This window comes from Otolemur garnettii, unplaced genomic scaffold (genome assembly GCF_000181295.1).
Source record: "Otolemur garnettii isolate 467f Iridium unplaced genomic scaffold, OtoGar3 scaffold00008, whole genome shotgun sequence".
NCBI lineage: Eukaryota > Metazoa > Chordata > Mammalia > Primates > Galagidae > Otolemur > Otolemur garnettii.
The window spans coordinates 34,226,352-34,358,602 of NW_003852403.1; the positions used below are offsets into that span (position 1 = coordinate 34,226,352).

General features: G+C 39.6%; 3 protein-coding genes across 3 annotated transcripts; 2 read left to right on the forward strand and 1 right to left on the reverse strand.

Moving 5' to 3' along the window:
* Positions 1-3,570: 3,570 nt before the first annotated feature.
* LIPN (lipase family member N) lies at positions 3,571-21,578 on the forward strand. The gene is made up of 9 exons (XM_003783683.1): positions 3,571-3,678; positions 4,478-4,595; positions 6,721-6,919; positions 8,501-8,610; positions 10,813-10,949; positions 12,845-12,988; positions 16,669-16,740; positions 17,637-17,708; positions 21,345-21,578. Exons 1-9 carry the CDS (start codon positions 3,571-3,573, stop codon positions 21,576-21,578), a joined length of 1,194 nt encoding a protein of 397 aa, XP_003783731.1.
* Positions 21,579-41,547: 19,969 nt separating this feature from the next.
* On the forward strand, positions 41,548-59,015 carry LIPM (lipase family member M). Its single transcript, XM_003783684.2, has 9 exons — positions 41,548-41,860; positions 45,919-46,033; positions 50,660-50,858; positions 51,648-51,757; positions 52,179-52,315; positions 52,452-52,598; positions 54,585-54,656; positions 55,596-55,667; positions 58,699-59,015. The coding sequence occupies exons 1-9, from the start codon at positions 41,714-41,716 to the stop codon at positions 58,966-58,968; spliced, it is 1,269 nt and encodes a 422-aa protein (XP_003783732.1). The 5' UTR covers positions 41,548-41,713; the 3' UTR covers positions 58,969-59,015.
* Positions 59,016-61,020: 2,005 nt separating this feature from the next.
* ANKRD22 (ankyrin repeat domain 22) lies at positions 61,021-89,903 on the reverse strand. Its single transcript, XM_012801352.2, has 6 exons — positions 89,743-89,903; positions 70,322-70,513; positions 67,398-67,505; positions 64,791-64,868; positions 62,112-62,210; positions 61,021-61,839 (listed from the first exon to the last, which is right to left on the reverse strand). The coding sequence occupies exons 1-6, from the start codon at positions 89,761-89,763 to the stop codon at positions 61,762-61,764; spliced, it is 576 nt and encodes a 191-aa protein (XP_012656806.1). The 5' UTR covers positions 89,764-89,903; the 3' UTR covers positions 61,021-61,761.
* Positions 89,904-132,251: the final 42,348 nt, after the last annotated feature.

The window sequence follows — 132,251 nt, forward strand, 5'->3', positions numbered from 1 at the left end:
AGAGTATGTTAATTAGTCATTTTACATACTCACGTATGCATGTTCATGGTTTTATTGAGCCCTGTTTGAATTTTGAGATACAAAGTAGATTAGATAATCTGTTGAGCAAGGGACAAATTCCAGGTCCTGGTTCACACAGTCTTTTATTCTAGCACGAAATTTGTCTCAAAATGTGAGGTTTCCAATTATTTTTTGTTTCGAAATTTTCATTAGTTTCTCGTTTGTTGGTTATGAACAAGGGGGCTGCTCTTTTTAACTTCGAGTGTTTTAAAGGGAAAATTATATCCCTGTTGACACAAAGTCATATGCTCAGAAGAAGCAGTCTTTGGGGAGAAAGAAACAATCAGACAAATAAAAAGATAACTAACATTGTAACAGCAAATGTGTTTTGACTTATAGCATTGAAAGGAAAACCTAATCATTTCCAAAGATAGGATGAAGTCAAGGATTTATGTTCAACCAGGCATTTTCAGTCATCTTCACAATCAAATGCGCAGTCATTAAATGGTGATATCAATATGATAAGATTCTTGGACCAACATATCAAAAATACCACTGGCCTTCCAAAAGAGTGTTCTTTAATACACATTTGCTCCAGATCCCTTCTGGCTCTAATAACATCTAGTTTTATGGAAAACATTTCTTAAGAGTAGGAGCTACCATTTGGTATCTTTTAGGGCCAAACAAGTTTTATTTCACTTAAATTAATTTCAATGTGAATATTTAAATATACAGTTAGAATATTATGTTATATATTCTAGCATTTATTAATATAGTAATATATAATTTTCAATAATACATTGAATACTTACTAAAATAGCAAGCTTATATAGAAAGGGTTGAACGTCACTCTTAAAAACACTGTAGAAAAGTTTAGCTTCATTTCCTTAATATAGCTTTGTTTCTGAGCAAGCAAAAGAATTAGAAAAATTCTCCAGATTATTCAGGCAAGCCTCAAAGTTGAGGAAGAAATATGAGAAATCAATGATACAGAAATTCTTTCAAGAAGTGATTTGTAAAGACCTGAGTTGAACTATATTTTTGGTATTTCTGCATGAAATCATGGTAACAAATTAATGTTCGTAATAACAACAGCAACATTTTGCTTTCTAGAACTCTATGAAAAGCCTGTGAATGTTTTTTTAGAAAAGAATGCAAAAGCAGGAGAGATTCCAGGCAAGTCCACACACCTATGCTGTCATACTGTCAATCAGAGCAAAGCATGATAGGGTCTTTTCATCAAGGCTGAATGAGTGTGGAATGATATATAACTTCTCCCTGTACCAACAAGCTGAATGTCTCCTTTCACCCTGCATTTGGTTAATTGGCATGAAATTCCCCACTCCACTGGAACAGCTCTTAGGATTTGAACAAATGATAAATACCTTTGTTTTTGAAAGAATGTGAGGATGAGTCTAAACTAATTGAACCGAAACTCCTCCATTATGCTGGGTAACAACTTAATTTCCCCTATTCTTCTTCTTAGTGTTGTGAGATGAAAAAGATTCAGTCAAGGCTAAAGCTCCATAGGCATACAAAGTGAAGCAGAAAATTAAGGCACATGTGCCTCCATTATCTGGTATTTCATTCACAAGGGGGTTAGAGCCAAATTGTCATTATCTCTTCAGGCCCACATTCAAACCTCATTTAAGACAGTGGTTGAATTGTTTGTGGGTCAGCACCCACAGCAGCTGCTGCCTAAGTTGACAGAGGCCCAAATCCCTTTGCTGTTCCCATCACTTTCCCTATAACCCTGCTGGTTTCTAACTTTCCGACTCCAGGACTCAGGGCTGCCTCATCTTCTCCATGAAGTTACCATCACGCCCATCCCTACACTCTACGTAGTAGATAGACACCAGTACTTTCATACAAGAAATTTCATTTGATTCTCATAATTATGCTGTAGGGTTAGAAAGGAAAATACTATTATCTCTGATTTCCTCCATTAGGCTCTTAAGTTCTACTTCCTGTCTGGCACACTGGTTTGGAAATATTGCTAAATCCTCCCAACAGTGACAGACACTCAGTAGAAACATGAAAGATTCAGTCCGACTGGTTCTTTGGCATCGTGTAGACCACTATTTCCCAACCTGCAAGTGCATGGTGGCATTTGATGTGTCAGGGAGACGCCTTGGGTGTGTGCCTCCATCTAAGGTTTCCTCATTTTCATAAACTTCCTGTTTCTCATCTCTCTAGCTTCTAACTGTCACTGTAAGCATATCTCACTCTTCATCCTGATGTCAAAAGCAAAAGTTCAAGAGTTCCTAATCAGTAAGGAGTCCCTGGGAGCAGGTAAAGCTCACCTAACTAGGTAAGATGGAGACTGATCACCATTGGGGTGGCAGCCAGGTATAAGAGCTCTAGTGAGGGTGCCCATTCCAGATCTGTCACCTGTTGGCTTTGTGACCTTGAAAAAGTCTTAAATTGCTCTAAGAACCTTTGTTTTATTGTTAATTAAACAAGGATAATGATAGTACCAATTTCATGGAATATTTTGAAGTTTACATAACATACACGAACTATTTAGGGCAATGCCTTGCATAAAGTAAACATTCAGTAGATATAAGCTATTACTGCTTTCATACAATTTTTTAAATGATATAATACTTACAGATATAAAATTATTTTCAACCAGATAAGAAACGTATGGTAATCTACTTAGCTTCAAAGGAAACTGTATTTCTAAAAGCCGGAGATTAGTTTGTTAAAGTAAAGCTTCTCTGATATTATTCTCTTGGGTATTCTTAAAATAAAAAAAGTAGTGAGAGCATGTAGTAAGAATTTACACTGTGCTGAGTGTGTTATATATGTCACTTAATCCTCACTATTTCCCTATGTGCTAGATTACACTTTATCCTAATTTTACTAACAAGGAACAGAGAGACAAAGCTACTAACTACATTGCCCGAGGTCAGACATCTTTCGTGGTGAGGCTAGACTTCAAGTTCAGGCCATTTGGCTGCAGCGTTCATGTGGTGAGCGTGCTGTTATGGTGTCAGCTGGCCTTGGAAGAGACACGCTTTAAACCACGGCAAGGAGGTAAGACTGAGCATTGAAATGTGCAAAATTTGTCTGTGGATGTCCACATGAGAAATGGTCACAACACTAGAAACTGATCATAAGCTTGCTTGTTTGGTTAAAGCTTCATTTGTTCATTGTTCTTGTTTGCTTTGTGGGATGCTGGGCTGGACTAGGGGATAACTCTACTTTTCACTTTGCCGTGGTATAGAAACTTGTCCTCTGAAGCCTTAGGTATTCTAAGGCAACTCACAGGTGAACAAAGACTTACAAGAATTGAACTTTGATTAAAATAAGACCAAAAAAACTTCAATCTTGGTTAAATTCATGTCATTTTCAGAATTAGACTATGTCAGGACAATGTTTATGTGAAAAAATAGAGTACTAGCATTCCAAGTTAGTTCCTTGTATTTATTCCCTTTCATACATTACCGGCTTTCTTGTGGTGTTATTCAGGTTCTCGTCAGGGCACCATTTATTTTCATTCCATTAATCAACGTTGAGAGATAAAGTTAATCTATGGATATTGAATGTTTCATGCCAGGCCTTTCTATGATGTGGCTGTTTTTTACAACAACCTGTTTGATTTGTGGGACTTTAAATGCTGCTGGAATCTTTGAATTGGAAAATAAAGTAAATCCTGAAGTGTGGATGAATATTGTAAGTAATGGAAGATTTCAAAGATTATCAAAGGAAGCCAGATTAATCAGTTGTCAGATCCAAGGTCTTATTGTAACAGAAAATCTCTGATAAGAAAACATGTAAAATGCAGATGGATTTTAACATCTCTACAAGAGTCAAGCTACATAGATTTGTTCCTTTGGCTGAATAACTAATATTTTCTAGTAATGAAGACCAGAATTGTGTTTTAAAGAAACAGAGGGTGCCCAAAAAAGGTATACACATTTTAAGAAAGGAAAATACTATATTAAAATGGTAATACTTAATGTATACCAATAGCATTGGTCGTTTTGTATATTGTATCTGGTAATTGCAAAAATCAAACATGACTTGAGTGTGTGAGTGTATGTGCATGTATATACACACACACATATATTGAAAACCTCCTCTTTTGAATTGATATTTTAAGACTATTAGACCATTTGTATGATAGATGTGACTGCCTTCTACTGGTCTATAGTTTTCTTATCTTTAAACCAAGAGAAACTTGCAAAGACATTTGACTTGAGAATATAGCTTTGTCAGAAAGAATGTGTCAATGCTAAATTTTCTTGCTACACTCCAAACTATTTGCTGATAGTTTGAAAATAGTAGATATTTTTTTAATACTCTGCTTCTTTTTAATCCAAACTTTATGTAGTAAACTAATTTTACAATTACCTGGAGTACAGTCTTCAGATAATTCACCCTGATAAGCACACACTAGGTGCCCTCTTTTCATTTCTTTTGATATTCTTAGAGAAAAAGTCCAGCTAATGACTGTATTTTCACTGGGCAGAGTGAAATCATCACCTACAATGGCTACCCCAGTGAAGAGTATGAAGTCACCACTGAAGATGGATACATACTACTTGTCAACAGAATCCCCTACGGGCAAAGACATGCCAGAAGCACAGGTACAAGATGACTCTCCTGAGAAGGAGGACTGTGTGTGACAGAAATATAGTGCTGGATAGTCATTAAGAGTGTGACTAGTTTATAAAACTTGCTTTGATTTATATTGGGTTAGTCTACAAGTGGTTCACAGGGAAGCGTACACTTTTCCTGAGAATTCTCTAAAGACGGGCGAGAACCTGAATGTACGAAGGGCAAAACTGATCTCGCTGACTACAACCAGGCTTGCTTGTTGGAGTATAAATGGAAAGGTGGATCCTAGATTTTGTTAGCTCATTACTGATTTCTGATGTGGAAAATTGCTACGTCCCAGGAAAGTAGATCTCTTCACTGTTGGAAGAAGACTTGCTAGATTGTATGAAGTTGACCATGGGGCATCCCCCAAATGCCTCCCCTGCTTCCACTAAAATGGAGGAGTCCATCTCTGTAGGATAAAAAAGTCAAGTTAAATGACAGTAACATTTGTGAAACATTTTCAGAGTATAAAACCTTAACATCCACGGAGACCTTAAGCTAAGAGTTTATGGAAAGAAAGAGCCTGGTGTTTATAAGGCCTGAATTCTAGAGTGAGGAGCCAGCCATGCAAAAGCAGGGGAATGATAGTTTTTCAAAGAGGAAATGTTAAGTGTAAAGCCTCGGAGAAGAGAAATAAAAGAACAAGCAAAATACGTGTAAAGACTCAAAGGCAAATCGTTCACTGCGAGTTGCTTATCATGCTCTCTCCCTAGCTTCTCTCCCACCATCCATGTGCAGTAGCAGATAAAGCCGTGTTCTTCAACATTCCTCCCCTCTAAGAGAGAAATTTCTAATCAAAAGTTTCAAAATGAAAAGTGAGAGTAGAACGTGGCTAGTTTCACCAGTTAAAATATGGAACATCCAGTTAAATTTGAATATTAGATAAATAGCAAGTTTTTCAAAGTATAAATCTCATTTTAAGATATGCTAAAAATATTGTTTACCTTAAATTCAGGTTTCATAGGGCACATCAGATATTTTGTATATTCCTGTTTCTATTTTTTGCTAAGTCTGGTAATCCCAACAGCAGAGGAGAGGAAATATAAAAGGAGAAAAATTTTATGGGAAAGGTTTGCTTAAGGAGAGAGAATTCTGGGAAGATTTAGAATTAAAAACCATTCAATAGACATATTGTTCTACATATTTTGAGTCAGTTAAACCTCCCAGTGACACTCTAAGGTGGTTACCATTAGTAGTTACTGTCTTACAGATGATGACACTGAGAAACAACAGGTTACATTACAGGCTCAAAGTGACAAAACATGGCAAGTGACAGAACCAGAATTTAAATCCAGGAACCCTGGCTCTGGAGCCTGGGCTCTTAGTCATTAAATTATAGTGCCTTTTCCGAACCTTCAACCCTGGCTCTTCCCATCTCTCTGAATTCTCTCTCCCTCTGGAATCTGGGAGTTGGCAGAGGGACACTGAGCTGTTTATGCTGCTATAATTTTCTTATTCTCCCCACTGATCAGGGGCCAGGGGGTTGGATGGAAGTTTGGGGAGAACTAATCAGTGTCCATTTACACTCACCTCCTCTGCCTCCCTGGAAGAGTTATAGGACTCAGTAACACGATAAATCCCACATCTTTGCATGCCACAATGATGAAATGTCTATAAACACACAGAGCACAGCAGCTACAAGCTTTCCCGTGGGACAAAACTGGGTTTGAGTCTCTGCTCTGTAACATGCTTGGGTGACCCTCTCAAAAAGTTACTTGACTCCATGAAGGCTTGGTTTCCACATTTGTGAAATTTGAGCATTCTCAAAATAGCAGCGACTTTATAGAGTTATTGTAAGAATTTATAGTAACTTGGTTTCCACATCTGTCCTTTGAACATTCTCAAAATAGCAGCTATGTTACAGAGTTCTTGTAAGAATTTAAAAGGTTAAAACGTGAATCAGTCACATAGCACAAGCTACAAAGTATTGCATGTGCTCAAGAAACTGAAGTTATATGATATCAAGCTCTACACTAGTGACAGGGAGACGTGACTACTGTTTTTCACACTGTGTGTATGTGTGTGTGTGTGTGTTGCTACAATGTTTCTGAAATACTCTATTTATCATACATTTCTCTCTGTCTCTCGCTCTCTCTCCACCCCTTCGCCCAGTTCCCCGGCCAGTTGTGTACATGCAGCACGCCCTGTTTGCAGACAATGCCTACTGGCTTGAGAATTTTGCCAATGGAAGCCTTGGATTCCTTCTAGCAGATGCAGGTTACGATGTATGGATGGGAAACAGTCGAGGGAACACTTGGTCGAGAAGACACATAACACTCTCAGAGACCGAAGAGGAATTCTGGGCCTTTAGGTAAACTGTAGCTAAGGATTGAAGAGGAAAATTGCAGACAATTTTTTTTTAAAATATAATAATGTGAATGATATTCATGATCATCTTTGACACTTGAAGTCCCTAGCTCCTTGTAATTTCTGCTAACATCCAAAAGACAGAAACAGTAGGAAGCTTGGATTTTTCACCAGTCCCACACAGGCAAATGATGACTTTTCAAGCAGACCATCTTTACGTCCAATTCTATATAATATTATACATGGTAGATATGTACCAGAGGACAGCTCAGGAAATTCCCATGACCAGCACATGCATTCATTCAGCCAGTGTTTGATGCCTACTGTATGCAATGTCCTAGGCCCTAAACATCCAAACAGTGGATCAAAGATCACTGACCAGATCAAATCCCTGACCTCACAAAGCTTTATTCGTTCTAGGGATCATTGTGCAAGTCTTTTCTCCTGGATAGCCAATCAATGTTGCAAAGATTATGTGTGTAACTACTGTATATACTTAGAGACATTGTGTTTGAGATTGTACATAATGCTATTTTCAGGGAAACTCCAATATGACATATTTAAAAGAATCTTTTGACAAGTTGACTGTTGCTTTAATCATAATGTTTTCTGATGTTATCAGTAGACAGACCGATGCCTCTGATAGACTTCCTTTCCTTGGGTCTAAGCTCCCTGCAGGTGTTCAAGCCTCCTGCTAGAACAGAGTGTGCATTCCTATCACATTAATAAAATATTCAACACCCACTGAAAGGCTAAGAAGAGAAAAGGGACAGATAATTCAATGGAGTCAGAGCTCTCAGGCAGGGGCAAGTATTAGGAAATATTTGTGGCACAAGTCCTTGACTGCAAGCTTTCTTACTTGTAAGGCATAAAAACATTTTATCTCTTGTACTTGGGAGAACCAATATCCCTCATATATTCTTTTAACCAACAGGCCTGTAGCTCATAGGGTACCTGATTTGACTAAATGTTATATAGGCCTTTTGATCTCCTATATTAATGCTGGAAACCAATACTGTAGGTATGGGCATATATTGAATAGATATCCACATGGACAGAAATATTAATCATAGCAACATTTCATTGAGTGCCTACTAGTAGACGGAATCATGTCTTTAATACTATCCAACTCCTATAGCAGCCCTGTAAATCACAGAGCATTTAAGTAATTTATCAAAAGGTGCTCAGCTCACAAATGGTGGAGTCATGATTTACAAAATCATCTTACCAAAGATGAGTATTCAATGGCCCTGAGAGCTGTGAAGTCCTCCGAGGAAGTCAGGAGTGGAAACATGAGAACGATACTGAGAAATGGAAGAGAAGCAGGAGAAGGGGATAAAGGAGGGGCAATCAGACTGAACCTCAGGAAGCATACACAAGTGTTGAAACTGTTCCTGTTACTAAGAAAAAAATGTATATTTGCAAAGAAACAAAAAGCTACAACAGCCCAGATTTAATTGGCTGCATAATGAAATACACACTTAGTAAGTAGATGTGCAGAATTCTGCGTGTAAGAAGTGAGCAAGTGCTCTGAGTTGTAAACTTATATTTGCAAGTATTTATAAACCCCTGTTTTATTTTGCAGTTTTGATGAAATGGCCAAATACGATCTCCCAGGAATAGTAGATTTCATTGTAAATAAAACTGGTCAGGAGAAGTTGTATTTTATCGGACATTCCCTTGGCACTACAATAGGTACGTTCACGAGGATCAATGTTGTGAGTCTTACAGGAGTCTACCTTTACAACGGAACAGGAGAACTACTGTTTATCGTGCCCTTAATTCTCTGCCCTGTACTTTGATGAATCCTCAGTGGCTGTGAACCTGCAGCCCAGGGACTGTATACACAGATAGGCAAACCTTTCCTCTATGTCTGGTAGGCGTGGCCCATTTGTAATGGTGATATGATTTCCCAGGAATAAGTATATGTCCCAAATCAAAAGAAGTAATTCTAAAGAGTAAGTGTCCAGATTCCCTCTGAGATGAATAAGTACAGCTGTGAAATATCCTTGAAGAATGGTAAATATACAACAGTCATATCTTTCTCACAACCCTAAGGGGATTTTTATTCATATAAATCTTATATTTTTATAAGGGGGAAAATCTTATATTTTTATTTGAACAGAACAAAAAGATATGGTTACATTTGTTTGTGGGTTATAACACAAAAGCTTGCTATAGTAAATCAAGCAAGCTTACCTATTTAGCATATGATTTAATATTTATGAAACAGCAATTAATTGAATTAATTATAGACACTAGATAGAATTTTTTTTAATTTTTTACATTCACAACTTACTTCTTAATGATTATCTAGATATTTTGCAAAGAAATCATTATCTGATGGCAAGAAACCCACGCTAAAAAAAAATTGAAATTCTACTGAAGTTCCTAATTTTAAGAGAAAAACTGATATGAAAATGTAGTATTTTAGACAGGGTAAAACTGTGCAAGAAATAAAAAATATCCTTACAATATTTTCATTGTCACCAACATTATCAACCACAAACATATATTGGTGAGTACTTTATATTGATAAGCAGTTTACACGCTTGGAATAGACAGTGAGCCTCAAAGAGCACTTATTAAAAAAGGATCAAGGAACTAATAGGAGACCCAAAAATGCCCTAAAAAACACATAATTATACTACAGAATATACCACTTACTGAAGGTTCATCATGTATAGGGAACCATGTTTAGGAACTTTCTCCCTCTCATCTCCAGAACGTTCCCACTACACAGATTATTGTCTCCATCTTGTAGAAGAGGAAACGGGTTCAAACCAGGCTAGTTTGACTTCACTGCGGGGCATGTGAGCACATGGAGAAACTATGGAGAAGGAATGACTTGAGTGGGGTCTGGGAAAGTAGGCCGTGCTTAGACATGCTCTTATATCTGCTCTGCAAAGAACCTTGGACAGAGTGATCTTTGTTACATGGGAAGCACCCATGGTTTGGAGGATGTTTAGCTACTTGGCTCCAGCACACTGCATGTCAAGAAGGCTCTCCAGCCAGTGTGACCACCACAACACTCACTCGCCACCCATTTCCAAACATTCTTTGGGGAGAACTGGGCCTGGTTCAAAGTCTTTGTATCAGCTACTCAGTCAATTATTTCAGTTCCTTTTTTTCTGGTTCAGATAGTTTAAACATTTCAAGAAGCATTTCAGTACACACACACACAGCATGGAGGCCCAGACCAGCACAGCAATCCCAGGAAACCAAAATACACAGATGCTTCTCACAGCCTGTCCAGCATTACACCGATCTCCACCTTCACAGCACTGTCAAAGGGGGTGGTACTACTATTCAAAGGGCAGAGAAAATGGAGGTGGCTGCTCCTTACTGAGACCACAGTGGACCCAGGAAAAACCCTTGCTTCTTGGAAGTAAGGCAGAGTGGGAGTTGGTAGGCACGCCTGGAGGCACTGGGAACGAGAAAATTTCATTCCATTGTGAGAAAGAAAATCTGTGGAATGATGGGATAATATTGTGCAAAGAAATTAATTTATCTCCCATGAGCTGGTTATTTACTTCTGGAACTTCTGTGACTCCTTCTGGCCTCTCAGAGTTGAGGGTGAAATGAGAATATTGCCAGCATGTACTCCATGCTTGGGAAGTGAGGTTGCCTTCAGTTCACCCGGTGGTAACAGCTCCATTTCCACCAGCCAGCTAAGTTTCCACCACTAGAATAAGAGAAAAGTGAGGACTTGGGAGGAGAGAGGACTAAAGACCAGATTATCTCTGCAGAATAACTCAGAAGAATTTTCCAAATCATCCGCAAGATCATTACAGTAAAAGGACAAAAATGACTCAGCAGAGTCCCACTTTTGTTGGTAGAAACGTTGCTTATGTATTTCTCACTTTTACAAGATTGTCTTGTCTCCTGTTCTCTCAGGGTTTGTAGCCTTTTCCACCATCCCTGAACTGGCACAAAGAATCAAAATGAATTTTGCCTTGGGTCCTGTGATCTCATTCAAATATCCCACAGGTGTTTTTACCAGCTTTTTCCTACTTCCAAATTCCGTGATCAAGGTAGGCTCCTCCTTTTCACAAAATTTACCTAAGCCTCTCATTTTGGATCTTAGAGCCTTTTTCTTTTTAAACCTATTGTAAAGTAAAAGTAAGACATGTAGGTAAAATCCCTAGAAATCAGACTGTATGAATATAGGTATGTGCCTGTGTGTGCATGTCTGTATATGGTTTACTATACTCAGTCTTGAACAGAGCTGAGTCCATGTCAGAATTTCCAGCTGAGCTGAGTGGTGTATCAGCATAGTGTCTACTCACAAGTTTTCTTGTTCTGTTTAATTGGGCAGGTAAATGAATTCACAATCCCCAAATGAAAGACACTCTTCAAGTTACCTATGATCACTGATGTGTCCAACTTGGACATTAGATAAGCCTGACTAATACAGTCCTTCCCATAAGGAAGTTTGCTCTAATTTACTAAAACTAAGATTCCAAAGCCTAAATGTCTTACAGTTGAAGTAGTCAAACATTCACTGGTTATGTTGTAAGAGTCAAAAAATTGTTTGATATCAGTTGTGGATTTATAATTTTATCCATTGAAGTGTTGTCTTGGTTTGGTTTTTGCTCTCTGCAAAGGTGATTGCCACAGTGAGTATAGTATTTTTACCAAAATTGCCCTTTGAGTTTGGGGTGATGGATGAAATAGATTTAGGCCAAAATGAAATCAAAGAGACCAGTTAAAATACTATAATAATTCATATGAAAGAAAATGAGGTCCTGGTTTAAGGTGGAGTATTTTTCATTCCACTACCAGATGATCCAGCAATCTCACTAAAGAAAAAAAAATTGTAACTAACACAAGAATCTCCATAGGGCCTAGAGATGGGTTTGATACCCATTTTATTGTATTGTTTACTCTGAGCACAGTGATATAATTCCCCTATTCAAGAACTTCCCTGTTCTACAAGATGTCTCAAAGGTTGCCCATAAGTTGGTCCTATAAAGGGAAAATGGGAAATTGTAGGTAAATGTACCTTCATTTACCAAATATCCCTTACAAAATTTTACAAAATATTTACAAAATACTCTCTGTGTGCTAGCCAACCACCTCTTTGTAAAATTTTGTAAATAAAGATAGATTTACCTACAACTTCTCATTTTCCCTATGTATAGCAACTTTGTGGGTGACTTTTGGGATACCCTGCATTTTAAAATGTGTTGACAACAGTTAGTTTTGATTTCTTATATGTGGGTGGAGTTGAGCAAACTAGTCTGTGAAATTAAATTCAGAGGTGGCTGCACATTTGTAAATATGCTGGTTTTGTATGGGTTGCTCTTGGCTGGTCTATTTCACATGTTCCACTGTCATTGTTCCTGCCACTTTAAGTCCTATCCCCTGTTCCTCCCTGCTATTAGTTGCTCCCAGAAGCTCTAAGACCTCTCCAGAAATGCTATCCATGCTTACTTTCCAAAGTCCTAGAAGTTTTAATCTTGATGCCTTCATGATGTCGTCTCTTCTGTCTGGTGTTACCCTCCCATCGGTTCACTTTAAGTACTAGAAAGCCAATGTAATGTACACATGGAAAACTCTGTTTCCCTTCCTATTCAGGATAATATTTGACTTTAAGAAGAAACTATTCTACCTTCTTACCAATAAATAAGAAGCAAATACCAGCAATCACTTATTGGGCAGAATTCAGGGAAGCTTCAGCATGGAGCAGTAAATTTAGGGTTGAGAGCTCTTACTGCAATCTCCTTGCAAATAATGTTTGATGATCTTTCTCATTTGGAGACAGATTCTTGAGTCACTTTTCCTGAATGATCTGGTCTCCTTAACTGATGCAGCAAATACAAATAATACAAATAGATCCCCAAGTAGGACTCATTCCTGGAATGAAGGGAACGTCATGAAATCTGAAAATGGTTCTTGAAAAAATGATTATTGTTCACTTTTATAGGCTTCTTTTGGTACCAAAGGTGTCGCTTTAGAAGACAAAAAAAAGATACCTTCCACCAAAATCTGCAACAATAAAATACTCTGGCTGATATGTAGTGAATTTTTGTCCTTATGGGCTGGATACAACAAGAAGAATATGAATATGGTATGTATCATAATTATGGGGCCATTTGATACCTGAAGAAATATTAGATTTCCTTTGATTCATTTTATATAGCTATGATATTGTATGAATTTATACGGTATTACAAACCCTTAGAGGCAGTTTGTTTTTTGCTATTTTTTAAAAAATTATTTTATGGATACATAATAGTTGTACATACTCATGGGGTACTTGTGAGATTTTGATGGAAGCATACAATGTGTGAGGATCAAATCAGGGTAACTGGGATAGCCATCACCTCAAGCATTTATCTTTCTCTGTGTTAGGAAGCTTCCAGTTCTACTATTTCAGTTATTTTGAAATATACACTAAATTACAGTTACCTATGGTCGCACTATTGTGCCACCGAACACCAGGTTGTATTTCTTCTAATTGTATTTTTGTGTCCATTGTATCTATGAACCAGCCCCTGTTTATTACCCCCTCCCCAATACCCTTACCAGCCTAAGGTAACCATCATTTTGCTCTCAATCTCATGAGCTCAATTGTTTTCGTTTTTGGAGCCCACATATGAGTGAAAACGTGTGATATTTGCCTTTCTGTGCCTGGTTTATTAATATAATGTCCCACAGTTCCATCCTAGTGGAAGGATGGCAGGATTTCATTCCTTTTTATGGTTGAATAGGATTCCATCATGTGTATGTACCACATCTTCTTTGTCTGTTTATCCACTGATGGACATTTAGGTTGATTCCTTATCTTGGCTGCTGTGAACAGCACCACAGTAAACAAGGGAGTGCAGATAGATAGTCCTTCATATACTTATTTCCTCCTTCGGGGTGTACACTCAGGAGTGAGATGGCTGGATCACATGGTAATGCTATTTTGAGTGTTTTGAAGAACCTCCACTAACAGTGTATGAGGGTTCCCTTTTCTCCACATCTCAGCTAATGTCCATTATTGCTTATCTTTTGGATAAAGATTTTTATTTTTAAAGAGGTGAGATGATTTGAATTTGATTTGCATTTTTCTGATGATTAATTATGTTTACATTATATTATATGCTTGTTGGGCATTTGCATGTCTTCTTTTGAAAAATGTCTATTTTTCCCATTTTTAATCAATTTTTGGTGGGTTTTATTTCTTGTTTTGTTTTTGGTTTTCCTGTTGAGTTGTTTGAGCTCCTTATATATTCTGGTTACCTATCCTTTATCAGCTGGGTAGTCCACAAATATTTTCTCCCACTCGACAAGTTGTCTCTTTCCTTTGTTGACTGTTCCTTTGCTGTGCAGAAGCTTTTTAGTTTGACATGATCCCATTTATCCATTTTTGCTTGGATAGCCTGTGCTTTGGAGGTCCAACTTAGGAAATCTTTGCCTGATTTTATTTTTTTATGTGGTGAGAGACAGGGGTCTAGTTTCATTCGGCTGCATGTGAGTATCCAGTTTTCTCAGCACCATATATGCATTAAAGAGATTGTCCTTTTCCCATGTTCTTGGTGCTTTTGTCGAAATCAAGCTAATTGTAACTGTTTGGATTCATTTCTGAGTTTTCTTTTCTGTTCCAATAGTCCATATGTCTGTTTTTATGCCAGTACTTTTTTTTTCTTTTTTGGTTACTTGTAACTTTGTTGAAAACTTGAAGTCTGATAAGTTGATGGCTCCAGCTTTGTTCTTTTTGCTCAGGATTTTATATTTAGAAAAACCTAAAGAATGCATAAAAGAACTATTAGAAAAAAAAACAAATTCAGTAAATTTGAAGGTTAAAAATTCAACATGCAAAATTCAGTAGCATTTCTATATGCCAACAGCTAATGATCTAAAAAAGAAACCGAGACAGTAATACCATTTATAATAAGCATACATAAAATAAAATACCTTGTAATCAACTTAATCAAAAAAGTGAAATATATCTTCAATGAAAACTATAAAATATTGATGAGAGAAATTGAAGAGGACAAAAAAAGAAGGAAAGCTATTCTACGTTCCTGGATTGAAAGAATCAATATTGTTGAAATGTTCATACTACCAAAATAATATATTGATTCAATGCAATCCCCATTTAAATATCATAGACATTCTTCATAGAATTAGAAAAAAAAATTCTAAAATTTGTATGGAACCATAAAGGCAGATATTCGATATGCCTAGAAAATTAGGTACTCAACAGACCAGGAATGTGAGAACCAGGAAAAGAAATAGGCAGCTTCATCCTTCTCTTCTCTGGTCAAACTTAGGAGAATGGTTGCTCCACAAGGCAGAGTAATTTTTTTACATATTCTCAGTGAGATATAACTTACCGCAGTTAATTTCACTTATTGCATTTGAATACACTGTGTTACAAAATAAATGTATTTAAAGAGAGAGAAACGTGTGCAGACATTGAACTCATTTCACAGGTTCCTTCCTTGATGGCTTTGGTTTCAAATAAAACTCAGCACTTAAACCTCATATGGAAGAGGGCCAGGCAGAATGGAAAAGAGATGCAATCACCTCCTTAGGAAGAAGCACTTAGTGAGAATTCGAGAAGAAGGAGGAGGCGGAGAAAGAGGAGAAGGGGGAGGGAAAAGAGGAGGAGGAGAAGAAAAAATTGTTGCGTGGTGTAGTTGAATAACTAGTTATCTCCTCTGCTATATTCCAAGTGGCAGCCAGTGAGACTATTCCAGGGAAGCAAGTCACAAGTTAACTATTCCCAGCCCAACTCTATTCTTAAGGAAGCTAGATTGTGCTAGACAGAAACCCATGAGGAACGGTTGTTCCAAACCTGCTTGTTCAAAAGTAAAGATTTTTGATAGTTTTTTCTTGGTTAGGTTCATAATTTTTTTTTTTTTTGAGACAAAGTTTTGCTCTGTCACCCCAGCTAGCGGGCTAGAGGGTAAAGCGCTGTCATCATAGTTCAGTATAACCTCAAACTCTTGGGCTCAAGAGGCCCTCTTGCCTTAGCCTCCCAAGCAATAGGGACTACAGGCTTATGCCACCATGCCCAGTTAATTTTTATTATTTTTTCTTTCTTTCTTTTTATTTATTTGTAGAGACAGGGGTCTCACTCTTGCTCAGGCTGATCTTGAACTCCTGACCTCAAGTAATCCTTCTTCCCCAGCCTCTCAGAGTGTTAGGATTACAGACATGAGCCTGTATAATTTTCATATCTAAAATGCTTCCAAAGATTAAAGTAAGCTTTGGAAGGAATTGACTTTTATCATTCCTTTTGCAATATTTTATTTTATCCCCACAAGAGCTGGGCAAGTTGGTAGTGTGATTTTTAGAATGTTCACTTAATAGATGAAAAAATAAATTCAGAGATGTTAGATAACTTGACCAAAGTCATAAAGCAAATCGTTAACAACAAGGGGGCCTGAATTCAGGTCTTCTGGTCTTACCTGTGAAGTGACATGGATGCACAGGCCCACACACCTTACACACAGCACCTTTCCTAGTCAGTCTGCTCTGTGGTGACTCTTCCTGCTGCTTCTTCAAAATAAGCAAGTTATCCTCCATATTCAGAGCTGGTGCAGGTTTGCTCTCAAGCGATTCATCCTGCCAGTCAGTCTCACATTCCAGCACCTAACATAAGTGCCTGTCTATCTAGATGATCCTGCCTCACCATTTTCCAACCCCCAGTAGGCGTTTACTAATTTTAAGCATAAATGTTCTCTGATTCTGAAAGGCATAGTTTGTTTTATTGGGTGATTGTTGCTGTAACGTGGGTTTTATTTCCCTTAGAGTCGAATGGACGTGTATGTGTCACATGCTCCCACTGGAACATCCATGCAGAACATCCTGCACATAAAACAGGTAGGGACTTGGTCTTGGGAAGCCGCACCAATCCTTGTTTTCATTACATATCTGAGGACAGAGTTGACCCTGCTAACGAGACTACCCGAAGAAGCTTAGCAGCTTGCTTCCAATGCGTCCTTGCTGACCTCCTTGTGCTTTGATTTCCCTGGATTTTAAGAGGAAATATTTTATGACACAGATCAAGTGGGTGACATAGATGAACCCCATCTTAAATCAGAACTTGTCAAACAGGCCCTGAATGGAAGGAAGAGAAACATCTGGGATTTAACTTCCTCCTCAGGAAGGGCAACCAGCGCTTCTCTTTCTGCTGGAGCCTATTTTTCATAATAGTAAAAACGTATTTATATCCTTTTGGTAATTTTCTTCCTAGTAGACAGTGTTTCTCTAAGATTTGGTGGAAATTTTCATGATTTTTACCCTGATGATTATTTTTTTTTCAAGTGTTTGTAATTGAAGTCCTTCTTTCACTCAGGTGTGAGTGCCTTCTCTCTCTCTCTTTTTTTTTTTTTTATTAAATGATAGCTGTATACATTAATGCAAACATGGGGTACAGTGTAGTGTTTTCATATACAATTTGAAATACTTTCATCAAGCTGGTTAACATAGATTTCATGTCATTTGCTTAGTCATTGTGTCAAAACATTTATGTTCTAGTTCTAGAAAAGTTCACTTGTACCCTTGTTAGACAGAAATATAGGTGATCTTTCCGGTCACCCTCCCACCACCCAGCCGCCCTTCTCCCCTCCCCTTCCCCACCCGCTTCCCATATTCTTGGGCTAGAATTAAGTTGTATCTTTCATTTGAGAGCTATAAATTAGTTTCAGAAAAGGGCTGTGTACATTGGATACTTTTTCTTCCATTCCTGATGATTATTTTTCTAAACACTATTGCAGCTTTATGGGTCTGATGAATTCAGAGCTTATGACTGGGGAAGTGAAGCCGAGAACATGCATCACTACAATCAGGTGAGCGACTCAGCATGACCCCAAACTAGCAGTTTTGAGAAATTATAATAAGAAATTAAATATTTGAAAGAGAAGAATCCTACTGGGCAATTGCAGGCATTGCACTGACAGAGCTTTTTTAAAAATGTCTAATTTTAATCTGTATTCATTACAGGAAATTTAGATATGAGACAATCATATACAAAGGAAATTTGTAATCCCTCTACCAGAGATAACTAGATATATTAATATCTAGGTATATTTATTCCAGCTTTTTTCAGCATTATACTGCTTTTATACAATTTTTAATCTTGATGTTCATTTACAACTAAAGCAAGAGATAATAAATATTACTGAGGGGCTTTAACACAAGTTTTAATGGCTGCATAATAATGAAAATCATTTCACAAAAATCTTGACAAAAAGAAATGAATACACACTTCTTGATATCAACGGAGAAAGTAGAATCCTACATGAAAGTTTAAAAACTATTATCCATATTGAAGACTTGAGTCTTAAGGCATCTTTTTCCATATAACTTTATACATTGAAATTTATAGACTCATTTATCACTTTTTTATTTCAAATTGATAAGAGGGTACAAATTTTCAGGGTACACTGTTTTTCACTTCTAAGGTAGTTGAGGCCTTCATCCAGAGGGTGTGCTGAACCCCCTCACATTGTGTACATTAGGTGAGATCCCACCAATTGCCCTCCCTCCTTCCCTCTCTTCCCTCTCCTGTCTCCCTCCCCTTGTTAGACTAAACTTGTGTTTTATCCTTTGTGTGGACATGTGGTTGTTTGCATATTGATTTCATATTAGTACTGAGTACATTGGATTTCTTTTTCCATTCTTGAGATACTTTTCTAAGAAGAATGTGTTTCAACTCCATCCGGGTAAACATAAAGGATGTAAAGTCTCCGTCTTTTCTTATGGCTGAACAGTACTCTATGATATACATATGCCACCACCTGTTAATCCTTCCATGAGTTGATGGACATTTGGGTTGCTTCCATAACTTGGCAATTGTGAATTTAGCTGCAGTAAACATTCTAGTTTTCTTTTAATTAATCCTGTCACCACCTTTCTGTTCTCATAGTCAAGGAACTGGATTCTAAATATGAATTAAATTTTTTTTCAGTGTTTTCACAGACTAACATAGTTTGGGTTATTTATTATGCAAACATAGATCAATTAAGTTGTTTCTAAAGATCAAAAAATCAATCAGACCAGTCAGTTTCTCAGTAATTAATTGGATTGTTAGAGGAATGAGCTATCTGCCCTCAAGACAACTACAGGGACTGTACTATGTAAATTTTCTTTTTAAAAATCAATTTGATTAAGATGTGGTTTACATAAAGTAAAATTTACTAATCCCCCCAAAGTTGTCTCCTGCTCCTCAGACTATGTATATATGAATGCATATATTTGTGAGTGTTTAGAAAAGATAAAGGAAATTAAAAAACAATAATTTTTTTTTTGAGACAGAGTCTCACTTTGTTGCCCTTGCTAAAGTACCATGGTGTCACAGCTCACAGCAACCTCCAACTCTTGTGTTTAAGAGATTCTCTTGCCTCAGCCTCCCAAGTAGCTTGGGACTACAGGTGCCTGCCATAATGCCCGGCTATTTTTTTGTTGTAGTTGTCATTGTTGTTTGGAAGGCTTAGGCTGGGTTTGAACCCGCCACCTCTGGTGTATGTGGCTGGCGCCCTAGCTGCTGACCTACAGGCTTTTTTTTGTTCTTGCAGTTGTCATTGCTGTTTTAGCTGGCTGAGGCCAGGTTCGAACCTGCCACCCTTGGTATATGGGGCCGGAGCCCTACCCACTCAGCCACAGGCGCCACCCAAAATAACAATAAATGTCAAAGGGATTAGCTTCAGAGAGGGGAATAAAGGAGAAGGGAAGTGGATGGACATGAGCGACCAGATGAGTCTCATTCTGCACTTTGTATATTTTTGTTTTCTTCTGTTATTTTTAATGTTCTATTTATATATTTTTTACATTCATAAGAAAATGAAACAAAACACACACACACACATATACATACACACAAGACCATTATGGTCATGTTAAAGCATGTGAGAGTGTCAATGCCCTTAGAATTTACTGATGGTTGACTGGTCCTCCCTGCTCTAGGCCACTTCTGAGGGTTTTCTGTTTGTGATTTTACACCATTTGAAGTCAGTTTTTATTATGTTCCCCCAGAGAACCTAATGTCAACAGTTTGCCCGTCCCTCAAGTTCTCAGCACCATCTCTGCTCCCGCTCTCTGTTTCACTGAATATCAGTGGTCCCTGGGTAGGGTTTTCTCACTGTTTCGCTCACCAGTGTTTTCTTACCTGCAGAGTATCTGGCATTTCCTGGACCCTCAATGCCTATTTATTGTATGAATGACATTTTTAAATTTTCTCTTATCTACCTCAAAATGTCTCTGTCTTCCTCTACCAGAAAATAAAGTTCCTCTTACTTTCCAGGTTATCCTAGCCTCGTGCCCTTGGTCCCATCTCTCTTCACTTTCCCTCTTACTGGCTCCTTCTCCTGTTCCTTGTGAAAAACAAGCAAGCAAACCTTCCCTCAACCAATCAATTCTATTTAATCATCATGTTGTCACTGTTCTTATTAACATTTTCAATATCCAAAATGGCTACCCCCCCTTCACTCATTCTTGAACCTTGGAAAATGTAGGTTCAGTCTTTGTATTTCTACACTATTCTGGCTGCTCTATCAAAAGTCACTTGGGGCTTTATATTGCCAATTCCATTTGTCTATTCTGACCTTTTGAAATGTGGCATGTTAGTTACCATCATCTCCTTGCAACTCCCCTAATTTGTGCCTCCACGATGCAGTGATCTCTGATTTTTCCTTCCCTTTGCGATTGCTCTGTTTTCCCCTTGTGCTGGCTACTCTTCCTCCTACCACTCTCAGATGGTCAGCATTCCCACAAGATTCTTTGCAACCCTTTCTTTCTTAGAGAATGTAGACATCCCCACAGCTTCCAGATGGACCATTCATACTCTCACCTAGATTTCTTCAGGACTTACCTTCAACTGGCTTCTTCTTAATCCCACTAGTTGATGCCCTTATAGCTGTTCCAAGACACACCTCTGAAAAATGATCCTGCTTTGTCCCCAGAACGTTTGAAAGAAGTCCAAACTCCTTAGCTTGACATTCATACCTTGACTGTCTGCCTCCAGCCTTACATATTTTGTTGTCCAGGTACACCGGGAAATTTGGCATTCCTGATCGTGGCCTGTATACTCTTTCTGCTTCCTGGAGACCCTTCCCCTCCTCTGCAACCTCTGCTTGTCAAAATCCAACTATCCTTCAAGAGTCATTTCAAATAACTTTTATAAAAAACAAAATCCCCAGGTGAAAATAATTTCTTCGTGTCCTCCATCTTATTTTGAGAGTGCTTTATGGCTTTAAGCACTCTCAAACATGCCCCCACTGTGTACACAAACGTTGGTTTGGCTATCTTGCTCCGCTCCCTCTTTTGCAACTGTCTAGACAGTAGGGACCATTGCCTGCTTTCTTCCCTTGGGCCTCCTGGAGCGATGGCCCTCGCAGATTCCTTTTTAGCAGCCTTCCTATTTACTGGCATTCAGTTGCGGCCATGAGGAGCTGTCTCTTACAAATTCCCTTTCTTTCTCTCTGCAGAGTCGCCCCCCACTATATGACTTGTCTGCTATGAAAGTGCCTACTGCTATTTGGGCTGGTGGACAAGACGTCCTTATAACACCTCAAGATGTGGCCAGGATCCTCCCCCAAATCAGGAATCTTCGTTACTTTAAATTACTGCCGGATTGGAACCACTTTGATTTTGTCTGGGGCCTCGATGCCCCTCGACGGATGTACAGGGACATTATAGCTTTAATGAAGGCATATCTCTAAATGCAATGCCCTGGCTTTTCAGTGAGAAGTTGCTTCTGAGCCCATAAAAGGCTTTAGGAAAGATACTAATGAACAGTGAGGCTGCCCCTTAGTACCCTTGCTGCTGTCCCTGAATGTTCCCTTATCTCAGCATCCCAACTAGGAATTATTTGAAGTGTGCTGCTTTTCCTCTAAGAAATATCTATATCTAAAATCTTAGAATCCCATCCCTTCCATCAGGACTAGGTCCTCTTTTTAATCCAGGTGATGCAGCAAATGTTTCTCTGTTATATGTACAATTAAGAGATTAGTAAATGGGTTTTCTTACCTATTCCCATATGTACCATAAATCACCTTTGTATAAACAATGTCCCCTCCCCATCCTCTTTTTCAAGGATTAAACATAAGCCTGGGAGAGATAGCCTAGAGAGAAAGACTTTCTTGAGGTGAACATTGAGGAATATATTTTGAGTGGCTGTGACCTTGTGGCTTCCCTAATATCACAAGTAGGTCAGTAATCATTATGGTCCTCTGTGAACAACCCAGGAAATAAGCCCTTGCTCACTCACATCAACAGGCATTAAAGAAAACAAAAGAAGAACAGAAAACTAGTAAGATATAAGTATTCCAGGAGCTTGTTTCACTATTGCAAGTTAAAAAATAAAGACAAAATTAGGAAAGGCTAGGATAAGCTGAATTACTAATTATTAAAATTATTCACTATACTCCACTGCCTTTGAAACAGAGTTAAATCAATAAGGCTCTCTAATAATAATGGATGGGAGCTCATTGACAGGAGGCAACCGTCTTAAGTAATAACATGTGAGAAGTAACTCCCTCCTGTTTTTCTTTAAAGAGAAATTAAACTGACGGCCCTTAGGTCTTTATTATTAAAGCAGAATTTGTACTATCGTACTTGTACCCAAGTAACATAAAGCAGCTCCCAGAAAGCTCAATTTAAAACCAGCAAAGGAGGCAGCAGGAATAGCCAAACTCTCACTCGATTTCAGTCTCTAAAAGATGCCAGTTACTGATTCCAGGATTTAGTACGGATTTCAAAGAGTAGACTGAAGTTTTACTGTTTACTGAATGGCATGAACTTGGAAAACTCCTTCACCTTCGAGAAGATATAATTAATAAAAAGACTGTTTATGATTTTCAGGGAATCATGAATAAAGAATATACATACATACCTTTCATAGTTTGTTTAACTTTAAAATAAGTAAATGTGGTTGCAGGCAGGACCAATGTCCTTGAGATGTTGGATACATAATTATTTTTCCATCAATAATCCACAATTCATTATTCTAAGTTCTGAAACTGTCCTCTAAAACTGTTCTTTAGTGTCCTTGAAATGGGGTGAGAATTTAAAAACGCTTGAGTATCAATTTTAAGTACAAACCTTCTATATTTTTATAATGTTTATTTACAAAGATTAGTCTAACTTGGTCACATTTTTTAGCAGCTAATTTCTATTGAGCTTTTCAAAGAGTACCATGTAGCAATATGTTCTTCTAGTGATACTTATCAAATTACCTAAAATTAATCAAATAATTTAACTATGGCAATAAATATAATGGTTATAAATAGATTTGAGAACAACTACCTAACTCTTAGTAAGCATATAATTCAACTAGAAAGAAAGGTATGGCTGTACGAGGTTATCTCTGAACAGGGAAGGAACATCGGACATGAAGTAGTATGTTCTACAGAAACAAAGGGAAGCATTGGTTAGCACAGGAATCTAATGAAGAGGAGGGCAATTAAGGGAACTCCCATGGAATGTGTCTTACTCAGCTATTGCTACAATGCTGCTGGGTAAAAAACAACTGAACAACTCAGGGCCATGCAACAGGAAACATTTATTTTCCGGCCTCACAGGTCTGCAGTTGGGCTGGGGTAGCTCTGCTGCAGGCTAAGATCACCTGGGCTTGGCTCAGAGCTATGGGTTGGGTCCAGATCTGCTCCGCACATCTCTTCGTTTTGGAACCAGCAGCTATAGGGGTTATGTCCTTCATATGACAGCCCCCAAGAGCAGAAGAGAGACAGCTAAACCACACCAGCATATTTAGACCTCTGCTTGCTTCACATCAGCAAACATTCCTTTGTCTCATGCAGCTCCCATAATCAAGCCTGACCCCAGCAGGATGGGACAGTCTGCCTCACCTGCAGTGGTCACATGGCAAAGAATATAGATATAGAATTCATGCAGGAGGGGAGAACTTACCATATCACACACAGGCACAAAATTCAAAAGATAAAAACAGAAAATATTAAAAAAGGAAGTCTCCCTCCTTTCTCTGAATCCCGGTCATGCATTCTCCCTTTCAAAGATAATTTATGTTTACCAGTGTTGTTTTGTGATCCTTCTATAAGCCATGTACAGAGCATTCAAATAGACCCACAGATACTCATTTACTTTTTCACCTAAATGTAGCAAACTGTATATACTTTCTCAAATAATGAGGATGTTGTACTAGGCAAAAGAAATTGACTCACGCTTGCTATATAACAGGGCAATCTGATCTTACTACCTGAAGAGGGCGACTTGACAATTAAAACACAATGTTCTTTGACTTGAAGTTTTAATAGAAGAAAATCTAATTAAGAACAAATAGCAATGACAATTAGTAGTTCAAATTTTTCATGTATATACTACAGTTCAGTGGGGGAGGTACTCTTTTCATTAAATGGAGCTGGAACAATGGGATATACATTTTTTTAATTGCATACAATTCCTCACTTCATACCATACACAATAATCAAAGATGGTAATTCTAAATTTAAACAGTATTATAAAATGGCACTTTTAGAAGATAACATAGAAAATTATGCTCATAACGTGGGATATGAAAAATGTCTTAAAGAGGTCACAAAAAGAAAAAATTCATAAATTATATTCCATTAAAATCAAGAGCTTCTCTTTACCAAGAGAATGTTTAAGAGAGTGAAAATGCAATGCAGGCCACAGAATAGGAGTAGCATGTCTATCCACAAAATGTATACATAGAATATATACATAACACATTTAAATTGATTTTTTATAAAGAGAAAGAACACTACCATAATAGAAAAGGGAAAAAAACGTTTACAAAAGGGAGGATAGTCTAATGTACAATAAACATGAAAAGAACTAGACCTTATTAATCAGAATGATGTAAATTTTTAATCTACAATTAAATGGTCGATTAATGATACCTTCTGGTATGATATCATTCCATACACACCAGAATTGCTGAAAGTATAAAGACCACCAAGTTGGGGTAGATGCAAGCACTTTGGATGTACCTTTGGTGGAAATAAAGGTGATCGTATCCATACTGCAAGACCCTACAGTTTTATTCTTAGGTTTGTATGCAGCAGAAGGGAAAGCAGATGTCACTAGAAGAATTGTAGTAGGCATAGCATCTTTATTCACTATTGTCCAAAACCGGGAATGGCCCAGATGTGCAACAAGAGCAAAATGAATAAATAAAAAGTGGTAAGTTCATACAGTGGCAGACAAAACAGAAACAAGTGGGTGAATATCACAAACATGGTATTCAGTAAGGAAACATAAAGAATACGTATTTGATTATGTTTGACATAGGCTAAATCCATGGCAGTAGAAGCTTTCCAATGCTTACTTCTGGAGGGAGAATTGTGACTTGGAGGGAACATGAGGAGGCCCCTGGGATCCAGAAAATGTCCTAATAAGTGTATGAGACCTGGGTGTTGATTATGATAGTATGTTCATTTTGTGAAAATGTACCAAGCTGCACATGTATGTGTGAATTTTTCTGTTAATGTATATAATATTTAAAGACAAAGTATATATTTTTAAAACTGTAGGATTTTCTGCTTTAAATTAATAGGCTTAGAAGTACAAAAGAAAAGAACAATCTACTGTTACTAATACCACTTTTTTATTTTTTTAATTATTTATTTTTGAGACAGAGTCTCACTCTGTCGCCCTTGGTGCCATGGCATCACAGCTCACAGCAACCTCAAACTCCTGGGCTCAAGTGATTCTCTTGTCTTAGCCTCCCAAGTAGCTGGGACTATAGGCACCCGCTGCAACACCCAGCTATTTTTCTCAAAAAAATGGAGAGGTCTCTCTCTTGCACAGGCTAGTCTCAAACTCTTGAGCTCAAGCAATCCGCCTGTCATGGCCTCCCTGAGCGCTGGGATTACAGGTGTGAGCCATCGCACCCGGCCTAATACCACTTTTTAGTAGGCTGGCTCTGATTATGGTACCAAAGGTATCAACTATCACAGGTTCCAGTAATGACAACTTATTTTATTGCCAGGAGTTCCACTTAAAATACCTTACTTAAAATGTGTAACCCTGTAAGATAGGTACTATGGTCATCTTAATTTTATAGATGAGAAAATTGAGGCACAGGGAATAAAAATGGAATTTATCTAAGACCACACAAGTGAAGGATTCATTATGTTAAGGCAGGACGCCTTACACCCTAGCAGCCGCGCTGCAGCTCATCCTGGTGTAAATGTACTCAAATGGTACACACAGGACAAGGAGATGCTGTGGTCAAGGTCTCATTTGCATTACCCTGGACCAAAAAATACTTTAAAAAATTAAGACAGGAGAGACTGGAGAAATGATTTTGCTTATAAACTCTAAACATAAAATTGAGATGAGGGGATGATTGTTACCAGGGTCAATTATAATACATTTCATTATGTTCTCTGCAATGTCAGGGTCACTGCCAAGTAGCAATTCTTCCTTGATGGGGAATTTGATTACAGATTCATAATGTGAACTTTTGGAACACTTACCAGTGTTTCTCTGTATTTTTCTTAACACTTATGTTATAAAAAGTGAGAAACTCTTGCTTACAACCTTGTAAAAGACTCACCAGGTTACTATAGCTTCTAAAGCCTAACTAAGCCATTGCTGTTTTTTATAAAATAAGGTTAAGTTTAATAATAACCTTAATATCAATCAATAAAAATTCATGTCAAATGTAAATTCTGGCTCTCTGAAGTTTGGTGAATTTCCTTCAGGCAGTGTGACTCATTTCAGAGCTCGAACCCAGCTCACATGCTGGCCTTTCGAGATTCATTAACCAAAGAGCAAAGCATGTGTTTCACCACCAGAGCTTTGTTCAGCTCAGATCACCTCTCCATTCTCTTTTCAAAGAAGTTTACCTACATCTTCCTAGGTCTGGCCAAAATGCCACCATTTCTGAAATATTTTCCCCGAACATCATGCCCCAGAATTACTGATCCTTCATCTAAAGCACTTTTTGTATGCCTCAAAATTAACTTTTTGTATAAATCTACCTCCCTAATAACTTTTCAAAAGTCAATTGGTAAAGTTTATTTCATAAGTATAAATAATTTTAAGCCATTTTCTAAATTGTAAATGTCAATCCATTAAAAGCTCCTACCAGAGCAGTCTTGAGGTATCATTGTTAATTTAGTGCAGAAATATTAACTATTAAATGCGGTGTGAGATGCAATGGCCATGCTGTAGCAGGAAACCGACGCAGACAGAAGACTCCAGGCACCAGTTAATTAGAGGAAGCGTGTTTATTCGGCCGGGGGTACTCGGAACGCCAGCGTGTTTCCCAAAACCGAGCCCCCTGACTCAATCTCTTGCCTCTCTTTTATCCACCTTTCAGGTTGGGAGTGCACGTGAGGTCATAAGACAGAGAGACATGACATCATCCTCAAGGTCCCGGGCTCAAGGGGGAAGGTCAGATTCGCCCACATCCTTGAGACCAGTCGGACCACCTGCCCCAAAGGCAACAGAAACCCAAGGAAGTTACTAGGTTACAATCTAGGCCCCACGTATGTCAGGGGAGAAACACGCAGACAGCAGAAACGCCTGCGGCTTGGCTGAGGCCTACACAGAGCGGCTAGGATAGCTTCTTTTAGTTCTGCTTTTACTTTCTTGCCTCAATGCCTGTCCTGTGCTGACCTCAGATATCCCTGTGGCTTTCAGAAATCACTGTGCGTACAGTAACTGATTTTCCAAACAGTAATAGAACTTGTTGGCTGGTCACCTGTAAGCACACCCAGATAATGAACTACAGCCCGTGGTGTGGGCCACGTGAGCTGAGACATCTCAGGCACATCCGCACCAGGCCTGCAGTCTAGCAGAAAGCACCTGAAAGAGCGGCCCGCCCTCGTGGGTGCCGGTTCCTCTGAGCTGCCCCGTGTCCTAATGCTGTGGATCAGAGTCTCCCAAGTCGGGGAGGGTTTTCCTTCCCTATCTCGAATATATTAGAGTTGCTAATAGTTTCACAATAATTGTCTAAGAATTAAAGTTTTGTGTAAGTCTCAAGATAAAGACAGGTTTTTGTAAATCTGTCAAGAAGCTGGGTGTATTTTGGTTGACTGTGGGAGGGTGATGGCAGCAGCGGGTGCCAGCTGTTTGCCACACTGCGGGATGAGCTGGAGCTCGTGATTTCCAACTGGGTCTTCATACTTCACGGTGCAGCCATCATGACTAAATTAAGCCACACTTTGGTAAGAAAGGTCTCCAACGGAAATGTATTTTTATAAATGAATTTTAAAAGAAAAATATCTAGCTCCTTTACTAAAATTAGAAGAAAACTAACCTACTGACAGGCAGATTTTTCAGATGCTTTTTGCACTAGTTTTCCTTGTAAATGATGAGAGTGAGCAGGCTGGGGAGCTTGAGAAGAGAAGCCATTATGGTATAGAACTGTCCATTGTCACACAAATTTCACCTATGCTGTCCCTTTGTAGTCAACAGTCACCACCACCAGCCCCAGTGCTCCATGACCCTGACCCTGATGGCACTATCTGTTCTCCAGTTCTGTGATGTTGCATGAATGGAATCATGCAGCATGTGACCTTTTGATATTGGCTTTTTTCAGCATAATGTCCTTGAGATCCATCCAAGTTGCTGCTTAGATCAACCTTGTTCCTCTCTCTGGCTGAGCAGTCCCCTGTATGCATGTACCACAGTTTGTGGAGCATGTATTTACCAACTCAAGGACATGTGGATTATTTCCAGGTTTTGGATTTATCCTTTGACTTTTCATTGCCTTGTCAGGTAACTTAAAAATAGAAAACACTCAGTTCAAAAGCATTCATCTGAATTCATTGCAATCCCACCCAAAGCTGAATTTCCTGTGCTGACACCTTTTGTGATGTGAACACTGCCCCATGGGAAAATGTCACTCAAGTCAAAATTCCTATTGACTTGGCAACACTTCACTCAAATTTTAATCTGACTTTACAAAACATTGACGTGGTTCTGATTACATTTTAGAGTTTTAATGTGATTTAAGAAGTGCTTTTGGGTAGGGTGAAAAAGGATGGCTGGCATTTATATCTTGATAGACTATGAAGTATTTCATCTGGCCAGAGTCAAGATGTGGCAGATCTTTCATTCCGTAAACACCTCCATCAGCATCATCACATCTCTCACGGACCCAACCCAAGCAAAAATAACAATACAAGTGATAATAATGATATTGTGCAATCATTAGAAAATCTTATGTAAAGTGTAAATAAAAACACCAATAATTTTTTTCTTTTTTTATTATTTATAGTTACAAACACATAACTGCTATTAAAACAGTATGTGTTCTGTGGAATGCAGCTTCAAGAAAGTCTCATAGTTCCTCTCTATCCCCTTTTCAACCAGATTGTCCCTAAGTCTAACTACAGAGGAAGTCTGGAGTCAAATCTTCCTTCCTTCTGTACCTTCTACCCTTGTTTACAGTTTTAATTTGCGTGTGAATTCCTTTCCTAATCAAACCAGCCCACTGAGCTGACAAAGATAATTTATGTGGAATACTGTGTGCTCTTAATAAGCTTCATCAAAATAAGCACTTAAAAAAAAAAAAAACTTGCACATCTTACCATGCCACCCCCAGCCCAAAGGAAACATTTCTGGAAATTCTGCGTTAGTGAACACCTGGTGCTGACTCTGTCAAAGCAAAGCATCGACAGTGTGGGGGCCGGAAGCTCTGGGCATCAAAAACAGCAGCCACATCCTCCCCAAGGTTTGTCAGAAGTGCACTTAGAGCCTGAGGATTTTAATATTATTATGAAATGCTTAGGTGTATTATAAAAATAATATGTATATCTAATACATAATTACAAAAATGCAAATATTTAAAGTCCAAGGGCTGACAATGAAATTTGCAAACTCATCCTAGAAAAAGTGCTACATGCCTCATTGCCAAATATCACTACAGCCACCTTTGAAATACTTCTCTTGGACATCTGGTGACCATAGTACCATAGTAATACGCAGCAGTGAAGGACATAGCACTTTTTCTAGGAGGAGTTCACGAATTTAATTGTCAGGCCTCATACTTCTATGCAATTCTGTTTTAGAGACTTCATTGTTATTAGCTATTTGTTTGTGGTTTCCTTGCAGCTTTTCTTTATCTAGTCCATCTTTCTTTGTCTCCCAAGCTATTATGTATATATATATTTTTTGGTAGTTTTTTTTTTTTTTTTTTTGACCGGGGCCCAGGTTTCAACCTGCCACCTGCAGTATATGGGGCTGACGCCCTACTCCTTTGAGCCACAGACACCACCTCAAGCTATTGTATTTTTATTCTAAAACATTTCAAACCTACAAAATCACATAGAATATAATATGAAGACAACCTGTGTTTGCTACCTGAATTTGGAAATAAAACATTACAAAGGAGTTTCTCTCTTAGCATCAATTTTGGTATTTTTTTCTAAAATATTATTTATTTTATCTGAATTTATGTATCTTTCTACCTGTGTATAAATGTATTTAATTATACGTATCTATGCATATCATATATGCACATACATATGTGTAAATATGTAAAATTTTCCATATGAAAGACATCTTCCTTTTTGTCTCTTTTACTTTTTCATTTCAGTGTATTTTTATACTTTTTTTTTTTAACACTAAGGATATCTTAACTCATCTTTAAAGTGTGAGTACTTCCCCAGAGAGATGCAATAATTATATCAGCTATGCCTTACACATGGCCAGCCTTTGGTAACTGCCACATCCTTCCTGAGCTGCCTTTGACAGTCACCCACCTTGGCATACGTTGGCAACCACAATTCTCAGCTTCCTCCACATTTCCCCTTATCCAGCATAGGAAAGTGTGGACTTGGGAGTCATGTGTCTTAATGTCTAAAAGTAAGACCCTGTATCTGTTTAGTCTATTTGATTTGGGGAGGTTTGTTTTGTTTTACTTTAAGCAAGTCAAAATTTTTGGCCTCATTATCTTTCTCTATAAAACAAAGGAGTTTTACTGGATGAGTTTTTAACTCTAAATATTGATACATCTATCAATATACTGTTCTGTTCAATACACTGTTCTGTCTAATACAGTAGCCACTAGTCACATGTAGCTGTGTAAATTTAAATTTTAATAGATTTGAATCAAATCAAATTAAAAATGTAGTTCTCAGTCTAGCCACATTTTAAGGTTTTAGCATGTACAACTAGTGGTTACTGTTAGGTGAGGGAATCTTTCCATCATCATCAGAGAGGTCTGCTGGGCAGCTCTGCATAAACCCAGAGGAAGGAGCTGCTGAGTAAGAATGGAAACACTCGGCTGAAGGAGGATTTATTTGAACAGAGCTCAATTAGTTCAATTAGTTCCAGGCTGGGAGAAGCAATTCTTGGCAAAGTCCTCTGAAATAAGCTTATTACGGGGGAAGCTTGCCAACGTGGCTATCAAACAGCACTTGAAGAAAATCTTGACCACTTATAAGCTATGTGATCTCAGGCAAGTAACTTAGCCTCTCTGAGACTCAGTTTGTACTGCCATAAAATGAAGTTAAGAAAACTAGCCTTGTAGCTTTGGTATAGCTATATATGGTTTATATGCACGTATGTATGTATGTGTATGTATACACACACACTTTTTTTTAAAGGGAGCTCATGTACAGTGTCTAATACTGAGGGCGCCATTAGGGGAAACCTAGAGTGCTGGCAATAATGAGACTCGTCCTAAATCCTTCTTGAGGAAATTCCTGGCAGTCTTTGAAGAAAACGATCTTCACTCTGAAGACTTCTCTCTATTCCATCCTCCACGCCAGGCTAAAAGGATCGTGGACTCGTCTGAACTCCGCAGCACTTGATTGTTCCCTTCCCTATGGACCCAGCTTTTTCTACCCTGAATCACCCTAATTTGCAGTCTTCCCGCCAGAGAGACCACTGAGGGCAGAGACTGCCCTTTCCCCCTCAGCAAGCCTTACGAGGAGAGGTGTGTATAGCAAAGACCCTCACTAGACAGATTCTCTGTCGGCTGTTTTCAGCCCTCGCGAATGAAAAGGATGGTATTTCTCACCATCTGGTCGGTGCACCCTTTACTCCTGTATAGAACCAACTGTGAAAAGAGGCAGAAAGAAAATTATGTCATATTCCTCAAGAGAGGCCTGGTGCAGAGATAAGTGAGGACAGACTCCTCCCCAAATGACATGATCCATTTCTAATCTTAAGTAGGGCAGATTCTCCTAAGGCAGTATTTACCAAACCTTAGTCACTCAAGTTCCTCTTTCACAATGTTTGCCAAGTCTGCATGCTGCCTATAATATTGTTTGTTTAAAGTCTTAAAATCAATTCATCTATTTAACTTGAATATCTTTTTGAAAGAAAATTTGTGCGACTACTATACATGGAATAGAAGGAAAAAATATAATTTGCCAAAACTTGAAGGTGACTATAGCCATAAAACTTAAAAGTAATCATAACAGGTAATAGCAGTGTTATGATGATTGACAGTACAGATGATTGGTAATAAAGTAAATGGATGTCATGACTAGTCAGGGCACTTGGGTTTTAGAACAGCTTTCTTTTTGTTAAATGTGTGTTCTTTGTTTAGAAGGAAAATTAGCAAGTACTATCAATAGAAACGAAACATAAGCCAAAACTAGACTTTCCTTTTGATGCCTCCAGAAGAGTAGAATAAATTTGATGGGGAGACAGTCAATAAGATAAATAATGCCGCACGAGTGATGTTTGCATCCCAGTTGGAACCTGTGCATATGTTACTTTAGCAGCAAAAGGAAGTTTGCAGATGTGATTAAGTCAGGATCTGAAGGTGAGGCGTTTATCCTGGATAATCTAGGTGGGTGAGCCCAGTGTAAACATAAAGGTACTTATAAGAGGTCAAAATCAGAAAAAGTAGGTGTTACAATAGAACCAGAGGTTAGTAGTTCACGCCTGTAATCCCAGCACTCTGAGTGGCCAAGGCAGGTGGATTGCTTGAGCTGACAAGTTCTAGACCAGCCTGAGCAAGTATAAGACCCCATCTCTAAAAAACAGCTTGGCATTGTGGTGAGCACCCATATGGTTACAGTTACCTAGAGGGCTGAGGCAAGGGGATCACTTCAGCCGAAGAGTTTGAGGTTGCTGTGAGCTATGACATTACAGCACTCTACTGGGGGCTAGAAAGTGAGACTCGATCACACACACACAAAAAGGAGGTAGTCTCCAGAATTTGGAAAAGACAAGGAAACAAGTCCGCAAAGCTTTACCAACATTTCGAATAAATTTGTATGATTTTTCAGCCACTGAATTTGTGGTAATTTGTTATGGCAGCAATAAGAAGCTACTGCGGAGACTGATTCATACACCGGGGGATGCAAGGGTATGTAATACACTGCCAGGTATCAGCTAGACTCTCCCATACCTGCAGTGGTGTATACCGTGCACAAGGGGCGCACTGCCTAATGACCTCTACTAGACAGACAGGAAAAATTAGTATTCATAGATTAAAGCAACTGGGGAAGAATTTAGGCCTGAGGCAGTGAAGCTGGTTGCTAAGATGCTGGCTGATTACAGGGGAAGCTCTGCATGGTCAAGGTCCTGTTTCCCTCACTACTTGTCTTTCCTTATTATGTAGACCTGACATGAGCAGAGACTATTCCAGACTCGGCCCTCCTTCAACAAATAGACTCTGCTTTGAGGTAGGTCACGCTCGGGGCTCTTTCTGCTCATAAATTGTACTGCTGTTCTCTTAGACCAAAGTAAGCTTGGGGATATTTCCTTAAATTAAATGAAGTAAATTGCTGTACTTTTGTCTCATTGTAAAAAGAAAAATCCATTTATTATAGACATTTTGGAAAATAGAAAGAAGCTGACAACATAAATAATAATAATAAATAATATAATATAAATAATAAAAAATAATAAGTTCTTACCGCACAGAGAAAACTAGTTGGTTAATATTTTGAGAGATTTCTATTTGATCCATTTATACTTATGTCTATTAATAACAAAATTATTCAATAAATACTGTTTAGTAGCCTTCATTTTCTCCCATTAAGGTCTATTAGGAATACTTTTTCACCACCTTTAGCACTGCAATATTTTTATCCTGACTGAATAGTATTCTATCCTAAGCATGAGCTAGAATTTATGTAACCATTTCACTCACATGGCTATTTATGCCACTTCCAGTTTGTTACTATTTCCTTACAAATATTTTGGTTTACCACAGATGGGTTCTAGAAATAAATTTGAGTTAAGAATATTTATGGTTTTTATACATATCACCAAATTTCCCATCAGAGAGTTATAAATACTTACCTTATAAAAAATGAATACGTTTAAAGGGAATCGACTGCAAGTTTGATTGAATTTAAAGTAAGGAAATAAATGGTAACTCTTTCAGGTGGGAGGGAAGGAAGGCTTTTTATTTTGTACTTTTTGTGATAAACACGAGACTGTTTTTGCCTTCCTCTTGCTAAGGGGACCAGACAGCCCACTTTTGGCGGGACAGTCCCGATTTTTAACAATTTGTCCTGCGTCCCGTGGCATTTTAAAAAAGTCCCGATTTTTGGAAAGAACGCATGACAAGCTAGGGAATGCGGGAGAACAGGAAGGGAATATCCGGCTGCTGAAAAGGTTAATGTAACTCCATTTGGGAATGAAGAGGTTAATGTAACTTCATTTGGAAATGATAAGGCTAATGTAAACTCCCTACTCCCCTCCTGGGCAAGGTGTCCTACTCCTTTGACCCACAGGCTCTGCCCTATACATAATTTTTTTAAATGTATTATATTTGTAAATTGTACTTATGTTGAAATTAAAAAATATATATATTGCAATACTATTTTTGCATTCTATGAAAATTTTTGTTGCTCCATATAGACCAAATTTTTACTTAAGAACCACCCCCATCACCCCACCACCCCACATCAGTGGTGTCTTGCTTTACCAATGTTAAAATCTGGTCACCTTACTTTTGACCTGACCACCTATTGGAGAAAGAGGGAAGACAGATGCCAAGGAAATGGAGTAACTGGTTAAAGAAAATAATAATAATAATAATAATGATAAGTGACAAAAGTTTTTCCTGGGGACATTCTGATAAATTTGAAAACCCTGCTAGTATCAGTATTTTCAGGTTCCTGGAAGGTACAGTGGATGGACCATACTCACTGTCCTAGAGTGAGAAGTCGTAGAAGTTCTTTTCAAAGTCTGCCTATTTCAGAAGTCTCATTGGACAGTCAGCCACCAGCAGATTTGATGAGTAATCAATACAGACAATCAACCTGTGTAGCTTTAATGTAAGTTTCTGCTTTGGCTGTCTGCACAGATGCTTTAGTGGAAAACTTCCAAACCACGCCCCTGCTAAGGACTGACGTGGCCAAGCCCACAGCAGCCACAGCAGCTCAGTGCTAAGCCAGGCAGCTCGAACTACATCTAGGAAAGACTATGGTCTATTGTTGAGATCACCTGTTCCAGGCTCCTCATAGGTTTTAAATGAAAAATAAGCTAGGTCATGGGTGGCACCTGTGGCTCAAAGGAGTAGGGTGCCGGCCCCATATGCTGGAGGTGGCGGGTTCGAACCTAGCCCCAGCCAAAAACTGCAAAAAAAAAAAAAGCTAGGTCTTTTCTAAGTGATTGGTTTTACGTTTAATCTTTCCTACCTCAAACCTACAAATTCATATGCATCCTAATGAAGAATAGTCACAACAACAATAAATAGCAACCACATATTAAGTAGCTTCTATGGGCAGGAGTTACACTGTACACTTCACACATGCATTTTACTCAGGCTTTACCACGTTGTTGTGGGGAAGTTATTATTATTATTATCAATTTATGAGAAAGCAAACTGAAAATCAGAAGCTTATCCAAAGGCTCATGGCTGGGGAGAGCTCGAATTTGAACCCATGTGTGTTGGCCTCCCCTACTCGCCACTGGCTCTTTTAGGTGACACTCCTGCTAGGAGGCCCTGTGACTTTACGCTTCAGTTAACATTTCCAAGGCCCCACAATCAACCCTACAAATTCCCAGGCTTCCCCCTTAACGGCCCTGGGGAAAACGTTCAAGAAGCACAGCGACAGCTGGAGTCTTTCCTGATCACCAGTTGCTCCATCCTTCATTAGGTTTGTCACAAGTTTGAAGAAAGTAGCAGACAGCAGAAGGGGGAGGAGGACAATTTCCTTCTGTATCTTTAAGGATGTTGTTTTAAAATATTGTTTATAAAGTTTCTGGATGTTTTTGTTATTGTTGTTTGTTTTAATTTACTTTGTTGGGAGTATATCGATATGATGAAGAACAGGCTCCATTTTCCTGTTGGAAAGATATGCCAGACAGATCACAGACAATCAAATAAACTCCCCAGGGCAGGAGCCTTCAGGGACAAGCTTCTGGGAATGATATATGTCAGTGTTAGTTGTTTTCTTTGTTTTTTTTTTTGGGGGGGGGGTTTGCAGTTTTGAGCCAGGGCCGGGTTCAAACCGGCTAACTCTGGTACATGGGGCCGACGCTCTACTCCTTGAACCATGGGTGCCTCCCTATATGTTAATATTAGTGACTGGGTGAGGCAGGCAACGTGTTGCTTGTTTGAAAATGGAACTGAGAATACCAGGCCCTCAATCCGAAAGCCAGAATGAATAGAAAGAAGAGGTGAGCAACTACGAACGCAGAGACAGATACAGTTTAATTCTTTGAAAGGGCAAGAGTGGAGGTTGCTAGGATGTCCAGTCAGGTGGTAAAAAGGGACTCTCTCGATCCCATTTCCTCTCTCTTCTTTCTCCTTTTAATTCCTACTGCCCCTGGCCTGCCTCAGGCTCCACCATGCTGAAGCTGATCTTCACTTGGTCAAGTCACTTCCCCCTTCTGGGTCTGAGCTTACTCCCCTATAAAATAAACTCATTGGTCTGCCAGGTTTTTGTCCAATTCATCATGTGATGTCCTGTTGTTACCAAGAGGGCCCGGCCACCTGTCACTGTGTTCCCATATGCAGAGACGGGGATCAGTCTGGCAAACTTTGTCAGAAGGCCGGGATTCTGGAGAACAGTGAAGTAGCCTCTCCGAGACTGTTGTGTGCTTCCATTTCCAACATTACTGTTTCATACATGAAAGTTCAAAGCAAAGACCACACCAACCCCTATTCCAAATAATAATCAGCATAACTCCGTGACCTATTACAACATTCCAGTTCAAAAGGTAATCTCCTGAATCAATCCACCTAACCTACTCAAGATAGGCATCTTTAGGGTGGGAGCTAAATTTACAAAACAGTAAGAATGGGAGACAGGGGGTGAAGGTCAGGCGGGACCTGAACCGAGCAGACCAGCTGTGTCAAATGGGGGACAGGGGGTGAAGGTCAGGCGGGTCCTACACAGAGCAGACCAGCTGTGTCAAATGGGGGACAGGGGGTGAAGGTCAGGCGGGACCTACACAGAGCAGACCAGCTGTGTCAAATGGGGGACAGGGTTGATGGTCAGATGAGACCTAAACTGAGCAGACCAGCTGTGTCAAATGGGGGACAGGGGTGAAGGTCAGGTGGGACCTGAACTGAACAGACCAGCTGTATCGTGTCTGCCCTCGCCTGACAGACTCCACCTTATTCTCACTCCATGTGCTTTCACTGGACTGTGATCACTTTAAAAATCTGAGCAAGATAAGAGCAGAGCTGACCAAGCACGTCCTCCTGACCCACACAAGCCAGGAAAATTAGAGCACTTGCACTTCAGAGACCCTTTCTTTGGGTGACCCCGCCCCAAGTGTACCTCCCTTCTTCCCTTGTAAGGATCTGTGGCGCTTCATACTTCTCTCTGGCTAACCCTAAACCCCAGATTTGGAAGCCATCCAGGCCTGCCTCTCTCCAAAGTCCTCTAAGATTAAATAATTCCCAGCCATTTCCCTACTCTTTATATTAAAATTTCCAAAATCACAAAGAACGTAATCATAGATAGATAACGTTCTGATTTTTTAAAAGAACCTAGAAATAATATCAGGGAGAAAAGGATGATAGAAGCCATCTTAGTCATTTTAAAATGCCTTTAGCAGGAAAAGCTCTTTCAAACAAAAAATATTACACAGGCTCCAAATACACAAAATAAATGAGGAGTAGTAGTAGTGTAAAGTTATTATAAAAGTTGGAATGCACGACCTTCACCTGTTATAAGTAGTGGGATAAGGCAGAAACTACTCTGGTGATCCTTGGAATTAGAAATGGGATTTAAAATGACAGCCCTTTGGCTGCGTTTACTAGCCTATTTGACTATATGGTATGACTCTGTATAGATAAGTAGTTGAAGCCATAACTGTTTTTAAACAAAATTTTTAAACAACCTACATTTTCTTCACTTATACAAGATAGAAGAGTAAGTTATATTCGAAGGTACTGGTGCACCCTCAGGAATTTGTGGCCACTGGTGTTTTGCAATTTGATACCTAATATAACTTCTGAGACTACTCGTAGAGCAAAATGCCTCCATGGGTGGCATTAGGTGATTCGTGGCAAGTTCCAGTTAGCATCCTGCAGACCCCATCCACGGGAGCTTATTCTCTAGGCTTTGCTATATTCATGTGTTAAATGCAAGTTAGTTTTATGATGCTTAATTTAGATTTGTTTATTTCTCTTTTTTAAAATTTCAGATTAATGTGAGGGTACAAACAGGTTACAAAGTTGGCATTTGTTACATATAGTCCCTACTGTGGTTGTGTCCCACACCCAAGAGGTGTGCCATCCACCCTTACATTGTGCCTGTGAATGGAGGCACAGCAATCCCCCCCTTCTGTCTTCTTCCCCCTCCTCCAGCTTGAATTAAATTAAGTGGGTATTAGATTGTCTACTGGCTTCGTATTAGTATTGAATACATTGGATACTTGTTTTTCCATTCTTGTGATAGTTTATTAAAAAAGAATGTGTTTTGACTCCATCCAGGTTAATACAAAAGATGTCAAGTCTCCATCTTTTTGTGGCTGACTAGTATTCCATGATGTGTTAGTATACCCCAGTTTATTAATCCATTCCTGGGTTGATGGGTATTTTGGTTGTTTCTGCTTAATTTATATTTAAGTCCAGTTTGAGATTTTAAAAATTGAACCAACATAAAGTATCGTTAGCCATCCTGGAAATGGGTAAGCTGCATGTATGCGTCCTCAGCCTCTGTAGTTTCCCCTCAGAGAGGTCATGGTTGTTATGAATCATCTACATTTTTGATGCTGGTGAAGACAGGAAGATCTTTAATCCTGAAAATCCCCAGACTTCTTTCACTTTCCAGGACTAAATTCCTCTCTAGGGAAGGAGCCGAGCTGGGAAGATTTGTGGGATTAGAGGGATTAGAGCAGTTCTCCCCATAGCAGGAGGCCAGGAGGAGTGTCACCCAGCAGCGGTCCCCAAATCCGGCCCTCCCACACAATCATTTGGTTCACTTGATAAGTGTACAAATTCCTGGGCCCCAAACCTGGAGTCTCTGCTTCAGTAGGTTTGGGGTGGGGTATGAAATCATTATCATCAATTAGGAGGTTCTGATGATTTTGTGTCTGATTTTCTTGAGAAGTCAAGTCAGGGTTGAAAATGTTAGTACCTCCAGCCTAATTAAAACCAGTACTTTGTAAAGAATATACGATTAATATATGCAACTGCTGTCCAGAGGATTAAACAATCTGTTCTAGAGTTAATGAGAATAAAACACTTCAATGTCATGGAGAATTGGAAGCATCTCATAAAAATAAACTGACATGCTCCCAAGACAATGGGAGAAAGGTCACATTTCTTATTCTCCACTTGAAAAACATACAGTTACTAAATCACGATGACCAGCTCATATGCAAACAAACTTTTGGAAGACTTATCAACAGATAGCAACAGCTATTCTAAATATTGATTTAAAAATCATATTTTTACGCCTTATTTAGACCTATATTCATACACTATGCCTCCAAGATTTCTCAGCTTTGGACACTTTCGGCCAAATAATTTGCCATGAGGGTCTGTTCTGTGCATTTGAGGACGTAGATGCCAGCAGTACTTCTCTAGTAATGACAACCACAAGTTTCTCCAGACACTGCCAATTGTTCCCTGGGAGGGGACAAAGTCACTTGCAGTGGAAAAGCATTGCTCGGGAGGAAAAATCATGCAATTTCCTCGGGGCTCTGGATTCCTATGATATAAGATGAGGGAGTGAAGGTGGTATTCATAGCAGTGGAGTTAGAAAAGATTCTAGAATAAGTGATACTGGTAAAATAAAAATAATTCAGATGCAATACCAACCCATACTGAAAAATACACTTCAAATGGCCTAGAATTCCAAATTTTAAAAAAGTTAAAATATTGAAAAATATAAAGACTATATTTTTCTAAACTCGGGGTATAGAAGACCAGCCTAAGAAAAGCAGAAAACCTAGAGGCTGAAAAGGCAAACCTCCAAAGCCTTAATTCCACATTTCACTACTTTTTGATGATGAAATAATAACTAAATAAAGACCCTGCAAGCAAAATTTCAAAAAGAGAAAGGGAGAAAATATTTGTGCGTTGCGGTAAAGACGGAAGGTCAGTATCCCTAACACCCGAGCAGGGGCTGGGTTTTCATCTCGGTCAGGCTACCATCAAGCCGAACAGCGCCGGGGAAGTCATTCGAAGGGTCTTCTCATTTCTGAACAGGAAAGCTGAATGATGTTTTCTTTTTTTCTGACTGTACAACATTTTCCAAGCCTAAAATGTCTGCAGTGTTCTTTTCCAAAATCCTGTTTCGCTAACTGCAGAGTGAACTCAGAGGGTGCTGAGGACGAGGGCCCCATGCTCTGTCTGCCTTTCTAACTAGGTCAAAGGGCTCCTCTAACCTGCATCAGACCAACAATGGTGGACTGTTCTGATAGGTCCAGATAAGGGAAAGGCTCAGGCTTTCCACCTTGCCAGCCAGCCCAGAGAGAACAAGGCTGAGTCATGAGGGCAGATACATCCTCCCGGACTCATCTTTCCAGTTCAGCTGTGGCTCCAGCACCCACCACATTCCAAAAGTCTGCCTCTTGGTGTGGCTGCTGTTAGCTCAGCTCTGGAGACTTGATGGAATGGTAGAGAAATATTTTACTTGAAGTAATACTTCTTTTTTCCTTAACTTCGAACGCATTCTTTAAATAACAAATAAATCTACCTTCCTTGCCTGCTCAGTTACCAGTAAGCTAAGAAACTCCTCACCTTGTCTCACAACCAATTGAACTGGAATGTTTAGTTCATGAGAATAAGTAGGCCACAACTCATTATTTGAGTTATTGAAGACTTTATAATTAGAGGTATCATCTAATCTATCTCTCAGCAATCAACTAGCACTTAAAAACCCAGATCAAAATTCTGTATGTAACTATTTAATTGAATGGGGGAGGATTAGGCTAAACATAAAAGATTCGTCTTCTTCCAAGCAGTGTTCTCTCCTCTTGCTAAAAATAGAAAATATTCTCAAAGTTTTTGATATTTTAAATAGAAGTACTTGTCACTGCATTTCTCTTCAACCAAAAGGCAGAGATCATTGAAGCCCCACAGTGTAACTGTGAAGCTTGACCACATTTTCTGCAGGTGCCAGATCTTGCTGCCTATCAAAGATAAAAACCAGGGATGTAAGGAAAGATGTTCCTTATTTCCTAGTGATGAAGAGCAGCAGGTGTATGTGCTGTATCACGTGCATGAAACTCCAGCTTGCATCCGAGAAAGTTCTGCACACCTACAAGTTGAAGGATTGGTGAGGACAAGTTGTACCAGGGAGGAGCAGGAGGAGCCAGATGGCGTTGGGACATCCCAGGCAGTGTTTCCACCTCCTTTGTGTCCTCCCATTCCTAGCTTGCTTAATTTGCTTCAGAATTTAGAGAAGGAATTGCAGCTGCAAAGTCTGTGAAAAACTTTTTAAGCCTACAGATACTTCTTCTGACATTAGAATTTGTTGTTATTTTGCCAGGAAACACTAAATCCAGATGTTGGACCATGCCAGAAATCTGGTTAAGGGAATGGATCGTTTCACCCAGAACGATGATGTGGCTTCTGATTCTGGTGGCCTATTTGTTCCAAAGCAACGTGAATTCAGGACGTCTGCCGACTAAAGCTGTGGATCCAGAAGCATTCATGAATGTTGTAAGTTGGGATTTTCCATAATGTTTGGGGGGAAATGAAGTAACTTAGATGTTACTATTTGTATCTGGTTATTGTCTGCATTATGTATTATACAGTAGAACCTCGGTAAGTTGACCACCCAAAGGACTGTACCAAACTGGTCAATCTACAGAGGTGGCCAACATAAGGAACTAGGCCTACTGTGCTGATACGGTGGTCCATGAAAATTAGGTCAACTTAAGGAGGTGATCAATGTAGGGAGGTGATCAGCTACAGAGGTTCTAGTACATTTATATAAATAAAAGTGCATATATATAAACGTTAAACGGTAGAAAGAATGCTACACGGGGTGTCAGTAGACCTGGGATCTCCTGGAACAAATTCAGTAAACAAGTGATTTAATCTCTTTGGATTTTAAACACAATTCCAATTGTCCTTGAACTCTTAGGTTCATCCTGTGAGTGAAGAAATAACTGTGGTATTTTGGGCCAACCCCAGACCCCTGATGATCTCCCATTTGTCTGTTCTTTTTATTCTTGTTTTACTTTCTCCCACGTTGTAAAGATGTCAGCCCTCGCTTCTTACTATCAAGGCACCCACTTCTAGGAGCATCGACTATACTATTCCCATCCACTCTTTTTATCCTGTTCTGGACTGGTAACTTCGTTGAATGGCAATGAAAAGACCCTCAGTGCCTGTTGGAAAGGGCATCCTATGAATAAAATTCACCAATAATAATACATCTCTTTAGGTCTACCAGGGGAATGTTGGGGGGAGGGGCATACTTTCATATCCTAAGTTGGATTTTAGTCATGAACACCATCTATGGCATTGTGATAAAAGCTGCGGACATTTTATTTTATTTCAGCTTCACTTCCCTACGTAGTAGATACGATCGTCCACATACTTCAAATCAAGGACCTGACATTAAAGAGATGGGGCAAGTTAAACGAGTCCTCACCACTGGTACCTGGCCAAGCTACAATTTAGATTCAGGTCCGCCTAAACACTAAGCCTATAATTATAACCACTCTGTATGCAATAAACACTCCCGAGTGAGAAGGAAGAGAGTTTCTCTCCAGATGAGTAAGATGACTCTGTACAAAACAACCACATGGTGTAGGTGTAGCTAACGCCTCATGGAAAGACCAACTGGGACATACATTGATAAGATTTAAGACTCTTTTTACAGGTGCTCCCTTCTATGGGTTCTGAAACTCTGAAAGGCCATAGGGATATTCTGAGTCTGCATGGTGCTAAAGATCAGGTTTCTCTGGACCATTACAATGACTGACTGCCTTTTGACGGTTCATCTGGATAGTTAGTGCAATAGTGTAGATCCGCAGGAGCCATCCTGGGAATGTTCCACAAACTTCCTCTGCTTTGGGGGCAAAGGGAACTGAGTTAGCTGCAGACAGAGACAATCTTCCTGGGCCCCGGGAACACCTTTATATTTGGGGTTTCAGAAGCCTAGAAACTGAGTTAGCTGCAGACAGAGACAATCTTCCTAGGCTCCAGGAACACCTTTGGGGTTTCAGAAGCCTAGGAACTGAGTTAGCTGCAGACAGAGACAATCTTCCTGGGCCCCAGGAACACCTTTATATTTGGGGTTTCAGAAGCCTAGAGAATAAAACTCATTTAATTAGGCTGTGCCATGAGCAGCGTATGGGACACGTTCTCCAATGAAGGAAGATCCAGGTAGAACTTCTCAGTGTCCAGCACATTATTTAACTAGTTCCCCAGTATAAGTGTTTATTGTTACAAATAACACTGCGATAAATATTCTTACAGGTATATTTTAATGTATACCTCTGATTTTTTTTCTTAAAATTTCAGGAAAGGACAATGGGATTAAAAGTTAAATATTTAATATGTTTATAACAATACAATTTAAAATTAAAGATTATCAGTTTTTAAACATATATATGTATATATCAGTCAACTGCCCTCAAAAAGAGTTATACAAATTTCCAAGTTCACAAATAATACCTTATCCTTTTGAACACGTTGGGCCTGTATTTTTGTGTCCACAAGTTGATGTCCTGCTATTATCCTGTGTAAACGTTCCTGCTGAGTGTAGTCTGTTGCACAGCTGCCACCTGTATGTCACGTTCATGTGGCTGTAGTTCTTCTCCTTCTGGGATGTCCATGCCCTCATCTCCACCGCTTTTTGGGTACTCCTATTCTACCCTCAGGGCCTGGCTCAAATTCTCCTTCCTCCGTAAGAGCTGGCCGTCCCCAGCTTTGTTCACGGTGCTCCCCTTGCTCAGAGTTCCTTTCACTCCTTCCTTCATTCAGATCCTCATCCCACTTTGGCACATTACCTGCATCTTCTCGGCACACACTTGTCAGACGGCATGTGTTCTCATGTTTCTATACTCACCCTATCTCATCTCCCAAACAGTCGATTACACATTATTCTTGAAGGATAGTCCCCAGATCATCTGCGTCTGCATCACTTGGGAACCTGTTAAAATGTCCTTTTGGAGGGTTCAACCCAGACCTACAATATCAGAGACTGTGAGAGTGGGGTTCAGCAATTTGCATTTTAATAAGCCCTCCAAGTAGTTCTGATGCATGCTAAAATTTGAGAATTACGTGTCATAAAGTTTCAAGGTTAAATATACAATGGTACGATACACACATAGGCATGCACACAGCATTTTATAACATTTGGTTAACTGAGTTTTCATGACAGTGGTAGCCTCATGCTCTAGTACAGGCGTCCTCAAACTACGGCCCACGGGCCACATGCGGCCAGCTGAGGACATTTATCCGGCCCGCTGGGTGTTTTTGCCGCCACTGCCTGTCCTGCTTAGCAGCCAACTTGTCCCGGTGCCCACAGTCTGGCCCTCCAACGGTCTGAGGGACCGTGAACTGGCCCCCTGTTTAAAAAGTTTGAGGACCCCTGCTAGTACCTGCTATGTGCCAGGTGTTATAGTTACTGTTACATGTCCTGTCTTTTTATATTCCTCACAACAAAGCATGGAGTATGAACCATTAATATCCCTAATTTACAGATGAATGAACTAAGGAATAAGGACAGCTTAACGAAATTTCCCAAGATCATAAGCTAGTATGTATATCAGTGTTAGGCCCAGAATAAAAACTCCAACAGTGGAACCCCAGAGCTTGTCTTAATGACTGTACATTTTTACCTTGTATTCTCCTCTGGGTAGTTCACCTGGCTTTCTCCCCTCTTGCTCTTTTTACAGTAGACCCCGATACAGTTTCTTCCTTCTCTGAGTCACAACACTGGGCAAGAATGGTGAGGACACTTAGGATATCTCTACAGCTTTATATTTTCTACAGAGTTTCTGCATGTAACAAGTATACAGAGCAGGGATTCGTTAGCAGATGTCTATACATAGGCAACAAGGAGTCTGGAAGCCCTGAGATTGCATGCAAAAGCATGCTTGTGCATCGATGTGTATGTCCATTCCTACAGGTCCCCTCAAAGGCACTGAGGAAACTTTAACCTAAAAATATTAAGAATTGATGCTCTTGAGCCTGTGGTTTTAGAACTAGAAAGAACCTTCAGGAATCCATGGCCCAGAGAGTTGCTTTAATTGTCCTAAGACAGGTGCTCCAGTGACTGCATTAGAATCCCTTGATATCTGACCCAAAGTGGGCTCAAGACTCTATATACTTAAGTGATTCCGGGTGCACACGTAGGTTTTGGAAGAAGTATTCTGTTGCAATTGTTCTAAAACATTATAGTGTAATCAGAATTCCCTAAAGAGTTTGCTAAAACACAAATTAACGGATCCTGTCTTCAGAGTTTCTGATTCAGTAGATTTGGTGGGAACCTGATAATCTACAATTCTACCAAGTACCTTAGTGATGCTAATGCTTTGGGCCCAGGGTCCACACTTTGAGAACCCTCCTTCTTATTATTGACCAGTCTTCATATTAAAGACAAAGAAAGTGAAAACCAGAAAGGGTTGGCTGATAGTTTTAATTCCCACGATTAGCTACGGAAAAGCAAGGACTTTTTGCCTATGGCTTACAGCATCAAAGATCTCTGAGAATACAGCCATATATAAATCGATGAAAAAGAAACTGTGCTTTTTCCATAGAGTGAAATCATCCGACATCAAGGCTATCCCTGTGAGGAGTATGAAGTCACAACTGAAGATGGGTATATCCTTTCTGTGAACAGAATTCCTGGAGGACCAGGGCAACCTAAGACAGGTGTGTTTAGCCCTGTATCATCCTAACGTGGCAGTCTTACTGCAGCCAGGATTTCCCTGTGATCAAGTGTAGAAGAGAGTCTGGGTTCTTAGTAGACTGGGGCCCGTTGTTCTGCCCAAAGGAAAATGTCAGCTCCTCCATAAACTCCACCACCACTACCACCCTACCCCACTGCACCATATCAATTATCTCAAATAAACACAGTACTTGCTTTTCAATAAAAGCTTTTAGAAAAGTCCATTTCTTGACCCCTTCTAGCACTCAATTTACTCCCCCATGTCCCTTATATAGATATTCTAGAACATTCACTGATTCATGAAGAATTCAAACTTCAGTATGACACCTGGTGCCAACCCCATACACTATATTTTCCTCGTCCAAAGAACATTTTAGACCTTTAAGATGTTGCTTAGCTTTTCATTGAGGGCAATTTTTTTTTCTTTTTTGTAGGCAGAGTTTCAGTTTGTCGCCCTCAGTAGAGTGCCAAGATGTCATAGCTCACAGCAACCTCAAATTCTTGGGCTTAACCCTCAAGCCTCCCAAGTAGCTGGGACTACAGGTGCCTGCCACAACATCTGGCTATTTTTTTTGAGATAGTGTCTCGCTCTTGCTCAGGCTGATCTCAAACCTGTGAGCTTGGGCAATTCTCCCATCTTGACCTCCCAAGTGCTGGGATTACAGGCATGAGCCACAGCACCCTTTTAAGGACCAGGTTCTATGTGTACATTTAAAACTTTTGATACATTTCCATAGTTCATTTAATTCCTTTCCTTTTTTTGTATATGGGATTTTCAGTTATTTCTGAATTTTAAAAAGTTTATCTTCATTACTAAAGTATGCCAAACTCCCATGTCTCTTAGACTAGATTCCTTTGATACTCAGGAATTATACTTATAGCGGCAATCACATTATCTGCCACATGCACAGGAAAATAAGCTCTTGTGTTTTTTGTGAATGCCAGGTACAAGGCTAACTGCATTATTTCTTTCAGTCCCATTCAATTTTCACAATAAATCTAAGAAAGTGCTATTTAAGTAACTTGCCCAGAAAACCCATGCTAATACTTGCTAGTAAGCTGCAAAACCTGTACTCAAATCAAGATCTTTCTGCCACTACAGCCCATGTTCTTAACTAGATCTAGAAATGACTTGGCAAATGCTACTGGGCCTCGGTGTGAAGAAGTTCCAGGGTTCTGTTTTGCTTCAATGTGCACTTGTACAGCTTTTTGTAAAACAGCTTTTTTAAATTTTTTTCCACACTAGCTGCACAGTCTAGCACGCTCCCACCTCTGTGCCTTTGAACTTACCCTTACTCTCCCTCTGGACCACTATTCCCTCAGGTATCTATGCAGCTTGCCCTGGTCCTTCTCTCAGACCTCCTTTATCCGAGAGTCCTTCCCTAGCCACCCTGTTCAAAATAGTAACTCCTTTACCCTGCTTACTTTCCTGCATAGCACTTCAGACCACCTGCTGCGACAGACATTTGCTTGTTTATTGTCGGTCTCTCTACAAACCAAGTGTAAACTCAGTGAAAGTAAAGACTACATCTGTTTTGTTCAAAGCCATAACCAGTGGCTAAATGAGTGTGGAGCACATTCTAGATGCTCATAAATATTAGTGGAATGAGTGAATAAATTTTGCATAAATAAAGGAATAGCCTGAGGACACAGAACAAACTTTTTACAAAGCCCCACAAATCCTAGGGTGGTGGGCAAGTCACCGCGCTTCCAAGCAGTCAAGCGCCTGCAGCAATTTCTAAGGGTGAGGTTTCCCCTGCAGTCTGGGTTCATGGACAGAGTTTGTTTTCTCACATCTTGTTCACTCACTGTCGACAAGTTCCAGGTTCAAGGAATCTGCCTTTTTGGTCTGGTCGGTGTGGCATACTCCCCTCTAGTGGCTGATGTTATCCCTGCAGCATCCACTTACCCCTCAAGGACACATTCTCCCAGGATAAAGGGAAAACGGATTTTTCACCATCTCTTCTTCGTAGAGGGTCAATGAAATTCATACTGAAAATAACTCAAAAACCTTTAATGAAAAGCTTACATCTTGTGATAAAGGCCTTTTTATCTTTATCAACTCATCATAGCTGGCTTCAGATAATTACATCAAGAAAGAAATACAGCCAGGAACATCCTCAGAAATGACATCTTTTTAAAGTGTACCCCTTACGCTGGCACCTGCTGGCTGTAATTTATATAGAAGGCCACGGCTGGAAGGGATGTTTGAAATGATATAAACGAGCCAGCCCTCTCATTGGGTGACCACAAGTACAAACCGTGCTGCTAATTAGGGCCAAGCTGACCCCAACAATAGGAAATGTCCTGAGGTCTCCCAAGGGGAGCATTGATCACCTATCTTTCTTTGATCACCCCATGTTAACACAACTGGGGTCACCTTCCTGAGAGCAAAGAGTATGAACCAAATGAGCAGACATCAAGGAAAACTTAAAATAACACTGAGTTCTTTTCTCCTGGCCCTGTACTCAGGGACCTCGGCCAACATGTTCTCTCCCCAGAGGGATACAATGAGGCAGGTGGAATTCATAAAGACCACCCAGACACTGGATGAGTTTGTTGTAGAAAGGAGACTGCACACAGATTCTGTTCCCCTTTGTAGCAACAGTAACAAGAGTTCCCCATCTGATAAGAGGGCAGGCAACGTGCTGAGCACTTAGGGTATCTCAGTATCTCGTTTGACTCCCCAGATCCCTGTAAGGGGGGCAACTGTATCCTCCTTTTGCTAATGAGACACTGAAGCTCAGAGTCACATGCTTTAGTGAAATATAGCAATAACAATGCAGCAGCAATAAAGCTATTTTTTACTTCCTTTAAGCTGGGTACTGCGGTGTGTGCATTTATGATATAATTTAATTGTCACAACTCCTATCAGGAGTTTATTAATCTTTTAGTCATATTTGATAACATGAAAAGTGATGTATATTCCTTAATTTATTTAACACACTAGAATTTTAAAGCCCTCAATCCTTATTTATCTTCTACTGATATTTTTATACATTTTTATTTTGATGTAATTTCAAACTTTCAGAAAAGTTCCGGAAATAGTATAAGGAACCGCCATAAACCCCTTTACCTGACTCACATTGGACCCCATTTATTTTATCATAATATCTCCCTCTCATCCAACTCCTATGTGTTATCTTCCTACTTTTTCCAAAACCCAAAACAGTAGATTTAAGACATCAAGACCTAACTACTTCTGTGGGTGTTTCCAAAGAACAATGATAGTCTCTTCTAAAACGACAGTATATTTATCAAAATTAGGAAATGAACACTGATAGATATTAGTATCTAATCAGTAGCCCATATTCAAATTCATCAATTGCCCCAAAGTCCTGTTCTTCCTCTTCTTGGTCGATAATCCACTCCAGGATTATGCATCCCATTTGTTTGTCGTGCCTGCTTTCTTTATAAACAATTCCTAAACTTCTCTTTGTTTTATTGTTCTTAACATTTTTGAAGAGTTTTGGACAAGAGTGTTAGTTTTGTCTGGTATTTCTTCATGAGATGATTTAGGCTACACACTCAGGGCAGGAGAAACACACGGGTGAAGTTGGGTCCTTCTTGATGCCTCGTATAATGAAATATGATGTTGGCTTATTCCAGTATTGGTGATTTTAACTTGGATGACTTTGATGGGTGATATCTGGCAGGTTTTTCCAAAGTTAGTATTTTCCCTTTATAGTTAATAAATAATTTCAGGATAGACAAATATCTGGTTAGTTTTTAAACTTTCACCCACTGCTTTTAATATTCACTGATAATTTTAATCTCTGTATTTATTAAGTGGCATTATGGTATAAATAAGAGCTTTTCCTTCTCTCCTAATTGTTCATTCATTTGTTGATACCTATATGGACTCGAGGTTTCTTAATTTATTCAGTGGCATATAATTCATTATTGTCATGTTTTATTTTGACCCTTAAATATTCCTGTATTTGAACAGTGGGAGCTCTATCAATCTGGTTTGTACTTTCTTTTGATATGAATTAGGATCTCTTTATTGTTAGACCATTACATATGGTGTAAATATTTTAATTATTCTGCTATCCTGTCTCCTGGGCACTTTTGATATTTTCTGAAGAGCTCAGGGAAGTCCAATACAATGCAAGGGCATATTTCAGAATAACTAAGAGTAAAAAGACATTTTAAATATCTTACCACAAAAAGTAAGTGAGTGAGGTGATGGTTATTTTAATCAGTTTGATTTAAGCATTCCATATTGTATATCAAATCATCACATTGTACCCCATAAATGTATACAGTTATGATTTTAATTAAAAATGAAATACAAAATAGAAAAAATTTTTAAAAATAATAATTACACAAAAACAACAAGATAACTTTATAGGCTCTTTCTCTGTGTCAGGCATTGTGCCATCTGTTCCTTGAGCTCTGTTTCATTTAACTATAACAAAAATTCTATTTTACTGATGGGGAAATCAGGACACAAAAAAGGTAAGTAATTGGCCACAATAATTAAGCTAGCAAGAAGCTGAATATCAAGATTTAAATACAGGATTATCCAACTTGAAAGCCCTCACACATTAGTGAATAGCAATAAAGGTAGAGAACACTTCATACCACTAATATTTTGTTTTTTGCAGGGTCCCGGCCTGTGGTGTTACTGCAGCACGGCCTGGTTGGAGATGCCAGCAACTGGATTTCCAACCTGCCCAACAATAGCCTGGGCTTCATTCTGGCAGATGCCGGTTTTGATGTGTGGATGGGAAACAGCCGGGGAAACACCTGGTCTCGGAAACACAAGACTCTCTCCGTAGAACAAGATGAGTTCTGGGCTTTTAGGTATATGAAAATCTTGTGAATGAAGCAAACGTGGATGTCTTATGGAAAACTGGGGAAAAGCTGTTTTTTAGTATTGGGCTAACTTGTTTTGGGGCAGCCCCAATATCCCAACATGATATCCCCAGTTTTCTTAATTAACTGGTGATTCTTCTGGGAAAGGAGTGGAGAATATTGGATTCCCCAAGCAGGTCAGGTCTGGCTAGTGGGAAGATGGGGTGTTTGGTGTCAGGTGATAGAGATTGGAATGGGAGACAGGCAGTTGATTTCCTTGCAGGTGGACAATTCTACCCCAGAAGGAGACTAGACCAGGAAGCATTAGAAAAAATAAAATAAGAGAAACAATTAAGCTGTAGCTATCATTTTGACTCACACATGGCTCATGCTCTTACAAAAGATTTCGAATGTTCTTATTTAAATTATCTACTGACATTCAACCTGCTCTTTGTCCCCATGGAGGAGAGTTCCTGCAGCCTTTTTAATACTTTTCCTATATCTGCATGGCCCTTTGCTGTTCTGCTAACAGTATAATAGGAGACCTCCACTGGGAGGTGGGTCATGTCCTGGTAAATATTCACTGAAGGTGATTATCGCTCTCTGATAACATCTGGAGAAAACAGGTTTGCTCACACCCTGTGACTCCAGAGACAGCCACACACCACAGGTTTGAAACGAGTTTAGGTGTAACAAGCTTGGGCTGACAGGTCACGGGATGGTTTGTAATCCTCAGGGTGTGCTTTTATTTGTTTCTAATTATAATTTTTCATATAACTTTGTCTTTTCCCCTTGTAGTTATGATGAGATGGCTAGGTTTGACCTTCCTGCAGTGATAAACTTTATTTTGCAGAAAACGGGCCAGGAAAAGATCTATTATGTCGGCTATTCACAGGGCACCACCATGGGTAGGTTCAAAGAAAAGCAGGTTTGTACACTCAGGAGAAATGTGACCAAGCTAGCCTGGAATCAGTCACCTTGCACTGCTCAGATCCAACTGCATTATCTTCAGAACCATCAAGATCCCCAGCAAAGTGTCTAACATATAGTTACCTCCCTAAATATATGTATATAGTATATATATCTCCTCAAGGTCAATATCATTGTATTCGATAATTTACTTCAAGGGAACCTAATTACTTGAAAACAGAATGGATTGTCATAGAGATCAAAGAGAAGTTTTTGCTATCCACCCTCAAACCCTGTAAGTTTATAGAAAAGTTAAGACACAGTCACACAGAATTACCGAAATATCTCAATAAAAGTAAAATACACACTCTGAGTCCTGGGACATTCGCTATCCATGATGACCTGTGTCTTCCCTCCTAGGCTTTATTGCATTTTCTACCATGCCTGAGCTGGCTCAGAAAATCAAAATGTATTTTGCTTTAGCACCGATAGCCACTGTTAAATATGCAAAGAGTCCTGGGGCCAAATTTTTGTTGCTGCCAGATATGATGCTCAAGGTAGGTGCCTTCCCAGAAAATACCTTGTCTACCTAGAAGTCTGCCTGATTTCCTACAATGTAGACTTAGAAACTGGAGCCACTGCTTTTTTGACCATCTTGTAGTATTATTACCGTTTCACTGTGTCTTTTTACAGGGATTGTTCGGCAAAAAAGAATTTCTGTACCAGACGAGATTCCTCAGGCAGTTTGTTATTTACCTTTGTGGCCAGGTGATTCTCGATCAGATTTGTAGTAACGTCATGTTACTTCTGGGTGGATTTAACACCAACAACATGAACATGGTGAGTGGGAACCTTCTGAATTCCCGGAGTCCCAAGGCAAAGCTAAGAGTTATTCATCTCACTCCTTGAGGGACACAGAATGACAGTGAGGACTTAGGGAAAAGAGGTACTCCCAGTATTTCAATTCCTTCCAATTCATAAGCAAATGAGGGAAATACTTCAGCATGGGCTGACACAAGGTTAACTTAAGGGCATTAGGTCTAGGAGGCCAAGGCAGGTGGATTACCTGAACTCAGGAGTTCGAGACCAGCCTGAGCAAGAGCAATAACTCGTATCTACTAAAATAGAAAAATTTAGCCATGCTTTATGGCAGGCACCTCTAGTCCCAGCTACTGGGGAGGCTAAGGCAAGAGGACCACTTAAGCCCAAGAGTTTGAGATTGCTGTGAGCTATGATGACTCCACAGCACTCTACTCAGAGTGACAGAGTGAGACTCTGTCTCCAAAAAAAAATCAGTAAATGAAATAAAAATATGAGGGCATTGCTAGAATAAACCACAGATTCGAGATGGCAGAGGTCTGAAAGCAGCTTCGCTACAGTGACTTGACCCATGAAAGGGAGTGATTCGGACCTGTCCGTCAGCAGAGAGAACTGCCATGCATTGTCCCTTCTTCCCTCCACTAGAGTCCTTTGGGTTTGTAGTTGAAGTTCTCTGATGGAACATCAGAAAGTTCCCATTTAGCTCAGGCTATTAGTTAGTGAGTGTCATTGGCAGTGGGTGGAGGGTGTTCCCCAGGAAGCATGCTCTGAAATGGAGAGTAATGTGCACAATGATTTGGGGACAATACCCAGGAAAAGAAGGATTGGGTAAATGGAAAAGTCAAGGCATGATGCAGATAGAATAGGAGCCTCGGTTGATCCTCAGAGATTTGTGAAGACAAGCTGGTCCTTCGGAGCTCTCCTAAGTCTAGAGGAGAGAGCTGGGCCTTCATACCTCCATATCAGCCTGTCGTTTAATGCAGTGCACACCAGTCACAGGAGAGCACTGGGCAAGGCCTCTCTCTGCAGCTGGGGCAAGCCTCAAAGCAGGCTGACAGCAGAGGGTTGTCTGCCAGCAGCACTCCCAGTGACTGGGGGAATAGATGTCTTTAATCCTGCAGATTTTTTTTCTCATTAGAAGTTAATGGGGGAGGGGAGTGGGACAGCACCTGTGGCTCAAAGGAGTAAGGCACTGGCCCCATATGCCAGAGGTGGCGTGTTCAAACCCATCCCCAGCCAAAAACTGCAAAAAAACAGTTAATAATTTGGGCTTGGCAGCCATATCACAGTGGTTATGGCAACAACCACATACACTGAAGATGGTAGGCTTGAACCCGGCCTGGGCCAGCTAAACAACAAGGACAACTGCAACAAAAATTAGCTGGACATTGTGGTGGGCACCTGTGGTCCCAGCTACCTGGGAGGCTGAGGCAGGAGAATTGCTTCAGCCAAAGAGTTTGAGGTTGCTGTGACACCATGGCACTCTACTGAGGGTGACATGGTGAGACTCCGTCTCACAAAAAAAAAAAAAAAAAGTTAATAATTTAATTTCTAGCTACCATTGATAAGCATGTATTGTGTGCCAGGCTAATATTTTCCCTACACCAAGCCTATGAGATGAGTGTTATCAACGTCCCTACTATATTAAAAGTTAGTATACTAAGATTTAGTAGACAAATAACTCACTCAAGTTCACCTGAAAATTAACGTAGCTAGGATTTGAATACGGGCTCAATTCTACATCCCTCATCCTGAATATCTCTAGTAAAGTGTTCTGAAAGAAGAGGTCATATCTCTAATGAAAGGTTATTCTCATATGAAAGACATAGGTGCCCAGGAATGCAGTTAATGACATTTTATTTATGTGCCTGTGTACATTGTGGTTTCATGGATAATTGCTGATAATTTATTGATGTTCCCATTTCTTAGTCTGATACTCTGGAGATTTGCTCTTGACAAGCTGCCCATCATGTAAATTTTTCTGTGTCTACTCATGCTTTGTTACAGAGCCGAGCAAATGTATACGTTGCCCACAATCCTGCCGGAACATCTGTGCAAAATATTCTACACTGGAGCCAGGTGAGAATGCTGAATTTTTGGCCTTTGCTAAGGCCCTGTGTATATTTTGTGTAGAACAGTCCAAAGATGCCTTTTTGACAACCCCAGGATTATTTCACATTCACACTGAGATGAAACGCAGTCTCATCAAGGCTGATTCCACTGAGAATTTGATCAGGATCATTGGAATTTTGGGGGAGGAGAGGACAGGAATAGTCCAGGGACATCTTTAGTGAAGTAAAACAGCCCAAGTGCTGCCTGTCTCTAGCTGCACGGATGTGGCTGGAGAAGACTTCATTTCCTGCTTTTCTTCAGCTCCTCCTGCAGCAAGGTCAAGTAGCAGCAAAACACTAAGGCGGGACCTAATTGCCCAAGGAGATTTCCACAAGGGTCCTTTGTACTGAAAACTTTACCTGCAAACCCAAGGGGTAGGGACTGCGTGTCTGTGTGCACATATTGAGATAGAGACAGACAGACAGACAGAGATTGTATTATCAAAACCAAAGAAGAATTCTGAGTTGGGTTAAATTTTGGCCACTATCTCCCAGGATCTCCACCTTGCACAATTCCAGGGCACGCTTTCCTATGTGGCCCACAGAGTAGTGCGGGGTGCTCTTCCTACATTAATTACAGCAGGGATGCCCTTCCCGGAGTTGACAATGTGGTGGTCAAGTATTTATTAACATATAGTCCATATGTATATGTGTATGTATGTATGTATGTATGTATATGTGTGTATATATGTATTTGTATGTATATATATTCCATCTTTCCCTTTGAAAAGAAAGCCTCATTCTTTTCTATTTCCCTTTGGAGTTTATCCCAACACTGATTAGAGGCCTTTGGTCTCCGCCTCCTTCACACCTGCAGAGGGTATAGCGAGTTTCCGCCACACCCCCATCACCACCTTTCTCCAGTGACGCCTCTAAATACTTTGTACATTTTTTTGTCTCCTTTTAGGCAGTGAATTCTGGGGAACTCCGTGCATTTGACTGGGGAAGTGAGACCAAAAATCTGGAGAAAGGCAATCAGGTTAGAAAATCAAATACCATCTGCTGAAAATATATTCTTTGGAAACATGTGAGAGGGGAGTGATAGCAACAGTTTATTCTAGAGAAGGGAATAAAACATGAGAATTCAAACTGAGAATAATATTCAGGGTTGAATTTGAAAATGATTAAGTTCATAGCTTAGCCAGGAAACCACTCTACTCCTACGATGGAGTAAGAGGCCTTTCTGGCTGAGATTGCCTTCCTGAGCCAGGCACTGGGCTTCTCAGGAGCAAGGAGGGGTAGATTTAATCCAGAGAAGCGTGCACTCTGTGGGATTTCTGAAAGGATTATTTTAGAGTCATAAAAACAAAACAAAACAATGGAGATGGTGGGTGTAAGGTTGTTCCAAGGCACCCTACAAAGAGCATTAAGGGGCAAGCGGAGATTGCTGTGTTAATTTTGCCTCTGCACTAAAACCTATGTGGTAGAGGTTAGGCTGCTTTAATGCTTCATGTCTCAATTTCTTTATCTTTAAAATAAACATTATTGGATTAGAAAATTCTTAAGAGTTCTCCCTGGTCACACTTTTAGTGACTCTATGATTTGCAAGTTCAAAGTGTGAAAAAAGGATGTTACTACTTTACACAAGAAAATAACTAGCTAAGGCTATGGAATGACATTAAAGGTGAAAATGCAGAGAATTCAAAGTGGATAGGGATACCTTTTGAGCATAAAGTCTTCACTGAAGATTATTAGTTAGCACTGCAAATATTGATATTTATCATACAAAGCTAGAGGGAGCAGATTAGATAGAGCCTAATCTTCCTTTCTGAGGCTCATGACATAGTTTAGATCCACTGCCATCATCAATCCAGATATAAAACGCTAAGAAAATGGACAGAGTGTGTCGCAGCCCTGGAGAGCAAATTCTCCATCACTGCTATTGGCCACTTCTTTTTTAGATCTTTCTGTTTCCTAAAATATGTCTTTAGAGAACGTATTCCAGTTCAGATAGGTTTTCTTTTTTGTTCATTTGTTTCAAACAGAGTTTTAGTTTGCCTCCCTCACTAGAGTGCTGTGGCATCACAGCTCACAGCAATCTCAAACTCTTGGGCTTAAGCAATTTGCTTTCTTCAGCCTCCCAAGTAGCTGGGACTACAGGCGCCAGCCACAATGCCCAGCTCTTTTTAGAGACAAAGTCTCCCTGTTGCTCAGGCTGGTCTTGAACCTTTGTGCTCAGGCAATCCACCCACCTTGGCCTCCCAGAGTGCTAGGATTATAGTACTTGTCCTTTTAGAAACTAATTTTGTGAACATTTCACGAAGCAAGAATTAGAGATATTCTTTTTTTTTTTTTTTTTTTGAGACAGAGTCTCACTATGTCACCCTGGATAGAGTGCCCTGGCGTCACAGCTCAAACAACCTCAAACATTTGGGCTTAAGTGATTCTCTTGCCTCAGCCCCTAAGATAATTTTAATTGTTCAGCATTTACTAACTGAGTTCTAGAGGAAGTCATATGTGCAGAATTTGCTCCAGAAAAATGGTAATGGAAGGGAAGAGAAAACAAAAATACACAAGGGGTCATAAACTCACAGATGCTCTGAGCTACACATGACATTTAATTCAATCTTTTCGCCTTTAAGATGAGAAAAAAAAATACTACTGACCTCATAGACTATTCCAACCTTTCTTATCTAAATTAGGCCATAACTCCAAATTATTAGGAAATTACAAAGAGAAACCAGAGTCTTTAGGATTAGAGCAAACTGACTAAGAAGTGGGCCTTCCTATTTCTATGAAAAATTCTGGATGCTGATTACTTTCAGGGGCTCAGCCAGCCCAGCTAATCTGCTGGTACTGCTTGAGTAATTCCCAGGAATTAGGAATACTACATACCATTTTGGAGGGGATTTTTAGGGCAGGGGATGGGGCATGGAGCAGGTATTTAACTTTTACCTCCCCTTGGTTCAAATGACCTGAGTGCCGTAGGCTTATTTGTTAATATCCCTATGTTATGGAGACACAGCCAGGCTGGGCCTGACTCAGGAGGGGCCTCTGAACACATAGCCTTTGTGTGACAATCTGGGGGGCTTTCCAGTAGGTCCCTTTGCCTTTTCTTAGAATATCTCTAATTCGGGTGCCCGTAACTCAATGAGTAGGACGCCGGCCACTTACACCAATGCTGGCTGGTTCCAGCCTGGCCTGGGCCTGCTAAACAACAATGACAACTACAACCAAAAAATACCTGGCATTGTGGTGGGCACCTGTAGTCCCAACTACCTGGGAGGCTGAGGCAAGAGAATCGCTTAAGCCCAAAAGTTTGAGGTTGTTGTGAGCTGTGACGCCATGGCATTCTACCCAGGCGACATAGTGAGACTCTGTTTCAGAAAAAAATAATATCTCTAATTCTTGCTTCATGAAATGTGCACAAAATTAGTTTTTAAAAGGACAGGTACTTTTTTTTTTTTTTTTATTGAGACAGAGTCTCACTAGGTTGCCCTCCGTAGAGTGCCGTGGAGCAACCTCCAACTCCTGGGCTTAAGTGATTCTCTTGCCTCAGCCTTCCAAGCAGCTGGGCCCACCGGTGCCCACCACAATACCTGGCTATTTTTTGATTGTAGTTGTCATTGTTGTTTGGCAGGCCCGGGCTGGGTTCAAACCACCAGCTCTGGTCTATGTGCCTGGCGCCCTAACCGCTGAGCTACAGGCGCCCAGCCCAGGTACGTTATTTTTAAAGGCAGTCAACTTGTTTACAAAATATTTAATAGGAAGAAAAAAAGTAGAAGGCATTATTTGTTTAAATGTGTTTTTTCTCATTTGACCTAAGTAAGTTATTGCAAATATTGTTCCCATTCATAGATGAAGAAACAGAGGTTTAAGGACATTAAGTAGTTTTACTTTAATGCCGGGGGTGGGGGGGGGGTGGAACAGAGACTCTTAACGTATGGCTCCAATGCCCAGGCACCCTTCACTACAGCCCATGGCAGATTTATATTAGGTTTCTTGGAAATGTAACTTCAGTTTGTAGGGCCAAATGTTACCTAGAGTTAAAAATGATTCTTTTCCTCTAGCCAACTCCTATAAGGTACAAAGTTAGAGATATGACAGTCCCTACAGCGATGTGGACGGGAGGACAGGACTGGCTTTCAAGTCCAGAAGACGTCAAAACACTGCTCTCTGAAATGACCAACCTCATCTACCATAAGAACCTTCCTGAATGGGCCCACGTGGATTTCATCTGGGGCTTGGATGCTCCTCACCGCGTGTACAATGAAATCATACATCTGATGAAGCAGGAGGAGCACAGCCTTTCCCGGGGAGTGTGCGAGGTCCTATTGTGAAACATCTGATACTGACAAGCCTTGGGAACACTGCCGTGCATGATGGGGCTAGGACCTGGGAAGGATTTTAAGAAGGATTTTCAGAACTAGAAGCCTACCATCTTGGCAGAAGGGAGGGCAGAGCATTCTCTCAGATTTAGTGCATTTGGCACTAAAACTGACATTTACCTTATTTTCAGTTAATTAAACTCCTCATTGGGTGAACATAGGTTTCCTATGCTGCCATATATCCCAGTAGTCCCCAGACATTTTGGCACCAGGAACCAGCTTCATGGACGATAGCCTTTCCATGGGAGGGAGGATGCTTTCAGGATGATTCAGGCACATTATACCTCCACCTCACATCTTCAGGGATTGTATTCTCTGAAGAATACAACAAAACACAGCCTAGATCCCTGGCATGTGCAGCTGACAAGAGAGTTCACAGTCCTGTGAGACTATAATGCCCTCGCTGCCTATCTGACAGGAAGTGGAGTTCAGGTGGTGATACTGGGGACAGGCACAGCTGTAAATACAGAGGAAGTTTCTTCGCTGGCTCTCCCGCCATTCACCACCTGGTGTGTGGCCCAGTTCCTAAACAGACCACAGGCCCATACTGGTGCACAGCCCAGGGGTTGTGGACGACAGATAAGTTCTACCATCTTTAATAGTTAATTTTACCTAACAGCCAGAATGGATCTAGGCAGTCCCTACGTTATTCAGGCAAACCTCTTTAAAACCTCTTTAAAACTAAGCTGTATTTTTGGAGCAGTAAAGTAAAAGGACACATTGGGACAGATGCTGAGGTCTTGAATCTCTGGATTGTTGTTGACTTTGACAAAATAAGCTAGGCTTTTTTTCACCTCGTTGCCATGGAGACATGGCAGGAAGCCAAGTCTACCTCAGGAAACCAAGCTGCTTAATATACACAAACAAACAAAAAATCAATGTTACAATATATAAAATATGGTAAGCATCCTCCAAATTAGGTCGAGTTTGGCAGTTGGATCTCAGAGAAGAAAATTTTGTAGGATATTTATGTGTTTTCCAATAAATTCATTATGTATTCCATAAAGCATGTCAGGAGAGTCTCTTGTTTAAGAGTTTACAGCCTGTTGCTAGGATACCTAATGGCTAGAAGTTCCTGGCCACCAAAGTTTTCTGCTTCCAAAAGTCAAAACCTAGGAAGAAAATTTTATAATGTCATGAACATAACAAAACCAATTGTCACGCATTCTATTCTTTACTCTTGACAAAGAATCTTGAGACTGTTGCACCAAATCATTCACAAACCTAAATTTATTTCTTTAAAAAATTGTTCAATTTATATACAGTTTCACAGATGACAGTTATAAATTGTATAAGGGCTATTTTGCTAAATCGTAAACCAAATTGAAGGTATACAGTGTGTCAGAGGCATGCAGTGGACGGTATGCTGGTGTGTCAAACGCACTTGTGTTTTCTGCCCCCCAGTGTCACCAAGTAACTCCACTTCGGTGCTAATGAATCTCAAATAATTTATTCAGAGACATTTCAAGTCTTCATAATCTATCTCTACACACTGTTTTCCTCACAAAACATGTGCTCTTAAGGCCTTTTCATAGTTCAATCAATATTGCTGATTTTGATTTAATTTTTTAATTTTTTTATTATAGTTTTGATTTTTATTAGACCTTTTTCTGTTCAAAGACAGTAAAGCTTTCATTTTTAGAGTGCATATGTAACCACATATAGCGTAGCCTGGCCTGTGCCTATAGCTATGGGTGATTCGGCCTTGATCTGCAAAATTCAATCATGTTTTTAAAGTGTATTCTTACTCTGTCTCATTCTAAAAGAAAGACGGACAGATATTTGTATATTCATAATCTCTTAGAGACACAATCCCAGTACTACCTTATTATACAACTCTATTACTTGTGAAGAAGTCCTTTATCCAAACAGGGTACAATTGTATTTTAAATTTCATCAATAGAAATAAACAAAACAAACTAGCCAGCCACCTGTATTGAAAAGAAGGTCATGAAGATGATTTCAAAAGATCCATGTACATAGTCATGTTCAAAACATGATGGCTTTTATTTGTAAATTGATACCAACACGTCTAGTGGTATGCTGGTAAAAGTTCTATATTGTCAATCTGCCAATTTCGGTGATTAACACACCCACCACTAACACATGATTGATGTTTTTATTGCAGTTGTTTCATCCAAGGAATGTGGGCACATGACTCTAAACCCACACACATCTACACACCATTCTATACAAGTGTACATACTTTGAGTCTTCCTCTCCGTACTCAAAGGGGGCTGAGAGAGACAGTTTGGCTTCCAGAGACCAAATACTCTCTTTATAAGAGGGATACAACTAGGAAGAGAGAACACGATCTCAGAAGATAACCCTAATCTTCTTCTTCAGGAGAAACTGAGCTTCTTGTTGTCGTTGTTTGAGATACGGTCTTGCTATGTTCCCCAGATTGGTCTTGAATTCCAGGTCTGAGGTGACCCTCCCACTGCCGCCTGCCAGGTAGCTGGGACTGTAGTGAGCCACTGCACCAGGCTGAAATAGCAGTTTTTGACTGACATGAAGTCTCCAACAACTTTAGTGTTTCCCTTAGAAGTATTGTCACCATGGTGAACTCAATTAAGCAAAAAGTACTGTAAATAAAAGGCTCCCTGGAAAACGTTGCCCCTGGCAATCATCATTATCTTCATAAAATAATGGCATCCAGATTGAGTGGCCCACAGACCAACAGTTCAAGATGGAGATAGAATCCAGTCCTCTAACTCCAGGTCTCCATTTGTGAAGTCACAAGGATTATGAAGCTTTCCTTAGCATTAATTCAATCTGGGAAAATTTTAACTTCCGTGTAATATCCAGTGAACTCTCACCATACTAAAGAAAGAAAAGCACAGTTATTTCCTACAGAGTCAAACATCAACGCAAAGGATCTAGTAAACAACTTAGATTAACTGACTCCCTGGCTTGGCAAGGGCTTCAAATGTCATTCAGTTCTAATAGTAATAGGATAACTATAACTCTATTCTTAATGAGGATGATTAATTTTACTGTTATTTACATCAGAAGCAAATAATCTACTTCAACATGAGGCCTGGATTAGAAGATGCAGGTAGCAGGACCTCAGACTGTGGTCCACAGATCCTTACCTTATTCTTAATCAAGGGGTCTGCATGGGCTTCCAGGAGCAGAGGGATAAGAGTCTGGTTCTTCATCTCGCAGGCATAGTGTAAGGCAGTGCAGCCATACTGAAACACAGAGGGCCAAGGTGGCAGCTCGTCAACTGGGGCTTCTATAGCTAGTCCTTTCAACACTCAGTGGTGTACAACTGAGCAAAACAAGCAGCCTGCTGACTACACACACACACGCATACAGACACACACACAGACACACACACATAATTGTCCTATAAGCCGTCAATATCTGCCTTTTTCAATTTCTGTTCTAAACTAAAGAATGCAACTTAGGCCAGGCACAGTGGCTCATGCCTGTGATCTTAGCACTTTGGGAGGCAAAGGTGGGAGGATTGCCTGAGGCTAAGAGTTCAAGACCAGCCTGAACAAGAGCAAAACCTCATCTCTACAAAAAAAAAAAAAAGAAAAAGGAAAAAATTGCCAGACATGGTAGTATCACTTATAATCCCAGTTTCTCAGGAGGTTGGGGCAGAAAGATAGGTTAAGCTCAGGAATTTGAGATTGCAGTGAGCTACAATCATACCACTGCACTGTAGCCCTGGTGACAGAACAAGACTTTAACAAAAAAAAAAAAAAAAAAATTTCCACCTTATAAAAAGTTGATGCTGAATTGTGCCGAAGTTCCTTGGTAGAAAGTTTCCTGGTAGATAGGTTATCATCACCTAGATCATGGTGCGATCTTTGCCCTTCACAAGTCCCAATATGAATCTTTTTACAAATACCCTCTATGAGTTTGATCTAAATCCCTACACTTCAAAGAAGACAGGTGTTCATATTGCTACAGCACACCTACAAGATCAACACAGTTTTATTAATAGGTCTCCCAAATGTTATTTGTCGTAATTTATATCCTATGTTATAGAATAGTGGTTCTACTCTGTTGGCCCTAATTTAAACCACCAACTACAAGTCCAAAACAATGTATACTTGGGGCATTGGTGTCTAGAATTTTGCTTTTAAAAGACCAACCAAGCAACCATGTTTTGAGTATTAAAAAAAATAATATCTTTAACTGCATTCCTCAATGAGGACAATTACTTGATTGTCTTGATAGTCTTTAGAGTAAAGATGATTAACACAATTAGCTCTCAATCATATTCCCTGGAAACTCCTCAAAAGTTACAGGTGATAATGCTGAGATTAGTTATTTTTATTCATCATGATGAATGGAAGATCTGGCTCTGAATTTTCCTGTGTGAAATAGAATCTACTCACCTAAAAATAAAAAACAGTGAATTAAGTATAAAATGGATGTTAACATGTAGGCAGTTGGGTGGAATGTGTGTGTGTGTGTGCAAGCACATGTCTGTCTACAGGAATATAACATCTCTATCTAGAGACACAGATAGATGTCAATAGCTAGAAAATATCCCAGAGAAATTTTCATCCCAGGCACAAATTTTAAACCTATTGAATTTAAATTAAAATACAACGGAAAAACCTCCAATACGTTCAACTTCATTTTTATTAAACTCTTACTGTATTTCAAAAGTATCTAAGGAAATGAAGACACACCATAGTTGTCTATCCAAATTTCTCCAAAAATTCCATTTGAAATAAAAGGAAAGCCTACATTTCATAAATGTATATGCTTGTATTGTCTCTCTCTCTTTCTCTCTCTCTCTCACACACATACCCCACACTGAAAATTTCCTCCATTTAAACCTGATGCAAACATAACCAAATATATCCAAAGTGACACGAATAATGAACAGAAACAGGACTTGGGCATCCTTGCTGTTGCAGAACAATGCTGGTACACATACATCGATGTGCACACACCTAAAATAGGCATCGCAAATAGAATGTTCAATTTGGGAATCAAATTTCCACTTGCCAACTTTTTAAATATAGAACTGGGAATGCACAACTTGATTCAATTAACATGAGCAAATAAAAAATTGTACAAATAAACTTCCGTCTCATTATGATCATTTAAAAAAGGAAGATGAGTGCAAAGGAGTAAAGGGCAAAAACAAAACCGTACACTTAGGAAGAAGAGAGCACCTGCGCTGGCTATTGTCCCTGCTCTTTCCACTGTCATTTGACTTTTCTTTGACCTTTGTCTTTATCTTTCATTTGCAGATAGGGCCCTCCTTGGCAGCAGGCTGGGAACTTGCCTGTAGCAGTAGCTGTTTACATTCAGTGAGCACTTCCTATGGGACAAGCGTCTGCTAAGTACTTTACATGAACCAGCCTAATAAGTAGGATGCATATCCCCATTTTACAGATGAGGAAACTGAGTCAAATGCATTTATAACTTGCTCAATTTCACGTACACAACAGAAAGTGATGAGTTCAAATTTACACATGGGCATGCTGACTCCAGCTTCTTAACTTTGAGGATGGTACTTTGTAACCAAATCCTCCGTTTTCCTTAACTTCTCACCAATGTCAAAGCAAATTCTTTTTAAAATGTCCCTATAGTCAATAAAGATGTTATCCCTATGAGTTGAGCAAAATATAAATAACCTCAAGGTTACCTGACCGTGGAAAATAAAAAAGAAGTAGAAAATTAAATGTAAAAGTGTCTGGGGGGCGGGGAGGAAGCAAGCAACTTTATAGATGACAAGTACACCACCTACAAATTCCATTGTAAATATTTTTCCAACGTGGCTAAAAATACAAACTTACACAGTCTGTAGCATTAACTTCGACACCAGCATCCAGTAGCATTCGCACAAGAGCCTCATTCTGCTTTGTCTTTGATACCTATCACAAATGGCAATTGCAAGAAAATTTAATTTCAAAACATTTTCTCCAACTTATGACTGAGACATAAACAATAGGCTTCATTTTAATCCCAACACTCCCATGCATCTGTGCACCTTTCTTAAAATTTTCCCCAATATTTATAAATTGAAGCCAGGTGCCCAGAGTGGCCATAGACGGCTGCATCAACACCTAGGAACATACTGGAAATGCACATTCTCAGACCTCACCCTAGACTGCTAAGTCCTACTGAGGACGGGGTCCAGGACCTGTCTTTCTTTCTCTTCCTGGCTCAAAGCTCTGCAATAACTTTCCATTGCTCTGAGGGCAAGAGTAAGGTCTTTGGCCTGGCTGCAAAGCCCCACATGGTGCAGATCCTAGCTCCTCTCTCACTCCACACCTCCTGGCTCTCCCTGCTATAACTGCACCCGCCTGTGTTAGCCTCTCTGTCCCTCCAGCTCCTTCTTGCCAGAGGATCACTGCACAGGAAGTTACTTCTGCGTAGAAGCCGCCTCCCTTCCTTCCTTACCCGGTAAATTCATCTTTTATATCTCAGCTAAGAGGCTTTCCCTGTCCTACCTGACCAGGTGAAATCTCCCTCTCTAGGCTGCTGTGTGACAGTTTTACATGTGTTCATGTCATCTCATTAATGAGTCTCTCCCTTTCATCCTCTAACCCTAATGAGGACAAGGACTGTGCCTGTTTTATTTGTTGTGCTCCTAACACCTAGTACACCACATAGTAGATCCATAATCAATTTAGTAGAACCTCTGTAGGGTGACCATCCGAGGGACTCTAACAAACTGATTGACAAACGGAGGTGGTCAACACCAGGAACTAGAGCTACTGTACCCATATGTACATGTGGTGCATTTCCAGTCTGTGAAAATTAGGGCAACTTAAGGAGGTGGTCCATGGAGGGAGGTGGTCAACTATGGAGGTTCTACTGTATATGTCGAAGGATTGAACAGAGGAATGAAATGAACTTGGTCTCCTCAGAAATCCCCTTTCCTTTTTAGTCCCGGGAGATGGGACTCCATGGCAGTTGGAGCCCTCCTCCCACCAATATCCCGTCACCTGAGGAAACAAAGCTCATCTGCTCAGGTGAGCACAGCCTGAGTTGAGGCCATCATCACATGAGAAGCTCCCCCCAGTTTCCTTTCCTTGTGCTTCTCTCCTTTCTCAACTTCTAAACCACCTTTTGCTTCTTCCTCTTCTCTGAACAAACTCAGTCCCTCCTGGTCCCTTCCTCTGTCATCTCCTCTCATGTCGCTAATTTTCTATGCTTCACAAATTTACAATTTCAGGCCTCATTAACAAATAGCTTAGATGTGCACTTAGAGCCAAGCTGTTCATTACAAATACATTTTTGACCCGGCCCCTGGCCTCCAAACATTGGACCATCTTAGAAAGCAGAGTTTTGTGTCCTAAAATTCTTAACGAACTTTGCAAATATAGCTGTGATATTTTTTCTTCAGAATCTCTTAAAAAGTGTGAAAATGAATGACCTATTTTCCCTGCCCCAAACTACAAATATTCAAAGGCTATGTGCTAAATACAGGATGAAATTTTTCAAGAACTCTTCAAGGATACAAGCAGATTATGTATTTATCAGTGAATTAAATTTCTCTCTCTCTCTTTCTCCCATACATCCAAACATTATCATATTTAGTTATAGTTCTGTAATATTTTAAATACCCAAAGAGATAGCATTTCCAACTAGTAGATGGTTCTGGAGCTTATGTTAACAGGAATAACTAACACCCATGGCCATTTAGCTATGGAGGAAAGCTTAGTCATAGAACTAGAGTTTAAATTGGGCCTCTTGTGAGTCATGTGCCAGAGATGGAACTAGCCTTGAGGGAAACCTGGTGAAAACAAGGGAATGAGTCAACTCGGACTTGTCAACCTATTTGAAAGAAACAAAACAAAACAAAAAAATCAAAAACCCTTTAAGTTTACCTACTAATATGACGGCATTCCTTATACCAACCATATCTTTTTTTATTCAATGTAGTTACTGCCTGACAAAGAGTCATTCAAGCTTGAGTAATTCCATCAAGGTGACAGATGAGCTTCAAATTCTCCATAAATATCTTCTACATTGTTAGTTTCTAGATGCAAACTCTTGGGAATCTATTTTTTAACACACTCTATGGGAGGGCTTCAAAGTCAAAAACTCAGAAAAATGTGCACAAACACAAAAACTCCTTTTTTAACACAAAGTGAAAAAAATAGTTCAAAGGGGGATTTTTGTAACACCCAGGATTTTTCTACTTCCTTCAGAGTAAAATTATTTTTCCAAATAAACTTTGCACAGATTATGTTACCATTGCTTAACTACTTTCAACACCTTTCTTGGTTTCACATCAATGAGAGCAGTACATGGATGATGAAAACATCATTTATACAATACAAACCAAAGACTTGATATTATTTCCTTGCCACATCCCCCTGGCCTAGCGAAACTGGACAAGTCACACCATTGATCTCCACATTTGCCCTTTGCTCTAACCAGCATTTACTCACCATGAGGAAATACCCAATAAGCAGGACAGGCATTAAGAGGATGATGAGGAGATAGTCCATGAAGGTAAATTTTTTCCTCACAGCATAATGCAAGCAGGTTCTCCCTTTCTAAAAGTTAAAAAAAGGGACTCTTTACTAATAAAGAATTTCATTTTAAATTTTCAGATCATCATCTCAAAACGTTTAGTTCATGCCTTTGATTTTGTGGTACCCATGGCACCCCTTTCTGTGTGGTAGGTCTGATCAGTAAACAAGCTTCTCTTGACCAGAATATTGAACAGTCTAAAGGAAAAGAGGGGGGAGGGTCCCTGGAAGACAACAAAAGCAAACCATACATTGTCCAAATCTTTAGAAAACACATACTCACACTCATTTCAGCTTGGGGGAGAAAAAACACACTGAGATATAAACACAGGATTGAGTGTAGTGTGAGAAGCAATCGTTATTACTTAGTCATTGATGGTGTATGATTATCCATTTTATGGTTTGTTCATAGGAAATCTTAACCACATGGCAATGTATCCATATTCCCTTATGCACATAGGATAGAAGAATATAAGTAGCTCAATTTTATTCTTCGAGTATGAGAATACTCACCTGGTAGTAGACATAAGATTTTAGGGGTTGTAGGAGTTCTCTCAGGGCCTCATAATGAAAGGTGGACAGAAATGTGTACAAGTAAGAATAATTAGAATACCAACCACATCAGTGAGAGGAGAGGGAGAGCAAGAGAGAGAACAGATACCAACACAGCTTGGTCTCCTCTCAGGGGTGACACTGTTCCTAAGCGAGGACACTTTTTTTTTTTATACTAAGGTAAACTTTTTAGAAACCAAATGATAATACAATGATAGAATTTTAAATTCCCCCTATCGAATGGCCTAGAATTAACTGTTGCCATTTTGCTGTATTTTCTTTGAGACTTTTTAAGTGTATATATACGGAACTTTAAAACGTAGGATAATAGTGTATGCAAAATCTTACTTGCTTTTTTTCAGTCTATAAATGCACATTTAGAATATGCACTTTTTCCAGGCCACTCAGTATTTTTAAACATACAGTTACAATGGATGCGTGACTTTCCGTTGAATGGAGTAGCTCAAATTTATTTAGCCAAACCCTTCCTATCGGACATTACAAGTTTTTAACTTTTCATTTTTATAAATCATATGCTTGAACATCTTCATTCATAAAGCTTTCTCAACATTTCTAAATTTGTTCTTTACCTATGTTTCTAAAAATAGAATTCCTGGCATGAATGTTTTGAATGCCCTTCATACTGCACTGCCAGATTGTGCTCCAGTAAGATGATAATCATTTAAACTTCCTACCTGACCAATGCTTGATTTTCTTTTTCAATTGTGGTCAATTTCACAGACTCCTCCCCAAAAAAGGTTTATGTTTTCATTTAATTGGCTTTTCATAGAATGTTCTCTATGCACTCTATGAAAAGCATGTACCTCTGAACCAGGCTTGTACTTCTGAATTACCAGCAGAGCTTTGTGTTGGTTTTAAGGCCTTTGTTTGGTACTTATGGAAATAATTTATAGATAGAGTTAAGGAATGAGAAATCAGTAGTTCAAGTTATTAATATATAAATATTAGTATCTGGGAAAGATTTTTAAATTAAGTATTAAAACGACATTAGAAATATTAAAAAGAAAAACGAAGCATTAAAAAAGAAGAGAATGCAAATCAAAACCTTCTCTCAGCAAACTCTCTATTAATCTAATGTATGCACTCACGTCTTTTCCTTTTAGTGATTTTTATAGTGCCAGAGGCTCCTACCGGGCTGGCTGAGGCTCTCTGTCTGTGGTGAAGCAGAGATAAGGATGCCTCCTCGGCTCTGCACCTGGGCTTTCCACAGTCTCCTTTCCTCAGCTTCCTAAAGAGCACAGGAAGCCACAGACATCTGCCTTCTGGCAAGATCCCTCACCACAGCTCTGCATAGCTGGTTTCTTAGCTGTGTTCTAAAGAGAGCATATCCTACTAAGCTGCATGTCTGCTAGATACAGCACAAGTAGGACTTGATTTTAAACCCAACCAAGCAAAAAGTAGTAAGCACAAACAAGAAAGTCCAGTGGGGATCACTATTCTGATAAGACATTATTATTCCTCACGAGCTGCTCTTTAAAATCACTTAGTAGGGGCCAGGGAGACCCTACAGGCTGTTTTCTCTTTGAATGAACATGAGCGGGTTCATACTTATTGACCAGAATGACTTTTGACTTTTACTCAGTGTAACTCAAATGCTGCCTTCACTCGGATGCAGATGCTGGAGGCTCAGAAGGGGTTCCACAGGATTGTCATAGCAACAGACACATACTCCTCTCTGCCTCGGGCCTGAAGACTCCAAAACAGCTAGTACTGCATCTTTAAATATATTCTTTATGGCTTTCTGTGTGACTTCAAATAGCCTCTGGTCCGTGAGTTTATTTGTCGTTGGTAAATTTCTCCTTAGCATTCTACAAGCGCACGATAGATCTTCTGGACATGAAGACATTAACATAGTAGATAGAACTATAACTAATGGAGTAGCAGCATGAAGTCAGTATTTCTTTTTCAAAAATTCTTTCGCATTGCTTCTGTAATAGTCAGGAAGAAGATGGGGAGAGAGGGGAAAGAGGAGGAAAAGAAAGAAAGAAGCTCTATCCCTCCACACGGGTGAACAATTCTCTTCCTCTTCAGAAATACAAAGACCTAATTCATCATTAAATATGCCAGCTGATTGAATTATGTTTTGTTTTGATTTTTAGCCTAATAAAATGTCCTCAGTATATGACAGTCTCTCTAAAGAAAAGCTACAATAGATGTTAGTATTAAGAACTACAAGCAATAAGAAAATATTCACCACTTCCAGGGATTAGAGGAGAAAGGAATTACCATGGACAATTATATTCTCCACTTGAGTGTCATGTCCTTACCCGGTTCTTGAGGTTGACATTAGCATTTCTTTTTAAAAGGAAGGAAATGACCTTCATATGGCCACGCCGGCAAGCAGAGATCAGGGGGGTATCTCCGTTAAAGCTGTCCTGCACGTTGACATAGTTGCTGTCCTCCTTCACCCACCGCCACACTTGCCCCAGGTCATTCTGATAGGCCGCCTGGCATATGGGCTAGGGGAAAACAAAAGCAGGTTTTGAATACAGACATGTTAAATCACAAGAAAAAAACATAACAATACCTTAAAATCTCAGTGTTTTCAAAGTGCAATATACTGCTTTGGAGAGTAGATTTTTGGTCTCAGTTATGCCTGTCCTCAATTCTAGAATAAGCCTAAGTCCGATAGGAAACTCGTATGTTTTCCAAAATTGGTTGACACACAGAAATGTTCTTCAAATAGACAAATGAGTAAATGGATGAAATACTACAGATTTGACTCAGTAAGGAAACTGTGTATTGGGCTCACAGATAGGTGAGCCTATCAGAAAAGCAGGACTTTGCTGAAGACAACGTAAGTGTGTGGGGAAGAATTTAGGCAGCACCAGGCGATGGAACAAGACCTACCTGACCCTTATACTCAAAGGTCTGGAGAGAGTGGGAAAGACAGGCATCAGACAAACCATACTCAAATAACAAGTTACCCAACTCACTATCACTGATCAGATGTTGTTCATAAAAAGCATTGTGAAGAGCTTTGCAAAGTACCACGGAAGTTCAATTACAAGACCTGAGAAATGAGGAGCCCAGATGACCCACCGGAGACATTGCTTATGGGTCATCCTGGCTGGAAGGTAGATGATTGGACTGAGGAGAGTAGAGAGCAGTTGCAGCTCAGGTGTGGATCACAGGCAGAGACACCAGAGACGTATGGGGACCCTACCGAGAGAGACTGCAAAGACGAGAAAAAAGATAGGAGAAGTAGTGGCATGGCCCAAAACCAGGGAGGCCCGGAACCAAGTGCAAGGGTAACAGGGGTCCTCCTCCCCCACCTGGGAGCATTCAATGAATAGCAGGACACAAAACAAATGTACCGGAGGTACTTCCCCCCTACAGGAGCCCAGGCATTGTCACCTAAATAGGAATACCAAGGTGAACCAGTGAACCCCGGGAGTTCAGGTGTTCAAAAGGGACACCCAGGGAGAGGGCGGCAGGAGACCAGAGGGCTCTCCTACACTTAAGACACTCTCCTCTGTACCCCTCCGCACCCCCTCCTTCCTCTACATCAGAGAAAGGCATTTTCACTTGGGCAGGCTGATACTGCAGCCCCACTTCCCCACCGTGGAGAGCAGGGCTGCCACAGTTTGTAAGTTTCCTGTCTGCTGTCCTTTCATGGGTTCCCTGCACTGGTGGCTTAGACAGGCAGGCCAGACCTGATGGCCCATCCCGGATCAAAAAAAAAAACGGTGCACTGAGATGCAGGGCAAGGTCTTGGTCCCAGATAGAGTGATTAGGAAGCCCTTGCAAACATATCCAATGGGAGAGTGTGCAGGGGCGCTGAGGAATGGGGATCTATGCGCAAGTCTACGGCAACCTCTGCGCAAGAACCGCCAAAGTGGACAGGGCTGTGGCCCTAGGAGCGAGTTAGCCTCGCCCCTGGTTCTTACCGTAACCGAATGCCTTGGGGGGCGGGGGGTGGGGGGGCTGAACTGGAGCAGCAGCTCCTCTCCCGTTACAATAGAAAGTGCAGCTTTAACCGAGAAACTCGAGAGTGTCTGCTTCTTCCCAGAGGAAGCATGTCTGTGGCTGAGACGCCTATGGTTAGTTACAGAGGCCTACATTTCTCTCCTTAATGTCTTGTGGTGGAAACGGGGTGGGGCACAACTGGGGAACCCTACTGGCCAGTCATCCTTAGAGACACCCGTGAGTGGGCCTGGCAGGTGGGCTGAAGAGAAGTTTAGGAGCTGCTCTGGGGCAGTGAGGGAACTGGGCGTGAACTGATCTGATGGGAGAGTGTTGTGGGGTTCCAGGGAGCAGCGAGCAGGGAGGGAGCAGCCAGCAGGGAGGGCACTCTTCCCATTCCGCAAAGAATCTGCCTAGTGGACAAGGGTGGAAAGAGCCTATCCTGGGGCCTTAGAGCTCTGGGCCCCTTCCTCAAGAGCAACCTTCCCAACTTGGAGAAATTGCCCTGAACATCATAACAGACACTCCCCTTACTGGCTGGAAAAACAATCTCTGAGCCCCACAGTGGCTTTAAAAACCTATCTGGTTCTGATATCTGCAGTGATCTATCTTGCCCTCCCTCTCACCTCAGAAGGAGTAGAGGTCAAGCAACCCTTCCCCTCCCCTAGCTACGTGGTCCCTCTGAAAGCTTGGGGGTGTTTGTGTGCACCACCTGGGGGACCGGAGCTTGCCATAGTCACAATCGAAAGACCAGATGAGAAGTAATCAGCAAAAGAACTCTGGAAACATGAAAAATCAGAACAAAAGAATGTTCCCAAGATAGAAGAATACCAACCAAAACAAAAATATCGACAGGACTGATGAAGGATTTCAAAAATAAATCTTAAGAAAGCTCAATGAATATGAGGTGAAAATAGAAACTCAATAGGAAGAAACTATAAAATCAATGCAGGAAATGATTAAAAATTTGCTAAAGAAATCAAATTATTTTTTAAAAATCTAACAGAGCGTGGAAATAAAAAACTAATTCAAGGCAATACAAAACAAGGGAGAGCCTTAAGAATGAGCTAGATTAGGCAGAAGAAAAAACCTCACAGCTTGAAGACACATTTGAGTTAAACAAGTCGGTCAGAGAAAGAAAAAAGAAATAAGAGGAATGAACAAAGCCTACAAAAAATATGGAATTCTATAAAAAGGCCTAATATAAGAATCATAGGCATGATCCTGAGGGCAAAGAAAAAATACCCAAGGGTTGGAAAATCTATTTCAGGGAATAATTAAGGAAATTGTCCCTGATCTTGCTAGAAGTCTAGATATCCATGTACAAGAAGCTCAACAAACTCCTGGGATATTCATCAGAAAGAGGCAATCACCATGACACACAGCCATAGAAACTCCTATGAAAGCACCAGGTAGTTGACAAAGAAAAACCTATCAGACTAACTGCAGACTTCTCAACCGAGGCCTTATCAACTAGACGGAACTGGGGCTCCATTCTCAGTTTTTTCAAACAAAATAATGGCCAGTCTAGAATTTTGTATCCTGCAAAGCTGAGCTTCTTAGAGGAGGAAGAAATAAAGACTTTCACCCAAGCAAATGAGGAGGGAATTTGTCAAGAGCAGATCCTGTCTTTAGACTTTTCTAGGCTCCCTATCCCCAAAACACAGAGTTTCTAGTTTTGAAAAGTAAAATGACTTCCTGGCTCAATTAAGATGTACAAGTACAGTCGTGACGAGTCCCTTAAATGATGAGGATATGATGTGAGAAATACATCGTTTGCAGATTTTGTCATTGTGCAAACATGACAGATTGTACTTACACAGACATGGATGATAGAGGCTACTGCACACTCTGCTGTGTCGTGTAGCCTATTCTTCTAACTACAAGCCTGTACAGCGTATTACCATGCCAACTACTATAGGCAATGGTAGGTAGGGCAAGAATATGGTATGAGAATTTTTAAATGGTCTACCTGTATAGGGCAGCGCTATTATAATCTTATGAGATCATCGTTGCGTATGTGATCTATCATTGATCTGAATTAATGCAAGGGTTGCACTAAACAGCTGAAAAAATTCTATTCTGTTATTGACTCTCAGTTTCCACTAGGGGGCAGCTCAGTGTTAGAAAAGCCTTGACAGAAAGGAAGTCCAATAGACAAGGGCTTGTTGACACGCCTGGTATGAAGAAGGATAGGAGGTTCCATTCAGGTTGAGGGAAGAGCTATCATGAATCCCTCTGGCTCCCTGAAGTTTCTGAAATTTGGACGTACCATGGGCATAGAGGAAACACATGACTCTATTCCCTAATACTCTCAGAACCCTTAGGTTCAACCTTACTGCTAAAGCACTAGGTCAGATCATCATTCTCGCATAACTGGCCTGACATTTCCAGCTCCTCCATCCAAGCCATCCTCCAAATACAGCATCTGCATGTCACTTGCCCACTGAATTGGATTAGGATGCTGTCCTCAAGCTGCCACACATGCTTCTTCAAATCTTGCACATCCTGCCCTCCCAACTTTATCTCCTGCCCCTCCCTTATCCACAGCCTTGATCCAAGTGAATAAAGGTATGTGTGTTATTAACGTCTCCCACCCCCAACTAGACTGTAAGCTACATGAGGGTAGGCATGTGTCTGTACTTGTTCATCATTGTATCCTCAGCACCCACTATAGTACCCAACACATGGGAGGCATCCGATATACAACTGGGGAGTAAATAAGTAAATTATAAGATGAACTTAGTAAGTCAGTTATTCCATTTACTCCTCACAATGACACTATAAGGTGAGTGGTGTTATTATACCCACTTTACCCAGATGAAACTAAGAGAAGTTGTCTTCTTTGCCCAAAGTCACACAGTTCATAACTGGCAAGGCCAAGAGTTAAGTCAAGAAGAGTGACTGCAGAATGCATATATTCAAAATCAGCCTTCAAAACGTCTTCTGGCTACAGACTTTGCATTTGAGACTTGCATCCAGCATTAAGCTACAGTCTATATTTTTAGGATACAGATAGCTCCACTTCTAGCTTTGGTTTGCTGATCCTTGGTTATATAACCAGATTCTTCCCCTAAACTTAACTAGAATTAGCAATATCTTCTGAGAGGTAGGAAATAGTGCTCAGAGAGGCTGCAGGAGAAACCAAGAAAAGATATGACCAAAAGACACAGGAGGGAGAGTTTCAAAAAGACAGAAAGATCACTGGATTTAGTAATTAAGGCCATCTAGATACCAATTTTCATATAACAATGCAGCTGGTGGCAGAATACAGGGCCTGAGTACATTATCAGTGAAGAATTAGAGGCTGTGAGTGGAGAGGAATTGTGCTAAGTTTGGCTGTGAAGGCTGCCAGTCAAAGCTGGCAGCTACAGAAAGGAGTATGGCAAGCAAGGTCCAGCCAAAGTTCTTCATATTTGCAGGTAAAGTGATGTTGCCAAGTGGTTGCGGACACGGACAATTGAAAGCAAATTTGCTATGTTTAAATCTCAGCTCCACCACTTTTCAGCTGTGTTATTTGGATAACTTACCTAAACTCTTTGTGCTGAGTTTCCTTCTGCATTTAATAATAATCCCTTCCTTTATTAGCTTACAGAAAGAATTAAATGTGACTGTGTAGATGAAGCACTTAGCTCAGATAATAAACCCTGAATTAATGTTAGCTATCTTTATTATTATTAAAGCATAAGGAACTCACAGAGGTAGACAGGGTGGTTATGGAAAAGTAGATAACTGCTCAAAGAAAGTGAAAACTATAGGATTGACAGCAAACGTAGACGCACTGGCTTCCACCTACCCGGAAGGAGAATCTGGCTGTACAAAGGAAGAAAAGACAGATCAATGGCTGGAGAGAACTTTAAACTGGCTGAAAGTCTTGCCAGAAAGACTGAAGTTTATTCTTCTGGTTTACACTACTCTGTATTTATCATAAATTAATAGATTGATAGGCACAGTTTCATAACTAAACAAATAGTATTAATCTGAAATAGTTGAGTGGGTTAATGACACTCATCATTAACTCTCATGTGATTGAGAGATAAGGTAGATGAGACTCTGAAGCACACTGGGGAAGACTGGGGACAGTCATAATTAAAAGTGTCTATAAGAGATAAAAATATTACATGGCTCTGAGCATCAGACTCTATAAACACAGTAAGGAGCTGCAGTAGACTGAGCCTATGGTGCGGGTTTGTGACTTCCTCCAGCCAATCTATGGTCAGGGAAGGGTGTAGAAAGTGATGAGGCAAAGGGCAGAAGTTAGGAAACACATCTCCCAGGCAAGGAAATGTGAGGAACGTGGTTTAGAAATTCCCACTGAAATTCACACTGGCACTGTATGTAGCCAGATGGAGATGACTGGGTTTGCAAAGAGAGAGACAAGCAAACAGATCAGAGCAGGGTCAGTGCGTGTGGGCTCATAGGAAAAGTAACCAGTTAAGACGTTACGAGATATTACAGATAAACTGTCCAGAGATAAGAAGTCAAGAGCAGCCATTTCTATTTTAAGCAGAAATAACGTGACCTCAGGCCCTGAGGCAGGCAGACTGGTGGTGAGGAGGAGGGATAGTCACCAGCAGCGTGCAGGAGTTGCCTTGGCTAACCTGCACACAGCCTGAAAAATGAAGACCCAGGAATGCTAGAGCTCACTGCCAACCAGCCTGTTCCTCCAACCCACCCCCTTCACTCTCCTCTTTGCTCACAACATTCCAGCTACATTCTGGAGCATTCCATGTTCATTTCTTTCTGCTGGGCTGGATCCAGTGTTGGCCCATACCTCACTTCCTCAGGGAAGCCTTCCCTGCCCAGGCAGTGGAAAGTGCCTCCCACCTAAGCACTTTCCGTCACATCATCTCATTCCATCTTTTTAAATTGCACTAACATTATTGGAACTGGGCATAATGTGCTTCATTTCCTAGAGAGTGGGGTACTTAATGATTTTTGCTTGATTTTCAAAGCCCCTCTCTGTGGGTCAAATGTATATAAACCTCTGCAAGCTATCACATCTCTGTTTAGGCCAGTCTCTTCACTCCTACACATAAGGCACCTGCTTGCCACCCTGACGCTGTTCAAATCGTACTATCTGCTCTTCAAGGCTCATGGGTAATCTTTAAGACAACTCCTTAATTTCTCCTACCTGCAGTGAGAAGTATATAGAACTTTAAGCAGCTCATTGGCCTTTTAACAGTGGTCAAAATCTAGTCTCCTTAATTAGATTACATCCTGTCTGAAGTTAGACTTCCCCAGGATGAAGCACCTAAAATGTGGAGAAAAATCTTCTGCTGATCGACACACTGATCCTCCTACCTGGCTGGGCAGTGGTTAGGGAAGGGGATAAGGTTAGGGAGTGATATATCATTGGGAAGCAGGTCAGCATCCCACCAGTGATTCTCAACCCTAACTATGTATTAGGGCACTTTTAAAACCATGGCCCAGGCCCCACTATTGATCAATTAAATAACAGTCTGTAGGAATAGAGTGGGGATATTAGCGCTATTTAAAATTTCCCTGATAAGAAAAAAAACTTTTTTTCATAAGGACATTTACATTAGAATGTTTATTGTAGCTCAATTTACAATCACTAAGATGTGGAATCAACCCAAGTGTCCATCAACCCATGAATGAATTAATAAACAGTAGTATATGTACACCATGGAATACTATTCAACCATAAAAAGGATGGAGACTTAACATCTTTTGTATTAGCCTGGATAGAGTTGGAGAACATTCTCTTATTCTCTCTCACTCTTTTTTTTTTTTTTTTGAGACAGTGTCTCACTCTGTCACTCTGGTGTCTTGGTGTCATCATAGCTCACAGCAACCTCAAACTCCTGGTTTCAAGTGACCCTGCTACCTCAGCCTCCCAAGTAACTGGACTACAGGTGCCCATCATAATACCTGGCTAATTTTTCTATTTTTAGTAGAGATGAGGACTCACTCTTGCTCAGGCTGGTCTCAAACTCCTGAACTCAAGCAATCCACCCTTCTCTGCCTCCCAGAGTGCTAGGATTACAGGCGTGAGCCATCATGCCCAGTGGAGAACATTCTCTTTAGTAAAGTATCACAGAATGGAAGCATGAATATCCAAAGTATTCAATTCTAATATAAACCCAGTAGATGAACTATTACAGGCCCACACAAGAGAAAAACTCAATTTAATTCAAGTTGGGGAAGGGGAGGAATGGGAAGAGAGAAAGAGGGAGGGGATTGGTGTGCTCCCACCTAATGGTACAATGTAAGGTTATATGGCCCCACCTCCTGGGTGAGGGGCACAACTACAACAGGGACCTTACCTAACAAATACAAACATTGCAACCTAATTTTTTGTACTCTCATAATAACCTGAAATAAAATAAGTAAATAAATAAAATGTCCCTGGTGACTCTAATCCACAGTGAGGGCTGAGAACATCTGGAAAGGTAAAAGAAACCAGCCCCATGATGGAAGCAAAGCCATATTGTAACACTGCAGCTGTTAAACTCACGTTAGCTGGGGAGTATTCAACACTCTGGAATATTGGGGGATCAGGAACAACTTTTTGTATCCTTTAGCCTTCCCACATGTCTGGCTTTAAAAATAGCAATAGCCCATAACATGGTACTAAAGTTCCACCCTGTCCACTTTCCAGCCTACTTATCTAGGTACTAACATGTGAGAAGTGTCTGTGGGTAGGGATGACACAGAAGGCATGATGGTGATTAACTAAAATCATCAGCGTGCTGATGATTAACTGTATGGATTACTCAACATAATCATGTTTTGCACTGCTCCAAGTATAATAGATATCACAGCTGGGAAATACTAGCTATTATTTTAATAATATAGAAATGTCTTAACTGCTTGTACCATTAAGGATGTCTTTAAAAGCAAAGCTTACCCAAATTACCCCACTTTTCAGTGTCGTTTCCCCTGCAGTGTCATGGAGCTGCCACAATTCCCAATCTAAGGAAAAAATCATGTAGAATTTTGCCCGAGTCTCAGAGGAATTGATTCATTGCGATTGGCCATCTCCATGCCAACACTCCACTCGTTTAAAATGTTCCATACAAATTTCTGAGGAGCATTTGCGGTTTTTGAAGCAACACTACTCCAGTAAAGAGCTTTACACGTTAATAAAATGTCTTCTTAGAAAAGGAAAGATGATCTTTTTCTTCTTCTTTAGATTGAGACTTCTGTGGGAATGATAATCAACACCTATTGGGTTTTATTAGATTTGTAGAATTAATCCCAAGTCTTTTCTTTCTGATGATTCACTTCTTCACATACTGTGATTTAAAAATTCTTTGGGAAATTTTTCTTTCAGACAAATAAAAAAGGCAACAGAAATATTTTTTAAAGATTGTTTTAGGCCCACTTAGCCTTTATGTAACATGAAGGAAGGTTCCAGCAATGACTGGATTATATGGGACAGTCACAGTTCCTCACAAACAGTAGCAGAAGAAACTGAAGCAGACACCGTGTACCTCTGTTTTCTACTTGTTCTCCAACATCAGCTTGAGCACACGGTGTTACCTTCATTGCCAGAAGCTCAGGAAAGCCTTATTGCCAGACCTTAAATGCCAGGACATCAGAAGATCTGAGATCAGCGATGAAGACCAGAGCAAGAAAGTCTTCCCCTTCAGAGAGGATGAGAAATGTGGACAAAGGGAGGGTTCTGGCAGCTAGAAACTGGCAAATCAGAAGCCCTGATAAGTAGAATCCCTCCACTACCTCAGACCACCAAAGAGTTAGGTGCAGAAGAAGGAAAGCAGTGAGTGCTTGTACCTGGGTAGCATCCAAGTTCTCCAAATGAGAAGGAAAAACAGAAATGAAACTCACTCTCATTGGTGTAACTATTCCCACCTGCCGAATTTTAAGCCACTAAGGAGAGGTCATGAAATTCAGAGTTGGGCAACATTTGTTTTCACAAATCATTCAAGCTGACTGTAGTTTCAATAACATACTTGCAAACATTTTTTTTATTCTGTATTGTCATACACATACTAAGAACAATTTTTGTTCCTCTCTGGTCCTTCACCCAAATGTACAACAACTTTCTGATTTTATGTCCCAGAGTTACCAGCATATCCCAGCTAGAGGCTGAGTTCCATTAGAGGGCAAGTCCAAAGCCTGAAGGATGTTTCTTGCCCCCATCTTCATTTATCTTTCTCAAGGAAGCTTCTCCATAAAACCTTCTATTGTCTGCCATCCAATTCACCTCATTTTCCTATAATCAACTTTTACCCCCCTTCCTTGATTTTCGAGTACTCTGTGGAGGAAGGAATTGTTTTCACATAGACAGAAATGATAAAGGCTGAAGTTGCTAGACAGACTCCATCCTACTTTGTTTTAGTCTGAAATAGAATCTTGATGTCTGGCAAAGGTCAACTGTTGGTAGAGCCACAGAATCATTTGTGAATAGGCTAACCCCCCCTAGAGTCCTCATCACACCTAATCCTAAGCATGTTGGAGAGAAGCATTGCCTTTGCATCAGTGCTTGCTTGATTCTGAAGAGCTGCATGGTCTGATCATGCATTAAGTCAATGCCAATGTTTTCTACCCTTCAAAGTTTTTATCTTGGTGGTACCAATTAACTGCAAAAGAATATGGACATTAGGGTGCCAGGAGTAGTTGTACATGGGTTGTTATGAAAGTTTTGACATATGAAGAAGTCAAGAAGTGCACAGATGTAAACAAATAAAGTCCTCCCAGCAACACCGAAAAGCCAAGCAAATTGAAACTTGCATGGGTGAATCAGAAAGGATGCTGGGAATGGGTTTCTTGGATGATGACAGTCTGTCTCAGAACTTTCTTGCTGACTTACATATTATTTCAGTATCACAATAAGGTTTAGTTATTCCTATAAAGTCTATTTAAAATAAATTTGATTCTTTTAAAGGCAGGAAAGCTGACCTGTAACAAATTAAGAATTCCCTATATTCAAGAATGGCAAAAAGGGCGATTGGGAGAATTATTTGTGTTTGGTTTTATGACCTGGGTAAACTCTTTGGAGAAAACAAATATTTTATCCTGCACATCTTTGTAACTCTCCTATAAGCTACTATATTATTTTCTGCAAGGTAGACCCAAGGTTATTAGACTGATATTTAGGGCAGGGAAGCTATCATTATACCTTTCTCTTCAACATCCTGTATGTTGGGAATCATAAAAATCAGAATTTATATGATCCCCCCAATAAATCAAAGCTTATCTAAAAAACTAGAAATTTCTAAAAATTATAATACTTCATAACACTATGAAGAAAAGTAAAGCATGATAAAGAGGATGCATAGAGAAGGCCAAGGCCACTCTTGTAGACCTCTTGAAGGTAAGATTCAAGCAGAGATCTGTGGTCTGTCTTAAGTCATAGAATGAGCCAGGTAACTTACAGGGGGAAGAAATTTCTAAAGAAGGGGAACTCAAATGTCAAAGCCTTGAGATGAGTGCTTGCTTTGGCGCATCCTCAGAATAGTAGGAAGGTCAGTGTGGCTGCAAGAGCAAGGCGAGTGGCAGGAAATCTGAGAAGTAACTAGGACCAAGGAACATGAGGCCTTGTAGACCATGGTTAGGACTTTAAATTCTATTCTATTCTATGTTTGATGGGAAACTTTAGCACTTTTGACATGATCTATCTTAAGTTTAGAGATTTAGTTCCAATGTTTGCAACTTAATTAGTATGCAAATCACTTTGTTGTAGTACTTTCAAGATTCCCAAACAGTAAATACCTTCTATTCTCATCTCCTCTCCAGAGGTTTTCCAAAAAAGGCATTTCTAATCTGAATAGTTTTAAGATTAAATAGGGTCTTACTCTGGCTCAGGCTGGTCTTCAACTCCTGAGCTCAAGCAATCCACCCGCCTGGATCTCCCAGAGTGTGAGGATTATAGGTGTGAGCCACCACGCCCAGCTCAGAGAAAATAACTTCTTTTTCCCACAGTAGAGTTTTCCTCTTCCACTTTCTCCTTGCTATTTATTAGTGGACCTGAATTTGAACCTTAGTCTTTCCAACCCCAGTCACTAGCTTCTTAACCACTATACATTTAGCTTTAGACTCTTAGACAAACAGAACTTCTAGGACATAAGCAAATCGTCCCTGTCCTAGTCCTTCACGAATTTAAGAAATGCAATTTTCTCTTCACTTATCACTTGTCATACTGATTAGCTAATTTCATATATAGAAGTTAGAATTCACTAAGTTTTCATTCCTAGAATAAAGAAAGATGTGTCTAAAAATTATCTCCCATTTGTCTCATGATGCTTATGTTTATTGAGTGTTATAAGCTCCAAAGATGCTCAAGGGAGGTTGTCCTGTAATATTCCCTTTCTTCTCTGGCAAAACCACCACACCTTCCTATAAGGACCTGGTGTCCTCCATTCTCTCTCTGTTTTCTTCCCTACCTGAAACTCATCCTTTCCCATGGCTTTAAATACCAGGTACCTACAGACAACTCCCAAATTATTACCTCTTGCCAATGTCTCTTCTCGAGGTGCAGTCCTGTATCCATCTTCCATCCCCACCCAGATGTCTTGCAGTATCTCAAATGCACCAGGAGTCCCTTCTATCCCACTGTCCCTTTCTGAGTGGTCCCATCTTATCAGCACCACCAACCAACCACTGGGCTAACCTAAGGCAGAATCCTACATATCAACTTTAACTTCTTACTCTCTTTTCCCTCCAACCTACAAACCAGGAAATTTTTTAGTAAGAAATTTATCTAAAATTTACCCATCAGCCTAATGTGACCTAACCCTTGTCACCCATTATCACTTCCTTGCCTATTTACTGGGACAGCTTCCTTTTCTCTCCAATTTATTCTCCCATGCCATCAGAGTAACGTTTACAAACATTAACTGTGTCATGTTATTCCCCTTCCTAAAATCCTTTAATTGTTTCCCATAATGTTTAGAATAAAATCTAAATTTCTCATCTTGGCCTAGAAGACCTAGAATGATCTGGCCCCTAACAACCTATCTTAGCCTTTCAAAGTGCTGGGATTACAGACCTGAGCTGCTGGGCCAAGGCTACAATATTTTTAATAATTTTATGCATGAAATGAAGTTTGTATACATTGAACCATCAGAAGGCATAGCTGCCTGTGTTGTTTTGGCACTACTATCACTGCTGACTCTGAATGCCAGTGAGCCAATGAGCACTCATTTTCCTACACTTATATATACATAAATACTTAAGAGTAAAAAACCTGACATGCCATTAATACAGTGAAAATTAATGTGTTCAGGTTAAGCAGATAATAGCATCAGCAGAATACTTCTATCAGCTGTAAAATAACAGCGATAACAAACAATGTCAGGCTTCAATCTTCACCTACGAGGCTATTTTACTTAAAAGTATACAATTCACTATAGTTTACATTTTTCAGATGAGAAGAAACATCTGATGCAGTTGAAGGAGATGGAAATGGGTTCTCTAGAGATGAGGAGGCATTCTGCAGGGTGACTTCTAAAATGTTTCTTTTCAGAGTCATCTTCCTCATCAACAATGGTTTTTGTCTTAGAAGCCTCTCTTTGATTTTTTAAACTGACATGATCTCTTGTTCTGTTATGAATGAACGCTATTCTGGTCCTTCAATAAGCCCACTACACATTTTCACCATGTTGTCTATAGACACTTTTTCTACAGTGTTAAACAATCTCATCTTTATTAGCACTATCATCACAATCCCTCTGATTCAGAACCATTTTGGTGATCTCACCATTGGTTAGTGAGTGAACTGGGAACTCACTGTCAATGTTAAAACTTCTATATGCACTTCTTCCAGCTTATTGATGGACTCTGCAGATATCTTTTTTGCATGTATAAGGAAATCAAACATCTTTTTTCTCACTTGACATATGGAATTCTTCAAGGTCACTACCTTGTCCATCTTCCTCCCTGAATACAGTTGCAGGCCAAAGGTTGTGCCAGGCATACACATCTATATTTTTAGTTCCTATGTCACAAACATTGGCAACAGTATGTATAACATCCTTCATTCTGAATACCCATGTCTATGTTTGCTGCTGCTAACCTATTGCTCAAGAAAGTATTTTTATATTTACTCTTCATTGATTTAAGGACAACCTGGTGACATAGTTGAATTAATGAAGTCACATTTGGGAAAAAGTACATGAAATAAACATTATTTTTGACAAAAATTTCTGGTAGAGGATAAGCAAAACATTTGTTAAGGAATCACAAAATTGAAAGGCTAACAAATATATGAAACAATGCTCATCATCCCTAATCATTAGAGAAATGCAAATCAAAACCACCCTGAGATACCACCTAACCCCAGTGAGAATAGTTCACATTACAAAGTCCCAAAACTTCAGATGCTGGTGCAGATATGGAGGGTAGGGAACACTTTTACACTGTTAGTGGGACTGCAAACTCATACAGCCTCTTTGGAAAGAAATAAGGAGAATCCTCAATGAACTCAAAATAGACCTTCTATTTGATCCTGCAACCCTATTACTAAGCATCTACCCAGAACAACAATAACAACAAAAAATCCTTTTATCACAAGGACATCAGCACTAGATTGTTTACCATAGCTCAATTTACAATCACCAAGATGTGGAAACAACCTAAATACCCATCAACCCATGAATAGATTAATAAACTATAGTACGTGTACACCATGGAATACTATTCAGCTATAAATAGAGACTTTACATCTTTTGTATTAACCTAGATGGAACTGAAACACATTCTTCTTAAGAAAGCACGACAAGAATGGAAAAGCAAGTATCTAATGTACTCAATACTAATATGAAGCCAGGTAGACAATCTAATACATACCCACATAAAAGAAAAACTCGATTCAATTCAACTTGTGGCGGGGCGGGGGGGGAGGATCAATGGAGGCGGGAGAGGGGAGGGGGCTTGGGGTGGTCCACTTAATGGGCACAGGTAAGGTTATATGGCACACCTCTTGGATTTGGGACACAACTACAAGAGGGACTCTATCTAACAAATGCAAAAATTATAACCTAGTTATTTGTACCCTCACATTAATCTGAAAGAAAAAAAGAAGAAAATTCATCTAGAGGATAAGCAAAACATTTGTTAAGGAATAACAAAATCTTACAACAGTCATGCAATCCAGCTTCTCTGCAGTAAACAGGAGGCTCTGGTACCATATCTATATGTTTGTGAAAATAATCCAAAAAGATGTCCCTTGTGATCCATGCCTTTTTATTAGCATAAAAATGGGCTGGTAAGAAATTCACATTTTGAAAACAACAAGGATCAAAGCTTTTGTCTATCATGGCAAGTTTACACTTGTGCATGCCTGATGCATTAGCACATCCCAGCACATTTATTCTGCCTTTCACAACCTAATTCCTAAAGAGGCTGTTTCATCAGCTGTAGTCCACGTCTTTCTGGGAGCAATAACACCAAAACGGTAATGTTCCATCAGCATTACAGACCTGCTCTAGCATCAGGTCATTATCAGCAATGACCTTGGCAAACTTGCCATGAATTTCTCTGCTGCTGCATGATACTTCATCACCACATTACAATGAAGCAGATGCTTTATCACCACAAATCTTCAAAAATTCAATGTATATCTTTTCTTAAATGTATGCAACTAGCCTACTGAATATTCATAATTCTTTCAATTTTCAGCACATTAAGATAGATCTTTGCTTATTTCATCATCAGTCATTATGTGGCATGTATTCACTGTGATGCCAACAGATTCCTCTCTTTCTATACACAATTGATATCTTCATTTATAGCTTTCTGCAGTGATTTTCTGTTTTTCATTAACTTCTGTTCATCACTTTCAGCATGGAACTTCAGCAGTTTATCCTTCTGTTTCTTGAGGTTCTATACAATGGTTGCTCTAACACCACACCCTCCCATAGCATGTTGCACACTTACCCCACTATCTACTTTCTCCAACATCTGGACTTTCTGTATCATAGCTAAACACAAATGCTTCCTTTCTTTTTTATCACTGTTATCTGCAGACCTTTTCAACATTTTCAACAATCTTTAGGCCACAGATCAGAGTCTAAGGAAAAACATACAGTGAGTAATAAATATAAATCCTGGCCTCCTGGGGTACTTGCTGTCAGCTCTTCTCTCCTGGGTCATTTTACTACCCTTTATGGGTAGACTTGTGTGTGGGGATCTAGGCATGCATAGAGGGTCTCTGTTCCCTTGGGGATGCTGAATAAACTGCATGTGCCTGCATTATTGACTATGACCCATCACATGAGATCTAATGTGGAATTTTCCACATGTGTCTCATTGGGACTTGAAAAGTTTTGTGTTTTGAAGCATTTCAATTTGAATTTTCAGATTAAGGTTGTTCAATCCACATATGCCAGGAACGAGTAAATGCCTGAAATATAGTATGTGCTCAATTCATATTGTTGGTTAAACAAATGAATGGGTGAATGAATAAATAAAGGTATACAATTTTTCAGTCTTGGTTTCTTTTCATACATTACAGTTACCATTGTCTTTCTGAAATAGCACAACACGATAACTTGTAAAATTACTTGTATTATGTAAAGAAAGAATTAAACTATTTGGGGTGATGGACACCTCCAAAGCCCTTCTTGCATATCTTGTAGATGCCAAACCCTTGCTAGGAGTTCAATATCTGAACAAAGTAGATAGAGCTGTAAAGATGCAATTTCTTTCTGCTGTCTTTGTCTTTCCTTTTCTGTATCACAGAATGACACACTACTTATTGCTCAGCTAGAACTCATTCAGCTGAGCTCATCCTCATTCTCAGCTAGAACTCATTCTCTTGTTTATAGATAAGAAACTGTGGCCCAGAGAGGTTAAATGACTCCCCCTTTGGCAAATCCCACAGAGTTTTTGGCATAATCAAGATTAATTTTGGGGGGTTTTTGACCTCCAGTCCAAAGACCTTTCATTTGGTTGCAACTCCATTCCTATCTCCCTTGAGTGTTCCTCTCAACTCAACCAGCTTTCCCAATAAGCACTGCTGAACCTACATTGCTCTCTTCAGACACTGTATATTTCAAACAATCCTTCTCTTTTCTGACCTATATCTCCTTTTCCTATAGTAACATCAGCTTCTCTGAAAACTATATCCATTCCTGAAGGATTAATATTATAGTAAATTTGTACACATGTATGTATGTGTGTGTTTGCATCCCTCTGCTCAGAGTTACCATTATTATTTGGCCTTCCAAAGTTTAAAAGGATACATTATTATATGATTTTCAAGAAAGTCCTGTGAGGCCTGTACCCACAGCTGACAAAGATTCTATGGGATTCCTAACCACAAGTTCTGGAGCTCTTTGGGTTAAGTTCTCACCATCTTCCTTCTTTCCAATTTTTGTAATATATTCCTGAGCAACAGTTCTCCTCTGCAAGGTAGAATGTATGTTTCTGGAACCTACCCATTCTTTTCATTAAGGGAAAAGGGCACTATCCCAGTGAAAAAGAGCACCAGCAGAGTAGCAGAGTGCTGAAGACCAACTCCTATATGGAGAACGGCATCTCTGTCGAAATATCAAGTAGTGAAACAACTTACTAGTTTGACAGTGATGTAAGAATTTCCCTGAATGTACAAACACAGGCCTCATAGCCCAGCCTCTGGTTTCTAGCCCTAAGTACTTTTTAGCTACATAACTCTGGGCAAGTTACTATCTTTGCCTTAGATTCTCCATTTGTAACATAAAGATAATAACAACTCTTAGAAGGTTATTGTGAATATTAAGTGAGTTAATACATATAAAGTGGTTAAAAAGGGCCTGGCCTATAAAACAAGCACTAAATAAATGTTTGTTGTTATTGTAAATATTATGAACATGTATCTCTGAGAAGGATTTAAGTCAATCAGTCTTGTTTAAAAGTCCAACTTGCACAGTTAGAGTTAATTATTCCAAAATTTGTCCTCTGACGGAACTCTAAGTTTATCCCCTTGTGTAGATTTTAGGACCAACTCTGGGACACTCTCTTATTGTCACCTTTTTTTTAAAAATATATGTTGCATACTTACTGACAATGCAAGACTCTAAGGAAAGATGATAAGCCTATCTTCTTCATCCAAAGAAGCTTCCCACACTCATAGTGGGAAGTATAACAGAACTTTATTAAAAGTTTCTTAGAAAATAGACACTTGGAGCTAGCTTGGGACCAGGGATGGGGCCCAGCTGCTCTCTTCTTGTTCATCATTGACTCACAGTTTTTACTCTCACGAAACACAGCACACCTGGTACATAACAGATGACTTGGTTAGGTTTAAATATTTGAGAGATTACTCCAGACTTTCTCAGCTTCCTTAAAGTTACAGATGAAAAGTCCCAACCCAGACTTCCCTTAGCAGAACACCAGACAATGAGACTAGACTTGCCCCTCCCCAATTCACACATGATTCCCACATGCAACTGGAAAAAGCAGCCCCACTGAGATCAACAGAATAAGAAGGTGCAGTTGAACAAGACCTTCAGGTGATCTGTATGCACATTAAAGTTTGAAAAGAACTAGGCTGGAGTAGTATTTCTCTCAGGATGGTGGTAAACGGATCCCCTAAGTCAGAATCACCTGGGATGCTCCTCTTAAAAACATGTTTCTCAGTGGGTAGGGCACCAGCCCCATATGCCAAGGGTGGCGGGTTCGAACCTGGCCCCAGCCAAAGTGCAACAAAAAATAGCCAGGCATTGTGGCAGGCGCCTGTAGTCCCAGCTACTCAGGAGGCTGAGGCAAGAGAATCACCCAAGCCCAGGAGTTGGAGGTTGCTGTGAGCTGTGACACTACCACACTCTACCAAGGGCAATAAAGTGAGACTGTATCTCTAAAAAAAAAAAAAAAAAGTTTCTGAACCTTACCATAGTCTAAGAGCAACAGGCTCTCCAGGATGGGGGCCCATGAAACTGCATTTCAGTGACTTCCTCTCCCCGACCCTTGGGCAATCTAAAGTCTGAGAATTATCAGAGTAGCCTTTTAGAACATTGCATGTCTTGTCATTTTCATATATGTGCTCTCTTCATGAAACTAAAATCACTCAGATATATACGTCAGAGGACACTTAGAGTTATAAACCAAACAGTACATTTACTAAAAGCACACACACACACACACACAGAGCACTAGAAATAACTGCAAATAAACTGCCTTTAAAACTAGAAGATCAAAGCCATCCGAGGAGGCTCCCTCGAGCATCAGCAATGGAATGCAGGTTAGCCAGAAAGGGAGTAAGTTATAAATAATTACATCATTACACCTCTTGTACTCTTGTTTAAACATTACTCTCTTGGACTCCTTTGAAACATTATTAAAAATCTATTTGATTCTAAAAGTTACGGGGAAAAGTACTTTTGTATCCCTCAAATATGAAAATACTCAAAATATCAAAATTACATTGCTTTTATCCCTCTTCTACACAGTAATAATCTTTATTAACAATTGCTACAGGTGAATTTACTATCCAATACCAAGCTGTTTGTGTGGTTTCATAGAAGAACCAGTTAATCCTTTGGATATTTAAAAAGTCAAGTTTGGTAAAATTTTTACTTTTTTTTTTTGAGTACTTGGCATGAGAAAAGCAAGTTTCAAACTATCCCTGTAAATATGTATCATCTGGATTTTGACTTAATGTGAGGTAACATTTTAGAATTGCAAAATAATTCCCCTTAAAATATTAGAAACACCAGCAATACCAATTCACAGGACTTTTATTTTTTTTCTGACTTAATATTCACCCAGAAAGTTAAACAGAAGAAACACATTGACAGGGATAGGAAATTACATTTTGAAAGTCTGAGCAATTTTTAACACCTTTGGAGATCCCACTTCCAGAAAGGTGACCTACCTCAGAGTAGAGGATTCCCATGCTGGTTGTTCACAGGTTAACTTCCCGCTACAGCTTTCTGGATCTTCCAGAGGTCTTTCTGATTAATATCAAAATTTCTCCTGGCTGAGAGAAAGGTCCCTAGAAAGGTCCCAGTCAGCGGCAGCCCTAGGAGTGCTATTCCGGCCAACACCTGTGAGTGCTTTTCCGCAGCTCGGCAGCAGCAACACACCTTTTGAAGAGCCCAACCCAGGGAAACAAAAGCATTGGTTTACCGTGTAATGAGTGACCCAACACTGTAACTCAGGTTACAACCCTGAGGAGCCGGTTTCTGAGTCATATTTGCTCTGCCAGTGGTAACATGCAGGGAAGAAGGAAGCAAGGTTCTTTTGGGAGGGTGACAGAAGAGGGGGGAGAATGTTCTTACATTGGCAGGAAGGATGCTGGGTTTAAAAGAAGGTACGGTGTTTAGGACATTTCCTATTTGAAATCTGCTTTTCAGTGGCCATCGAAAAAGGCCAGAGACTGCCAAATGCACTAGAGCCGTCTGTGTCTGGCAAAGCGCTTGACAAATAATGGAAAAGAACCTGAACTCTGTAAAGTAATTTAAAGAGGTCTAGTCTGAGCCAAGTATGTGCAATCGTGGCCAAGAGAGCCATGGGTTGCAGTTTGGTTTCTTACGTTTTAGGGAGACAAGAATTAAATCATAAATCAATACATGGAAGGCATATGTTAGTTTATTGTTTTGACCCCCAAAGGCAGGACATCTTGAAGTACCACGTGGGGAGGGGGTGCACACCGAGAGTGACAAAGTGAAACTCTGTCTCAAAAAAAAAAAACCTCTTTAAATTGATTACATGAATATGTATCATTATTGCAACAAATAAATGTTTTATTGTTATAATAAATAAACATTGGCTTATTTCTAAAGTGGGTGGGGTGTAGCCTTGAAAAATAAGATTTCTTGACATATCCATAGAAGGTGCAATTTGAAAGGATTTGCCCATGAACCCTGATGTCTGTTGAAATCACCAAGTGAATGGAGCCGTATGACTCAGCAATCCCTCCTCCTGTCTGAAGTAGTAACGAGGACAGCTCATACTGACTATGTTGTACAGTTCTATCTAAATTTGAAATAGTAAAATAGTTGGGCACAATTACCTACAAATCCTACTTTTGAAAATTTTTCCAAGTGTCTTTAATTAACACCTATATTTTTTTTAAGTATGAGTTGTTTATTTACTTTTTTAAATTATTTTTGATTTGGCATTTTTTATTTTTATTACATAATGTTCAATAAAATGGACAAGTCTTTAGTAAAGAAACAAAAATTAGAGGACAACATTATACTGTGTTGACTATTACTTAATCTAGTACATTGACAACTAAATTAAAAACAATTAGTCGTCCATATAATGAAGATTATTTATCATTCAGTTTCATATGATACTTCATACGTATGAAGGAAATCCCCTGGGTCCCATATGCATAATTTGTGGCAAAATATTAGCAAATGAAGCTATGGTTCCTGGCAAATGAAAGAGACATTTACAATCCAGACATTCGCACTTGTTGGAGAAGCCGGTGGACTATTTCAAATGACCTGCACTCAGTAATACTCAACAAGCAAAAATATGAACCAAATATGCAATGATTATCAGATAAAGCATGAGAAGCCAGTGCAGAAATCCTAGCAAGGAAAATAAAATCTCATACAATTTCAGAATCTGTTATTTTACTGCCTGTTGAGCAATTATACAAACCATGTTTGGAGAAGAAAAAGAAAAGGAAACTTTAAAAATTCCACTTTCAGGGGTGCCTGTGGCTCAGTGAGTAGGGCGCCGGTCCCCTATACCATGGTTGGTGGTTCGAACCCAACCTCAGCCCCACTGCGTCAAAAAATAGGTGGGTGCCTGCAGTCCCAGCTACTCGGGAGGCTGAGGCAAGAGAATCAACTAAGCCCAAGAGCTGGAGGTTGCTATCAGCTGTGACACCACAGCACTCTACCAAGAGCAACAAAGTGAGACTCTGTCTCTAAAAATAAATAAATAAATAAATAAATATAAATAAAAACTCCACTTTGAGATAATACAATTTCTTCGCATATTAAGAGTTTATCTGAAAATACAGAATTTCAAGTAATAGTTCACCTTAAAGAAGTAAATATGTTTGCAATTCATTTGGGTGAATCTACTGATTATCAGTGGTAAACTCCAACTTTTAGCATTCACTAGGTTTGTCAATAAAGAAATCATAGAATGGGTTTTATTTTGTCAACCACTCCAAACAACGACAAAGGGCCAAGATACTTTCAATTTGATCTACGATTACTTTTATTCTAATAACTTATCTTGGGATTTCAATAGAAGTATTTGTACTGATGGAGTCTCATCTATGTCCAGAGATGTAAAAGAATTTGTTACACTTGGCCAAAATAAGAACCCCAAAATTATTTTTATACACCGTGTTCTACACAGGGAAGTGCTAGCGTCAAAATCATTAGTGCCTGAATTACAAAAGGTCCTGGATAACACTATTAAAGTCGTTACTTATATAAAAAGCAGGACATTGCAATCAAGATCATTTCCAGAATTATGTTCCACAATGGATGCTTTTTCTTTTTCTTTCTTTTTTGAGACAGAGTTTCACTTTGTTACTCTCGATAAAGTGCTGTGGTGTCATCGTAGCTCACAACAACCTGAAACTCTTGGGCTCAAGCAATCCTCTTGCCTCAGCCTCATGAGTATCCGGGATTAGAGGTGCCTACCACATGTGGAGATACTTTTAGAGATGGGGTCTTGCTTTTGCTCAGGCTGGTTTTGAATCCCTGAGCTTAAGCAATACGCCTGCCTCAACCTCCCAGAGTGCTAGAATTACAGGTGCGTCCCACCATGCCCAGCCTGGATACATCTCACACACAGATCTTGTTGCACACAGAAGTGAGATATTTATCTTGAGGAAGAGTTCTATCAAGATTTTATGAATTAAAAAAAGAAATATCAACCTTTTAAGAACATAACAATCTCAGGCCAGGTGCTGTGGCTTACTCCTATAGTCCTAGCACTCTGGGAGCACCAGGTGGGCAGATTGCGTGAGCTCAGGAGTTCAAGACCAGCCTGAGCAAGAATGAGACCCTGTCCCTATTAAAAATGAAAAACAGTCAAGAGAATCCCTTGAGCCCAGGAGTTTGAGATTGCTGTGAACTACGAAGCCCCAGTACTCTACCGAGGGTGAAAAAGTGAGACTCTGTCTCAAAAAAAATAAATAAATAAAATAAAAATAAAAAATGTAACATGCTAACTTAGGCGATTTACTCTATGACAAGATTTGGTGTAACAAAGTTGCATTTTTTGCAGATTTATTTCAGCATTTGAATACTCTTAATAAGAGTACGCAGGGAAGTCATGAAAATGTTCTCATATGTACAGATAAAGTTAATGCTCTCAGAGAAAAAGTGCTGCTTTGAAAGGAAAGAATTAAAAGAGAAAATGCAATAGAAATGTTTGAACTAGTGAAAAGGTGTAAACTAGATAAAAATCTTATTGAACAAATTTGACAAACTTTAGATTTATTGCACACAAATTTTGAAAACTATTTTTCTGAACCTACACTTGACATAACATCTCTGGATTGGGTGAGAAATCCCTTTGTTTAAAGAAATCCCTTTGCTGTACATCAACAAATTTAAATATTACCAAAGAGGTAGGGTTAATAGAAATAAGAAATGACAGGCTTAGCACCTGCAGCTCAGCAGCTAGGGCACCAGCCACATACACCAAAGTTGGCAGGTTCAAATCCAGCCCTGGCCTGCCAAACAACAATGACAACTACAACCAAAAAATAGCCAGGCGTTGTGGCAGCACCTATAGTCCCAGCCACTTGGGAGGCTAAGGCAAGAGAATCACTTAAGCCCAAGAGTTAGAGGTTGCTGTGAGCTGCGACGCCACAGCCCTCTACCAAGGGAGAGATAGTGAGACTTTGCCTTAAAAATACACACACACAAAAAGAAAGAAAAAAATGACAGACGACTGCAATGAAAAATATTCAACAACAGATACTATAACCTTTTGGTTATTGATAGGCTCAAACCCTGCCCAAATAGGGTGGACCCGCCTAAAAGAATCAACCCCCTACCCTCTCCTACCTGATCACCCACCTAAGAAAGATGAATGGGTCAACCCCCTACCCTACTCCACCAATGTCCCACCTGGGAAAGGTAAATGGGCCAACCCTCATCCTTACAAAGATGTCTAACCCAGGAAAGGGAATGTCCCAATCCTCACCTTTCAGACCTTTAACACCCCACCCCACCCCCACTGTTCTCCATTACCCACCTGTGGATTTCTTCCTGGTTGGAAATCTCACCCCACCTGCACGCAGGTGGAATAAAGCCATTTTAATAGCACAAACACAAACCCGGCCTCCATTTTCCTTTCATGTTGCTCCTGGGAATAATCTTTTATCTTTGGCTCTGTAACCTTTCAGTTCTCTCTCAAGGGTGAATTTCCAATTACCAAAAAAGCAATAAAAATACTTCTTCCATTCTCACCATCATATTTGTGTGAAGCAAGCTTTTCTGAAATGAATAATATTAAGAATACAAGTTGATCATGACTAGAATCCTTGGAGGAAGATTTAAGAGTACGCCTGTCCAAAATTCAACCTTGCAAAAAAGAAATTCCAAAAAAAGTCAAGTTCAGATGTCTCATTAAATGTAAAATTATAATAAATAGAAAAATAAATAAGTACAAATAAGTGTTTTTAAAAATTTTAATTGTTATCTTTTTATTATAAATTATAATAAATTGTTTAGTTTTGTTTTTTGGCCATGATGGTGCATTTTGTTTGTGTTAATAAATAGATCCAAAAAAGTATATATTTTTTACTCTTTTTTTTTTTGATCAACATAATTTAAGTGTGCCACAGAAGTTTGACTATAGGTTCAAGTGTGCTGTGAGATACCGAAGGTTGAAAAGCACTGTTCTAAAGGCTTGGAATGTTTTAAGTTAAGATAAGGAAGTTTGTTCATGGGAGACAAGCTACAGGACCTTTACCTGAGACTCCTATGATCATGTGATCTGTTAAGTAAATCGATGGCCGGCAGGTATTGTTTAAGCTTTATCTTGTATGATCTTAGGCCCTGTTAATGATTTATTCTTTCTGTTACAAAGAATAACTCCAAAATGGAGGGAACGTTTTAGGTATGCCTGACCTCCTTTCTCCTGGCCAGTAACTCAGATTGAAGGTCTTTCTGAGGTCCTCTTGACCAAGAAGGGGTCATTCAGTTGGTTAGAGGGCTTAAAATTTTATTTTAGTTCACATTACAGGGAATCCTTCTCCAGCTACTTAAGCAGTCTTTTAAAATAATAAATTAAACTTATTAACATTATACAACAATATATTATCTTACTAATATAGTAATATTATATTGAATTACTAATATATTCAATTAATTATACTAATAATAAATTGTATATTAAATATTTTAATACTATTTACAAATTTTGCCAAATTATTTTATAATATTCATTCTAAAAATCCTAAGTCTAAAGTCAATCACTCTATTACATATTTTAAATGAACCACCAGGCCGGTGCACTGGTTCACACTTATAATCCTAGCACTCTGGGAGGCTAAGGTAGGTAGATTGCTTGAACTCAGGAGTTAGAGACCAGCCTGAACAACAGCAAAACCTCATCTCTACTAAAAATAAAAACATTAGGTGGGCATAGTTGTGTATGCCTATAGTCCCAGCTACTAGAGAGGCTGACACAAGAGGATCACCTGAGCCCAGGACTTTGAGGATGCTGTGATCTATGACAACACCATGGCACTCTACTCAAGACTCTGCCTCAAAATAAAAAATAAAAAAATAAATTGAACAACCAAATTATTTGGTCAGACATGCTAAAATGCCACCTCTCTTAAACACTGAAAACATTTTATATACTACATATAATACTAGTTGGTCACACATTTTCTCAGAACTTAACACAATCATATCAAATTTTCCCAGAAATGAAAAACCCACTTCACACCCATAAACAAATTGAGGTGATCCCCAAACAGTTAATATTCTTGAGTGGTCAGAGATTAGGGGCCAGAGGCTAAGGCCTGTGCCGATACCTATTTAGGGAAATTCTTCCTACTCCATTGATAAACATACTGAGTTATTATTATAATTATGATAACAAAGACTGCACACTCAACTGTGCAGTTGGCATTGAGTTCAACCTCCCAGGAATTTGAGAATTAGCTGGCTCATCTGCTGGAGTAGATAGAAGTCTGCAATACCTACTAAGATTGCAGCTGACTTCCTCATTGGCTTGGTTTGCTTTTGAATTTCTTTATTCTCTTAAGACATTTAAGTGTCTTCCTATTGACTAAGACAAACATCAATGTTATTTCCACTAGGTACCTCACTCTCTTACGCAAATCTTTTGTAACCCCTGGTAACCTCTTTCCTAACCTCTTTTAACTAATTTGTGTGGACAGAACTCTGCACTCTCACTGCTTCTCTGCTAAGGGTGCTGTTAGCATTCTTCTCCCTGACAGAACTCTAAAGATGCCTATAATTTTCTATCAGGACCAGAACTTTTCTAACTGGATTCTGTGCTCTGGCATCTGGTTCTGAAAGAAGATACTCATAATAACTGTAAATAGTGAAGGGTTGACTAAAGTCAAACCTATACAAAAAGCAATTGACAAACTGGTAAAGCCCTTGCATTTAAGGGTAGGCCACTGGCCCTCAATCAAGGAAGATCTTGGCTGACTGCCAGATTTAGTAAATAAAAAGACCAGATGTCCAGTGAGATTTGAATTTCAAATGAATTTCCAAAATACTGTATTGGACATACTTGTACTAAAAAAAAAAAAAATTGTTAACTGAAACTGTTGTTTAACTGAAAACTAAATGCATGACAATGTCTGGAGTCTTTTTTTTTTTTTTTTTGCAGTTTCTGGCCGGGGCTGGGTTTGAACTCACCACCTCCGGCACATGGGGCTGGTGCCCTACCCTTTTGAGCCACAGGCACCACCTTATCTGGAGTCATTTTTGATGGTTACACTGGGAGTGGAATCATGCTACTGGCACGGGGTGGGAAGAAGCCAGGGACACAGCTAAATTCAAAGAGTGCACAGAGCAGCCTCTCACAGCAAAGAATCATCCAACCCAAAACAGTGTTGCGAAAGGGCAGCCTTGGAAAATATCTAATCCCATAATTTCCCTAGTAGCAGTTAAAGATCAGTCCTGTGAGTTCTCATGCTAACAGGCACCCCTGAGGTAGTTCTCTTTTGCACAACTTCTCAAAAGAGCAGGGCAGGCGGAAAAGAAATGTAAATCTTTCTCTTTTAAAATTGCTTTTGAGAACCTGCTTTTTGCAGAGTTCCTGAGGGAGCAGCAGAGGTCCTGCCCAAAACTGTATCTTGAGGCCAGAAATGGCAGAGTCACATCTCCAGTGATAACGCCTGTCTCCAAGGAAAGGCAGGGAGGCCAAGTCTTGTACTTGGACATCCTGCCACCATTTCTGTTATCAGCCTGCCACTTAGAAGAAGAGAGAGAAAGCAGATACGGAAGTTTCTCAGCTGGACCCCCTTCCATTACAACTCCCTTTTAAAAGGTCCCAGTGGCTGGGTTTTTCTTCCTTTTCCATCTTCAGTGCTGGCCCTTTGTCCACATAGGAAAAAGTAAATAAATTTCTTCTTCCTACCCTAATCTTTGTTTAGAGAAATCTTTCTCTAAACCCGTGTGTACTAGCTCCCACCCTAACATTTTCGTCTAAGCATCAAGGAGAATTAAAAGTGAAGGAAAAGAACTTGGTAAATTATAGTGTTAGAATGAAATTTGGTGAAATACTGTCAGAATGAGGTCTGACAAAGAGATAATGGTTTTTCTTAAGTGTTTAGGATTCTCTCTGTCAAATTGAGCCTTAAACATAGGTAAGGAAAGCGAAGTTCCAGAAAACAACTTTCACACATGAATGTCTTCTCTCAAGAAATAATGTTTGAGTCAGACACTGAGGCCTTAAAATTAGATCTCTTTGATCTTGGCTGTAGTTGTGGACAAGCTCAGCTGACCAGCATCTGGCTTCTGGGGAGGAAATTTGTACCTCAAAGACTTTCCCTCATGGGGGGTTTATTATTCACATAACAAGGGAGTGTGCTCCACCGAAGCCCAGAGCTTTATCCTGAAGTCTCGACCTTCCAACATTGTCCAGTGTTGTCCAACAGTGGCTCCCACTGGAAGGATTTAAGCAAAGGAATCTTGTGATCAGAAGTTATTTATATAATGAAGCTCTCTCTGCCTGTTGTATGGAAAATGGATTTGAGGCAGCCAAGAGACGTAACAAGCAGGACCACTTAGGCGTCTACTACATTGGGTCAACTGAGGGATGATGGTAAACTGAGGCAAGAGAGCACCCAATGGGGATAGAGAGAAGAAGGTGAACTCCAGGGTTTAGGAGGCAGAAATAACAGATTTTGCTGACTGTGAGTTATTAAACTATGATCTCCCAGAGTCAAACACACTTTCCTATACTTGGTTTTGCAATATAGACCCTGGCACTCTGTAAGCTACATATTTTTTCCTGTTGGTCTGTGGAGACACAAGTGACTCCATCTTGGATGCTGATCTGCCATGTTGACCGCTGATTAACCTCCATCTCATAAATGCCTCCAGATTCCTACTTTATTTACAGTCCTTGGCGAAGGAACATGTTCTCACTATAAAGCCTGCCTTTGGAGCAGAACAACCATGATGTTATCACACAAATTATAGGCTATGACACACATTGCATTCTTGGCTGCTCTGGAAGATTGCCTTTAATTGTCTCTATAGAGCACACAGCACCTCTCCCTGTGGTACATAAGCCCTGGGTCTGGGGAGGAACAGTGTGAAGATTTATTTGCCATGCTGCTGCCAAGACTAAGTTTCTGTCTGTAAGATCCCCCAATAAACCAGCTTTTACCAGGAAACTGGATTTGTCTCCCTTGCTCTTTGGTTTCTTGGTTTCTTCCATGCTTGGGGATCACCTTGCATATAGGGTCTTTCACCAAGCATGGTCTATTCTAATAGAGAGTGCTCAGGGAAGATTACGAGGCTAAGGAGGGAGAAAGAGACCTGCCCATTCTACATGACTGCGATCCTATCAACATCATCCCAGCAATATAGTTCATCTGAGAAATAGCACTAGGTGTAGACTTTGTTTTCCTATTCCCAGAATCAGCCTACTCAGACCTTTCAGTGGTACCAGCACTTACTGTTTCTTTCCTGCAACCCAACTTCATGCAACTCCTTTCTTGAGATTCTGAGGTACCAGCAGCTGCCAAGAAATGGCCCCTCATTAAGGCCTGGATTTCAGAATTTCAATTTCCTTCTGCCAAGCTCCTTAAATTCTAGTAATCCCAACCTCACTCTTTGTGCCCTTGGCCCAGCAGGTGATACTTACCCCTGCATCTCTATCTCTGCATTGCCTTAGTATTCTCTCTTTACTTTCCAGTCCTCCAACAGCTACCCAAAAAATTCCCGACATTAAATTCTTTTAGGTTAGATAACTGGTTGGTAGGCTGGGTGCCCGTAGCTCAGTGGTTAGGTGCTGGCCACATACAACGGCACTGGTCACATACACTGGGGCTGGCGGGTTCAAACCAGGCCTCGGTCTGCTAAACAACAATGACAACTACAACAAAAAAATAGCCGGGCATTGTGGTGGGCACCTGTCCTAGCTACTTGGGAGGCTGAAGCAAGAGAATCACTTAAGCCCAAGAGTTTGTGGTTGATGTGAGCTGTGACTTCTTGCACTCTACGGAGGACGAGTAAATAAATGAATAAATAATTTTTCTGGTGGGGGGAGATGGAGTTTCATTATGTTGCCCTTGGTAGAGTACAATGGTGTCACAGGTCACAGCAATCTCAAGCTCACAGGCTGACTCAAGTGATGCCGCAATGCCCCACTAATTTTTTTTTGTTTTGTTTAAGAGACCGAGTCTCACTCTTGCTCAGGCTGATCTCAAACTCTTGAACTCTTGAACTCCTGAACTCAAGCAATCCATGTGGTAAGGCCTCCCAGTGTGCTAAGATATCTGGTGTGAGCTATCGCGCCTGGCCCCAGTGTTATTTTCTTTACTGGAGCCCAACTGATAATAGAACTCTGGAGATGTTTACAAGCTAAAAAATAGTAGGAATTTTCCATCTGGCATAACACATAGGAAATGGAGAATAAGAATAATATTGATGAGGGTCAAAAAACAGCACCTCAAAATGAAGACTTTAGATGCAAAAATTCTTCTCTGACCTTCCCTTGTCTCCCACCTCTGAGTCCCAGTACTCTCCCAAGGCTAGCCATGGGAACTAGAATCCTGCCCTCCCAAGGCAGGTCATACAAGTCATAACCCCTTTTCCCCAAAGCCAGTCATAAAACCAAAAATTATTCTATGTAAAAATTGGCTATTAAAAAATTGTACAATCTATTGTATTAGACTTGCAGGACCCCCATTCCAGAGAGGGACTTCTCCACACCCAGAAGGAAGAAGCAGCTGGGCTATGGGCAGTGCCTGCGGCTCAAAAGGGTAGGGCGCCAGTCCTATATGCTGGAGGTGGTGGGTTCAAACCCAGCCCCAGCCCCAAAAACAGCAAAAAAAAAAAAAAAAAAAAAGAAGCAGCCAGGCTCTTCTTCTGGGCTCAGGGAAGCTGGGAAGAATCTAGGCCTTGCTGGTTTCCCCAGTCTGTTAGCATTAGAGCAGACCCTTTTTGTCCAATCATATTTCTACATGCTTACCCATATTTTGTTTGAACTTAAGCGTAGAAATGGACAATTTTCCCTGTATCCTTGAGTTTTTGTTCTGAAGACTTCCATTGACATATACACATTAAAATAAATTTGTATCTTTGTTCTTCCTATTAATCAATCAGCCTCATGTCAATATTATTTTAGAGAACCTTTATGAGGCCAAGGAGCATTGCTCCCTACAATATACATATGTCTTGTTTGGGAAATTCGGTAGATTTTGATATGTTTCGCAGAAATGTAAAACATTGGAAAAGCAAGATTAGAGAAAGATCAGTTCAGGTTTGCAGAAATTTTGTTTAACGGACATATTTGTACCATAGTAAGTGTAGATTCCCAAAGAAAGCTTGTTACGTGGTTGTGGAATTTTAAAGTAAGTGTTGCATGACAGATTAAGATTGTTAGGATCATTAACATATAGATTAATAATCCTCTGTATAAGAAATGGAAGAGTTTAGATATCTTGTTAAAGTTATTTTTTTCTCTACCATCTAAAAGTCCTTAGTTGTACAGGGTTATATTTCCCCCTCAAATAACACAAACACTTTTTCTTTTCATTTTACACTGTTTACTATTGACAATTACTATCTAGTTAAATAAGGACTTTTGCTAATCAGAATGTTTATATTTGAGTTTTATGCATTGGACCCCTGCCATCTCTTTCTACTCTCTTGCTTGTGAAAGCTTGTTATTTTGTTTATTAACTTAAAATTAAGTACAAGATTCAGAAGCCAAGTTATAATAACAATTGCTTTGTACTAATATAGAGTCTTTAAAAAAAAAATTCTTTACTATTTTATTTCAGGTTAATACGAGGGTACAAAAAAACAAATGACAATTTTTGAATTTGTTAGGTAGAGTCCCTTTTATAATTATGTCCTAAACCTAAAAGGTGTGCCATACACACCTATGTTGTGCCCATTCAGTGGGAGCGCCCCAACCCCCCTTCCTCTGTCCTCCCTCCATCATTCCCCCCTCCCTTCAACTTGAATTGAAATTAGTTTTTCTCCTATGTGGACATGAATTAGATTGTCTAGTGGCTTCATATTAGTATTCAGTACTTTGGATATTTGCTTTTCCATTCTTGTGATACTTTACTGAGAAGAATGTGTTTCAACTCCATCCAGGTTAATACCAAAGATGTGAAGCCATCATCTTTTTTATGGTTGAATAGTATTCCATGGTATGCACATATCATAGTTTGTTAATTTATTCCTGAATTGATGGGCATTTAGGTTTTTTCCACATCCTGGCAATTGAAAATTGGGCTGCGATAAACAATTTAGTGCATATGTCCTTATGATAAAATGATTTTTTTTTCTTCTGGGTGGATGCCTAGTAGTGGGACTGTGAGATCAAATGGGAGGTCTAATTCAAGTTCATTGAGTATTCTCCATACTTCTTTCCAAAGAGGCTGTATTAGTATGTAGTCCCACCAACAATGTAAAAGTGTTCCCTTACATGACCTTAACTTTGCTTGATTTGCAAAGGTAAGCAAAACTTGGGCTTTAACTCTTAAATGTCTGTATTAGACAAAAACAAAACTTAAGGTTAACCAATCAGAAGTTGCCAGCTAATTTATAGAACTAGGATTTTCCTAGCAGAATAGACCAAATAAACTAATATATAACTGTGACAAATCAAATATTTTCTTTGCTTTACTTCCTTGTTCATCTTACATAAGACTCTTAAAAGGTGTAAAGACTTTGAGAGGTAAACTGAGGCATGATCAAATTTTGAGTTTATTCCCATTGGAAGGAATACAAGGGATAGGCTTTTATAAGGTGTCTTGTCAAAATTGGAGTAATTTTGAATATCTCAGTTAATAGAAATTTATGATAATAAAGGAGGAAATGGTATCAGCCAGCCCTTAAAATAAATACCAGTATTATAAGTTTAAATTTCAAATACGTAATTTTATTGGTTAGCACTAATGCAACACTTAATTCCATGTGTGTTCTATTTTGTTGTCATCTCCTGCTGTGCACTTGCAGCACTAGTTATTATCATTTTCTCTGATGGAAACACAAAGAGTACCTGTTTGCCCGAAGTCCCACTGGAATGCTGTGATTTGTGTTTCCTACTTTTTGAGCTACCTTGACATATTTGAGACAATTAAATGTCTTTATATTTCTTGGTAAAAACAGACTAGGAAATAACTCCATTACTGATGAATCTGTTGTATTGCACAATGGTTTCTTTTTGTTGTTGTTGTAAATCTCTCTCTCTTTTTCTTTTTATTAAATCATAGCAGTGTACATTGATACTATGATGGGATACAGTGTACTGTTTTGCACAATGGTTTCTGAACATACTTACCTGCTTCTGCAAACTGTCCATCACTCCTCTAATGACTCAGGGATTTTGTAGTAAAACCAGTTTCGTAACATGAGACAAATGTGAACCTATCACTTTGACCTACGACAGAGGGTGCTGCCTACCTTAAACTTTGCACTACAGTGTTCTCTTACGCCTGGTGCCTTTTAGGCTGAAAAATGTTGTATCTCAACCTTCTTGTGGGGACTTAACATTCATTGCATCACGTTCCACCTTGGGCCTATAAAATACATTCTCAAGTTTTTTAAGGCTTTTCTCTGTTGTCTGTTTTGTCCAGTTTTATAATAAAGGATTGTTCAGTGGGGGTCAGGGGTCAGGGGTCAGGGGAAGAGGTTTGCTTGTTTCCTTAAATTAAGTTTCTGTGAAGGTCCTGGTTGGCTAGATTCCTATCCTTCCCCCTTTAGAAGCTGACTTACATCCCCAGTTCTTAATAATACTCAGATTTTTTTCAACCAACCGTTAATCATAGAGCAAGGAAGAGTCCAAAATAGTACCGCACCTTTATACCTTGCTATCAAATCAAAACGTTCTTTTTCCTCTGTCAATCCCAAATTCACCAAAACAAAGAACAGAACTATTCACCAACCAAAAAATAGAGCAGTCTACCCTGTCTACTTTAAAATAGTAGCATCACACCTGTTGGGTGCGGGACACAACTACAACAAGGACTTTACCTAACAAATGTCAAATATTGTAACTTAAAGTGGTTTAAGTTTTACTTTCCAAGGATTTGAAGAAATTCGGTATTGGTCCAATTTCCTGAGATTCTTCCTTTGTTAGGATGTACAAGAACTCTCGGAGTCGGGCACCCAGTAATCCCTCCATGCATTCTCTCTCTCTCGTCATTTGTATCATCCTTATCATTATTATGTAATGTGCCTAAGAATAATTTAGGAGCTTGCTAAAATGTAAATCTCTTGTACTCACATCAGAGGTGATAAATCTGAATGTCTAGGTGAGGATTGGGGAGCTGAATTTAAACAATAATTCCAGCTGAGAGTCCAGGACCACTTTGATGATTTTTGATCTCTTCCAACACAAAAGCCCTGAGAAGAATTAGTGCAATAACAAATTTAGCATTTGGTCTGGTTTCAAAGGTAGTTTTGCACTTCTATTTAAGTATGTTTGAGTTTAAGATTCTGAAAATCATCACCTAAAATTAATGCAGTTGTATAATGAATAATGTCCTTTATCTTAATACCCCTAGTTATTTAAAAGTTACACTATTTCTCAGTGGGCATTTCTGGGCCCAGCGCCCATGAATAGGTGCTATTATCATCTCCTTTTCTATTCCAGATATAAGACCTAAAAGAGTCCTTGTGGTCTATAGTCCATGAACTATCGAAATATCCACAGGTTTGTGAATGTGTTTGAATTGCTGATACCAGGATTTTGACCTAGAACATTTCCTAAACACATCTTTCTTTCTTGACTATCAATATTTGGTTGTTTCTCTTACTTTAACTCATGCATTCTCATGGAGTGGGAGGGTGTTATAGCTGCCCCATGAAGTGAAATTAGTTCTTCAGGGGAGAAAAATAGTTTTAGAATTTCTATGACTATAGCACAGATTGAAGTACAGTGTGTAGGGAAGGGGAATAACCAGGGTCTGTGAATTAAATTAACAAAAGACAGATTAACAGGAGAATAAAACAGTTCATTTATGCATATAACATACATAAATGTGGGAGAGCTCAGGGATGAGTAACTCAAAGGGGTGGTTAGAATGTGGGGTTTAGGGGAGGCACAGTGGCTTGCACCTGTAATCCTTGCACTTCGGGAGGCCAGGGCAGGTGCATCGCCTGAGCTCAGGATTTTGAGACCAGCCTAAGCAAGAGTGGGACACCATCTGTACTAAAAATAGAAAAACTAGCAGGGTGTTCTGGTGGGCATCTCTTGTCCCAGCTACTCCTCAGGAGGCTGAATCAAGAGGACTGCATGAAACCAGGAGTTTGGGGTTGCTATGAGCTATGACACCACAGCACCCCAGGGGAACTGAGTAAGACCATCTCAAAAAAAAAAAAGAATGTGAGGTTTATATGCCATTTTACTAGGTGAAAGGTATTTATGGGAAACAAATGACTTTCTGGAAAGATAAGTGAGTTTTTAGGAGAACAGACAGTAGATAAGAAAGTTTGTGAAAATGTTTGTCTATACAAACACAAGTGGTCCTTTCACTTCTTTCAAGTCATAAAATTTGCCTGAAGAAGGGATTTGGGGTAAGTTTTATTTGATTTCTCCTTTCTGGGAGTAGATACCTCTGAAGAGAATTTAGGGCCATGTTATTCCCCAGAGTTGCTGCTTTTAGCCAGAAAAGAAAAGCTTTGTGTTTTTCTTTTTCTTTTGCATAGTAAATGAATAGTCAATGTCTTTGGCTTAAAATGGTCTTTGTACCATTAAGGTATAGTTCACAGTGGCCTATTCTGATTCCCCTCAAGTACACAAAGATAAGCTAGCAGATCTGTGCTAATAACATTTATGGGAGAGGGACAATTGAAAAAGATTTTAAACTACTGCTTTGACTGATTTCAATTGATTTTCACATCAGAGAATAGAAAAGAAAAAAGTTCTTAAGAACCTTGTCACACACGTTTAGTAAGGACACAGACAACATCCTCAGACAGATCTATAGTGCTAATTGTACCAGGAAATAGTCTATGTAAGCCCTTTATATGAATTACCACTTTTAGTGTGGCCAACAGTCCTATAAAGTAGACACTATTATCCTCCCCTTTTAACAGATGAGGAAGCTGGGGCACAGACATACCAGGTAACTTGTCTAAGGTCACACCACTAATAAATGGGGATCCAAGGACTTCCTGGTGAGGAAATCTAGCTTCAGATTCTAGGATTTTAACCATGAATGTATATGGCCTCTTTTTAGGTACAAATTCTTTTTTTTTTTTTTTTGCGACAGAGTCTTATTTTGTCACCCTCAGTAGAGTGCCGAAGCATCATAGCTCACAGCAACCTCAAACTCTTAGACTCAATCAATTCTCTTGCCTCAGCCTCCTCGAGTAGCTGAGACTAGGCACAGACCACAATGCCTGGCTAGTTTCAGAGACAGGGTCTCACTCTTGCTGAGGCTGGTCTGAACTCCTGAGTTTAGGCATCCAGCCACCTTAGCACCCAGAGTGCTGGGATTATAGGTATGAGCCACTGTACCCAGCCGGAACAGATCCTTCTAATGTCCTTCCTATAGATATGTACACAATTTGCTTACAAAAAAAAAAAAAAAAAAGGAAATTTTTTACACAATGTTTTACAGCCTACATTTGCCTTTTAAAAGTATATAGAAACACCCTTTTATGGCATAAAATAGTCTTCATTATCATTTGTAGGGACTATTTAGCCTTTCCTTGATACTAATAACCTCAGCTCTCATTTATTTAGTATTTAGCATAATCCAAGTCCTCTGCCACGTGCTTAGCAGGTATTATGCAGTTTAATACTCATAGTAATGTCTCGAGATAATAATTGAAAATAATGGCTAGCATTTATTGAGATCTTACTGTTCACATTTCAAGAACCTCATCCACATTACCTGATCTGATGCTCCTTTCTAATAACCCTGTGAGGTCAGTACTGTTATCAAACAATGCGGATTGTTTGGGTGAGCAGGAGTAGCAGATGCTCCTCTGGGGCTGCAGACCCTTAAGTCCAATATGGGATCTGGGCTCCATTATCCTTATCTTCCTGATAAGAAAAAAAAGAGTCTGAGAAGTAAGATCATCTGCTCAAGATCAACAAACAGCGAGTGACAGAGCTAGACCAAACCCTAGAACCCTCTGCCTCCAAAGGCCTCCTTTGCACCATTATAGACACCTGCTACCTCTAAGAGACTGTACCTCTAAGTACTGCTATACTTAGCAGTACCCTGGTATACTGCTACCTCTAAGAGACTGTAGTTTGTTCCATCAGAATGTACCTTAGTCCTTGGAGGCAAGTAGACCTCTTGCTGCAGAAATGACTCTTGGTTTCCAAACCTAGGCTCATTTTGGGCCCCTAAGCCCTACTAAAACATTGACACTCCATATGGCTAATTGTGTAGACTCCCTGACCTTTTAAAAATCGTACTTGGTAGACTATTGCCCCATTGCATTACAACAGTGGTATTACTGCTCCGTGGTATAAATGGCAGAGTGGACAAATCCATAATTCTTAGACTGTTTTTTCCTTGGTCAAATCTCTCTGAAACTACCCAAGGCAAACAACATGAGGCAGCACCATTTACAAGTGGCCCGACAGGAAGGCTGAATTAGTCAGAGCTGATGTCAGAGTTTGTGTACGTTTTCCCAGTCCCTCACCTCAGAGCTCCTCTTCCTCCTATAGCTCCTGATCACATCTCTTAAAACAGGAGGAAGGATCTCTTTAGTTCACCTCTGCCTGTCAGATAGCTCAGCAGCACACAGAAAGGACCAGGCACTTGGCCAGTCACAATGCTCAGATGAGAGAATGGGATGCCCTGCAGGCACAGTCACAGATGCGGGATTGTTTGTGTGAGCTAGAGTGGCAGGCCCTCCTCTGGGGCTGCAGACCCTTCAGTCCAATATGAGAGCTTGGCTCAAGTTCCTGCTCTGCTTCCCTGTGTGAATTTGAACCTACTTAGGCCTCACTTCTCCTAATCTTGCCTTTGAACTCAATGTTGTTTAAACTTACACCCAAATCATGCCCTAAACAATATTGCAAAAATGAAAAATGTTGCAGCATAACTAAAAGGAACACTGTCTTTGCAAAGAGAGATTTTTTCCCCCTGGCTTTGTCCTTACCACCTCAATGAAGTTGGGCATTTATCTGACCTTCAGATTTCTGAGCATCAGTTTCATCATCTAAAAAGTGGAAGAACAGTATCAAAATTAAATGAGCTAATGATTTACAGTATCTAGATTATGAAGAGTGTGGGAAAAATATCCTCAAAGATGGTGACCAACAATTCCTCTTATTCCCATGCCCGTAGGCCACGCTTGCCATCAGTATGAGTTAGCCTTGGGATTGGCTTTGGCCAACAAAACATACCAGAAGGGAGGGTATGCCAGTTCTGCACCTGAGTCTCACGTGGCTTGCCAGCTTCTTTTTCACCTTCTTTTGAGATCCATCCACCATGAAAAGAAGTACACATTAGACTACCAAATGATGACAAGCCACAAGTCTTCCCTGCCTTCCAACTTTCCCCATATACTCAGACTATGAGAATGTAGAGTTATGATTATGGTGCATGTATTCAAAGTTTCTCCACAGATAGAATTTCTCCTGGAAATAGAGGGAGAAGCCAACACAATAAAGTGCACTTAATGAAAGCTCTCTGGACTCAAAATGCTAAGCCTGGTTTGATGAAGAGGCACCAGGCTTCAGTGGGTAACTCACTCACCCTGAATGTTCCTTCCAGCTCCTAATTCCACATTTTTCTTTTTAGGCCAGAGTTGAGTTATTCATATGTTGTAGTCAGGATATTAAATGCCAATTTAGATGGCTTGGTTGAATGACTGCCAGGGATACATTTGTCTCAACACATTTAGAGATCCAGAGAACCCAGGAAAACATCTGGGCTCCCGTTTCAATTAATCTCATTTCCTTCCAGTCTCCATTTGACAGATTGTCTCTTACTGGAGTCTTATCAATTATTGTAAAGCTGGAACAGAGCACTTCACTTTCCAATAGTACAGCACAGGGATAACGAACATATGGTCTGGGCTCAAGCGTTGAGTCCATTTGCTGTAGAACCTCAGAGGTATTATTCTCATTTATTAATTTAGACAATAAATAGGTATTGAGTAACTACTAAGTGTAAGACACTATTTTAAATGCTCAGAAAACAGTAGCAAATAAAGACTGACAATGTCCCTGGCTTCCTAGAACTTACAGACTATGCTTCTGTTTCTACACTATTAAAATAAATATTTTAATTGTGCACAGTTCAGCAGGTGGCTTGCAGGTTGAATAACATATTGCGTATATGCGTAACTTAGCACATTGCAAAAACTCAACACATGTTACCATTATGTATAATAGTATTCAGTCAGGTCTATTCAGAACCATAGCAAAGGAACTTATAACATTTTAATACCCATATACCTTATATATTTGGGGATATATTTTACAAAGAAAAAATGAAAAGTAACAATTTCAGTAGGAAAATATTAAACATAAAATGCAACATTTTTATATTTCATGTTTAAAATATTAAATAGAAAAAAGAAATGGTAGCAAACATTTTCTTACCTGTGGGAATTCTATGTCTCTAGGGAGAAAATTATGAAAAGTACTGTTTTCCGACTCTAATTATTGATATGCTAACATATGTTACAGAAACTGTAGGAGAAAAAAATATGCAAAGATATACCCTGGGGAAATGTATCATATGGCCAGTTTAGTGAGTTGGATTTCCCATAACCATTGGAACCTGGTTTTAACTTAATTTTGACTCCGAGATTATAATGCTGACTCTAAGGGGATTATGCTTAGGAATTTCAACAGTGATTCAGGAAGGAACAAAGAGTGAGAAAAGGACAGTCCCTCAGCAAGGCAGTGATGTAGCTGCTACTAAAACATATGAATCCTTCCTAATGTGTATTCAGCCCTCTAAGTTAACCAAACAAAAAATGTGATGATCCAAGATGGAAGAAGCCATATATCTTCAGAGGCTTGATGGCTTCAACGTTTAACCCAGTGCAGAGATGTGAGCATAAATTGCTATTGTATACTCTAGAAAACTGTGCAGAAGTATCAACTAAAATTCTACACATAACCACAACCACATATGTTTTGGTTGAATATATCCAACAAAAATGTAAATATTCATGCCACTAGGACATATGAAAATGGCTAAGTAGCACTATTTGCAATAGGTAAAAGTTGGACTCTACCCAGATTCCATGAATTATGGAATAGATAAATAAAATTTGATTTAATAGTGTAATAGACACTACATAGCAATTTTTTAAATTTTCTTACCTGCAAAAATATAGAAAAGTTGCACAAACACATTGAGCAAAGAAGTGAGGCACAAAAGAGTATGCACTTATAATTCCATTTTGATACATTTTAGGAAAGGCAAACAAATATGGGATGGTAGGATCGGAGGGGTGGTTATCCCTGGGAAATAAAAGAGGATAGTGGTAGGGAGGAGACTTCAGGGAGTTTGGGGGTGTTGGTGATGTTCTATTTCTTGATGTGGGTTATGATTTTACAGATGCAGTCACTTCAGGATAATCAATTGAACTTATGATCTGTACGTGTTCCTATATCTATACAGCTCTTAAATTAAAAATAAAACATAAGAGGGATGGGGAAAAATAAATAAAACATACACACGTACGAACCCATACACACACAGCCAAGTAAAATCTTGTGCAGAACAAACAGGCTTAAACATGCAAATAATTCCCAATACATATAATTTTCTAGGACCCTCTCACCTGAGTGCTGCTTTCCCATTCTTATTGACCTCTCTTGTCCCAGGTGGTGATGACTGGGTCTCACCTGTGGTTATGGAAGGGCTTGGACACCTTTAGCACGTGCCCCAACCCAGTCCTGAATCATCTGTGGCACCAATGGAAACCATCTTATTTGGGGAAGTACAATAGGAAAAACTGGGATGTGGCTCAATCCTTCTACTTTCCTTGAAGGATTGTGATGTGCACTGACTTGTCCTCCTGTTAATCGGCCAAGAGGAAGAAAAAAGAAAAAGAAAAAACCCCTTATTCAATTCAGTTAAAAGAAAGCAGAAGTATAATAACCACTTAGAGTGCCATCTAGTGTATCTTTGCCAACTGGCACAAACAAGTCTGCTGAAAGTCATACACTTCAAAGCTTTTCCCCAAGGATACTATAGATTTATTTCTTTCCTTCCTTCCCTTCCTTGCTTCCTTCCTTCCTTCCTTTTCTTTCTTTCTGAGACAGCATCTCACATTGTTGCCCTCAGTAGAGTGCTGTGGCGTCACAGCTCACAGCAACTTCCAGCTCTTGGGCTTAGGTGACTCTCTTGCCTCTGCCTCCTGAGTAGCTGGGACTACAGGTGCCCGCCACAGAGCCTGGCTATCTTTGTTGTTGTTGTTGCAGTTTGGCTGGGGCAAGTTCGAACCTGCCACCTTCAGTATATAGGGCCAGCACCTACCCACTGAGCCACAGGCATTGCCTAATTTTTTCTTTAAAACTAGCTTGACAGAGTCCTAAGAATTCCTGTTTTGTACCAATCTGAGAAATACAGAATAACTAATGTTACAGTGGATATTTGTTTATGATTTTGACCATGGTTCTGAGTAAGCTGTGTTTGGAGACATTCCCACTATGGAAACTGTAACAAGGAAAAAATATGTATTGTATTTCTCATAATCCTTTTACCTCAGAAATAGGCATGTGACCCATGGCCCAACAATTAGAAGCACTTGCCATCTGAGCTCGGCATTGGCAACTCACAGGATAAGAAGCTGAGACTCTGCCATTTCCATTTGGAGGTTTGCATCCAGTTTCTAAAAGCAATAAGGCAACAATTTTAGCAGAAATGTACAAACATTATTGTGGGAGGTAGATACACCGAGTTGCTTACCGGCCTTCCAACTCAGGGTAAAGTGGCCAGTCAGGGGAATGTCTACATGACTATCCCTGTGTATTCAGCAGTATAGGCTGGCTAAGTTAGGAAAGTTAAGATAGCTGGAATGTAGGAAACTTGTTTTCTCCCTTTCTCTTCTCCCTGTATATGTTATCTGGCCACTTCACATGTTCCATTATCCTATGTCCTGTTTAACCTTTACCCAACCTTCCTGGGGACTATAATCTCCCTTTTCTCATTTTTAACCTGGACAGTTAACTACTGACTGCTATGCATTCTTGCATTCTTACACGTGTACTCTGTTATGACACCTGACATAAAGACTCCTGAGAAGCAGGACAGGTTGCTGCATTGTTTTCAAGATGCCACCAGGCACATGAAACCATGTATGTCCTTCCAGGCTTTAAGCCACAAGTTTGGTGTAAAGTCTGGTGATTTCTGTAGCACCGTCTCTTTTGGTGACCACTGTCATAGGTTGGAGTCCATGAGGTCCCAAACACATTGTGATACTTCATGCTACTTGAAGACTAACAAGTTAACCTACCAGTTTTAGAATGCTGTAAAAGCTGTGAAACCTTTGGATCAAAGACAAAGGACTCAACTACACATGGCATTTCAAGTCACACGAACTTGTCCCCAGTTCTCATAGGGGTGATATGGACGGGTCTTTATAGATGCTGGAACACACAGTGGGTATGTTACAGGAATATGAACCTGGATCTTTTATAATGGACAGTAAGCATGTCTGCCTTCTGCTCTTATCTCCATCTTCCAAGCCTTTTACTATACAAACATACTTGAAAAAAGAATCTGGAACAAAAAGATCAGTGTTTCTGCTTACAAAATATGCAGAAATGTAAGACAATGGAAAATTATCTCCTAAGACAAGATTCAACAATCATTGTTGGTAGAATTGGAAGTGATAATTGCAGTGATTCAACCTGACAGTAGTGTCATTGGTATCTTCACCAGACCAGTTCTCCAGCATAATCTACATCACTGGCCCTGATGATATCATCTTAAAATCCTCTGGAGTTTCTGAGCTCTAGTCAGTATTTTCTGTTTAGTTTCTTTCATTTACAACTATTGATCCTGATCAATATACTTGAAAAGTGGCCACTTCTCACTAGAAAATGTCTTTATACATCCATTTCTTGTCCTTTATTTTACTGGGTTCATTTAGCCTCTGAGATGTTGGGTACATTATGTACCTTCCCCCTTACCAAAACCAGATAAAAGATCTCTCCTGAGTTCAATCTTAAGGAAATAGGAAGTGGGTGTCTGTATCATTCAGAGAGCCCAGACCTGGGGTAAAATCCCCAGATAATACATTTTCTGAAAGTGTTGTATCCCTAGTCTGCAAATCTCTAGAACCTTGGAAATTTTATTTTAATCTATATAAAGAAACTCAGCTGCATTAATGAGTTTAACCATTTGTTGATGGCTTACTTTTCAATAATGCTTTCTAGAATAATGTTTCTCAGTTCTTTTAAGACATAATTTTTGTCTTAAAAAATTATGGCACCAGCCCCATATACCGAGGGTAGCAGGTTCTAACCTGGCCACAACCAAACTGCAACAAAAAAGTAGCTGGGCATTGTGGTGGGCACCTGTAGTCCCAGCTATTCAGGAGGTTGAGGAAAGAAAATCGCCTAAACCCAGGAGTTGGAGGGTGCTGTGAGCTGTGATGCCATAGCACTCTACTGGGGGCAATAAAGTGAGACTCTGTCTCTTAAAAAAAAAAAAAAAGAAGAAAGAAAGAATCATAGACCTTAGAGTAGGAAGGGTCCTCACAGATTATCTTCTGGTTTACTAACCCATTTAAAAAGGAGACGGGGGCCAGACATAGTAGCTCATGCCTATAATCCTAGATGCTCTTCTTTAGGAGGCAAGGCAGGAAGAGGATAATTTGAGGCCAGGAGTCAAGACAAGCCTACGTAATAGCAAGACTCTGCCTCTAGAAAAATAGAAAAATTAGCCAAGCCTGGTGGTGGGCACCTATAGTATCAGCTAGGTGAGAGGCTGAGGCAGAAGACTGCTTCAGTCTAGGAGTTTGAGCTGCAGTGACCTATGATGATACCACTATAATCTAGCCAGGCAACAGAGTAAGAAAAATAAATAAATAAATAGTAAGGAATCCTACATGCTATAAATTATAATACTCACACTGTTTCTTTTTAAAAGAAATAAAAAAACAAGTTGAAGCAAAAAAGTAATACCTGTTGTTCTTTCTTTTTAAACAATGGGAAAATAAAGGAACATGTTTATAAAAAACTCATCCAGACAGAAGTCACTATCAATATCTATGTGCATTTTTCCAATCACCTTTTTTCTCTCTGTGCATTTACATAAGCTATAGAGTAAAATATATATTTCATTTATATCTTGTTATTCCACTAAGCTGCATATCCCTTTTTCTTTTGTAAGTGCCAGTGCTTATAAAGAGGTCCCCCGAATGGTGAGGAAAGTTAAGTTTTAGGGAATAATTTTAAGATATTAAATTGTTGGCGAGGCACAATGGGTCATGCCTATAATCCTAGCACTTGGGAGGCCAAGGCAGGTGGATTGCCTAAGCTCACAGGTTCAAGACCAGACTGAGCCAGAGCAAGACCTTGTCTTGAAAAATAGCCAGGCATTGTTGTTAGATTATTGCCTCAGAAAGCCCCTTCCCCCCACCCCAAAAAGCCCCTTTCGACCCTTAAACTTACAACTCCTCCCCTAGCATAGGGAGTGGCCTGCTTACCTCATCATTCTGTTCCAATTTCCTGCTGCCCACCCCTAATGGCTCTTTCTGCTGGAGGAATACCTCCTTATTGGTTATCCCACCAGCCCATCACCATCATTCTAAAACTCCCCTATACAAGAATATGTCCCCCCCCCGCCATTTCTCTCTCTTTCTCTCTCACTCTCTCTCTCCTCCTTCTGCCTTCCTTCTCTCTCTCTCCTGTCTTCCCCCTCGTTCTTCTCTACTCTCTCTCTCTTCTCTTCCCCAGTCTCTCCTTATCTTTCTCTCCTCTTCAGTGCTGCTCTGCAGCCTCCCTCCCCCCACCAATAAAGACATTTTGTACAAGCCTTGGTGGTCTGAGAATTCTCTGCCAGTCGAAGTGCCCCTCTTTCAATTGTGGTAGGAGCATACAGTCCCAGCTACTTGGAAGGCTGAGGCAAGAGAATTGCTTGAGCCCAAAAGTTTGAGGTTGTTGTGAGCTATGAGGTGACAGCACTCTACTGAGGGCAACGAAGTGAGACTGTCTCAAAAATAAAAAAAGACATAAAATTATTTTTTAAAATAGTCCATTGTTTTTCAATTTGTTTCTCTTTTCCTATGCAGACTGTTGTTAAAATAATTCCTTCCTAAAATTAATTTTATTTATTGGGCAGCCCCTGTGGATCAGTGAGTAGGACACTGGTTCCATATACCAAGGGTGGCGGGTTCAAACCTGGCCCCCACCAAACTGCAACCAAAAAATAGCCCAGTGTTATGGCAGGTGCCTGTAGTCTCAGCTACTGGGGAGGCTGAAGCAGGAGAATCGCCTAAACCCTGGAGCTGGAGGTTGCTATGAGCTGTGATGCCACAGCACTCTACTAAGGGAGATAAAGTGAAACTCTGTCTCTACAAAAAAAATTTTTTTTAAATTTATTTATTTATTTTTATGTATCTTTGGAGACAGAGTCTCAGTCGCCCTGGGGTTGAGTGCCATGGCATCATAGCTTACAGTAACCTCCAATTCTCAGACTTAAGTGATTTTCTTGCCTCAACTCCCTGAGTAGCTGGGACTACAGGTACCTGCCACAATCTTGGCCTATTTTGTAGAGATGGGGCATCACTCTTGTGCAGACTGGTCTTGAACTCCTAAGCTCAAGCAATCTGCCCATCTCAGCCTCCCAGAGTGCTGGGATTATAGGCATGAGCCACCACACTCAGCCTAAAATCAATTTTAAATGGAAAGATTTCCTTAAGTTTGGATGGAATGGTGAGATTAAAGTATGTGTGGCTATGTTAAAATGTAAAGTTAGATTTTATGCGGTAAGAATCCTAACTGAGGTAAGTGAAGACTAGACTAGTTATTTCCAGACCAACAGAATTGCTAATGTGCTATGAAACTATACAACCTCTGGAGGAGAGAAATGAATATGGGAATTACTGCTGGGAAATGAAATAGCCCTGCGGAGTCTTTTGAAAGGTGGAGTTAAGACAAACAATATTATTAATAACTCCAACAATGATATTTAAGTGTTTACTATATGCTAGTGCTGCTGGAATTTCTTATGGCAATAGGTCCTTGGTATCAGACATTTGAAGAATGAATGGATGGACCACAAAGATCAGTGATAAGATAGAATTTATAGGGGTGGCTCCTGTGGCTCAAGGAGTAGGGCGTTGGTCCCATATACCAGAGGTGGCAGGTTCAAACCTGGCCCTGGCCAAAAAAAAAAAAAAAAGATAGAATTTATTAGATAGAGAGTAATAGAAGGAAGGAAAGGCACCAGAGACTTTGGCAGGCAGGGAGTCCACAGTGGGAAATTTTGGCAAGCAGGGAGACCACAGCAGGAAATCCCTGATGTGTCCTTCATCTAGGGGTTTTATTACATTTTGGGAATTACACTTGGCCAGGACTTGATAGACTTCAATGTTGATTAGTGACTGAATGAGGGTATTAACAAATGAATGCAGTTCCTCCAGCTGGGGGAAGGGGATAGTAGGCGCTCCACTCCAGAAGGGGCCTACCTTACATAAAATCCTGGAAAAACTGCTTTTATTCCTGTCTTACTTGTATTCATAGAGAGCAGTTTGGAGAAAAAAATTCTGTTTGCTTAGGCCTAGAAACTGGGAGTCCTTGTCTGCTCCTGAATGGGGAAACCTTTTATCACTAGGAACCTTAAATATGATCAACACTTAAAAACACTGTCTTATTGAATCACCCCACAAATATTGAAGGAGATATGATTATCAGTACTATGTTAGAGATCTGGAAATTGAGGCTAAGAGAGGTTTAGTGACTTATCTAAGGGTAAAGAGTTTGTGAAGTGTCAGAACCACAGCTTCTGGAGCACCTCTGAGGGCTGGGCACTTACAATTCATATAGTGATGATTTCTTGAGCTGATGTAATTGGCTATCAAAATTATATTGTAAGAATATATTTAAAGACATGGTAAAGGCTCGGCGCCTATAGCTCAACCGGCTAAGGCGCCAGCCACATACACCTAAGGTGGCGGGTTCGAATCCCCAGCCCGGACCCGCCAAAAACAACAATGACGGCTGCAACCAAAAAATAGCCGGGCGTTGTGGCGGGCGCCTGTAGTCCCAGCTACTTGGGAGGCAGAGGCAGGAGACTCGCTTGAGCTCAGGAGTTGGAGGTTACTGTGAGCTGTAATGCCATGGCACTCTACCCAGGGGGACAGCTTGAGGCTCTGTCTCAAAAAAAAAAAAAAAAAGACATGGTAAAATGTCCACTATATGTTCAGAGAAAAAAAGGTTATTAAAGAGCATGTGTATTCTAATATGAATTTGGTAAAATAAACAGAGTGATATATGGAGTAGTATGTGTGTGTTTGTGTACACAGTTGTATCTAAATGTAGATATACTAAGGTTGTAGGTTTTTTCTAGGATGTAAGTTCACAGATGATTTAATTTTTATTTCTTTTTAGGTTTCTATTTTAGAAATATTCTAGTTTTATAATAAGAAGAAGTAGTTAGCTATTTGCTTCAAAATTTGGTTGGGTAATTGGTTAAATGACATCCTATAAAGTCTGGTGATAAAGAAGGGAATGTTTTTCCCATCAGAAAAAGAGCAGAGTGGATAGACTATCATACACCCAAAGAAGAATCAAATCCTACCATTTGCAAATATGGTTGGAACTGGAGGAAATATTGTTAAATGAAATAAGCTTAGCATAGACAAATCTTACATGTCCTAACACCCATGTGGAAGCTAAATATTAAAAACAATTGATCTCATGGAGACAGAGACTAGGATAATAGTTATCTGAGGCTTAAAAAGGAAGTGGGAGAAGGGAATATAGTGGGGATGGCTAATCGGTGCAAAATACAGTTAAATAGATAGAATGAACAATATTTGACAGCACAACAAAGTGACTAGAATCAACAATAAGTTAGGATATACTTTAAAATAACAAAAAGAATGGAATTGGAATGTTCCTACACAAAGAAATGATAAATGCCTGAGGTAATGGATAACCTAATTACCCTGATTTGATTAATGTATATTATATGCCTGATCAAAACATAACATGTATTCTATAAAGACATATAACTATTATGTACCCATATTAATTAAATTTTTCTTAAAAGAATCCATGTTAGAAAAGGAAAAAAAGAAAGAAAAAAGGAAGCTTTGGGCCCCAGCTGTGTTTGCAGATCCCCAGGGTTTCATCCTAACCCTGCTGCCTAAGAATACCTAGTTTAAGGCAAGGCCTCAGGTGCATATTCTAAAGTCCTTCATCAGAAGACACTGGAGGTTTTCGATTGTATAAACCTTTAGAGCAGGAGTGTCCAGCCCGTGGGTTGCAGGCCTGCATGTGACCCCAAATGGCTATGAATGCAGCCTGACATAGAATCACAAACTTACTTAAAGCATCATGAAATGTCTTGGTGGAACTCCATTGTGCAGTTCTTGAGTGTGAAATTTGTAGATGACAGGATTGTGTCATGATGTCACATAAAATAAACATACATGTACTCTCTCTATTTGTACACATGGGTGGCTTCAGTTTTGCAGAGGTGTGTGGCTTCCAGTGTGTTATCTTCCAATCACAGTCAACTTGACACTATCAGATGTTACATGTGCCCATGGTGACTTGACAAGGCAATGATTATCAATAATATTTCAATCTACCATTGCAATGCTAGGCATTTGGGGTCATTTAGAAGCCAGGTAAGTACTCTTATTTGGTTATTAAGGGTACTTCTAAACCTTGGAGGCTCATACATTGCCTGCCACACTTTACAATCAACCCCCTGCATTGCTCTGCATCAACAGCCAAGACGTGAAAGGGCCAAACCTTGCTTTCTATTTTCTCGTCAATTAATTTTCATAATAAAAGAAAATATAGTGCAAATTATTAGTTTTTTTTTTTTTTTTTTTTTTGAGACAGAGCCTCAAGCTGTCCCCCTGGGCAGAGTGCCGTGGCATTACAGCTCACAGCAACCTCCAGCTCCTGGGCTCAAGCGAGTCTCCTGCCTCCGCCTCCCAAGTAGCTGGGACCACAGGCGCCCGCCACAACGCCCGGCTATTTTTTGGTTGCAGCTGTCATTGTTGTTTGGCGGGTCCGGGCTGGGGATTCGAACCCGCCACCTTAGGTGTACGTGGCTGGCGCCTTAGCCGGTTGAGCTATAGGCGTCGAGCCAAATTATTAGTTTTTTAATCCCAGTGTGGCTTCTATGACTTCTCAAAAGAAAACAACTCAAAAAAAAAATTTTTTGGATAAAGAAAGATTGTTCAATGAACAGAGGACTACTTTTTTGTCAAGGCAGAAACTGCACTCTGCTTGATTTATAGAGAATTGATGCAAGTTTTTAAAGAATATAATTTGAAAAGTCACTATATGCAAAAACATTCTGCCAAATTCAACGCATATGAAGAATTGTGTCGTAAGGACAAAATAGTGGAACTGAATAAGTCTGTCTTCTCAACAACCCAGATGGATTCCATCGCAAAAGCTAGTTATGTGGTGGCATATCTAACCACAAAAAATCAAAACCACTTACTGAAGGTGAGTTTATGAAGTAATATATGGAAAGCATGGCAAAAAAAGGAGGATATTTCTAAAACCGGTTTGTCTCACCAGACAAGGCCAGGCAAATTGAATAAATTGGAAAATCTATTGGAAAAAGTTTAGAAAGTAAAGCTGGTAATTTAAAATGTTATGCTTTGGTGATGGATAATGACAACAGTGATGCTACAAATCAGGCTTAACTTGCCTTTTTTATTAGAGGTATTGATGATGAATATGATGTCACTGAAGAAATGGCTTCTGTAGTGCCATTAAAAGACACAACTAAATTGAGAGATTTCTGTGAAGTAGTAAAAAATACATTAAAGCTATTTTCTTTGTCTGTTGTCAACATACCTTGCATAGTTACTGATGGTGAAGTGGCAATGGTAACTAAGGAAGAGGGATTTATAAAATTAATAGAAGACAATGCAATTGCCACCCAAAACACATGTTTGATGAAGTATCATTGTATAGTACATTAAAGAAACTTACATGCAATAGCTTTAAAAATGGATAAAGTCATGCACATTGACATCACAACTATGAATTTCACAAGGACCAAGGGACTGAACCATCACCAATTACAGAAATACTATAAAAATATTGATGCTGACTATGATAACATCATATACTTTACGGAAGTAAGGGGATTAAATCAAGGCTGGACAGAGAACAGATTTTAAGGCTTAAGGTTTGCGATAGTTACCAAGTCGTTTGGTAACAAAAACCAAATTTGTGCCAGAACTTAATCATGAAAACTGGCTCACAGATTTAGCATTTTTAGTGGATTTAACTACTCATTTAAGTGAGTTAAACATGCATCTTCAAGGTAAAAACCAACATCATTATAATGTCACAAACCATAACAGCATTCCAAATGAAACTGATATTAGGCAAATTCAAATTGGCAAACCATTTTATGCATTTTGACATGTTGGCTAGACATAGTCCTATGAACAGCAAAAAATATGCAGTCTTGATTTTTGACTTGATACAAGAATTTGAAAACAGATTTCAAAGTTTCCAGGAAGACTGTTAATATTTTGGTGCATTTTAACTCCATTTTTCAGTCCATAAATATGTTACCTACCAACTTTCAAATGGAATGCATTGAGCTGCAGTCTGACATTCAACCTAAAGAAAAACTTGATCATGTCTCTTTAGTACACTTTTATAGGTCCTATCTTCTTGGAGACAAATATCTATTGCTTCACAATCATGCCTTACTCATGTGATCACTTTTTGGCAGCACCTACATTTGTGAGCAACTACTGTCAAGAATGAAGCATAGTAAGAATAAAATTAGAACCAAAATATCTGATGAGCACCATTGAGAACTCATTGAGAATTACACCCCCTTCTGTCAATCCAGAGTTTCTCAAATACAATGTCAAATATTCACTGGTTTTATGTTGCCCACTTTTATTTTACTTTTATAATAAAAAAATGTGAAAAAACAAAGATGTTTTATTACTCAGATACATTTATGTTTTAGTGATTGTAAACTTGGGACTTGCTCTATGACTTTAAAAGACTCTCCTAATGGGCTGCAGCAAAATTAAGATTATTATATGAGGACTTTTTGTTTATCTGTGTTGGTGGATATCATGGAAATTATGCACAGATCTTTTTTTTCTCATTGGCTTTCATTAGTGTTTGTGTATTTAATGTGTGGCCCAAGACAACTCTTCTTCCAATGTGGCCCAGTGAAGCCAAAAATTTGGATATCCCTACTGTAGAGCAAGTGTGTCTGTCTCCTACAACATTAGGTATCTCTATCCTTTAATGATAGTCTTTTTCTTCTTTTCAACAGTGAACAGGAAGAGCAAAATAACAACAAATTGGAGAAAGATTCCAGGTTTTATCATCTTTAACGCAGATGCTTGCTGCAAGGCCCTCACCTCATCACTGCAAGCACTGTGGACTAACATCAAGGTAGCCTTTTGCATGGGCATGTTAGTATAAGAGGAGAGGGATTGCTTTCATAACTTTAAACATTTTTTATTATTATACAAGTAGTAGATGTTCTTTGCAGAAAGATTAAAAAATTAGAAAAAAGAATACCATTAGAAAAATAAAGAAAAAAGAAGAAATGAGAGATTGAATATAATCCCATTCGCCCATCATCCAAGAGCTTCCAGAATTCAAATCCTTCTCCAGGCACTGAGATAAGGCTAGAGGAAGTTATTTCTATTGCAAAAGCTTCCTTAGGCTAAGCCAATATAGATTTTAATCAAGCTGTTATCAGATCTTAATGAAACAACTGCTGACAGATGCATTTTTGTCTCCGTTGTCAAGCCTGCATTGCAAAAATCTCTGGCATTAGGACTGAAAGAATAACCAAATGCTTATAAGGGAAGTGCACTGCTGTCCAGGAAAATAAGTTTGGATATTTGCATATTAGTGATTTGCAAATACATAAACTTTGACCCCTCCCTATAATGTATTATTACTGCATGAGTTAATGAACTTACCAAATAGCTCTGGAATGTCTCCCTTTCTTTATTTCAGCCTTTTACTATACTTGCCAATTCAGAATGCTGTTTTATGGCTTGGTACCTGTAACACAGTGGTTATGGTGCTGGCCACATGCATCAAGGCTGGCGGGTTTGAACCCAGACTGGGCCTGCTAAACAACAATGACAACTGCAACAAAAAATAGCCAGGCATTGTGGCAGGTGCCTGTAGTCTCAGTTACTTGGGAGGCTGAGACAAGAGAATGGGTTGAGCCCAGGAGTTTGAAGTTGCTGTGAGCTAAGATGCCACAGCACTCTACCAAGGGCAACATAGTGAAACTGTCTCAAAAAAAAAAAAAATTCTCTTTTACTACTAACAGTGATGATGATGATGATTTTTTTTTTTGAGGCAGTCTCACTCTGTTGCTCTGGGTAGAGTGCTGTGACATCCTAGCTCACAGCAACTTCAAACTTCTGGTCAAAAGTGATCCTCTTGTCTCAGCCTCCCAAGTAGCTAGGACTATAGGTGCCCACCAAAATACTAGGCTAGTTTTTCTATTTTTAGTAGAGATAGGATCTCAAACACCTGAGCTCAAGCAATCTACCCACCTCAGCTTCCCAGAGTGCAAGGATTACAGGCATGAGCCACCATGCCTGGCCAGTGATGATGATTATTTATCGGGTACCCACAGTGCTTATCACTGTGCTAAGCACTTTTGTGCACCAGGTCAGTTTTAATATTTACAAACTCCCTTTAAAGTAATACAGTATTATCTCTGTTATCTCATCTCTGTATAGATGAGGAAACAAATAAATTACTTTACTGGCTCAAGAATCATACAACTATAAAGTGGCAGAACCAAGATTCAAGCCCAGGTTTGTTGGACTCCAAAGCTTTTTCTCTTAACTTACAGAATAAAAAGCCTTATTTTCTTGTCAAAATGGCTTTTGTTCATGGTTCAAATAATCCAAGCACAGAAGAACACGATAGTGTAAGGAGTCATCCACTCAACTTCAACTTCCTAAAGATGCCACCTGAAGACTTACATTCAACTTTCTTGGATTCAGTAATGGTGGCTTGGTTGAGTATAGGTGTTTATTGGCTTTGTATGTGAGCAATTTGATAAGGTATTTCCGGTGTCCCAGAAGTGCCTTTACATGATGGGATTTCAAATAAAAGAGCTTCTTTTGGGGATCAATACCACCTAAAATCACCTAAATATCTTTTTAAAAATAATTTTTAAAAAAATTTGTTGTTTTTCAGAGATGGGGTCTTGCTCAGTTGCCCTGGCTGGAGTACAGTGGCACAATCATAGCTCACTGCGTCCTTGAACTCCTAGGCTTAATTGATCCTCCTACCTCAGCCTCCTGAGAAGCTGGGACTATAGGTGCATACCACTATGCCTGGGTCACCTAAATATTTTTGTGTTTTTCATCTTATCCTTTCTGCGTTAGAAGCATATGTGGCTACAATGCATGTTTATACATGTTCACAATTGTCCATTTTCTTCTTGGATTTGGGGAGTAGCTGGAGGCAGTGAGAGACTTTTAACTGCTAAGCTAATTGCTGGTCTCTCCCTGTACAGAATCTGGACAATGTAAGAAAAGACAATTGGAAATAAGTCTAGTAGACTATATTGATTTATATAATAAAGAGCTGGGCCAGAGAAAGGAGTAGAAGACAAAAACATACACATACACACACACTCTCAACCCTGTACAGGGTTTTTGAGAGATATTAGTAAAGCTTGGAGTAGGAGAGAAATACAACAAAAACCTTGGAGCAGCTACTATTTATAAGATACTAAAAATAAGGAAAAAATGTTAACATTGCACACTGTCTTTAGTGTCTTTGTGACACACAGAAAAGATTTACGTGGCTCACTAAAGTTTGAATCCTGAATGGATATTCCTATGGATTCAAAAGTGTGACAAGAAAGAGTTGCAAGGTAGCAGAACATGACTCAAGTTTGTTCCCCTTCCTTCTGAAAACTAGTCCTGCTGTCTGCATTCTTGGTTCCATCCTGTCCCATCTCCTTGAGGATCTTACTCTTTTCAGTATCTCTGTTCATCTTCCATAGTCTTCTATCTCCCTCTTTCTACCAGCCCCTGTCCTCTGCTTCCCTACCTGGAGGAAGAAGCTACTGATGACCTCTGATAACCCATTTAGTCCTTGCCTTCTTTTTGGATAACTGGCCTGCAAATGGCACCCCTATTTACTATACTCACTCTTCAATTCCCTGTAACCTGGCTCATGTGTCCACCCCTCTCCTGAAAATGTTCTTTCCACCACCATTACAAATGGAAAATCAAATTACACCTATTCAGATTTTGTAGTTCTGGCTGTCTCCACGGCAGGAGGCCCTGTCCATCATTCACTCTACCTGAGACTCTCCCCTCTTGTGGGTCAGAGGGCCAGCTCTCCTCATGGCTGTACTGCTCCATTTTCTCATGCATAATTGAGGAAGGTGGTAAGGCGGCCTCCTGCACAGGACTGTGTGCACACAGTGAGATGACACAAGTAAACCACTCAGACCAGGGCCTGGTGTGGGAGAAGTGCCCATGAAATTTAGCAGCTATAATTACCATTACCCACACAAGTTGTTTCTGCCTCATTTCTAAGATCATCCCCACCTGGCCCTTCTTCTTTCCCCTGCCTACTTCAGGTGGATATTTGTTAAGGTTCTATCCCTGTGGTCAGGCCCTCTCCATTCACTGTCCTTGAGGATGATGAGACCCAAATTTATACTGTGAGGTTAATTTCTCAGGACTGGGCATTTCCGTTTGTCTAGTCTTCATTCATCTCAAACATATCACCATCTCCCTATTGATTTTAGTTTATTTTTTTCATTTCCTGCAGTAATAAACACCACTCCTTTCTTAGTCCAGGCTCAAATGCCTCCTTTATGTGGTAGACATAGGACTAATTTATAGATGTGATTTTATTTACTCTTCATAAGAGTTCTATTGTATTTACTCATCAAGAAACTGAAGGTTAGATAAGTAATTAATTTACCCTTGAACTATAATCTTTTCAACCCAAATTCCTCACTTTTTTGTCTTTACCCTTTCTCTTAATAGCTGGCTTTCACAGAATCACTCATTCCTTTGTAATATATAAATGGTGCCCATTTGGTACTATGGGGCATTTGAGTTTCAGTTTAATTCTGACCCTATTGTGATGCACTTTACTGAACTATGATCTTTTCCCTGCACTCCTTTTTGCATATCACTTCTAGAAGTACATTCTTTCATCCTGTGGCCTAATATACAAGTTTGTGAACTTGTGAACTTGCCACTGTGCACTTATATTGGCAGCACTGTACAAACAACTCAGTAATGCTTTATAACCTTGGTATATCAGTGTCTCACAGCTTGGTTTGTGTTAACATGTGGCAGTGCTGAATGGCATTCATTATTGTTGTTGCATGTTTTGTGTGTTGTTGCAAGAATGCTGGAGCTTAAATGAGAGCAATTAGCAAACATTTGTAAATTTCTTGTTAAACTTTGCAAGAGTGGAAGTGACATCAGGGACATATTAGTCCAAATTCATGGGGATAATGCCATGAGGAAAATAGCAGTGTACAAATGGATTTTTCTGAGGGGAGAGAAAGCATCACTGATGAAGGTTAACCTTTGTTAACCACTGGTTAAGGCACCCAGTAATGAGCAGAACTGACAAAAAACATTGTAAAAAATTGTCAAATTATGTATCAAAATCACCAGCTGACTCTGAGAAGCATAGCAGACCAAATAAACATCATAGAGAAACAGGAAAATCTTAACTGAAAACCATGGCCAATAACTCATGGCTCTTTCATCACAACAATGCACCAGCTCATACAGTACTGTTGGTGAGGGTGTTTTTAGCCATAAACAAGTAACTGCATTGGAACACTCTCCCTACTCACCTGATCTTCCTCCCAACAACTCCTCTTTCCCTAAAAATAAAGGAAATATTGAAAGTAAGACATTTTGACACTATTCAGAATGTTAAGGGTAATATGACAATAGCTCTGATGGCCATTACAGAGAAGGAGTTCCAAAATTGCTTTTGAGGGTGGACTAGGAACTGACATCAGTGCATAGCTTCCCAAGGGGAGTAATTTAAAGGTGACCCTAGTGATATTCAGCAATGAGGTGTGTGGTGATTTTTCTAGGATGAGTCTATGAACTTAATTGTCAGACCTCATGTGTCCTTCCTATGTCACAGGATAAAGGAACCAACTGACATCATGTCTGGGAAAATTTCATTCAATCAATAAAGGTAGACTCTAGTAAAACTAGCTAGTGACAAGTTAATCAAGATTCCCAATCATAACGGAACAGATACAAGGTGAGACTGGTATTACTGTTTTCAGCAGCTTACATAAGTCACTGCCACTTTCATGATCTCAGTTTCCTCTTTTGTAAAGTGAGGAAGTTGGACTAGATGATATCCCTGGTAACGTTTTGATCCTAACACTTAAAGATTCTTCTTGTTCAGAATGCCCCTGGTTTTTACCTCAAGGAATGATAAAGTTTCAAAATACAATGATGAAGTCAAAGAAAGGTTGCTATCGACAACCTTTCAGAATTTCTCCTCTTTTTGGAGAGGAGTGTGTGTTTCTTTGTATTCAGTCAAGTCTCTGAAAATATAAGTAATATAATAGTGAATTATGGTGACAAAGTTTAACATTTAATAAGAGAAACTGAATAAATCAATGTATAAAATGGCAAATTCATGATTATTTATACTCCTTTGAAGTTCAAAGAATGCTATGGTTTCTAAGAGACTGACATGAAACTATGTGGTTTCACTCAGGGTCTATGTGGTCCTAACATTCAAATGGCAAACAAGTTGCTGTGGATCAAATCATATCCTCCCCAAATTCATATGTTGAAGTTCTAACCCCTAATGTGATTTTATTTGGAGAGAGGGCTTTCAGGAGGTAATTAAGGTTAAATTAGATTACAGGGATAGGGCACTAATCTGATAGGATTGCTGACCTTGCAGATCTCTCTCTTTCTCTTTTTCTCTCTTTCTTTCTCTCTTTCTCTGCTATATGAGTACACAGTTGGAAGGCAGCAGGGAGCAATCTGCAAGCCAGAAAAACTACCCTCACCAGGATTGAAGCAGCCCTCACCTTGATAGTGAACTTCCTGGCCTCTAGAACTCTGAGAAATAGATTTCTGTTTACTGCTTGCTTGCTTGCTCATTTGATTGATTGAGCCAGATTCTCCCTCTGTCACTGAGGCTGGAACACAGAGGCACCATGATAGCTCACTGCAGCCCCAAACTCCTGGATGCAAGCAATCACCCCTCTTCTCCCTCTCAAAGTGCTAAGATTACAGGCATGAGCCCCAGGCTTAGCCTGGATTTCTGTTATTTAAACCCATCAGCCTGTGGCATTTTGATATGGCAGCCTGAGCAGACGAAGATACAAGTGTTATCAATGTTATGAGCCAAAGTGTTAAGCTCAGCAGCACTTGCCCAAATATGTATTTAGGGATTTGTTATTTTTAATATTTGTCCTTGGAAAAGTTCATGTCTTTGCTTATATAGCCATGGATAAATTTAACAGTTATATTTTAAGATAGTACTTACTTTAGGAAAATCTCCAGAGGTGACATTTTTCTATAAACAGAAGACATTCTTTTTCTACTAACCAAAGAAATATTAAATTTAAATAACTAATATCATGCCAAGAAGCTCCTCAAACCTACTGAGTAACTGTTAAATAATAGCAAAAGTCCTTGATGAAAGGAACTCTATTGCATCAGAGCAGCCCCAGGGGAGATGTGATAGGATATATTTTGACTATGGGAGTCAGATCCTGTTTCACCTCCCTCCTGCTCACTCTGCACCTTGCTGTCCTTCCACACACATATTCCACATCTGCAAATCAGCCTGCAAAAAGGTCTTAAAAAAACTAACACCTCAAACGCTACTTAGTCCACATTTACCAATGTCTTATGTACCTAAATACAAGGTATCAAGTAATATCGCCTGAAGAGAGAATTTTTCATTAAATATCTGCCTATATATTGAAATGCTGAGTAGTAGTAAGCCTTCTATCTACAAAGCACATGATCGTTTTCAGAATGCTTTAATATCCCCTAGCTTCATAACGACCCTAATAGCTACCTAGAGCCTTCATTCCTGTGTTTCTAACGGGAAAAAGTTGTTTCAGAGGACAAGGTTCTTGATATTTCCAAACCTCATTCAGTATCTGGATATAGGGATGCAAGGGAACAAAATCGTCTAACTAACAGGAAGAGAGTGTCAAATTAAATCACATGGGTGGAAAAAAATCAAGTGTGCCTGCAGCTTCCACTTTTGAAGCATTGCTTCCTGTGTTTAGTCACACAGGCTAAACTACCATTGCTATAATCCCTCAAATGAAAAATAGGTTATTTGGGAAAAAAAAAGAAAAATAGGTTATTTGGAACTTATTAGCTCCTTAATAACATAGGCGAATGTTTCTCAAACTTTTGGCCTTTATATATTTTTAAAATATCTTAAAAATTGTCAAGGATTCCAGAGAGCTTTTGTTTTTGTGAGTTATGTCTGTCTGTTTTTACTACATTAGAAGACAAAACTGAAACTTTAAAAATATTTTTATTAATTTATTCAACAATAATATACTAATTACATGGTATTAAACCTCATGTCACTTCTTTATTACCATGTAATCATTTTCCAGAACAAAACAAAATTTCTTATTCTAGCTGTAGAGATATCATACCTGCAGCTCCAAGACACTCTACAGCAAACCCATGAAAAAATCAGAGTAAAAAAGTCAAATGATATATTTGTCTTGTCATGATAACGATTTTGACCTTGCAGGATTTCTGAAAGGATTTCAGGGACTTCTGGGCTATACTTTGAGAACCACCGGTATAAATAGGAAAGCCAGAATTTTAAGAACATGTGTTTTTAAAATATAATAATTCCTGAGATATATACTTTTAAGGGCATAATAACTTCTGAGATGAATATTTTTTTTCCAACAGAACCAGCTAGGCATTTTACTTTTTTTCTTTCCCTGCAGACTTTGACTTTGGAGATCGTCCAGAGTCAGGAAATACTAAATCTGAGACAAAGGATTCCAGCCTGTCTGGTGTCGGTAAGAAAGGTGGTTATTACAATAGAGACCACCGTTTTAGGGACATACACCAAACAATCTGAAGAGTCCAGTACTGGAAAGTAGTTCGAACTTTCTGATTAATGTAAAGTCAGCTCTGCATGCTTTCCTTTTGAACTGTCAAGTCCAAGAAATAAAATCCAAATGGATGTTGATAGACGGGGAGACCAGAGACTACTCCATGCTCTTGGGCTTTGGGGTGCCTCAAAGAGAGTGGTAAACATCCCTATTAGGACCACTCAGAAGCAAGAAGGTCCCCTTTGTCTTTGAATATGAAAAGCCTGAAGTTATTTCAGCTTCTCTGAGCAGATCTATCCCTGATGCTGTGGCAGGTAGGAAAAAAATCTGAGCCCTCCATATTACTCATCCAGTGAGGAAGGTATTAATGTTTTGTCACTGTCATCAGTTGGGAAATACTCACATGTGGTATTGCTTAATAAAGCAATTTACAACATAATGCCATATTTTAATATATGCAATTAACTAAGCAAATGACAGGAGAGTCACAATCTTTCATCACTCTTCTTTGTGAAATAATGTGCCTTCTCTTCCTTCCCTTCTTTATTCCTCTCTTTGCTCCTTTCTCTAATATTTATAATGTACTTGCTAAGAATGAGGTACTGAGGTCAATTCCACTTCCTATTTATCTGGTGGACAGATCTGTTTATTATAATTATTAAATATTTCTGCTTCTTAAACAAAAGGAAAGATTGTCCTTAATGGAAAAATTAAAATTATAGTAAAGCATAAAGAAAAATAATTGATTGCCCTAGATAAGTAATAAGTAGCAGCTCATTTAAACAAATTCTTCTAGGACATTTCCTGTATTTTTATTTGCTTGGGATTATATGTATGCACAATTTTGCATTTTTTCTTTATAGAGACAGAGTCTCACCCTTTCCCCAGGTGAAGTAAGAGTGCCCTAGCATCATAGCTCATAGTCACCTCAAACTCAAAGTGATCCTCTTGCCTCAGCCTCTTGAGTAGCTGGGACTACTGGCACCCGCCACAATGTCCTACTAGTTTTTCCTATTTTTAGTAGAGATGAGTCTTGCTATTGCTCAGGCTGGTCTTAAACTCCTGAGTTCAAGCAATCTACCCACATTGGCCTCCCAGAGTGCTAGGATTAAGGCATGAGCCACTGTCCTTGCCCCACAATTTTGCATTCTTGATTGCTTAACATCGTATCATAAGCAGCTTCAATGTCATTAGAAACCCATCATAAACATAATTTCAATACACAAAAATCTCAAAGGAGGATTTTAATTCCACACATCAGATTTCCTTCAAACTGCTTCTTAGACGCAGAATTACTAGGGATGGTCAGGAATACTTCTAACAACTTTGTCAACACACTGATAAATTTCTTTCCTGATAGTGTACCAAAATTACATCACCAGATAAGAGGGCTCATTTCATTGAACCTTCACCAGTAACGAAGAAATCTTTATAAGTAATCTTTGCTAATATGACTCGTAAAAGTGAAAAATTCTACTGTTTAAAAAAATCTGCATTTTTAATTATTATTCAGATTGAAACTTTAAAATGCAAGCAAAACTGTAAAACTTAAAAATTCTTTAAGGTAAAAGTTGTATAAATACACAGGTGCCTGTTCTTCATTAACTCTATTCATCAAAGGGAGACAGAGCTCCAGGCACCCCACAAGAGGCAATCACTGAAAATCTTAGTGGCAAATGTTGAAATCATTTCTGGCTAATTTAATCAGAAGAGAAATATATTAGGTCATCAGATGGCATGCCAAAGAGACAGGAGGACTAGAGAATCAGGCTCCTCATACAGGCAGGGAAGCTTGGCAAGCAGCCGGAATAAGAATAGGTCACTCTACTCAAACAGCCCACTTAGGTCACCGCTGGCATTGTCACTTGTCACCTCTGGTACTACTGTCCCTGGACACAAAAAGCACTTCACAGATAATGGAGTTATTTCTAAAAGATCTCGTCTTTGAATCCAGATTCAAAGGACTGGATAGGAACCAGTGAAGCTGAACTTAGTCCCATACTGGTACCACAGAGGGTGGGAACAGTGCGTATTAGGCCATTTTTGTCTTCTATGGGAATTTGGATGCTAGGCCATGACCAATGACCACTATAAACATGTATGTGGAATCGTTGTGTCATAATACTTTTTAAGAATCTGATTACCCTTCTTATCACTGAATTTTAGATTGGGGGTCATAACATTACCTGTTCCAGAACTGCAAACTCAAATGTTACTGTATCCTCAAATGTTGGTGAGGGGAGGGGGATTGGGGAGTGCTGAGGATGTGCAAAACTGAGGAGCATCTCCCCAGTTAAGTCTGGTACGCAGCTCCAGCTGTTGGTTGCTAGAACTAACTGATCTTACAATTTTTCAGAACATGCCTGAAATGTCTGAATTTTTTTGAATTTTCCTGATTTTAAGATTTGGAGTCAAACTCAAAATTAGAAGAAAGAGCAACACTGCTGCTTCTTTAAAATCAAGGCTGTAAATTACTTCTAACAATCAATTAACTCCTTTATTTATTTAGAGACCAAGTGTAAGGTTATTGCCCTCGGTGGAGTTCTCTGGAGTCAGAGCTCACAGCAACCTCAAACTCTCAAGTGATCCTCTGGCTTCAGCCTCCTGAGCTTCCAGGACTACAGGCGCCCACCACTATGACCGGCTATTTCTTTATAGACAGGTCTCCGGCTGGTCTCCAACTCCTGAATTTAGGCAATCCATCTGCTTAAGCCTCCCAGAAGGTTGGGATTACAGGCTGGAGCCGCCTCGCCCTAACTCATTTTAAAATACCACTGTAGAGAGATAAGTTCTAAGGAAATGCCTAAGTTGGCAGCAGAGCCAGGACTGGATGTGTGGTCTCCAAATAAAAAGCGAATTAAAAGGAAAAAAAGGTAATGTTCCACCATCCCAATCCGCAGCCACTTTTCTCACTTGGAGGTTTCCTCCCAAACAGGCTGAAGAAAAGCACGAGTATTTCATCCAGCAACAACAGCGTTCGTAAAACGTTTATAAATTAATAGAATCTGTCCAGCCAATAGAAACAGCTTTTGGTGTCAGATCAGAGTTTAAATCTTACCTTCTACCATTTTCCTCTCCTCTTTCCCTTCTACCCACAGGTGGGTAACCTGTGATAAGTTACTTAACTGTGTCTCACTCATGGAGAAAGAAATAGAACTACCTTTTACATACAGGGCTGTAGCAGATGGAATGAGACTATCTGTGCCTGGCACAGTGTCAGCACTCTAGTAAAAACACTGCATGTGGTAATGATATAAATAATACGTAGGAGATCATAGTAGTTTGTATTTCCCAAGCACAGAGGTGAAGGGAGGGAGAACTAAGGTGAAGAGGGGGCAGCTGAATTGTTTCATGGTGGGTGTATCCAAGTTTGGATAAATCTCAAAATGGACTTCCTAACGTGAGGTGTAAGTAGGATTTTCACCCAAACCGTATCCTTCCCCCACTGCAGTGCCAGTTTCACGGTCAAATCCAGCTGCGTCAAGGCTGGCGTACTCTGCAGCCTTCAAAAGCACCACTTCTGT

Coding starts and splice junctions, on each gene's coding strand:
- LIPN (XM_003783683.1), top strand. CDS start 3,571: ATGATGTGGCTGTTTTTTACAACAACCTGTTTGATTTGTGGGACTTTA. Junction 8,611..10,812: donor TTCCCTTGGCACTACAATAG/GTACGTTCACGA, acceptor CTGTTCTCTCAG/GGTTTGTAGCCTTTTCCACC. Junction 10,950..12,844: donor TTCCAAATTCCGTGATCAAG/GTAGGCTCCTCC, acceptor TCACTTTTATAG/GCTTCTTTTGGTACCAAAGG.
- LIPM (XM_003783684.2), top strand. CDS start 41,714: ATGCCAGAAATCTGGTTAAGGGAATGGATCGTTTCACCCAGAACGATG. Junction 50,859..51,647: donor GATGAGTTCTGGGCTTTTAG/GTATATGAAAAT, acceptor TTCCCCTTGTAG/TTATGATGAGATGGCTAGGT. Junction 52,599..54,584: donor ACACCAACAACATGAACATG/GTGAGTGGGAAC, acceptor GCTTTGTTACAG/AGCCGAGCAAATGTATACGT.
- ANKRD22 (XM_012801352.2), bottom strand. CDS start 89,763: ATGGGAATCCTCTACTCTGAG. Junction 70,514..89,742: donor TGGGAATCCTCTACTCTGAG/GTAGGTCACCTT, acceptor GTTTTCCCCTAG/CCCATATGCCAGGCGGCCTA. Junction 62,211..64,790: donor AAGTTAATGCTACAGACTGT/GTAAGTTTGTAT, acceptor TCTGTGTTTCAG/TATGGCTGCACTGCCTTACA.